The sequence below is a fragment of the Trichosurus vulpecula genome, chromosome 6 (assembly GCF_011100635.1).
Source record: "Trichosurus vulpecula isolate mTriVul1 chromosome 6, mTriVul1.pri, whole genome shotgun sequence".
Taxonomy (NCBI): Eukaryota; Metazoa; Chordata; class Mammalia; order Diprotodontia; family Phalangeridae; genus Trichosurus; species Trichosurus vulpecula.
The window spans coordinates 11,712,451-11,856,629 of NC_050578.1; positions in this window are offsets into that span (position 1 = coordinate 11,712,451).

Sequence of the window (144,179 nt, forward strand, 5' to 3'; positions counted from 1 at the left end):
GCTATAAGTATTTTTGTTCATATATGTATTTTTCTTTTATTTTTTAAATCTCTTTTGAGGTACAGACCTAGTAATGGTAATTCTAGGTCAAAGGATATGCTTGGTTTTATAGCCCTTTGAGCATAGTTCCACATTGCTCTAAAGAATGGTATAAGTGGTTGAATCAGTTCACAACTCCACCAACAGCGCATTAATGTCTCTTTTTTTTTTCTCACATCCCCTCCAACAGTTGTTATTTTCCTTTTCTTTCCTATTAGCCCGTCTAATAGGTATGAGGTAGAATAGTTTTAATTTGCATTTCTCTAGTCAATAAAGAACTAGAGTATTTTTTTTGTATACCTATAGATAGGTTTGATTACTTCATCTGAAAACTGATCATAGTTTTTGATAAATTGTCAATTGAGGAATGGCTCTTTTTTTACAAATTTGATTCAGTTCTATATATGTTTGAGAAATGAGGTCTTTAACAGAGAAACTTTCTTCAAAAAATTTTTCACAGTTACTATTGATACCTGTATTTCCCTCCATCCTATCCCCCCTATTTATTCTATTGTCTCTCTCCTTTTACCCTTTCCCTCCTCAAAAATGTTTTGCTCCTGACTACACCCTCCCCCAATTTGTCCTCCCTTATATCACCCCTCTTCTCTTAACCCCTTTTCTTACTATTTTCCCGTAGGAAAGATAGAGTTTGATACTCAATTGAGTGTGTATGTTATTCCCTCCTTGAGGCAATTCTGAAGAGAGTAAGTTTCACTCACTGCCCCTCACCTTCTCCCTCTTCCCCTCCACTGAAAAAGCTTTTTCTTTTCTCTTTTATGGGAGATAATTTACTCCATCGTACCTCTCCCTTTCTCTTTCTCCTGCTACATTCCTCTCTCATCCTTTAATTTATTTTTTATATCATCCCTTCATATTCAGCTCACACTTGTGCCCTCTGTCTATATATACTCCTTCTAAGTCTCCTTATAATGAGAAAGGTCTTATGAGCTACAAATGTCATCTTCCCATATAGGAAAGTAAGGGGTGGAGAACTTGTGGCTTCAAGGCAATATGTTGCCCTCTGGGTCCTCAAGTGCAGCCTTTTCACTGAATCTAAACTTTACAGAACAAATCCCCTTAATAAAAGGATTAGTTCTGTAAAACTTGGACTCAGCCAAAAGGCCATATCCAAGGACCTAGGAGGTAACATGTGACCTTGAAGTCATAGATTCCCAGCCCCTGATTCAAACTTATTAAGTCCTTCATGATTTCCTTTGCCCATTTACATTTTTATGCTTCTCTTTAGTCGTGTATTTGGAAGTCACTGTTTCTATTCAGCTCTGGTTTGGTCATCAAGAATGCTTGAAAGTCCTCTATCTCATTGAATATCCATTTCCCTCCCTCCTGAAGGATTATACTCAGTTTTGGTGGATTCCTGGTTGTAATCCTAGCTCCTTTGCCCTCCAGAATATCTTATTCCAGGCCTTTGGATCATTTAATGTAAAAGCTGCTAAATTTTGTATTACTTTACTGTGATTCCATGATACTTGAATTATTTCTTTCTGGCAGCTTGCAATATTTTCTCCTTGACCTTTTCTTTGATAATTTCTTGAAAGATGATATCTAAGATCTTTTTTTTTTTTTATCATGGCTTTGAGATAGTGCAATAATTATAAAATTCTCTCTCCTGGAACTATTTTTCAGGTCAGTTGTTTTACCAGTGAAATAGTTCACATTGTCTTCTATTTTTTCACTTTTTTATTGTTTCTTGATTTCTCATAAAGTCATTGGCTTCCATTTACTCCATTCTACTTTTTAAGCAACTATTTTCTTCAATGAGCTTTTGGACTGCCTTTTCCAATTGGTCAATTCTGTTTTTTTAAGGCATTTATCTCCTCACTGGCTTTTTGGACCTCTTTTGCCATTTTGACTAGTCCTTTCTTTTTTTAGGAATTATTTTCTTCAGTATTTTTGGTGTCTCCTTTACCAAGCTGTTGACTACTTTTTCAAAATTTTCTTGAATCACTCTGATTTCTCTTCCTAATTTTTCTTTTACCTCTCTTACTTGATTTTCAAAATCCTTTCCAAACTCTTCTGTGGCCTTAGACCAATTCATATTTTTCTTAGAGGCTTTGGATGTAGTACTTTGATTTTGTTTTATTCCGAATGTGTGATTTGTTCTTCCTTGTCACCATAATAACTGTCTATACTCAGAGTTTTTTTTTTTTGGTTTGTTTGTTCATCTTCCCAGACTATTTCTTGACTTTTATCACTTTGTTAAAGTAGGGCTTTGCTTCTAGGGTAGAGGGTACACTCTTCCATGCCTCAGGGGTTTCGTGCAATGGTTTTCAGAGACACTGTAAGTTTTCAGTTCTTCTTTCCTTCAGTTCAGATCTTTCCTGCCAACCTTCCAAATTGTCTTGGGGTGAAAATTTATTTTTCTCTGTCTTTTTTGTGGATTCTGCTGCTCTAGAATTTGTTTAGAATCATTTTAAAGGATTTGGAGGGGCTTGGAGGAGAGCTCAGGGGAGTCCCTGCCTTTACTACTTTGTCTTGGCTCTGCCCTGAAGAACTGCTTAACTTCTTAGATCAATTGAATGGTATGGGTGTCACTGAATCTATTCCCCCTGTTGAGATGGTGATGAATCAAGCCTCACTAACCATATGTTACTACTGCCTCCCAAAGTCCCCCAGGACTTATCTATGCCTTGTGTCTATGCCCTCTTAACTGCTTGATGCAAATGAAGATTTTCTGAATAACTGAACCCTTAAGACTTCATTGTCTTTCCATCTTCTTGCACTTCCTGTTTTTTTAAGTGTGTTTTCTCTCTAATTTTTGTATGAGTTCCTCAAAAGGAGGGGTTGTATGGGTTTGTTTGTTTGATTGCTTAATATCCGCATCTCCAATACTCCAGCACTTAGCACAGTGTTTGGAATATTATAAGTAATCATTAAATTTCATCCATTCTTTTTTCTTTTATTTATTTATTTAATATTTTTAGGTTTCAGCATTAATTTTCACAAGAGTGTGAATTAAAATTTTTCCCCATTTCTACCCTACCCCCCATCGAAGATGGCATATATTCTGGTTGCCCTGTTCCCAATCAGCCCTCCCTTCCTTCACCCCACTTCCCCATCCCCTTTTCCCTTACTTTCTTGTAGGGCAAGATAGATTTCTATGCCCCATTGCCTGTATATCTTATTTCCTAGTTGCATGCAAAAAATTTTTGAACATCTCTTTTTAAAACTTGGAGTTCCAAATTTTCTCCCCTTGTCCCTCCCCACCCCCACCCCCCGAAGAAGGCAAGCAATTCAACACAAGTCACATGCATATCATTATGTAAAACCCTTCCACAATACTCATGTTGTGAAAGACTAAATATATTTGGCTTCTTACTATTCTATCCCCCTTTATTCAATTTTCTCCCTTGACCCTGTCCCTTTTCAAAAGTGTTTGTTTTTGATTGCCCCCTCCCCCATCTGCCCTCCCTTATATTGTCTCCCTTTTTTATCTCCTTCCTCCTTCTTTCCAGTGGGGTAAGACACCCAGTTGAGTGTGTATGTTATTCCCTCCTCAGGTAAAATCCTATGAGATCATGATTCTCTCATTCCCCCTCACCTGCCCCCTCTTCCCTTCCTACACAACTGCTTTTTCTTTCCACTTTTATGCAAGATAATTTACCCCTTTCTATCTCTCCCTTTCTCCCTCTCTCAATATATTCCTCTCTCATCCCTTAATTTGATTTTATTTTTTTTAGATATCATCCCTTCATATTCAACTCACTCTGTGCCCTCTGTCTCTCTATATACGTATATTCCCTTCAGCTACCCTAATACTGAGGTCTCATGAATTGTACACATTCTCTTTCCCTGTAGGAATGTAAACAAAACAGTTCCACTTCAGTAAGTCTCTTATGATTTCTCTTTCTTGTTTACTTATTGATGCTCCTCTTGATTCTTGTGTTTGAAAGTCAAATCTTCTATTCAGCTCTGGTCTTTTCACTGAGAAAGCTTGAAAGTCCTCTATTTTATTTAAAATCCATATTTTTCCTCGGAGCATGATACTCAGTTTTGCTGGGTAGGTGATTCTTGGTTTTAATCCTAGTTCCATTGACCTCCAGAATATCATATTCCAAGCCCTTCGATCCCTTAAGGTAGAAGCTGATAGATCTTGTGCTATCCTGATTTTGTTTCCACAGTACTGAAATTGTTTCTTTCTGGTTGCTTGCAGTTTTTTCTCCTTGATCTGGGATCTCTGGAATTTGGTGACAACATTCCTAGGAATTTTCTTTTTGGGATCTTTTTTAAGGAGGTAATCAGTTGATCCTTTCAATTTTTATTTTACCCTCTGGTTCTAAAATATCAGGGCAGTTTTCCTTGATACTTTCTTGAAAGATGATATCTATGCTCTTTTTTTGATCATGGCTTTCAGGTAGTCCAATAATTTTAAAATTATCTCTCCTGGATCTATTTTCTAGGTCAGTGGTTTTTCCAATGAGATATTTCACATTGTCTTTCATTTTTTCATTCCTTTGTTTCTGTTTTATAATGCCTTGATTTCTCATAAAGTTACTATCTTCCACTTACTCCAATCTAATTTTTAAGGTACCATTTTCTTGAGCGGTCTTTTGGACCTCCTTTTCCATTTGGGTAATTCTGCCTTTCAAGGCATTCTTCTCCTCATTTGTGTTTTGGAGCTCTTTTGCCATTTGAGTTAGTTAATTTTTAAGGTGCTATTTTCTTCAGTATTTTTGGGGGGTCCTTTAGACAATCATTGCTTGTTTTTAATGGTTTTCTCACATCACTCTCATTTCTCTTCCCAATTTTTCCTCTACTTCTATAACTTGCTTTTCCAAATCCTTTTTGAGCTCTTCCCTGGCCTAAGACCAGTTCTTGTTTTTCCTGGAGGCTTTTGATGTAGACTCTTTGACTTCGTTGATTTCTTCTGGCCTTATGTTTTGGTCTTCTTTGTTACCAAAGAAAGATTCCAAAGTCTGAATCTGAATTTGAGTCCATTTTCATTGCCTGGCCATGTTCCCAGACAACTTACTTCACCTTTGAGGTTTTCGCTGCGGTATGACTGCTTGTAGGGTAGAGAGTACTTTGTCCCAAGCTTGAAGAGCTGCGCTGTTGTTTTCAGAGCTATTTCTACACAACAAGCTCTGCCACACCAGTACTCCTCCTCCCCCATGAACCGCCAACCTGGACCAGACTCAGATCTAAGCTGGCTCTGCACTCCTGCTCATATCCACCACTTAATTCCACCCACCAGGTGGGCCTGGGGCCAGAAACAACTGCAGCTGGAGTTCTCTAGCTGCATCACCTCCGCAGGCCCTGGGGAGGTCACTGAACTGGCGACTCCTTTCACTCTTTCACAGAAGCTTTTCCCACTAACCTTCTCTGTTGTCTTTGGTGTTTGTGGGTTGAGAAGTCTTGTAACTGCCACAGCTAACAGATTCATGGTACTAGGGCCTGTTCTGCCAGGCTCCTCATCTGGTTGGTCCAGATGTGGCTCATGCTGAGATCTACTTCACTCTGCACCCAGGTCTGTGCAGTAGACTTTACCCCATGACCACCCAAGCTGTCCTGGCCTGAAGCCCTTCTTCCTTCTGCTATTTCGTGGCATCTACAATTCTAGAATTTATTCAGAGGCATTTTTATAGGTGTTTGGAGGGACCTGGTGGGTAGCTCCCTCAAGTCCCTGCTTTCCAGCCACCATCTTGGCCCCACCCAATTTCATTCATTCTTAACTGAAGTATCTACACAGGGGGAAAAACTTGTTGATGATGGCCTTGCATTTGTATCATAAGAATAATACTTGAAGAAAATAGGAATGTTTGGACTGGGGAAAAGATTCAGGGAGGTTAGGAGGCTCTCAGTCATGTTTTTTAAGTAGTATCACTTGGAAGAGGAATTACACTTCCTTTATCTTGATGCTGGAAAGCAGAACTAAAAGACATGTTCAGAAGCGTCAGAGAAGTAAATTTGAGTTTTATTTATTTTTTTTCCTTAAGAATCTGATGTATTCAGGAGTGGGAGAGATTGACTGCCATGGGAGAAAGGGGAAATGTTTTAAATAAAAGTTTTCTAACAAAGCCTGAATAATTAGGATAACCAAGGTTTTTATGTAAGATTTTTTACACATGACTCAAGCTAGGGAGAGGGTTCTGCCTGATGATTTCTGAAATTCATTCCGATTAAAATTCTCTTACAATCCTAGTGATATTACACTCTCCCTTCAAAAAGTTGACAAAAGTTCTCACATACTATCTCATTAGTTCTCACTACTTTGGCCTCAAGCTCAAACAAGAGGACTAAGATTTTTTTTTAAACTGGGAGGGTCCAGGAGTATTATACAGATAATACACAGGAGGCACTGGAGGTTTCAGACTCCAGCCTCTAACAGGTTTGATCTGGTCAGAAAGGAAAAAGGGCTTCAAAGGGGCTAATAGTAAGCTTTATTCAGTCTAGTCTTCTCTAACACAGTATTGCCAATAATGAAAGCACCACGAACTCCTACAGCATTCCCTAAACACTCTTCTTGCAAGGGCCGGCAAGAAGTGGCAGGGCAACTATTCCTGTGTTTCGATGGAGTCAATCGAGACAAGCACAACTTGTGCATCCCCTAAATCCCCTCAAGCCTCCATGGGGGCTGGTTGAGGCAGACACAGAGTCCCCCCTCCTAAGCCTTGATGGTGGCCGATCAAGGCACACAGCATCTCAGCTTGTGCCTTCAACCATAAAAGTTTCCCAACTGACTAAATAATACCCACCTTTTTATAGGCCATCAGAGAAAGAAGGCATATTGCCAGCAATAGCCTCACAAGTTTGCATCACTTTATCCCTATATCTCACTGCACAGCCGCAGTGTATGTTTAGTTTCAGCACACATGTTTTTATTATTTTTCCTTATTTAATTCTGTACAAACATAGTGGAGATGTTTTGAACCATGAGCCTGGGAACTCATATCTAATACCTGGGAAACAAAGATTGTTATGGCCACAGATTCTGGGAAACTGACATTGTTATGGCCATAGATCCTTGGAGACAGAACTCTAAGAAATAATAACAAAAATACACCTTACACACACTGAAATCCACCTTACTTGCAATAAAATTCACTTTACTGACAAGTAGGGAATTTACTTTTGGAGGCAATTTAGGTTAAGTGACTTGCCCAGGGTCACATAACTAATAAGTGTCTGAAGCTGAGATTTGAACTAAGGTCCTCCTGACTCCAGGGCTGGTATTATATCCACTATAACACCTACCTTCCCCAGGATTACAAGTTTTAGACGAGAAGAAACCGATAATGGTTTAAAGCTGAAATGTAAGATGGAAGGGCTTTTAATAGAGAGCTACAGGGCACCTTAGTGAGCATGTAGTCTAATTATACCATTTCATAGGTGGGAAAACTAAACTCTTTCTTCAACCATTATCATTAATCCATGTTTCCTAACTATATCATGTGTCTAACTTTTATGCTTATGGATATATAAAAATGTGGATAAATAGGTTAGGATGAAGGGAAGATAAAACTGTTAGAATGTGAATTGCTTAGTAGCAAAAACAAAACAAAACCCAAACAACAAACATTTCAGTTCAAACTCTAGCTTTAACATTTGCATGCTCTTATGACCTTTATAAGTGACTTACCTTGCCCAAGCCTCAGTTTTCCATTTAGATAATGAATATAAAAAAGAATTCCATGCCTGATTCACAGGTGAGAAAAAAATAAGCCATCAAGTATATATAACTATAAATTTGTATGGATATTAAGTATATATGTCCTTTATTTTAAAAAAATCTCTAAAATATAAGGCCGTTTTAAAAAAAAACTTTTGATAATTTTTATTGTTCTTGGATGGGAAAACAAAAAATTACAGATAGCATGGTGTGGTGGAAAGAATGCTAGGTGGCACATTGAGTAAAGCGCTGGCTCTGGAGTCAGGAAGACTTGAGTTCAAATTTGGCCTTAGACCATGGATAATAGTCCTGACTGACACTTGCTAGCCCTGTGTCCTGGTAAAGTCATTTAATCTCCTTGTGTCTTGAGTGACTATATAAGTCCTACAAAGATATAAATAGGTTATAATATCATTTTCATTCTATTGAATTGTGTTCTTTTGTTTTTTTTTTAGGAGAAAAGACTTTGTGCAATATTTTATACCTCTAATATTGCAAGGCTCTATATAATATCATTGGTAAAAGTAGTCCCTTCACAGAAGCAGATTAAAAACCTTAATGTCTTTGTGGAGGGCTTTTGCAAATCATTGTGGCTCCTGATTTCATTCCTTGGAAAGCTAGCTTTTTGGTAATTAATTTCCCTGAAACTGGCTAACATGGTCTTCATACAACAGATCAAAGAGACCATTGGCCAGCCTTTGCTGAAAAACATTCCAGTTTGGGAGAAGCTGCCAGAGCTTCTTCTCTGCTGCCATATCCCTTTAAAACTCAAAATCACCTTCCTTTTATGATGAGTTGTCAGAGTAGGATACAAGGAGGGCAGGGAAGAATCACCAAATTAGTAAATAAAAATAATAGCATCTGATTTCCTGGTGTTTTAAATCTCCAGGAGGAGTTCCACTGATTTATCTTATTTCCAAAAAAAAAAAAAAAGTTTTCAAGAATATCTGATAATCTCATGGCCGGTGTTTTAAAATTCATTATTTACAAAGTTCTGAGTTCTAGATTGGAATGGGATGGGAGTAAGTGTGTGAAAAGACTTGACTAGAAAGTACGGGTAATCATTGGTGTTGATTGGGTGCTGTTCTATTGGAAGTTTACACTTTGTCCTGTTTAGCATTTTAGTCATAGCAAAACTCTTGGGATTGTTTGAAGTATGAAACTTTCCTCAAATTTTGTTTGACTTTTAAGTTAACAGTGAGGCTAGGCTCGTATTAATAAATGCATAGCTTTCCTTTGTTTCACATGTTATTTTATAGTAGAGGCAATCCAGTATACCTATTATCATTATTAAATTGAAAGTATGTTATTATCCCACCAGTGTGGTAGAACTTGGCATAGGAAATGAAGGCAAAAGTAAAATATCTCTCCCCTCCTGATGTGCTAGATGCAGAAGTCATGCTATTTTCTAATTATGCAGATTGGGTTATGTGAAAAGAGATGTGGAATAAGACCAGCAGCAATAAAGTGGCATTAGCTATCTATGTTTAATACACAGCAGAGGCTAATTTAGTGAATGGAAAACACTGGAGAAAAAATAATTCCTGAATAATGAAGACTTCCATAGTCATCTAGGTCAGTTCCCAAAGTGGTCATGCTCTTAGAGGAAAAAATACATGATCTAGTGTATGTCACTTAGAAAGCTTTCATTTTCACTCAAAGGAATATTTATTCATGCCAAATCCGTCTCTATAAAAGTGTTCAGACAATTGATTATGTCAAATTCAGTTGGGGTGCATAAAGAGAATGGAATTCTAGCTTTCCTTTTTTTTTTTTGTGAGATTGACTTTAATTTAAAAAGGCTCTTAGACATAAGAAAAAGTATCTTTTATTCCCTGTGTTTTATTCTGGTTCAGTCTCAACTGAACTCAAACCTTCCTTCTTGTGGCCTGGTTTTCTTATTACTTGAATACTTGCTGACAAGAGCATGCACACCTCAGTTACTGCTGGAATATTCAATACTGCCTAAGGTCATTTAAATAACCCCTCCCCCCACCATGTGCTTTGTCAATAGCTGAGGATATTCAGAACCACTGGTGGCGGGCTCTTTGATACTAAGGATTTCTAATTTTTTTCTCCTTGCTTCAATAAAATGAACAAACAACCCTTCTTTTGAGATATTTGCAACTGAGAACTTGATTTCAGACTACTAGGCTATCTAGTTGGGAAATTTACCTACTTTAAGGACTTGAGCCAAAAGAAATATAACATTGTTCCAGATAAGTACCGACTTGGTTCAGGGGCTTTGGGGTAAAGGTCCCAAAGATATGGTCAATTCCTTTTAGGGGTCCAGTGCAAATGAGGCCAGGCAAATCACTGAATTTTCCTGGATTTCCCCACATATAAAATGAAGAGGTTGAATTTGGCAATCTTGCTTTTCCATTCTTATTCTAAATATATAATGCTAATATTTTTTGGTGATACAGATCCAATAAATTGATAGAGTTGTTTCTTCCTGCCAAAGACAGTGATTCAATTCAATAAACATTTATCACATGCCTACTATATTCAGAGCACTGTTATTGCTCTAAATCGGCTCAAATTTTCAAACATGGAGAAGAGAAAGGTCATATTTCTAAACTAAAATTAAAACAATGAGGGACTATTCTTGATGATGGGATGTTTTTTTGTCTCTGTTTCCTTTTAGATATTTTTCAGTTGAGGTAAAAATTGATAATCACATGCTTTACCCATATAATGCTCCTTATAACTAATACTGAAATTAGAAGGTTGGAATGTATTCTTCTAGTTTTTATGGAACTTCTTTTGTTTTTTAAATGATTATTTTAAGCTAGTGTGATTAAACACAAAAGAAGGAAAAGATAAAAAGAACATTTTACCTAACTACGTTGGGGAAATAAAAAACAAAAATAAATTCTTATAAGCGTACTTTCTACTAAATGAATGTAGAGCTACAGAAAAGATGAAGATAGGAGTAGAGAGAGGAAAAGAGGATGGGAGGATAGAGGAGGGTAGGAAGGAGGGGAGATGGGAAAGAGGTAGGAGAGAAAATGTGGAGGGAAGGAGAGGGTTAAGGAGAGAAGAGGCAGAGCAGGGTGAGAAGAGGAAGAGGAGAGAGAGGAGGGGAAAAAAGAGAGGAGATGAAGAGGACAGAGGAGGGAGAGGAGTGTGAGAGGATAGGGTAAGGGAGTAGAGGGGAAGGAGAGGAGAAGGGAGAGGAGGGGCAAAGAGAAAAGGAGATGGGGAGGAGAGAATTTAAAACAAAACAAAAGAAGGGGAAAGGAGAGGAGGGGAAAAGGAAGGAGAAAGAAGGGAAAAGAAAAAAGAAACTAGAAATAGCATCTACACATTACATATTTCAAAAGTTTTCAGAATTCTCTGATCCTCTAATTCAAATTATCTGATTTTTTAATTGTGTCCAATAGCAGAATGAGCAGGGGAAGAGAGGAAGATAAGAATTGTCTGTCATGGGAAGTACTTAATACTAAAATTGCATAATCACAGTTGCTATGTGCAGTAATAGAGAGCTGTATATGTATGTGTGTGTGTCTAGATAAGAAATTCAACCTTTAAAAATGTTGCCAAAATGATAATGATTAATGTGTTCTAGCATAGGTGAAAATTCAGAATTTATGTAAAATGAAATTCAGCTGAGTAGCTGAACATACAATTTGGTCTTCAGGGTAAATTCTATTTTTTCCTAATTATTTCTATTTCTATCTCTGTCTAAAACATACCCCAAACATTGTTAACCATACTAAATCTTATCTTTTTTTGGAGAGGGAGGGTTCCTATAAGAGTACCCTTCTCAGGAAATTCTTCATTCAAATATTTCAGTTTATAGTGACTAAAATGACACTGAGGTAAACTGAGACAAGATTTCTGGGCAAAACAATTGTTTATCGATAGTGATACATTAAATTGTTAAAGAAATGTGCCATGCTGGACATCTCAGCCAAAAAAAGCCTTAGCATGATCACCTTATCAATTAGGCTAGCAACAACCAATAAATTGTGTCAGTGGCTGCTGTCAATGACCAAAGACCCTGAGTGAGGGCCTTTTAAACCTCTGTGTGTCTTTCTTCTTATTGTCCTGAGAGTACCTCATTTGGACCTCCCCAGGAAGAGGCTAAATTGGCAGACATTTTAATAAGGAGATGGATTAAGGGTTACTTCAGTTTCTCCCTATTATTTCCTTTCTGGGAGATGGGAGTAATCCTCAGGTGATATGATTAATCTTGGGGGCGGGCGCGGAGTAGGTTGGCCTTCGGGTATAGCTGATCACACCCATCTCTGACAATTAAGGAATGCTAATTGCTTTATGGGCCTCAGTTGCCTCTAGTAATATTGGACAGAAGATCAGAACCGTCAAAATCAAGTCCTCTTCCCCCTTGGAAACTAAGTGACCCATAATTTTGAGGAGGTGATAGAAGGGTTGTCCCCTTGTGGAGGGCCTTGCTTGAGCTAGTTCACTGTTTATCTATAAATAGAGGCAAGGGTCCCACTTAAATTAGTTACTTAGTGAGTTCCCTGGAGGCTAGGAGTCATCAATTACCCGAACCAAAATGAGAAATGGGGTCTGACAGAATGGGGAAAAGGATGGATTACGGTGTAATATTAATTATTCAATGATACAGAATAATGTTATTTTTTCTCAAACTTTAAGTAGTCTTCCTAAAATTTCCTCAACTGTTTCTCTCAATTAAAATACTTTTTGAAATTAAATATAATTGTCATGTTCAAAATCACAACCAATATTATCCTCCTGCTACTTGTTTATCTAGGAAACTTGTGAAAATAATATCTTAGAGAGGCACCAGATCCATACACATTTTGTTATTGGACTGCTATGCCAGTGCCCTTTCCCTTAACCATTTGGAGTCTTAAAATTATCATAGGCAAAACTTACTTTATGTGAAAAGTCATAAAGGATAAATGTCTAGAATGAGAACACTCTAATGTGGGCATTGTGTTTATTTGTGGGTTCCACAATACACAGAGTCCATAACCACAGAGAATTCCATGGAATCCCAACGTTGGTCTTTTTTGTTAAGGGAGAAAGGGTAGAAAAATATTCTTTCTGTTGTAATTTGGCCTGTAGGAAAGTGATCTTTATTTTATAAAGTTGAGGCATTAATTAAATTTCAAACTTTATGGTCCCAATTTTGGTTGTTAGTTTAATAAGTTTCTAAATAAAGGATAACATAAGTCCATGCATTTGTTTTTAAATACATTTTGTTGATATATTTTTTTCTTATATTGATGCAATTTGAGGGGGGTTTCAAGGACCCTTCAAGGACCAGAGTATAGGAGAGGTTCATCTACAATGAATTCACAGACTCAATCATTCTTTAAGTCAAGGTGGCAATGATTTATTGTGTTTTTGAGCAGGCAAGAGTTCTTAGGCAACCTGCAACTTAATCAGAATGATGCTAAAGCTTATATAGGAAAAGTGTAGATTATCTGGCACATATGCTAATTAGATGATAACATACAACCTTGGTCATAGGTGTCATTCACTACTGGAAACCAAGGGAAGGGGCTTCTTAGGGGTGTACATTTTGTCTATTAAGTCTGTCACAAGATAACTTGCTTGACCTCTGGACTGAATATGATAACTTTGGGAACCAATACATGATAATTCTGTGGTTACAAGAGAGTGCTGTTTTTGCCAGAGAATTTCTTCAGAGGTTACCTTGTTCTTGTGATGGGCAAAGAATGTTTGTTTTCCTGGGGCCTGCTCATGAGTTGTTCTGAGGCATACTGTCATTGGACTAGGGACAAAATTGTCAAGGATTGTGTTTTGAAAGTAGGAAGAAATGTAATCTTGGAATTGGGGTCCAAGCACAAGTACCCAAGCACCCCATTAATATTACCTATATCTTCTATTGTATTCTCCCCTCCCAGAAAGCTATCCCTTATAATAAAGAATAAAAAAGAAATTAGTCAGTCAATAATGATTCATTTAATGCCTTCTATGTGCCAGAAACTTTGTTAATCCTGGATAAACAAAGTAAATCAAAAGACAGTCACAGACCTCAAGGAGTTCACATCTAATGGGAGTGAAATAAAAAGGAAAACAAAAATAATACATATATCAAACAAAGTCTGATGAGGATTTGCATTTAAAATAGAAAGAAAGACAAGAATTTCAAACATACAAACACACACACACATATTCTTCCTTTGCCATTTTTGTCATTCTATATTTCTTTTTTGTTGTTGTTCTCAAATACAACTAGAATTTAGAGACTTACATTTAGGTTCAATGTGACCTTCACATTCAAATCATACATAATTTTGTTTTATTCTCAGATTTTTCAATATTGAATGGCCTGAGAATTTGAGTATATGTTGATTTCTGAGGGTCTTTCATTTGTTTGTTTTTTTTCCTAGCTCCAACAGCTTTCAAAACCTAGTTGCTGATCTCTACATGGGTTAGGATCTCTATCGATATAGAGGGTAACCACTGGTGAAATTCCTAGTCGTTTAAATTTAAAATATTGTAAGTCATTTTAATAGTTTGTTCAATGGGTCAGGAGTCCCAGTTAAATCAAACTCAAAATTCTGCAGGACATATGCGCTTCTCCATTTCTCCTTTGTAAGTGGTGTGTTCCTGTAAAATACCTTGACAAACCACACAAACTGGGATTATTATCATAAGGTGATGAGGCTGAAACTTTTGTTTCTTATCCCACTATGTTCAAAATTCACATTCAGATGCATAGTTCTGAAACATGGTCAGGAAAAAAAAAACTTCCTGGGGCATAGTTAGGATGCAAATTTGGGCTAAAATATGGAGGAGCTAGGTTCATCCATCCCTTTAGGCTGAATATCTTTGCAGAAGAAAAAAAGCACCCACAAGTCAGGAAGAGTAGACAAAATGAGGCTCTTAAATGAATTTCTAAGAAAGACTCATTCTTAATCTGAGTATGCAGGCTGTTTTGTGAGAGCTTTACAGGCTCTGAGATACAGCAAACAGCATCTAATAGCTCATTGGATATCCTCTGAGTAGCATTGAAAGAGAGGGGGATTTAGTGAAGAATCACACAGGATTGGGTAGCTGCTAAAGCTGTCAGAGTAGTGTCAACCTTTGGGTGCCCAGGAAATGTTCTCATTCTCTATGCATTTGTAAAAAAGTTATTAGGCAAAATCTACTTTAAAATAATTGAAACTTTGGGGATGCAATAGCAAACATGGTATAGACTTTTTCGTTCTTTCTCTTTCTCTGCTTTGGACTTTCAACCCACCAGATCATGTACATAAAAAAAGAACCTTGTTTTGCTTTAAGGAAAAGGAGATACCATATGGGGAAACCCAAATGCGTAATACAACTCAATTGGGGCATGGTCATTAGATAGAAAAAGATTTCTCTATGGGGTTCTGTTAAATTCTGAGCTCCTTAAAATACCATAATATTTTTGTTTGTTTGCAAATCATTAGCTGCTTGACAAAGAATGAGAGAGAAAGGAAATGTAAAGTTAAAGTTTTAAGAGCTACTACTAATGAAAGATCATTAAGAAATGAAAGACAATGAGAAAATAGGATTCAATATACAGAAATCTGATACACTCAGTCCAGTATGTATCTACTGTATAAAATGAGGCATAACTAAAATTAAATACACCCCCAAAGATCGTATGCTATAAAGCTAGAAATGGAACAAAGACATCTTTTGCTGATTGTAAACAGAGCAAAAAGGGAGATAAAATCACTTGAAGGAGAGGATAATATATTCAAAGATTCATTCCATTGTCTTTATTTCAATATTTACTCATCACTTTTTGTATGCTAGGTGTTGGGTATACAAAGAGAGGAAAAAGATACCCAAGCCCACAAAAAGCTGACTGGAGGAAAATAGCATGCACAGCATGAGTAAATGCACGATGGTTTTGTAAATGAGAGACTGTTAACATCTAGGGTATCGCAAAATGCTCCACAGAGAATGCAGTACCTGAGCAAAGATTAAAATAAAAATATTCAAAGAGGCAGAGATGAGGAGGAAGTACTACCTAGGTCTAGGGGATGACACTGAAAATTGTAGAGATAGGAGACTATGTAGAGATAGGAGACTATGTAGTTCAGAGATAGCTAGAAGTCCATTCTGGCTAGAATATAAAGAGTTTGAATTTGTTTTATTTGAACAAACATTTATTTTGTACTTATTATATATGTCACTATGCCAAATGCTGGGAAGAGAAAAAAAAGCATTTATAAATTAGAGCAGTATGAAATCAGATTAGAAAAATATGTGGGGTTCAAATTACTCAAAGCGTTAAATGCTAAGCTAAGGAGTTTGAAATTGACCTTATACAAAATAGAGAACTACTCAGGGGATGTGATGGTCATACTTGCAATTAAATCAATTTAACACCTAAGTGAAAATTGAAATGTTGTAAGAGAAATTGTAAAGAGGAAGAGCAAATAGGAGAACATTATAATTGCTCAGGTGAGAAGTGATAAAAGCCTAAATTAGTGTGACATGTGAAAGAAGTGGAGAGAGATATGAGAGATATTCCATGATGTGTCCCCCCTTCATGAATTCAGAGGTTTTAACTACCTAAATCCTACAAACACTTCAGCTCACTCTTCACATCAAGTAAAACCTCTCTCATGTGGGGTCTGTGTTCCAGTGTGGAGCAGGAACTTTCCCTGTTTTCCTACATATTTCGGAATCAGAGAAACAGGGAGTAAATGATCTCTGGAATAAGTCTTTCCACCATCTGTCTCAAGCCCCATGGACTGGAGCCACCTCTTGAATAATTTGTTAAATATCTCTATATTATATATATGTAGAGAAAAAATCTAATTTTTCTGTTTTGATTTTCCTCCCTTCCATTAAGAACCTTTTTTTTTAAATCCACCCCACTCTGGGACTCTTTGCATTGAGCATATATTGATGTAGATTTCATGTTCTATTATTGATTAATGATTATGCTAGTTACATTCTTTTTCCTCTGCATTTCTATAGTTCTTAATGGCCTGCAGCAAACATTTAACACATAGATTGTACACTACTTGATACTTTTTCTTCAATTTTAAATCTCTCTCTTTTTTTAACTTTATCAACTAAATTGAATGTATATTGAGGTCAGGGGTCATATCTATCTATCTTTCTATCTATCTATCTATCTATCTATCTATCTATCTATCTATCTATAATCCATAGAGCCTAATAATCCCAAATCCATCAAAATGGTATAGAGCAAAAAAAAAATGCTGGCTTTTGTGTCAAAGGAGTATGGTTGTCATATATATTGTTTAAGGTCTCTTCCAGCAATGAATTTAAAACTGTTTTGAAATGTGTGTATTGAATGTGTTTGGTACTATACTATAACACAATTGATGTAATTAATAGTCAATTAGGGAACTGATGAGCACTGTCATCCCTCTCCTTATGTGGATCTTAAGGTCTCCAGGGTCTAACTTCTGACTCTCTGGTTATTTCTTTTGTGTTTGAAAGCAGTGTGGTATGTTGGAAAGGGTAATGGATTTGAAGCATGAGAATGTATTAAAATCAGACATGTCTCTGTCACCTCAGTGATCTTAGATAAGTTACTTTATCTCTCTGATCCTCAGATTTCCCATCTGCAAAATGATAGGATTGGACTAGATGACCATTAAAGTTCCATTCAGCTTTAAATATGCTTAAAGTGTATTTCTTATAAACAACATTATTGGATTCTGGTTTCTAATCCCTTCTGATATGTTCTTCTATGTTATTGGTGAGTTCATACCATTTACATTCACAGTTATGATTGTTGTGCATTTATCTCCATATTATCCTAATCTGCTTATCCTTCTATTATTTTTTATCCTTCCCCATCTTTAAGATTATGTTTGGTTTCTGACCATTACTCCCTTTATTTTATCCTCTTGCTTATGCTCTCCTGTCTCCACCGATTCTTATTCATTTTTTTCCTAGATCCCTGTTGGGTAAAATAAATTTCTCAACCTAACTGTGTGTATGTGTATTCTTCCATTCTTGAACCAGTTCAGATGAGAGTAAAGTTTAAGTGTTGCTTGCCCCCCCCAACTATTCATTTTACTGTATAAATGCTTTTTTGTGTACCTCTTTTGTCTGAGATAGTTTTCCCCATTCTTCCTCTCCATCTCCCCCTTCCAGTACTTTCCTTTTTCTTACCCTTCAAATCATCTGTTGAGATCACTTAAACATGATAGAATCATGCCCAGGCTTTCCATCTAATTAGATTCTCTTTAAGACCTCTGACAATAATAAATTCTGAGGGGATGCATGTAATAGCTCTCTATTCTATTTTAGTCTTTTATTGTGGTTCACTCAAAATTACATAATTACACTGAATTGTGTGTTTGAATGTCACATTTTCTATTCAGTTCTGGACTTTTCATAAGCGAAGTTGAAAATCCCCTATTTCATCAAATGTCCATTTTCTCTCTGCAGCATTATTCTCAGCTTTGCTGTGTGGGTAATTCTTAAATTTTCTTCTGGCTCCTTTGCTTTTTGGAATATTCATATTCAAAGCCCTATATTTTTTCTTGTGATGATTATTAAATATTGTTTGATTTTTGACAGTGCCTTCATGGTATTTGAATTATTTCTTTCTGGCTACTTTCAGTATTTTTCTTCTTGACCAGGGAGTTTTGGATTTTGATTATAATATTCCTGGGAATTTTCATTTCAGGGTTTCCTTCAGGTGGTGATCAGTGGATTCTTTCAGCTTCTCCTTTCTCCTCTAGGTTTAAGATATCTCAGCCATTTCCTTGTATAATTTGTTGAAATATGAGGTCTATGCTCTTTTTTTCTCTTCATGGGTTTCAGCTAGACCAATCATTCTTAAATTATTTCTCCTCAATCTGTTTTCCTGGACAGTTGTTGTTCCTGTCAGAAATCAATATTTCCTTCTATTTTAAAGTGTTTTGAATTTGTTTAATTATTTTTAATTTCTCATGGTGTCATTAGCTTCCATTTGGTCAATTCTGACTTTTTGGAGGTTTTTTTTTTCAGTAAAGACTTGTAACTCTTTTACCAAGTGATTAATCCTCTTTTCATAACTTTCTAGGGAAGCTCCCATTTCCCTCATTTTTTTTCTCTTTTACTTTTATTTTTAAAATAATTATTATTGCTGTTTCTCAATTCTCTCTTTAGCTCTTGCTTTAATTCTTGCAGGCATTTTTATTGTTTGTTTCTAATCAGCATTTTTCTTTTAGAATTTGCTTTTAGATGTTTTCAAGTCAGTCTTCCCTATCTTGATCTTCCTTGTTAGCATAGTAATTCTTTATGGTTTAGTTCTTTTGTGTTTGTTTGTTTGTTCATCCTTTCAGCCTACTTCTTGATTCAGGATTTATATTACTGTTGGACTCTGCTCATTTCAGGGGAGGAGGCAGAGATGGAGGGATGTATAGGCTGAGCTTCTGCTGCTTTCAAACCTCAGTCTGGGGATCTGCAAAGTTTTCTATGTTTTAAAGTGATCTTATTCAAGGAGAGATTTGTTCAAAGACCTCTTCTGACATTTTCAAATTGCTCCTCCAGATTTGTTAACTTGTATGAAGTTGAGTTTCAAGACTGCAAGAAACAGTCAATATAAGACCATCAAGATATTCTGCAGGTAGAGAAAATCAACTTTGCTGTCCATCTCCCCTTTGGCCTCAGTTACCTGTCCTGGTTTTTCCACTACAGGATTATTTGTTGGTGTAAAGGTTAGAACTGAATGAATGCTCTGCTCCTGGTCTCAGAATTATTTTTTTCCTCCCTACATAGCCAGGGTACTGCACTTAGTGGTGTTTCTTTCTGCCCTAGAGTCATGACCTGGAACTGGGATCACAGAATTGCCAGATGACACCCCATTCCTGCTCCCAGAAATAGTTCAGGGTCACCAGGAATTTCTTTCTGCCCTGATTTTCTTTCTGTGTTTCCCCTTTATCCCTTAGTTATGAAGTGCTACTGTTCTGGGGAGTAATTCTATTGTTACTGTACTGCATTCATAGCCATTCCCTACCCTGGTGTCTGGAGACTTCTCTATTTGTGTTCCTAAACTACCCGGGCCTGTAAAATTATTCACTGTTTTTTGGTGCTTTCCCAATCAAATTTTGGTCTGGAACATTTTCTATGTTGTTGTGAAGGAGGTATGATAGGAGAGATAGGTAAAAATGTTGATTTTAAATGTCATCTTTATATATATTTTTACATGTATGTATTTAGTTTTCAACATTTTCTTCCACATGTTTTAAATTTTCTCTGCCTTCCTCCCCTTTCTTCTCCCCAAGATGACATGCAATCCAAAAAGGCTCTACATATGCATTCTTATTAAACATATTTTCATATCAGTCATTTTGTGTATAAGAATTGGAACCAATGGGAGGAACCATGAGAAAGAAAAAAACAAAATAAAACAAAAGAGACCAAATAATATGCTTCAATCTGCATTCAGACTCCATAAATCTTTCTATGTATGTGGATTGCATTTTCCATCATGATTCTTTTAGAGTTGCTTTATGTCCTTGCATTGTTGAGAAGAGCTAAGTTTCTAAAAGTCAGTCCTTGCATAGTGTGGCTGTTTCTGTGTACAATGTTCTCCTGGTTCTATTCACTTCTCAACCTGTCGTCTTGACTTCTCCTCCCAAACATTTTGCTTAAAAGTTTTCTGACTTAATTTTCCCTTTCAAGTTCAAGCGGAGGGAAAAATATTTTGAGAACCTAATAATACCGCTTGAGATAATTAAAGACACCCTGGTGTGCCCAAACTGAATTAAACACTATTCTAAATTTTTACCTACCAATGATATGCACAAATCATATCACCATAAAAATTCTTGGTAAAGCATATGGAAATGTAATTAAGCAAAATTTTATACCTTGAGGTGGGGATATAGAATTGGGCATTTAATGAAAATGGATGAGTCTCTTTAGATGGCCTCTTGTTCTTACACATTTTGAAAATCTAGATGAAATTTATCTACTTAAAAGTATCATCCTCATTTAATACTAGATAGATGTAGAATTGGAGGGCAGAAAGTGTATATTTTATTAGGACTTTTAGGTGTGTCCAAAGTCCAGTTTTGTGTCCAATTATTTTGTTAAAATAAATTTCTCTCCTCTGATGGGCAATCTATGGTATTCTTTCACAAATAAACCCTAGAGCTTGGTTCACTGGTTCTCTTGGTCCAAGCATTAAAACTGAAAGTGAGATTGATTGAAGAGGAAATGGGGGTGAAGAAGAAACACCTGGGCCCTACTTTTACACAAACTAAGGAGAACATACCCCCATCACCTGCTTTCTGAGTACTTTGGCTGCAAAGATGAGACCAACATTATGAGTGTGTTTCCTTTTCCCCCTATATTCATTTTTCATTAGAATTTAATCAAAGTCATCATTTTGTGAAAGTAACTGAGCAAAACAATGAGGATAAAGTTCAAAATGAAGCAGTCCCTACTCTTATAAGTCTTATATTTCTTTTCTTCTTTCTTTTTTTTTTTACAGTGTAACATCAAATTATTGGAAAATATTTGAAAATGAAAAACAGACAATGAAAAGGCCCCACTGATTTTTTTAATGACTTGTATTGTAAATACCTTCAAATAACCTTGTGGACCTGCCAGAATCTTCAGTCCACTTGCATTTCAATAATTTTTTTTAAGTATTCTTGCTGGTGAGATGACATGGGTTGTACTAAGGCAAAAAATCACAGAGTTGAGAGGTCAAAGAACTATATTCTAGACACATTCTAGCTACCATCTAGCTGCTACATGAGTGAATCAATTTGTCTATTTAAGACAGATTTTTAATCTGTAAAAATGGGGAGATTTTATGGTAAGTGACATCTAATATTGGCTGGCTGGGAAGGATCTTTGTAGAGTGTGTGTTTGTGTGTGTGTGTGTGTGTGTGTGTTTGTGTATGTGTGTGCACGCGCGCATGCACGTGTATTTGTGTGTGTGACAAAATTACTTTTTTCAAGGTTTCAAATGTTGTTTAAATTACACATTAAAACAATTTTTCCATTTTCTTTTTTTTAAATTTTGAGTTTCAGATTCTCTCCCTTCCTCCCTCCCTCCATACCCTTACTCCTATTGAGAAGGCAAGCAATTTTATACGGCTTATGCATATGCAGGAATGAAAAAAATTTTCCTATTAGTTGTGTTGCGAAAGAAAAGAGATAAAAGAAAGAAAACTTTTAAAAAAGTAAAAATAAAAGTATGCTTTGATCTTTCTTCAGAATCCATCAGTTCTTTCTGTGGAGGTAGATAGCATTTTTCATCATAAGTCCTTCAGAATTGTCTTGGATCATTGTATTGCTAAGAATAATAACTAAGTCATTCACAGTTTGGTCATTGTGTAACATTGCTGTTACTATATACAATGTTCGCCTGGTTCTGCTCACTTTACTTTTCATCAATTCATGTAAGGATTTTCTAGATTTTTTCTGGAAGTATCCTGTCCATCATTTCTTTCTTTTTTTAAAAAAAAAATATTTATTTTTTTCTGTTTTTAGTTTTTAGTTTACAACATTCAGCTTTACAAGCTTTTGAGTTCCAAATTTTCTCCCCTCCCCTCCTATCCTCCTCCTCTCCCTAAGACAGCATGCAATCTGATATAGGCTCTACATATACATTCACATTAAGCATATTTTCAAATTACTCATGTTGCAAAGAAGAATTACAACCTATCAGATAGAGATCTAGTATTGGTATTTCTGGGTCAAAAGGCATGCATAGTTTTTTTAGCTCTTTGGGCACAGTTACGAATTACCCTTCACAATGGTTAAGTCAGTTCACAAATCCACCAGTAATGCAGTAGTGTTCCAATTTTCCCATATCCCCTCCAACATTTTATTTATCAACCATAGCAGCCAATCTGATGCATGTGTGAAGCTCAGATTTGTTTTAATTAGCATTTCTCTAATCAATAGTGATTTAAAATGTCTCTCAAACTTTTTCCACTCATGACCCCTTTTAACCTGAGAAATTTTTATGCAACTCTAGGTATATAGAATATATATATATATATAGATAGATAGATAGATAGATATAGATAGATAGATATAGATAGATAGATAGATAGATAGATATATAGATACATATATATGTGTGTGTGTGTATGTGTGTGTGTGCTTGTGTGTATGCATGTACATATGTATGCATGTATATGTATATATGTGTATGTATATGTGTATGTATATATAGGTGTATACACACACACACACAAAATAGGCATGCAAACATTTACTGACAAAAATGTTTATTTTAAAAACAATCCTTTGGTTTGCATATAATTTTACTATTTATTAAAGTTGAAAGGAAATTTGCATGCTAATGAGATGGACATGCTTGTTTATTTTTACATGAATTAAATCCTGGTGGGATATTTGATACTGTGAGATGTCGAGCATCTTAAACGTTTTCCAGAGTTGACTGATATGTTAATTTCATAATAGAAAATGCTGAGAATGCCACTTCGCATAAACATATAGTACAAAATGGCAGAAACATGTGTTTGGGCCATTTCAGAAATTGTTGGAAATTCTGTCCTAATTCCAAGCCAAAATTCACTTAACAATTTGTTTAGGAAACTCAAGTCTTAAACCTGTGGCACTTGATAACTAGGCAAATTCTTCTTGAACTTTTAATGGCAGATGACTGAATTTCTTTTTTTTTTTATTTCAATTGAGTATGGTTTATGAACCCAACTTAATTTAATGGAATGAAAAGTTGGAGGGAAGCATTTCTGAAACTGTTTTTCCGGGCACTTCACATTATTTATTATAATTCTTAGAATTAAATCCTTGGGAAGGTTATTTTCAATTGTAAAATCATCTGTAGATGTAAACATTTCTAAAGAACCATTTTCCATCCTATTCTTCCGTATGTTAACATATTTAGTAAAACTGTCAATATTAATGTTACTCCTTTTTTTGAAGCTGCATGTTTAGGTCATTGAGATTTTTGAAGTTTTGAGAGCCATGAGTCATTATGAAAAAAAAAAATTAACAAAACTGGATTTCTGCTCAGCCAAAAATGTAACAACTTCATTTTTCAATTTCAATAATCTGTTTAAATTTCAATCTCTTGAATGACACATGATTGACCTTCTTTTTCTTGTCAATTTAGGTATAGTGGTAGTGAAGACTGCCTCATTTCACCAGTATTTTTACTTCTTCTGTCTAAATTTAGCCACTTATCCATAACTGAAACATATTTTTGCCCTAAAATATAAATGAATATTGCTAATAATTTCTCAAATAAATACTAGCTATAGTGTATGAAATTACATTTGTGTTTAATTAAAAAATGATGTTCACACTTACAGTGGGGATGGTGGAGAAATATTATTAAAGGACTTTTATCTTTACTTGCTGCAATTAAACACTTAAGTTTCTATAAAAGAAGGAGATAAAATCAAACATTGTAAAGCAATCCAATCCAAAAATGTACTAATATGATGCTTATATGCTGAAAAATGGTGGCAGGAAAATATTAAAAGTCTACTTTCCATAATTATATTATTATGTTTCTGTAAGAGCAGAAAACTTTGTATGTACAGTAAAAACACTGAAATTCAAAATATACAATACTTTAAAATCGGAGCTGAAGTGCTTCTGGCAATGTGCAAAGTACTTTGCTCAGATTTGAGACTATTGTTGTGTCTTCAGAACCAAGGCTGTAGTAAAGTTATGTGATTCTACATGGTCAAGTGCTGCCAGAAACGTCTCTGACTTATTGTGTTTGACTTTGAATTAATTTTTCATTGTTATGTTTTCAGAAACCCTTTTCTTTTGTCAAGTATTTTGTGACCCCCACATTCATTTACATGACTACCTATGGTGTTTAAGGAACACTGATTTAGAATATTTTTTTCACATGACTATATATACATTTGTTTTTGTTCATATTTTTTGATCATTTATTGATTAGAGAATGACTCATAATTTGACTCACTTTTCTGTATATTTTACAAATGAGGCCTTTATGAAAGAAACTTATTTTCAAAAAATCACAGGTAGGATAACTGTGTATTTCCCTGCATCATTTTTCCCCCTGCTTTTTCTTCTTTCTCCTTTCACCCTGTCCCTCCTGAAAGGTGTTTTGCTTCTGACCACTACTTCCCTCTATCCCCCTCCCTTCTACCACTCACTCTTTTCTTATTTCCTTCCCCTGCTATATCCCCCAATGTTAGCATATATTTCTATACCCAACTGAGTGTATATCCTACTCCTTCTTTGAACCAACTCTCATAAGCATAATTTTTAAACACTGATTCCTCCCACCCCCCACCCTTTCCACTCCACCCCCTATCTTTCCACTATAAAAACACTTTCACTCTATTTTGTGCAAGATAATTTATCCCATTTTATTTCTCCCTTCTGCCTTCTCCTGGTACATCTCTCTTTCTCACTCTTCAATTTTATTTTTGTAGATATCGTACCATCATAGCCAACTCACACCCATGACTGGGGAATGGTGCAACCAGAATATATGCCATCTTGGAGTGGGGGGGAGGGTAGAAATGGGGAGAAAATTTGTAATTCAAACTCTTGTGAAACTCAATGCTGAAAACTAAATATGTTAAATAAATTAAATTTTAAAAAGTTACTGTAGACACAAAAAAATTTAAAAAAAGAAAAGGGACAAGATCAAAGGGGATAATTGAATAAAGGGGAACTGGACAGGATGGAGTGAAACATAATTAGTCTTTCACAACATGACTATCATGGAAGTGTTTTACATAATGATACATGTATAACCTATATTGAATTGCTTGTCTTCTCAAGCAGGGTGGGTGGGGAGGGAAGAAGGGAGAGAATTTGGAACTCAAAGTTCTAAAAACAAATGATAAAAATCATTTTTACATGCAACTGGGAAATAAGATATAGAGGCAACGGGTTATAGAAATCCATCTGACCCTACAAGAAAATAAAAGAAGGGAGAAAATGGGGGAGGAGTGGGGTGATAGAAGGGAAGGCAGACTGTGCAAAGGGGCAATGAGAATACATGCAATCTTGGGATGGGGGGAGGGTAGAAATGGGGAGAAAATCTCCAACTTAAAATATTGTGGAAATGAATGTTGAAAACTAAAATAAATAACTAAATTTTTAAAAACCCAGCAACATTGTATAATAAATAACTATGATGGACATAGCTCTTCTCAGCAATACAATGATCCAAGACAATTCCAAAAGACATCATAGAAAATGCTGACCACATCAAGAGTTATGGAGACTGAAAACAGATTGAAACATGATATTTCGACTTTTCTTTTTTTCTTTTTTTCTTTTTTTTTCTTTTTGTCTGATTCTTCTTTCACAATATGACTAATGTAGAAATATGTTTAATATGATTGCATATGTAATCTTTATCAATTGCTTGCTTCTTGGGGAGGGGGGAGAGGGAAATGGAAGGAGGAAGAAAAATTTGGAGCTAAAATTTTAGAAAAAATATATGTTGAGGAAGCCAGCAAAGCAATAAAAGATCAAGAAATAACAAAACAAAATATAAAGAATGAAAAAATTGGAAGAGAATATGAATCAAGAAAACAACTAATCTGGAGAACAGATCAGTAAAAGAAAACAAGAATAATCAGATAACCTGAAAGCTACAATAGAAAAAGAATCTTGATTAAAAAAAATAAAAATTAAAGAAAATTTTTCCTGAAGTGTTAGAATAAGAGGAGAAGCAGAAATATATATTAAAAAATCCAACAACAAAATTCACCTGAAAGAACAAAATGTCCAGAATATCAAGGGAATTAATGAAAAGAAATGCTGGAGAAGGTGGCCTAGCCCTCGCAGATATTAAACTGTATTGTAAAGAAGCAATTGTCAAAATTACTTGGTGCTGGCTAAGAAATAGAATGATGGATCGGTGGATTAGGTTAGGTATAAAATATCCATTAGTCAATGACAAGTATTTACTGTAATAATCTACTCTTGGATAAACCCAAAAAGTCCAGCTTCTGGGTGAAGAATTCACTATATCACAAAAACTCCTGGGAAAACTGGAAAACAGTATGGCAAAAACTGGAAATAGACCAATATCTTACATCATATTCCAAAATAAAGTCAAAATGGGTTCACAATTTAGATATAAAGTCTGATATATGCAATTTGGGAGAACACAAAATAGTTTACTTGTCAGAATTATGGAGAAGGTATGAATTTATGACCAAACAAGAGATAGAGAGCATTACAAAATGCAAAATGGATAACTTGGATTACGTTAAATTGAAAAGTTTTTGTACAAACAAAGCCAATGACATGACAATAAGGAGGGATGCAGAAAACGGAAAGATTTTTACAACTAGTGTTTCTGATAAAGGTCTCATCTCTAAAATATACAGTGAAATAAGTCAAATTTATAAAAATACAAGTCATTTCCCAATTGATGATAGGTGAAAGGATATGAACAGGCTGTTTCCGGAGGAAGAAATTAAAGGTATCATTAGTCACATTAAAAATGCTCTAAATCACTGTTGATTAGAGAAATGCAAACTCAAACAACTCTTAGGTACCACATCTCTTCTGTCAGTTTTACTAACATGACAAAACAGGAAAATGATAAATGCTAGAGAAGATGTGGGAAAATAAGAACACTGTTGCATTGTTGGTAGAGTTGTGAACTGATCCAGCCATTATGGAGAGAAATCTGGAACTATGCCAAAGGGCCATAGAAATGTGTATACCCTGGGGGCACAGCCAGGGTGGCAGCTGGAAAGCAGGGACTTGTCTAGGACTCTCCTCCCAGACTCTCCAAACACAAATAAAAAATGGCTCTGAACAAATTCTAGAACTGCACAACCCATGAAATAGCAGAGGGAAGCAGGGCTCCAGCCCAGGACAGACTGAAAGGTTGCTGGATAAGGTCTATTGCACATGGAGCTGGGAGCAGAGAGGAGCAGAGTCCAGCACAGGCTGTGCCCAAACCAACCAAACTGGGAGATGGGCAGAAAAGGCCTTGCACCCTGAATCAGTGAGCTGTGGTAGTTACCAGATTTCTCAACTCACAAACACCAAAGACAAGAGAGAAGGTTAGTGGGAAAAGCTGCTAAGGACAGAGTGAAAGGAATTTTCTGTTCAGCCACTGCCCCTGGGGCACCAGAGGTGGTTCAGCTACAGAAATCCCGCTGCAGTTACTTCTGGCCCCAGGCCCACCTGGTGGAAGGAATTAAGTGGTGGATCCCAGACGGAGTGCAGAGCCAGCTTAGACCCAAGTCTGGTCCAGATTGGCAGTTCTTGTGGGAGGAGGAGTGCTGGTGTGGAAGAGCTTGCTGTGTAGAAATATCTCTTAAAACAACAGCGCATCCCCTCAACCTTGGAACAAACTGCTCTCCACTCTACAAGCAGTCATACAGCGTTGAAAACCTCAAGGGTCATGCAGTTGGTTGGGAAAATGGCCAGGCAGCAAAAATGGACTCAGATTCAGTCTCAGACTTTGGAATCTTTCTTTGGTGACAAAGAAGACCAAAACATACAGGCAGAAGAAGTCAACAAGGTCAAAGAGCCTACATCAAAAGGCTCCAAGGAAAACATGAACTGGTCTCAGGCCATGGAACAGCTCAAAAAGGATTTGGAAAATTAAGTAAGAGAATCAGAGGAAAAAGTTGGATGAGAAAAGAGAATGATGCAAGAAAACCATGAAAAGCAAGTCAATGACTTGCTAAAGGAGACTTAAAAAAATACTGAACAAAAAACACCTCAAGAAATAGAATAACTCATGTACATAGCATTCTCCATCATGAGTCCTTTGGAATTGTCTTTGTACCTTGTGTTGCTGGGGAGAGTGAGGTCTGTCAGGGTTGGTCCTCATGGAATCAATATATCTGTGGTTGTGTATAATGTTCTCCTGGCTCTGCTCCGCTCACTCAGTGTTATGTTGTGTAGGTTTTTCCAGGTTGTTATGAAGTCCGTAACATCCCCATTTCTTATAGCACAATCCCCCTTTTGTTTCTTCTCTTTTGTTTTTGTTTTTTTTTTGTTTGTTTTGGTTCTGTTTCTTCTTTCTCATGATTCATTCCATTGGTCATAATTCTTCTCCACAACTTGACTAGTGTATAAATTAATTCAAGGCGAAGTTACATGTGGTAGTTATATGAGATTCCATGCCATCTTGGGAAGGGAGGGGGCAGGGAGGGGAGAAAATCTGGAACTCAAAATTATGTAGAATCATGTGTTGTAAACTAAAACTAAAAAAATAAAAAACAAAAAACAAAAAAAAAAAACAAAACAAAAACAAAGAAATAGATTAACTCAAATGGGAAAAGAGCTCCAAATAGCCAATGAGGAGAAGAATGTCTTGAAAGGCAGAATTAGCCAAAAGGAAAAGGAGGTCCAAAAGACAACTGAAGAAAACACCACCTTAAAAAACTTAGATTGGAGCAAGTGGAAGCTAGTGACTTTATGAGAGACCAAGATATTATAAAATAGAAGCAAAGGAATGAAAAAAGGGAAGACAATGTGAAATATCTCATTGGAAAAATCACTGAATTGGAAAATAGATCCAGGAGAGATAATTTAAAAATTATTGGACTACCTGAAAACCATGATCAAAAAAAGAGCCTAGATATCATCTTTCAAGAAATTATCAAGTAGAACTGCCCTGATATTCTAGAGCCACAGGGCAAAATAGAAATTGAAAGAATCCACCAATCACCTCCTGAAAAAGATCTCAAAAAGAAAACTCCTAGGAATATTGTCACCAACTTCCAGAGCTCCCAGATCAAGGAGAAAATACTGCAAACAGCCAGAAAAAACTATTTGAGTATTGTGGAAACACAATCAGGATAATGCAGAATCTAGCAGCTTCTACATTAAGGCATCAAAGGGACTGGAATGTGATATTCTGGAGGTCAATGGAGCTAGGATTAAAACCAAGAATCACCTACCTAGAAAAACGGAGTATCATGCTCCAAGGTAAAATATGAATTTTCAGTAAAATAGAGGACTTTCAAGCTTTCTCAGTGAAAAGACCAGAGCTGAATAGAAAATTTGACTTTCAAACACAAGAAAGAGAATTCATAAGGACTTACTAATTTTGAACTGCTATGTTTACATTCCTACATGGAAAGATGATGTGTGTAATTCTTGAGACCTCAGTATTAGGGTAGTTGAAGGGAATATTCATACATATATATATATATATATATATATATATATATATATATATATATATATGAATATATGTATATATAGGGAGAGAGACAGAGGGAGAAAGAGAGACATAGAGAGAGAGAGAGAGAGAGAGAGAGAGAGAGAGAGAGAGAGAGGGCACAGGGTGAGTTGATTATGAAGGGATGATATCTAAAAAAGTATAATTAAGTGAGGAGAGAGGAATGTATTGAGAGAGGGAGGAAGGGAGAGATAGAATGGGGTAAATTATGTCACATAAAAGTGGCAAGAAATAGCAGTTCTGTAGGAAGGGAAGAGGGGGCAGGTGAGGGGGAATGAGTGAATCTTGCTCTCATCGGATTTGACCTGATGAGTGAATAACATATACACTCAATTGGGTATCTTACCCCACAGGAAAGAGGGAGGAAGGAGATAAAAAAGGGGGGATGATAGAAGGGAGGGCAGATAGTACGAAGAGGCAATCAAAAACAAACACTTTCGAAAAGGGACAGGGTCAAGGGAGAAAATTGGATAAAGGGGGATAGGATAGTAAGGAGCAAAATATAGTTAGTCTTTCACAACATGAGTATTGTGGAAGGGTTTTGCACAATGATACACATGCAACCTATGTTGAATTGCTTGCCTTCTCAGGCAGAGTGGGTGGGGAGGAAAAGGGGGAGAGAATTTGGATCTCAAAGTTTTAAAAACAGATGATAAAAAAGTTTTTGCATGCAACTAGGAAATAAGATATATAGGCAATGGGGCATATACATCTATCTTGCCCTACAAGAAAGTAAGAGAAAAGGGGATGGGAGGGAGTGAGGTGACAGAAGAGAGGGTTGACTGGGGAACTGGGCAATCAGAATATATGCCATCTTGGAGTGGAAGGATGGTAGAAATGGGGAGTAAATTTTTAATTCAAACTCTTGTAAAAATTAATGCTGAAAACCAAAAATATTAAATGAATAAATAATGATTAAAAAAAAGAACTGCTATAAATATTTTTGTACATACTGGTCCATTTCCCACTTCTGGGATCTCTTTGGGATACAGCCATAGAAGTGGTATTGCTGGCTCAAAGGATTTACACATTTCTTTTTTTTTAAAGAGACCCCAGTAGTGGGAAATGGACCAGTATGTACAAAAAGTACACAGCAGAGGACAAAAAAAAAAACAAACAAGGAAGCAAAGAAACGATGAACAGCTTTGAAAATGACGTGTCATATTTATTATATAGGTTCTCTTGAAATGGAAATCTATTTCTTTATATTGAATCCTCTCTTTTGTTTTGCTGTGTACATGTCATTTTTTTTCCTTTTCTTATTTTGTATTTAAGTTTAAAATAAATTCAAATATAATGAAACAAAGAATGTGAAAAACTATTTTACATGTAATTGGAAAGATATTATTAGCGAAAAATAGGTCATTTTCTATTTTTTTTAATCTGCTTGGGATATAGACGTATTAGTGGTATTGTTGCTTCAAAGGCTATGAACACTTTTACAACCTTTTTGATTAGCTACACATTATTTTCCAGAATGATTGGACTAGTGCACAGCTCTACTAATAGTACATTGCTGTCCCAATTTTTTCACATTTCCTCCAGTAATTACCATTTTCCTTTTCTGTCATTTTAGTCAGTCTGATGTGTATAAGGTAGTATCTCATAGTTGTTTTAATTTGTACTTCTGTAATCTGTAATGATTTGGAGCATTATTTTTTTTAATGTGACTATTGATGTCTTTTGAAAACTGCCTTTGACTATTTATCAACTGGGGAATGGCTCTCGTTTTTGGAAATTCATCTCAGTTCACAACGTATTTGAGAAATGAGGCCTTTATTAGAGAAACTTGATATTAAATTCTCCCTTCGTTTCTTGTTTTCTTTCTAATTTTGACAGCATTGGATATGTATGAAAGCTGTTTAATTGCATTTAATCAACAATATTGCTTTTTCTTCCCTTAATCTCCTCTTTCCCTTTTTTTGGTCATAGATTCCTCCCTTATCCATAGTTCTGACAGGTACATTTTTCCATATTCCCTTAATTTATTTATAATAGCACCTATTATTTCTAAATAATTTATCTGTTTTCACTTTATTTTGGTAGATGATGTGATATGTTGTTCTATGCCTAGTTTCTAACAAACTGCTTTCCAGTTTTCCCAGCATTTTTTTCAACCCGTGAGTTAAACCAAAAGCTTGATTCTTAGAACATATTTAAGAATAAATCTGTGTTCTTTTATGACTATGTATTGTGTGCCTAACCTATTCTACTTATATCTCACTCTATTTTTTAGCCAGCACCAGATTGTTTTGATGATTTACACTTTGTAATATAGTTTTAAATCTGGAACTGCTAGGGCACCTTCTTTAGAATTCTTTTGCATTGGTTCCTTTGACATTTTTGATATCTTGTACTTCCAGATGAATTTTATTACTATTTTTAAAACCCTATAAAACACAACTTTGATAATTTTATTGGTATATCATTGAATAAGTAAGTTGATTTGAGTAGAATTGTCATTTTTATTTTGTTGGCTTGGCCTAAACATAAGTAATTAATATTTGTCCTGTTATTTAAGTCTCCATTTGTGTGAAAAATATTTTATAATTTTGTTCATATAATCCTTAGATTTGTCTTGGCAAGTAGAAACAAAGTCTTTTATGTTGTCTATAGTTATTTTAAAAGGAATTTCTCTTTCTATCTCTTCCTGCTGGATTTTTTTGTTCATGTATAGTAATCTTGATAATTGATATAGATTAATTTTAGATCCTTAAATTTGCTGAAATTATTGATTGTTTCAACTGTGTAGGTTTTTTGTTACTTCTCTAAGGTTCTCAAAGTATACCATCATATCATTTGCAAAGAGAGATAGTTTTCTTTATTCATTGACTATTTTTATTCCTTCAGTTTCTTTTTCTTATCTTATTACCATAGCTGATGTTTCTAGTACAATATTTCATAATAGTGGCTATCATAGACATCCTTGCTTCATTCCTGATCTCATTGAGAAGGCTTCAGGTTTATAACTATTAAAGATAATGCTTTCTCTTGGTTTTACATATATACTACTTATCACTTTATGGAAAGTTTCATTTATCCCTATGCTTTTTTATTTATTCTTTTATAATAGGAAAGGGTGTTGTATTTTGTCAAAGGCTCTTTCCAAATATGTTGATACAATCATTTGATTTTTCTTGTTATTGTTATTGATATGATTAATTATGCTGATAGTTTTTCTAATATTGCATCATCCCTGTCTACCCATTATAATTCCCATCTGGTCATAGTGTTTGACATATTGCTATAGTCTCTTTGCTGATATTTTATTAATTTTTTGCATAAATATTAATTAAGGAAAAAATTTCTCTGTTGTTATTCTCCTTGGTTTAGGTATCAAAACCATATTTATGTCATAAAAGGAACTTGGTAGCATTCCCTCTTCTATTTTTTATTTCAAATTCTGTATATAATATTGGGCAATTTTCCTTGGAAATTTCTTGAAACACGAAATGTATGCTTTTTCTTTGATCATGGCTTTCAGATAATCCAATAACTCTTAAATGACCTCTTTTCAACCTATTTTTTCCAGGTCAGTTGTTTTTTTTTTTTCTTTTTTTTTCCCAATCAGGTAATTCACATTTCCTTCCACTCTTTCAATCTTTTAATTTTTTTTTTCTTGATATCACATGCTATTGCAGTTTAGTCTTGTGGGATCTGATTTGGAACTCTGCCCACCCAATGACACCAAAAACTGTTGTGTTTTCATAGGTTATGTTGTGTTGTCACCATCTCAAAGAATTCAGATTCAGACCAGCTCTAATCCAAGTATAGGCATTTATTGAGAATTCACGCGCCTCAAAAGTGAGCTAGGTTCCAAGAGGAACCAGCAACTTAGTAAGACAAGACAGGCAATTTTATAATGTAATTATGCTGATTACACAAAAGAAATTATGAATATTAAAAAAGCAGGCGGTGTTTGTTAAGGGATTGAGTAACAGGGTAGGGGTCCCTGGAGGTTGGGTGGGCAAACATCCTGGTAGTGCTGCCCTCAGTTTGGCTAGCTATTGTGCTCCTGTCTGGCCAAGATGGATAGTTAAGTATTTTGGTCCTGTCTTGGGCTAAATGGATGACATTATTGTGGTTGAATACAATAACACACCTGTTCCAAATATGTGAATTGGATCTGAGGGCAGTAGCTAGCTAGGTGCAGTGGCTATATTGAGTCTGATGCCTGAGGTGTGGTTAAAGCCAGAATAAGTGGTTAAACTAGGACATACCTGCTATTCAGCAGGGAACATAAAGAAGTTAGAATGTTGGTTCTAGGGGAAGTTTTATTAGGATTCCCTCAATGGAATCACTAGCTTCCACCTGCTCAATTCTAGTATTTAAGGATTTGTTTTCTTCAGTTGTTTTTGTACTTCTTTTCCATTTGGTGAGTTTTGCTTTTTAAAGGAGTTGTTTTCATCAATGAATTTTTGTACCTTTTCTTTTTTGCATTTAGCCAATTCTGCTTTTTATGGTATTATTTCAATATGTTTTGTGCCTTCTTTTTACTGTTTTCCCCCCTTCCTTTAATTACTTAATTTTTCCTTTACCACTTTTATTTGATTTTGAAATTCTCTTAGATCTCCTGGGAATTCTTGTTGGTCTTCTGTCCAATTCATTTTTCTCTTTGTGACTATGCTCGTGGCTGTTCTGATTTCATTGTCTTTTTCTGTGCCTTATTATTCTTTGTCACCTTAGTAGGCTTTTATTGTCAGGCTTTTTGTTGTTGTTATTTGCTCATTTTTTCTGCTCTATTTTTTTTTAAATTGCAACTTTATGTTAATGTTGCACTACATTCCCAGCATGGGGATCCAGGGGCAGGGAGAGAGACTCTGTATCAAACTGCAGTTTTTTTTTTTTTTTAAGATATTGATTTTAGAGCTAGTTCTGAGGCTTTGCAGTATTTGTTGCTTCCAAGGTGGTGTGATCTGGGCAATGGTGTGGTCACTGCTTTCTTCATCTGCACTTTGGTTCTTATCCAGAAAGGGCCCTTAATACCTTGGAATTACAGGTGACTCTGCTCCTCAGGCCTTCTCTTCCTTTGGGACTGGAATAGTTACTGCTCCTCGTGGTACTCAATCCCTTACTGCTGAAAGTGATGCTCTCCCTCAGGGCTTCCACTTCATCTTCTCTGAAAAGGCATCTCTCTGCCCTTGAACTGTGGCCCAGAAATGTGTATAGGCAATTGAGTTGCCAAACAGCTTCTGGTCCTGCATACAGCACTAGCACAGGAGAACCCTGTAACCTCTTTCTGACCAGTTTTCAGTTCCCATTACAATCTCTGGCTTGAGAACTCCCATAGCTGTTGCTACTTCTGTTGCCACCATTTAACAACACCACTGGTATCTCATCCACATGGACTCCGGGCCAACCTCCTCACCCATATCACAGATCTTTCTTTCCAACTTCATATGTTGTCTTGGGCTAGACCTTTGGTTGGCTCTGACATTCCAAAATTTGGGTTGAGGCATTATTTAACATTGTTTGGAGGGGAATGTCAGGAGTGCTTATCTACTCCAACATCTTGACTCTACCCAGAAAGAAGTGAGTTCCTGTGTTGCCAATTTTCAGGCTAAGCAGAAGTCACAAGAGAAGCATTGAGAAGACCTCTTCTATTTCTGCAGAAAAAAGCTCATACTAAACTAGTAGCTTTTTTTGCTGGAAGCCTAGAACTGATTATTTAACCAAGAAGAAAACAGCTCAGCTCTCCTCCCCACCACTTTTTAATTTTTTTATTAAGATTTTTTTTTTATTTTTAGTTTACAAGACTCAGTTCCGCATGATCCTGAGTTTCCAGTTTTCTACCCCCCTACCCCTCCCTTCCCAAGACAGTATGGAATCCAAAATATCTTCTACGTATAACTTCACATTGAACTTATTTACACAATAGTCAAGTTGTAAAGAAGAATTATTACCAATAGAATGAATCATGAGAAAGAAGAAACAAAACCAAAACCAAAAAAAGAGAGGGAAAAAAAAACAAAAGAAAAATAGGACAGCAAACAGTTTGCTTCAATCTGCATTCAGTCTCCATACTTCTTTCTCTGGATGTAGATCTCTCTCTCCCTCTCTCTCTCTCTCTCTTTCTCTCTCTCTCTCACTCTTTCTCTCTCTCTTTCGTGAGCCCTTTGGAGTTGACTTTGAACCTTGTATTGCAGAGAACAGCTAAGTCTATCAAAGTTAGTAATCACAGCATCCATATAATTTGCTCCTAGTTCTGCTCTACTCACTCAGCATTATATCCTGTAGGATTTTCCAGGATATTATGCAGTCCTTATCTTCCCCATTCCTTATAGCACAAAAGCATTCCATTACCTTCATATACCACAACTTGTTCAGCCATTCCCCAATTGTTGGGTATCTCCTTGATTTCCAATTCTTTGCCACTACAAAAAGAGCTGCTGTGAACATATTTTTAAATCATATTTTTTGTTTTATTATTGATATACTCAAATATTTTAGTAGTTTTCCTTAAATTAAATGATCCTTGCATTCCTGGTATAAATCCTGCTTGATCATAGTGTATAATCTTTTTTTAATTTATGTGTTATTATTTAATTAATATTTTTAGTTTTCAGCATTGATTTCCACAAGATTTTGAATTACAAATTTTCAACCCATTTCTACCCTTCCCCCCACTCCAAGATGGCATGTATTCTGACTGCTCTGTTCCCTAGTCAGCCCTCCTTTCCATCACCCCAGTCCCCGCATCCCCTTTTCCCTTACTTTCTTGTAGGGCAAGATAGATTTCTATTCTCCACTGCCTGTATATCTTATTTCCCAGTTGCATGCAAAACCAACTTTTTTTGAACATCTGCTTTTAATACTTTAAGTTCCAAATTCTCTCCCCTTTCCTCCCCACTCACCCTCCCTAAGAAGGCAAGCAATTCAACATAGGTCACACATGTATCATTATGCAAAACCCTTCCATAATACTCATGTTTTGAAAGACTAACTATATTTTGCTCCCTCCTATCCTGTCCCACTTTATTCAATTTTTCTCCCTTGATGCTTTCCCTTTTCAAATGTGTTTGCTTTTGATTACCTCTTCCCCCTATCTGCCCTCCCTTCTATCATCCACCCTTATTTATTCCCTTCCTCCTTCTAGCCTGTGGGGTGATAACCAAATGAGTGGGTATCTTATTCCCTCCTCAAGTAAAATCCAATGATAGCAAGATTCACTAATTCTCCCTCACCTGCCCCCCTCTTTCCTTCCAATAGAACTGCTTTTTTCTTGTCATTTTTTACATGAGATAATTTATGCCATTCTACCTCTCTCGATATATTCCTCTCTCATCCCTTAATTTGATTTTATTTTTTTAGATACCATCCATTCATATTGAACTCACCCTGTGCCCTCTGTCTATACAAACACACACCCACATACACACACACACAAATATATGCATATATATACATACACAGACATATATATGTACATATGTATATGTATGTGTATATGTGTGTGTGTGTATATATATATATATATGTATGTATGTATGTATGCATATTCCATTCAGCTACCCTAATACTGAGAAAGGTCTCATGAATTACACACATCATCTTTCCATGTAGGGATGTAAACAAAACAGTTCAAATTTACTAAGTCCTTTATGATTTCTCTTTTTTGTTTACCTTTTCATCCCTCTCTTGATTCTTGTATTTGAAAGTCCAATTTTCTAGTCAGCTCTGGTCTTTCCACTAAGGTAGCTTGAAAATCCTCTATTTTATTAAAATCCATATTTTTCCTTGGAGCATTATACTCAGTTTTGCTGGATAGGTGAATCTTGGTTTTAATACTAGCTCCACTGACCTCTGGAATATAGCTGCTAGATCTTATATTATCCTGATTGTGTTTCCACAATACTCAAATTGTTTCTTTTTGGCTGCTTGTAGTATTTTCTCCTTGATCTGGGTGCTTGTGTTGGCAAGCAAAATGGACTCCTTAGCACTTAGTTCAACCAAGTGCCCTGGAATAGTTTGGCTTTTGTTCCCTTTGAGTAATTTAGTGTATTTCATTGAGGCTTACTAGGTGGTAAGCCCCAGGCCCAAATCCCTATTAGGTGTAAAACCCTAGCAGCTGTGGTTTGGCAACTAAGGTGGGGCCCAAGGTGGGGCTAACTCCAGGGAGGACCTAGTTTACATGTCTGGGACAGCAGAAGCTCTTAGACCATGTGGGTTTAAGTTGCCTCTTTGTGAGGATTCTAGGTCATGTGGGTGAGTCGCATGAGTGACTCACCCCTGATGCTGAAAAAGATATAAAAAAGGGGGTTGGCCTCCTCTTCATTGGAGCTCTTTGTCGCAGCAGTGGTGGCTCGAGTGACTCTGGGCCAGCCCTTGTTCTGAGCTCCTGGGCTGAACCTAGATGTTGGTAACTATGAATTTTGTTGGGTCTGTCTGTTGATGTTTGTGATTTGTTTATATTTTGCTCTGAAGTTCAGTGTGCTGGCTTTTTCCCCTGAACTAAGTGAATGATATTTGTGTGCTGAATTAAAGTAAGCTTGCCAACCCCTTAACCTTGCTTTCCTTAGTTAAACAGATCAAAAGAACCTGTGCTGTTGGCAGCTTTCTGGGTGCTGGCTGTGGGTGGATCTTACACCTCCACAGAAGCTGTGGGTAGGTCTTACACCCCCACAGAAGCTGCCAGCCGGATTGTTGAAACAGTGCTCTGGAATTTGGGGACAATATTCCTAGGAGTTTTTTGGGGGATCTTTTTCAGAAGGTGATCAGTGAATTCTTTCAACTTCTATTTTATCCTCTGGTTCTAGAATATCAGAGGACTTTTCCTTAATAATTTCTTGAGAGATGATATATAGGCTCTTTTTTGATCATTGCTTTCAGGTACTCCAATCATTTTTAAATTATCTCTCTTGGATCTATTTTCCAGGTCAGTGTTTTTTCCAATGAGATATTTCACATGGTCTTTCATTTTTTCATTCCTTTGGTTCTGTTTTATAATGTCTTGATTTTTCATAAAGTCACTAGCTTCCACTTACTCCAGTCTAGTTTTTAAGGTAGTATTTTCTTCAGTGGTCCTTTGGACCACTTTTTCCATTTGGCTACTTCTGCCTTTCAAGGCATCCTTCTCCTCATTGGCTTTTTGGGGCTCTTTTGCATTTGAGTTAGTCTATTTCTTAAGGTGTTGTTTTGTTCAGTATTTTCTCAGTCTCCTTTAGCAAGTCATTGACTTGTTTTTCATGGTTTTCTCATATCACTTTCATTTCTCTTCCCAATTTTTCCTTTACTTCTCTTCTTGATTTTCCAAATCCTTTTTGAGCTCTTCCATGGCCTGAAACCAGTTCATGTTTTCCTTGGAGGCTTTTCATGTAGGCTTTTTGACTTTGTTGACTTCTTCTGGCTGTATGTTATGGTCTTCTTTGTCACCAATAAAAGATTCCAAATTCTGAGTCTGAATCTGAGACAACTTTCACTGCCTGTTCATGTTCCCAGCCAAGAACTTCAACCTTGAGCTTTTTGTTGGGGTATGACTGCTTGTAGGGTAGAGAGTACTTTGTCCCAAGCTTAACTGGCTGCCCTGCTGTTTTTAAAGGTACTTTTACACAGCAAGCTCTGCCACAGCTGTGCTCCTTCTCCCCCAGGAACCACTAATCAGGATTGTAGCCCAGATCCAGGCAGGGCAAAGCAGACTTTGCACTCCTACTCTAATCTGCTGCTTAATTCCTCCCACCAGGTGGGCCTGGGACTGGAAGCAACTGCAGGTGTAGCTCTGGAAGCAGCCTCAGAGCTGCACAACCTCTGCTTCCCCTGGGTTGGTGGCCAAACCACGAACTCCTTTCACTCTGTCGCAGCAGCTTTTGCCACTAACCTGCTCTGTTGCCTTTGGTGTTTGTGGGTTGAGAAATCTGCTAAGTGCCACAGCTCAACAATTCAGGACCCTATGGACTGTGAGGCCCATACTGGGCTCTGCTGTGCTCCACTCCCAGCTCCGGGCGGCAGACCCTTCCTAGCAACCATGCTGGATGTCCTGGGCTGTAGCCCTGCTTCCCTCTGCTATTTTGTGGGTTCTGCAGCTCTAGAATTTATTCAGAGGCATTTTTATACGTATTTTGGAGGGTCCTGGGGAGATCTTAAGCAAGTCCCTGCTTTCCAGCCACCGTCTTGGCTCTGTCCCCTGCTATAAATATTTTTGTACATATGGGTCCTTTTCCCACTTGTGTAATCTCTTTGGGATACAACTCTAGAAGTGGTAATGTTTGGTCCAAGGGTATGCACATTTTTGTACCCCTTTGGGCATAGTTGCAAATTGCTCTCCAGAATGGCTGGATCAGTTCACAACTCCACCACCGATGTAATGTGTTTTTCATCTCATTTTATTTGGTTAATTTCTTTTTTTTTAATTTTTTTTTGGCAGGGCAGTTGGGGTTAAGTGACTTGCCCAAGGTCACACAGCTAGTAAGTGTGTCAAGTGTCTGAGGTCAGATTTGAACTCAGGTCCTCCTGACTCCAGGGCCAGTGCTCTACTCACTGTGCCACCTAGCTGCCCCCGGTTAATTTCTTTTTAGAATTTATTTCTTTTAAGGTGATATAAGGTACCATACCTAGAAATAAATTCATTCAGATATGGAAATCATGAAGATTTTAAATGAAATGTTTAAAATTTTCTTTCTTAAACAAATTGTTATTTATGTCTACATATTGCCTCTGTAGTGGGGGAGGGAATAATTTCTATCCCCGCAATTCCATGATTTTTCAGTTTTCCTAAACTTTCTATTCATTACCCTTTTCTTTCCAAATCATACAGGAAAATACAGAACACTGCTTTGTACTATTGGACCTTCTGTAGACCCTTCAGTGAATACCAGTTGACTCATTCAGTGCCATAACCCAAACACTATGTCCCTTGTATACATACTGTCAATTCTTACTTATTATTATTCAAGTTATGGCTCCTCTGTGTTTATATTAATTTCACTGCTATCAGTGTCAAAGGTAAATCATTAATATTGTCTCTGTTCTCTTTGTTTCCTAAATGAATTGTCCTAGGAGATTTATCAGAGCCAAATAGTATAGGTTTTTGTTAACCTTCCTGATAAGGGTATGCACAGGAACCTCAATTAGAGTGAAGAAAATTCTCAGTGATTAGATCAAATATATTGTGAGGACTTTGTTGCTGTGTGCATAGGCATTTTTTTATGAACACCTAGAAGGATTTTTTCCCAAGCATAAGTATGTCATCTTGTACACAACATCTTACTGTGTTTTTAAAGTTGCTTGAATCAGCACCTAGCTCACAGTGGATGCCTCATTATTTCTTCTTGAACTTAAATAAATTAATGAAAAGGATTTTTTATGTTTGTATTTTGTTGACCTGTATTATTTAGTATTTCTTTAGTAGAACAATTGACTATTTCAATTCTTTTAAAAATGAGGCAAAAGGTAGAATTTGACTGAATATGGTTCCATACTAATTTCATATGGTTATGCATGGGATTTTAAAATAATTTAAATTACTTTAATACCTCCCTATGTCACATTTTCATCCTCATAATCAACAGATGCCCAAGAGAGGGTTCATTATTGATATTTCATTTTAAAACTGAAGAAATTTAGCCTATTTAGGAAAACTAATGGAAAGGAGAAGAACCCATAATTGATGGACAGGCTTATGGCGATCTCATATACTAAGTGATTGCTTATTCTCATGGTTTTCACAATTTCGTATCTTACTCTGAGTAAGGCAAATTTTGAATACAAGAAGTGTAATTACATATGGCAAAAAATTATAAGAATAGAAGGACATATAATTCTAATTGAAATGCACAGGAAACAACCAAAATAACTTTATGATTCTTTATTCTGAAATAAATTAAGTGCAGCCTACCAAGAAAGTTTAGTTTCTTGTAATTCTCTTTAATGTTTTTTTGATAAACTAAAATGGAAGAAATATATAAATTGGTACCAATTTACTTATCTTCTAGGGATAATCAATAACTCCATTTGAATAGCTATCAAGCTTATAACCAGCCAATGTTGGCTTAAATTTTCATCTGCATTTCTGGTTCATTGAGTCTAGTACATATCAAGCATAAATATTCTGCTTTAACTGGCCCCTCCTCATTTTGATACTATTAGAGTATTAGAGTTCTAATTGTGTTAAAGTGTAGTTCTTGGAGGTAACAGAATAAAGAAACAAAGCAAAGCAGAAATTATACTGCTAATAAGAATACATTTATGTAATACTTTACATTTTGTAAGGAGTTATGCATGCATTTGATCTCATTTCTATACATTACACAGGACACATAATCAGATTGCTTCATTAATGAATGGAAAAGTCATTCAAAAGTCTTAAGAGAACACAAGAAAAAAGCTCAATTTGAATATATAATATTGCTGTAGTTTTACTATATGACTTATGGAAATTGTTAGTCTGAATAAGTAAAATTACTAATGTGATGAACATGCTGAATGGTAGCTTTAATGTTGCAAAGATTCTGGCATCAGAATTTCAGACAGGAGTCAATTCCAATTGTCCCTCCCACTTATTGCTACTTCTACTTACTAGCTTCATCAGCTGGCATAAGTCTCTTTACTTCTTTAAAATTCAGTTTCCTAAGGTAGATGTATACGATAATGTCTTCCCTATTTATCTCATGGGAGAATACTTAGGCACATCATTTTGTAAATTGTAAAATGTTACCTCTGAATTGGGAGTTGGACCACTAAAGTCCTACTCTGATATCTCATCCTTGCAGATAGATGACCATGGGTTCTTGAAGTATGTTAGCAGAATACAAGCTCTGACTTATCCTACTACCAAATTAGAAAGAATTAATTAGTATTGTCCATGAATGGGCTTGGTGCCTTTTATCCAAGGACCAGTTGAATTAAATTTGAATACGCTTACTGTCATGTTGGCTACTAGTTTTTGATATTTTTTTTTGTTACAAGAACTCCTTAAGACCATCTCCAGCTTTGTAGAGGAGTTATGAATTGCATCAGTGGAAGGAGTATGCACACCAAGAAATTGTAGATTCTTAGATTAGAACAATTGCTGCCATTCCTTTCCTAAAGAGTAACCTAGAAGGGCAGAACTGCTAATGTATTAATAAATTTTAAATTACGCCAGTGGTGGTTCTTGAGTAACATACTCTATAGAACAGTATTCCATTACAAGTCCATCTACTGGATTTGCTTACTGAAAGAATCATAAAGATTTCATTCAACTGATATTTATTATGTACAGTAAATGAAAATGCTTACTAGAAAAATAATGCAAGGAATAATAGTTAGTTTATTCTACTTAATCATTAATCATTCAATGTTTTGTATTTTATAGATATGTTCTTAAGATTCCATATTTTTACAGCTGCATTATTGACATATTCATTTCAATGTATATCACACGTAGTTTTTCATAAGAATATGTTTATAATGTTCCTTTTTTTCCTTCTCATAATAATTTATGTGGTCTCCCAAATATTTTAGCTTTTTAAGAAATCAATTATCACATAAAACATAACCACAGAATTTTATTGAGCATTAAATTCCATTATTAAGATATAGATTAAAATATTATAGTCAAGCACTTCACCAATCCAATGTATCTGTAATCACATCAATGTGAGTAGTCCCTCTTTTGGTGCAACTCATCCCTCCCATACCATCCTAGGAAATTGTCCTCCAACAAGCATACATATATCATGCCACATTGTACTCATCAATTATTCTATAGTACAATTACCAATACAAAAGTGTATATTTTCTGCTCTATTGATATTTTAACTATCACAGAGTCTAATGAAAGTGATAGATCAATATCCTTCGAGCTAATGAAGTGTTCATTTATAAACTTAAAATGCATTTTTTTTTGCCTTTCGATATCACAGGAGATGCCTCATTTATATTTTCATGAATGGTATTCTTAGCTTTAAAAATATTGCTAACTACTTTAGAATAATATCTTTAAAATATATTTGGCCTAAATTTGCATGCCTTTGTGTTCCTCCTGCCCCCTTTTCAAGAATTAGTTTAATAAAATATCATAGTAAACTGGCGTATTATGTACAATAATGGATATCTTAGCATGACAAAGATAGTGTAAAGTATAATAGATAATCAGGAAATGATGTTTGAAATGACCTGTGATGCCAAGAAATGACCACAGCAAGATAAAGCTATAAATACCAGGAATTTTCACCGAGATGTGTGTATAAGCCATTTTATTTAAGCTCCCTCACTTTTTGTATCATCTACTAGTGAAAGCTCAGTTGGTTTTAGAATGTTGGAAAAAGCACTATTTTTTTTGCATTATAATTCTCAACCTTAGAAGGCACCTCTGACCTGCATAGGCTTTTCTTAAATTCATGACTTTCATCATGAGCACAACCATGCAAGAAAGTGTGAATTCCTTCATGTAAATTTACTACTTCTCCTCAAAGAAATGTCTCAAAACATATGTTCAAAAAAGGGAAGATTATGTTACTACCACACTTGAAGAGCATCATCACCTCTTGGCCCAAAATTTTCATTGTATGTTTTCATTCACAAAATGCCACCACATCCCATGGTGGAATATATTTCCAGTTGTTTTGAGAGGGTAGTATTTTTGTCATAAAATTATAAGTATTGTCTTCCCTTCTGTCCTACAGCTTTCTTTAAGTAGAAGATAACAACTTATAGGATGGTGTTACTGTATGTTATCTACAAATATTTTTTTAAATGAAGATATTTTCAATATGAAATGAACAGAAGAACCTCTATAAATTTTCTTTTACCAAATGGTAAAATGTGGAGCTCAATATTGCTTGATCCAACCACAGTTCTTTTAATTAAGGAAGTTAAAACAACTTCTTCCTTCTAACCCATGTAAAGGTGTTTACATAGATAGATAGATAGATAGATAGATAGAGGGATAGATGTATATAAATATATGTATGTATTTAGGTATGTATATGTATATGTGTATGTGTATGTGTATGTGTATGTATATGTATAAGTATATGTATATGTATATCTATATGTATCTATATGTATGTGTATGTGTATGTGTATGTGTATGTGTATATGTATATGTATATGTATTGTAGATCATTTTCTTGCTTTCTCACAAAGAGTTGGCCAGGAAAAAACAGAGTAATCAAAGAATGCTGGTAAAGGCTGAATAAGAATCCTCAAACATTTTCACCACAAAGATATATATAATCCTATGTAATCCCCCCTTCCCAAAAAAAAAAAAAACAAGCAAACAAACAACAACAACAACAAAACTTGATTCCAGCATAAAAATAATTGTTCAAAAATATTACCTTTAGGGCAGAGCTAAGATGGCAGAGTGGAAAACAGAGACTTGGCAGAGCTCTCTTACTAATTCCATCAGATACCTCTAAAAAAGTAAATCTGAGCAGATTTGAGAGATGTGGAAGACACTAGAAGACAGCGTGGTAGATTTCCAACCCAGGAGAGCCCGCAACATTGATGGAATGGATCTGTGGGCTCAGAGAGAGCCGGGTATGCAGAACTGTACCTGACAACACAAGATTATGAGGAGCAGCAGAACCCAGCCAGTGGACCAGGCTGGGAGAGCTCTGAGCTTGCAGAAATAAACCATAGCAGAGTGAGAATGGGAGCAGACCTGGGGCAGAATATCCCACTACTGTGGCAAGCCCCAGGCATCTCAGCCCAGGAAGATAGTCTGTCAGAACTATGTGAGACAGCAGTGCAGAGACTGTGGCCATGGCAACAGTTACTCCTGAGGCTTTAAACCCACAGTCTAAAGGTATGAAATTCACCTTCTTGAACTTCTGGGAGGCATGATGACTGAGTAAAATGTAGGGGCTCTGGGAACACTGCCCTGGGAAAAACCCTGGAAGAGAGGATCCAGAAGTGGAAGTTCAGGATTCTTTTGGCTCAAGAGGTTGGGGAGACACTGCCCTGGGAAAAACCCTGGAAGAGAGGATCCAGAAGTGGAAGTTCAGGATTCTTTTGGCTCAAGAGGTTGGGGAGACAGGCCCCTTTCGTGGGGGTGAAAAGAGATCAGTACAGAAAAGGAGGCAACACAGCAGGCCCCATATCAGCAGACCAGTGGGAGTTCCTGAGTGGATGGTGTGGAGATAGCTAGTGGCAACATTAGAACCCCTGGCGTGTCTTCATACAGCCAGGGGAAATGGCAGACACCAGCCCAGAAAATGGCAGAGACCACCCATGCTGTAGCAAGGCCCTAGGGGAATAGAAGACTTCCAGCAGCCAGACCACCCCTCCTCCACATCTCACACCAGTAGCTTCAGTGTAACTCAGGGGAATTCAGAAAAAAACATACACCTGGCCTCCACCTTCACACACCAGCCATCTCCAGTTCAGCACTAGGTGCACAGCAGCATTATATAGCCTCTAGCTGATGAAACCAGAGGCCACAGCACACAAATCCAATTACCAGGCCTCCAGTTCCCAGCACAAGAAGCTTGAGACACAGCTCCCTAGGCCCCAGAAGCAGCAATCCACTTTAAAGGACAGGAAAAAGACAACCAACAAGAATAAACAATACAGAAAAACAGGGACCATTGATTCTTATTAGGAAAAAAGATAAGATCAAAATACCAATTCAGAAGAGGACAGCATCGATACTATATCCACATCTGCAACCTAAAAAGGGAGTATGAACTGGTCTCAAGCCCAGAAAGCATTCCTGAAAGATCTCAAGGAGGATTTTAAAAACCAAATTAGAAAGGTAAGAGAAAAATGGAAAAAAATCACTGATGAGAACAAATCTTTATAAGGTAAAATTGGTGAAATGGTTAAGGAGGTACAGAATATGACAGGAGAAAATGACTCCTGGAAAAGTAAAATTAACCAAATGGAAAAGGTGGTGCAGAAGCTAAATGAAGACAACAATTCGTTAAAAATTAGAATTATGGAAACAGAAACTCTATGAGGCATCAAGAATCAGTCAAACAAAATCAAAAGAATGAAAAAATAGAAAAAAATGTAAAATATCTCAACTGACCTGGAAAACAGATCCAGGAGAGAAAATCTAAGAATTATTGGTCTACCAGAAAGACAAGATTTAAAAAAAAGAGCCTGGACAATATCTTCCAGGAAATTATCTAGGAAAACTGCCCCTGGGTTACAAAACCAGAGATTAAAATAGTCATGGAAAGAATCCACCTATCACCTATGAAAGAGATCCCAAATCCAAGATGTCATCTCGAAAGCAGGGACTTGCATAAGGTGCCCCCCAAATCCATCCAAACACCTGTAAAATATGTCTCTGAACAAATACTAGAACTGCAGAACCCACGAAATAGCAGAGGGAAACAGGTATCCAGCCCGGGAGAGTCTGGATGATATCCAGGAAGGGTCTATCCCACAGGGCTGAGAGCAGAGGGTCACCCCAAGTGGGCCACACCAGGACAGACCAGACCCTGAGTCAGCCAGCCAAAATAGGCCTCAGGGACATGAAACAGTGAGCTGTGGCAGTTGCCAGACATCTCAACCCAAAAAAACCAAAGAGCAGGTTAGGGGGAAACTGTGGTATCGAGGTCAGAGTGGTCAGGCTACCAACTCTGGTAGTGGAGGAACTGGTGCAGCAGCAGCCATAGGAGCAGCAGGAAGCTCCTGAGGCTGCCTCCAGATCTCCAGAATCAGTGGCTTCCCAAGTCCCTGGCTCACATGGTGGGAGGAATCTAGCAGCAGATCAGAACAGGAGTTCAATGTGCAATTTGTGGGCACAAAGGCAAATTCTCTTGCTGTGCCCGGCTCAGATTTGTATTGCGGTCCTGGTTGGCAGTTCTTTGGGGAGGAGGAGTGCTGCTGTGACAGAGCCTGCGGTGACTGTAGAATAGAAGTATCTCTGAAAACAACAGTGCTTGGACCCTAAAGCTTAGGACAAAGTACCCTACTCGGCAAGCAGTCATATCCTGACAAAAGAGCTCAAGGGTCAAGTGGTGAAGAGCTCAAGGGCTGGAAACATAAACAGGCAGAAAACATGAACTCAGACACAAACTCAAACTCTAGATTCCTTTTTTGATGACAAAGAAGATGAAAATATACAGGAGACGAAGTCAACAAAGTCATAGAGCCTACATCAAAATCTGTCAAGAAAAATATGAATTGGGCTCAGGCCATGGAAGAGCTCAAAAAGGATTTGAAAAATCAAGTAAGAGAAGTAGAGGAAAAATTGGGAAGAGAAATGAAAGTGATGTGAGAAAACCATGAAAAACAAGCCAACAACTTGCTAAAGAACACCCGAAAAAATACTGAAGAAAATAACACCTTAAAAAAATAGACTAACTCAAATGCCATAGGAGCTCCAAAAAGGAAATGAGGAGAAGAATGCCTTGAAACGCAGACTTAGCCAAATGGAAAAGGGGGTCCAAAAGACCACTGAAGAAAATAACAACTTAATAATTAGATTGGAGCAAGTGGAAGCTAATGACTTGATGAGAAATCAAGCTATTATAAAACATAAGCAAAGGAATGAAAAAATGCAAGAGAATGTGAAATATCTCATCGGAAAAACCACTGACCTGGGGAATAGATCCAGGAGAGAAAATTTAAAAATTATTGGACTACCTGAAAGCCATGATCACAAAAAGAGACTAAACATCATCTTTCAAGAAACTATCAAGGAGAACTGCCCTGATATTCTAGAATTAGTGGGTAAAATAGAAAATGAAAGAATCCACAGATCACCTCTTGAAAACGATCCCAAAAAGTAAACTCCTAGGAATATTGTTGCCAAATTCCAGAGTTTCCATGTGAAGGAGCAAATACTGCAAGCAGCCAGAAAGAAACAATTTGAATATTGTGGAAACACAATCAGGATAATACAAGATCTAGCAGCTTCTACATTAAGGGATTGAAGGGCTTGGAATATGATATTCTGGAGATCAAAGGAGCTAGGATTAAAACCAAGAATCACCTTCCCAACAAAACTGAGTATAATCTGTCAAGGAAAAAATGGATATTCAATAAAATAGAAGACTTTCAAGTTTCTCAACGAAAAAAACCAGAGCTGAGTAGAAAATTTCACTTTCAAATACAAAAATCAAGAGAAGCATGAAAAGGTAAACATGAAAGAGAATTCATAATGGACTTACTAAAGTTGAACTATTATGTTTAAATCCCTACACGGAAAGATGATGTGTGTAATTCATGAGACTTTTCTCAGTTTTAGGGGAGTTGAAGGGAATATAGACATAGGATACAGGATGAGTTGAATATGAAATATCTGAAAAATGAAATAAATTTAAGGGGTGAGAGAGGAATATATTGAAAGAGGGAGAAAGGGAGAGATAGAATGGGGTAAATTATCTCACATAAAAGTGGCAGGAAAAAGCAGTTCATTGGAAGGGAAGAGGGGGCAGGTGAGGGCGAATGAGTGAAACTCTCACAGGATTTGACTTGAGGAGGGAATAACATACACACTCAATTGGGTATTTTACTCCACAGGAAAGTAAGGAGAAGGGGATAAAAAAGAGGCAATGATAGATGGGAGGGCAGATGGGGGAGGAGGTAATCAAAAGTAAACGCCTTTGAAAAGGGACAGGGTCAAGGGAGAAAACTGAATAAAGTGAGACAGGATAGGATGAAAGGAAATATAGTTAGCCTTTCACAACATAAGCATTGTGGAAGTGTTTTACATAATGATACATGTGCGATCTATGTTGAACCACTTGCCTTCCCAGGGAGGGTGGGTGGGAAGGGAAGACAGGAGAGAATTTGGAACTCAAAGTTTTAAAAGCAGACTCTTAAAAAAGTTGTTTTTTTTTTTTTTTTGCATGCAGCTGGTAAACAAGATATATAGAGAATAGGGGATAGAAATCTATCCTGCCCTACAAGAAAGTAAGGGGAAACTGGATGTGGGGGAGTGGGGTGAAAGAAAGGAGGGCTGACTGGGGAAAGAAGCAATCAGAATATATGCCATCTTGGAAAGGGGGAGGGTAGAAATGGGGATAATATTTGTAACTCAAAATCTTGTGGAAATCAATATTGAAAACTAAAATATTAAATTAAAAATATTATACAAAAAGTGCTTATTCAATATAAAAAAGAGATCCCAAATTGAAAACTCTAAGTCATATTGTGGCTAAATTTCATGATTGTTCAATCAAGGAGAAAATGCTGCAAGCAGCCAGAAAGAAACAATTCAAATATCACAGAACTACAGTCAGGATCACACAGGATTTTGCACCTTCTACATTAAAAAAAAAAACAGTGGGATTGGAATGTGATATTCTGAAAGAAAGGCAAAGGGGCTTGGACTACAAGAAAGGATCAAGTATCCCACAAAATTGAGCATAATTGTTCAGGCAAGGAGATGGACATTCAGTGAAATAGGTGAATTCCAGGCCTTCCTGATGAAAAGTCCGGGGCACAGTGGAAAATTTTATCTCCAAATACAAAACTCAAGAGGGACATAAAAAGATAGACAGGGATAAAAAAACTTGTTATTCAATAAGAGCAAATTGTCTGAATACTTATATAGGATTATATTGTTCTATATATGTTATATATATATGCATATACATATATATGTAAATCTTGAGAAAGGTATAGTTATTATGACAATTAAAATGTATATACATAGATTGAGGGTGTGAGTATAAATTAACTGATGTGATGATAAAATATAATTAAGGGGTACAAATGTATTGTTCTTGGAGAAGAGTTAAGGAAGTAGTAGAAAAGGGTTACTTACATCACATGAAGGGGCACAAACACATAGTAGAGGGAAAGAAGAGAGGGAGAAGAAGCAGTGTTTGAGCCTTACTCTCATCAGATTTGGTACGAGGAGGGAATAACATACTCTGATAAATATAGAAATCAAACTTGTACTACCGGCAGTAGGTGGGGAAAAGGGAGAGAAAAGAGTGGTGGTTAGAAGGGAGGAAAGAAGTAGTAAGGGGCAAAGGGTAAAATAAGTGATGGGGGTTAATAGGGAGGGAAAATTGAGGGAGGTGTTGGTTAAAAGCAAAACTTTTTTGAGGAGGGAAAGGGAGAATGTAGAAATAAAAGGATGAAATAGGAGGGAGAAAAGAAACATAGATAGTAATCATAACTGTGAATGTGAATGGGATGAACCCTCTCATAAAGCAGAGGTGGATAGCAGAATAAATTTAAAACCATAATCCTACAATGAGTTGTTTATGAGAAACACATTTGAATCAGGGGGATACACACAAGGTGAAGGTAAAAGGCTGGAGGAGAATATTTTATGCTTCAGCTGAAGTAAAAAGCAGGAGTAGCAATATTAATCTCATACAAATGAAGAGTAAAAATAGGTCTAATTAAAATAGATAAGTAAGGAAATTATATACTGCCACAAGGCACCATAGACAATGAAGTAATATCATTACTTAACATATATGCGCCATGTGGTGTAGCATACAAATTCTTAGAGCAGGAGTTGAGGGAGTTACAGGAAGGAATAGACAGCAAAAGTATACTAGTGGGGGACCTGAACCTCTCCCTCTCTGAAACTGGCAAATCTAACCTGAAAATGAACAAGAAAGAAGTTAAGGAGGTGAATAGAATTTTGTACAAGGTAGATATGATAGACCTCTGGAGAAAACTTAATGGGGATAGAAAGGAATGTATGTCTTTTTTTCTCAGCAGTATATGGCACATACACAAAAACTGACCATTTACTAGAGCATAAAAACCTGACCATCCAGTACAGGAAGGCAGAAATAATCAATGCGTCATTGTTGTAATAAAATGTAATAAAAAATTATTTGTAATAAAGGACCATGGAAAAACAAACTAAAAATTAATCAGAAACTAAATAATCTAATCCTAAAGAATGAGTGGGTCAAAGAACAAATCATAGAAACAATCAGTAACTTCATTCAGGAGAATGACAGTAATGAGAAAACATACCAAAAGTTGTGGGATGCAGCAAAAGCCGTTCTTAGGGAAAGTTTTATATCTCTAAATGCTTACATGAATAAAATAGAGAAAAAGGAGACCCATTAATTGGGCATGCAATTAAAAAAGCTGGAAAAAGAACAAATTGAAAATCCCAAATTAAATACCAAATTAGAAATACTGAAAAGCAAAGGAGACCTTAATATAATTGAAATCAGGACAAATACTGAACTAATAAATAAAACTAAGAGCTGGTTTTGTGTTTAAAAAACAAAACAAAACAAAACAATAAAATTGATCGACCATTGGTTGATTTGATTGAAAAAAAGAAAGAAGAAAACCAAATTGCCAGAATCAAAAAAGAAAAGGGTCAATTCACCTCCAATGAAGAGGAAATTAAAACAATAAGTAGGAATTATTTTGCCCAATCATATGCCCATAAATTTGACCATCTTAGGGAAATGGATAAATATTTACAAAAATATAAATTGCTCAGGTTAACAGGAGAGCAATCGAAAACCTAAGTAATCCCATATGAGAAAAAGAAGTTGAGCAAGGCATCAAGGACTTTCCCAGGAAAAAATCTCCAGGGCCAGATGGATTTACCTGTGAATTCTACCAAACATATAAAGAACAATTAATTCCCACACTTTATAGACTACTTGGGAAAACAGTTGAAGAAGGAGTCCTACCAAATTCTTTTTGTGACACAAATGTGGTACTGATACCTAAACCAGGAAGTCAAAACAGAGAAAGACAATTATAGAACAGTCTCCAAAATGAATATTGACGCAAAAAATTAAATAAAATATAAGCCAAAAGATTGCATCAACTTCTCATGAGAATAATACAATATGACCAGGTAGGATTTATTCTAAGAATGTAGGGCTGGTTCAGTATTAGGAAAACTAACTGCAAAATTGATCATATCAAGAAAAAAAAACTAGCTGAAACCATATTATTATGTCAATAGATGCAGAAAAAGCATTTGACAAAACACAACACCCATTCCTAATAAAAACACTAGAAAGCATTGGAAAATTATAAATAACATCTACCTAAAATCGTGAAAAAACATTATATGTAATGGCGATAAGCTAGATGCATTTCCAATAAGATCAGGAGTGAAACAAACATGTCTATTATCAACCAGTTATTCAATTTGATAGTAGAAATGTTAGCTTTAGCAATAAGAAAAGAAAAAGAAATTGAAGGAATTAGAATAGGCAAAGAAGAAACTAAGTTATTACTCTTTGCAGATGATATGATGATTTACTTAGAGAATCCTAGAGAATCAAGTAAAAAACTACTTGAAATAATAAATAACTTAACAAAGTTGCAGGATGTAAAATAAAACACACATCAATCCTTGACATTCCTATATATTACTAACAAAACCCAACAATAAGAGATATAAAGAGAAATTCCATTTAAATTTACTGTAGACACTATAAAATATTTAGGAGTCTATCTGCCAAGACAAACCTAGAACCTATATGAACACAATTACAAAACACTTTTCGCACAAATAAAGTCAGATCTAAATAAATGGAAAATCATCAATGGTTCATGGTTAGGCCTAACTAATACAATAAAAATGACAATTTTGCCTAATTAATTAACTTATTCAGTGCCATACCAATCAAACTATCAAAAATAATTTTATAGAGCAGGATAAAATAATAACAAAATTCATTTGGAAGAATAAAAGGTTCATGTTATCAAGGAAATTAATGAAAAGAAATACTAGGGAAGGTGGCCTAGCTAAACCCAATATTAAACTGTAGTATAAAGAAGCAGTCATCAAAACTACTTGGTACTAGGGGCATCTAGGTGGTGCAGTGAGTAGAGCACTGGCCCTGGAGTCTGGAGGACCTAAATTCAAATCTGGCCTCAGACACTTGACACATTTACTAGCCATGTGACCTTGAGAAAGTCACTTAACCCCAATTGCCCTGCAAAAATTTTTAAAAAAATGAATTTTTTTTAATTATTTCTTTTGCTTTTAAATTTTTTTTCCTCATCCTTTTTTATCTATTTATTTAACATATTTAGTTTTCAGCATTGATTTTCACAAGAGTTTGAATTACAAATTTTCTCCCCATTTCTACCCTCCCCCCCACTCCAAGATGGCATATATTCTGGTTGCCCTGTTCTCCATTCTGCCCTCCCCTTTATCACCCCCCCTCCCCTCTCATCCCCTTTTCCCTTCCTTTCTTGTAGGGCAAGATAAATTTCTAAGCCCCATTACCTGTGTATCTTATTTTCTAGTTGCATGCAAAAACTTTTTTTTTTTTGTTTATGAACATCTGTTTGGAAAAACCTTGAGTTCCAAATTCTCTCCCCTCTTCCCCTCTCACGCACCCTCCCTAAGAAGTCAAGCAATTCAACATAGGCCACATGTGTATCATCAGGTATAACCCTTCCACAATACTCAGGTTGTGAAAGACTAACTATATCTTGCTCCTTCCCCACACATCCTGCTTTATTGACTTTTCTCCCTTGACCCTGTCCCCTTTCCAAAGTGTTTGTTTTTGATTACCTCCACCCCCATCTGCCCTCCCCTCCATCATCCCCCCCTTTTATTTTTTTTATCTTCCTCCCTCTTCTTTCCTGTGGGGTAATATACCCAATTGAGTATGTATGGTATTCCCTCCTCAGGCCAAATCTGATGAGAGCAAGATTCACTCATTCCCCCCTCACCTGCCCTCTCCCCTCCTCCCACAGAACTGCTTCCTCTTGCCACCTTTATGAGAGACAATCCACCCCATTCTATCTGTCCCTATCTCCCTCTCTCAGTATGTTGCTCTCTCATCCCTTAATTTGATTTTGTTTCTTTTTGATATCTTCCCTTCATCTTCAACTCACCCTGTGTCTGCTTTCTCTCTCTCTTTCATATATATATATATACACACACACACACACACACACACACACACACACACACACACACACACACAGATATATACATACATACACATTCACTTATATATATATATATATATATATATACATAAATATATATATATATGCATATTCCCTTCAGCTACCCTAATACTGAGGTCTCATGAATCATACATGTCATCTTTCCATGTAGGAATGTAAACAAAACAGTTCAAATTTAGTAAGTCCCTTGCAGTCTCTGTTTCTTGATTACCTTTTAATGCCTCTCTTGATTCTTGTGTTTGAAAGTCAAATTATCTATTCAGTTCTGGTCTTTTCACTGAGAAAGCTTGAAAGTCCTCTATTTTATTGAAAATCCATATTTTGCCTTGGAGCATGATACTCAGTTTTGCTGGGTAGGTGATTCTAGGTTTTAATCCTAGCTCCATTGACCTCCAGAATATTGTATTCCAAGCCCTTCAATCTCTTAATGTAGAAGCTCCCAGATCCTGGGTTATTCTGATTGGGTTTTCACAGTACTCAAATTGTTTCTTTCTGGCTGCTTGCAGTATTTTCTCCTTGATCTGGGAGCTCTAGAATTTGGTGACAATAATCCTAGGAGATTTCTTTTTGGGATCTATTTGAGGAGGCGATCGATGGATTCTTTCAATTTCTATTTTGCCCTGTGGCTCTAGAATATCAGGGCAGTTCTCCTTGATAATTTCTTGAAAGGTGCTATCTAGGCTCTTTTTTTTGATCATGGCTTTCAGGTACTCCAACAATTTTTAAATTATCTCTCCTGTATCTATTTTCCAGGTCAGTGGTTTTTCCAATGAGATATTTCACATTGTCTTCCATTTTTTCATTCCTTTGGTTCTGTTTTATAATATCTTGATTTCTCATAAATTCACTAGCTTCCACTTGCTCCAATCTAATTTTTAAAGTAGTATTTTCTTCAGTGGTCTTTTGGACCTCCTTTTCCATTTGGCTAATTCTGCCTTTCAAGGAATTCTTCTCCTCATTGGCTTTTTGGAGCTCTTTTGCCATTTGAGTTAGTCTGTTTTTTAAGGTGTTGTTTTCTTCAGTGTATTTTTCAGTATTTTTTTTGGGTCTCCTTTAGCAAGTCATTGACTTGTTTTTCATGGTTTTCTTGCATCCTTCTCATTTCTCTTCCCAATTTTTCCTCTACTTCTCTAACTTGCTTTTCCAAATCCTGTTTGAGCTCGTCCATGGCCTGGGACCAGTTCATGTTTTTCTTGGAGGCTTTTGTTGTAGGCTCTATGACTTTGTTGTCTTCTTTAGGCTGTATGTTTGGGTCCTCTTTCTCACCAAAGAAAGAATCCAAAGTCTGAGACTGAATCTGGGTGTGTTTTCACTGCCTGGCCACATTCCCAACCAACCAACTTGACCCTTGAGTTTTTCGGTGGGGTATGACTGCTTGTAGACTAACGAGTTCTATGTTCCACGTTTGTGGGGGGAGGTTCCAGCTCTGTCACACCAGCACTACTTCTTCCCCAAGAACCCCCAACCCGGACTGGGCTTGTATCTTCAGCAGGCTCTGTACTCCTGCTCTGATCTGCCACTTAATTCCTCCCATCAGTTGGGCCTGGGGCCAGAAGCAGAAGCCGCTGTAGCTGCCCCACCTCCACTGCCCCTGGGGCTGGAAGCGGAACCACAAACTCCTTCCACTCCTGCAGCTTTTCCCACTAACCTTCTCTGCAGTCTTTGGTGTTTGTGGGTTGAGAAGTCTGGTAACTGCCGCAACTCACTGATTCAGGGTGCTAGGGCCCCCTCCGCCTGGCTCCTGATCTGGTTGGTCCCCGCCGCTCAGGCTGGGCTCTGCTCCACTCCATTCCCAGCTCCCAGCTCCATGTGGGATAGACCTCACCCAGAGACCATCCAGGGTGTCCTGAGCTGCAGCCCTGCTTCCCTCTGCTGTTTTGTGGGTTCTGCCATTCTAGAACTGGTTCAGAGCCATTTTTTATAGATTTTTGGAGGGACTCAGCGGGGAGCTCAAGCTGGTCCCTGCTTTCCAGCCACCATCTTGGCCTCACCCCCCAAAATGAAATTATTAAAAAAAAACTACTTGGTACTGGCTAAGAAACAGAACAGCAGATCATTGGAATCAGTTAGGTACACAAGACACAGTAGTAAACAACCACAGCAATCTAATCTATGTTAAGAATTCACCATTTCACAAAACCTCCTGAGAAAACTGGAAAATAGTATTGCATAAACTGGGCATAGAACAATATCTTACAGCATATACCAAAATAAAGTCAAAAAAGGTTTCATGATTTAGGTATAAAGGCTGCTACGATAAGTAATTTGGGAGGGCAAGGAATAGTTTACCTGTCAGATTTATGGAGAAGGGAAGAATTCATGACAAAATAAGATATAGAGAACATTACAAAAAGCAAAATGGATAATTTTGAGTATATTAAATTGAAAAGTTTTTGTACAAAGTCAATGCAACAAAGATTAGGAGGAAAGCAGAAAATTGGGAATGAATCTTTACAATCAGTATCTCTGATAAAGATCTCATCTCTAAAATATACAGGGAACTGAGTCAAATTAATTGAATAGAAGTCATTCCACAATTGAGAAATGGTCAAAGGATATGAACATGCAGTTTTCAGAGGAAGAAATTAAATATATCTATAGTCATATGAAAAATGCTCTAAATCACTGTTGATTAGAGAAATGCAAATCAAGACAACTCTTAGGTACCACATTTCTCCTCTCGGATTGGCTTACATGACAAAACAGGAAAATCATAAATGCTAGGGAGGATTTGGGAAAATTGCAATATTTTTACATTATTGGTGGAATTGTGAACTGATCCAGCCATTCTGGAGAGCAATTTGGAGCTATGCACAAAGGGCTATAAAAATATGCATACCCTTTGACCCAGCAGTACCACTTCTAGAGCTGTATTCCAAAGAGATCACACAAGTGTGAAATGGACTAGTATGTACAAAAAATGTTTATAGCAGCTCTTTTTGTGGTGGTAAATAATTGGAAATCAAGGGGATGCCCATCAATTGGGGAATGGCTAAACAAATTGTGGTATATGCATGTAATGGATTACTATCATGCTTAAAGAAATAAAGAGCAGATGGACTTCATAATAACCTAGAAAGACTCAGTATATATTTATGCTGAGTGAGGGGAGCAGAACTGGGAGACCATTATACATGATTACAGACACACAACTTTGATACATTTGGATGTTCTCGTCAAGACGAGGTTCAAAGACAGCTCCGAAAGACTCATGATGGAAAAACCTATCCACATCCAGAGAAATAATTATGGAGTCTGAATGCAGATTGAGGCAAAATATCTGTTCTCTTTTTTGGTTTTTCATTCATTCTTTTTTGGTTTTGTTTCTTCATTCTCAAAATTCATTGCCTTGGTTACAATTCTTTACAACTTGACTATTATGTAAATAATTTTAATGTGAAAGTATATGTAGAACCTATACCTGATTACGTGTTGTCTTGGGGGTTAGCAGGGAGGAGAAGGAATGCAATAAAATTAGGGCCTCAAAAACCTGTGGAACTAAGTGTTGTCAAGTAAAAACAAAAAAAAAATTGAAAACAAATAAATAAAAATAGAAAAAAATAAAAAATATTACCTTTAATAATTTTCTTAAACTATACAGAACCAAAAAACATTTGAAAATGCCAAAAAAACCCTTCTGATATTTAATGTAAGTGTTTGTGTGTAAGGGGAGTGGTAGGAAAAGTGATAGATTTTAAATCAGAGGACCGGGGTTTGGTTCTAGGCCATGTCATTTTCTATCTGTGTGGCTTGGGGCAAATGAGTTAACTTGGGGTGGGAGGTGGGCAGGGCTTAATTTCTTCATATGTAAAATGAAAGGTTTCTAGCTCTATATTTTGAACTTTATGTACCTAAGAATGATAAATTGTGTGATTCAGATGAAAGATCACTAGATTTGAGGTCAGAGGATATAAGTTGATACTGTAACCCTGCTCCTCATGCATTCTTTCAGCATGCAAACATCAATTGACTCCTCAGCCTATTTTTCCACTCTAAAATGAAAAGGTTGGCAGAGATAACCACTGAGTTCCCTTCAAATTCTAAATCTATAATTCTGTGATCTTTTTGATGAGGCGATATCACAAAACATTATTTAGCTTAACTTGCCCTCTGTATTGATGAGTTTTAACACTGTGCACACACATTCTTAGCTTTAATGTTGAAATTCTTTGAATATGCCTTAGGTGTTCTTTGTGATGAAAACTAACTGAAAAGATATCTATCAACTACCTGCTGTGTAGCAAAGCATTTTTGGTTGGAGGGGAGAGGACATGGTTTAGGATACATATAAGAATAAACTAAGACTCTGCAATTATGGTGAAATTTAAAGAAATCATTTTATCAAGCACATCCAAATTCTCCTATGAATTAATACATCAATGAAGGGTAAGGATGGGGTGCTTGATGCATATGTGACTTGCCCAGGGTTACACAGATAGTAGGTATCAGAATCAGGAAGAGTGAATCCAACTCTTTCTGACTTACAGCCTTATAGTCAATTAACTGTTCATTGCATGCTTCTAATTAATTCTTACTTTTATTAATGACATGTAATATTCCATATTAAAATTTTAGCAGCAGTATTTTATACTCACAAGACATGTATCATTTTAATTGCTTTTCCTTACACTAACAATCAGTAGAATCAGAGTAATTGTTAACAAAACCATAGAAGTAGTCATTCCCTTCACAAAAGCTCCAACTGATGTCATACATTGAAGGTTTGCAAAATACTGTCCTCACAACAAACTTGGGAAGTGGCTACATGACCCTGGACAAGTCACTTCTATTTGGCTTAATTTCTTCATCTGTAAAGTTAGGATAAAAATATCATTTACTTCCCAAGGGATGTGTTATGAGAATCAAATGAAAAAAACTTATAAAGCACTTTGCAAACTTTAAAGTTCTATATGAATGTGGTTATTAGTATTACCATTATTATTATTGCTACTATTATGGCAATAAAAATCCTAATCTTTTGTTCATTATTGCTGGTCCTTAGTTCTTGAGGAGGACTGTGACATTAGGAAGGTGATGTAATGACTTGCAAGTTAATTGGATTCAAGTGAGGGAAGGCTGTGCAGAGTCAGCAAACTCACTCTCTCCTCCAGAGCCAACTGTATCCAGGGTCAAGATACAGATGAGGTCCCCTGGAGGTGGTCCAGGATACAGTGAGAGACCTTGCCCTTTTTAAGCTAAGGTCTAACCCAGGTTTCAGTTTGATAGAGGTAATGCCCATTCAGTGATTAAGAGAAGGCAAGAAGTAAGGCAAAAGATGACTTCTTTTACCTTCTCAAGGAAAAATTAATTTAGGAGGGAAAGATACGTGTATCCCAAAGATGAAGAAACAGAGGCTTGGAATGATTTAGTGACTTGCCAAGGGTCCTCCAACTAGCAAAGTTCAGGGCTAATATTAAAACCTAAAGGCTTTTTTTAACTTCAAGTAATTCTTTCCTTATTGTTTCATGGCTGAAGGAACTACGAAACATAAAATAATTAACTTACATGATGTCCCATTGCCAATCTTTGCTGAATCTACAAATCTGCAAAGCCTTTTGCAAGCCTTTCTTGTGGCACAAACGAACAAATTTGTGTACTACTGCTGTCTCTTTAGTTGAAAAGCTTAGAAAGTAGCTAATACAGCTCCAATCTATTCATGAATTAATTTACAGAATTAAGATCATTATACTTTGTTAAGATGTTGTGATACTTTAATCATCCTATAAATTGGTTATAAAGGAACTCCATAAGTTTCCATGGTAGTCCTTGTTAAGTTGTGTCTGATTCTTCATGATGCTCTATAAGCTTTCCTTTCTTTCTTTTTAAACATATTTCCACATTAGTCATGTTGTGAAAGAAGAAATCAGAACAAAAGGGAAAAACCATGAGAAAGAAAAACAAAAAACAACAAAAGAAAGAGAAAATAGTATACTTTGATCTGCATTCAGACTCCTTAGCTCTTTCTCTGGATGTGGTTAGCATTTTCCTTGTGAGTTTTTTTAAAATTGTCTTAGATCATTGCATTGCTCAGAAGAGCTGAGTCTAACAAGGTTGATCATCCATCATAGAATGTTGCTGCTCCTATAGAGAGTGTAGTCCTGATTCTGCTCAATTCACTTAGCATCAGTTCATGAAAAGCTTTCCAGGTTTTACTGAAGTTTACCTGCATACCATTTCTTATGGAACAACAGTATTCCATTAAATTCATATAACACATCTTGTTCAGCCATTTCCCAATTGATGGGCATCCCTACGATGTCCGATTCTTGGCCACCCCAAAGAGAGCTACTATAAATATGTTTGTACGTGTGTGTCCTTTCTTTCCATATGATCTCTTTGGGATCTCTTTCCATATCATCTAAAAGTGGTTTTTCTGAGTCAAAGGGTATGCAAAGTTTTATAGCCCTTTGGGCTATAAATTGTTCTCTACAATGTCTGGATCAGTTCACATCTCCACCAACAATGAATTAGTGTTGAATTTGTCCCACATCTTCTTGAATATTCATCATTTTTTCAGTTTTGTCATGTCAGCCAATCTCATACATATGGTACCACAGAGTTGATTCAATTTGCACTTCTCTAATCAACAGTGATTTAGATCATTTTTCCATATAAGTATACATAGCTTGATACCTATACCTATACCTTGATACTTATATGTGTATATATATATATATATATATACATATATATATATATGTGTGTGTGTGTGTGTGTGTGTGTGTGTGTGTATCTATATCTATATCTATATATCTATCTATCTATCTATCTATCTATATATATATATATACACATAGCTTGAATACAGGAGCAGCAGAGGTGGTGCAGCACAGAACTCCAGCTGCAGTTGCTTCTGGCCCCAGGCCCACCTGGTGGGAGGAATTAAGTGGCAGATCCCAGAGGGAGTGCAGAGCCAGCTTAGATCTGAGTCTAGTCCAGGTTGGTGGTTCTTGTGGGAGGAGGAGTGCTGGTGTGGAAGAGATTGCTGTGTAGAAATAGCTCTGCAAACAACAGCACAGCTCTTCAAGCTTGGAACAAAGTACTCTCTACTCTACAAGTAGTCATAGAATGACGAAAAACTCAAGGGTCAAGTACATTGTCTGGGAACATGGCCAGGCAGCTAAAACAGACTCAGATTCAGACTCAGACTTTGGAATCTTTCTTTGGTGACAAAGAAGACCAAAACATACAGCCAGAAGAAATCACCAAAGACAAAGAGCCTACATCAAAAGCCTCCAAGTAAAACACAAACTGGTCTCAGGCCATGGAAGAGCTCAGAAAGGATTTGGAAAAGCAAGTTAGAAAAGTAGAGCAAAAATTGGGAAGAGGAATGAGAGTGATGTAAGCAAACCATGAAAAACAAGCCAATGACTGCCTAAAGGAGTCCCAAAGAAATATAGAAGAAAATAATACCTTAAAAATAGACTACCTCAAATGGCAAAAGAGCTCCAAAAAGCCAATGAGGCAAAGAAAGTCTTGAAGGGCAAAATTAGCCAAATGGAAAAGGAGGTCCAAAAGTCCACAGAAGAAAAATTAGACTGGAGCAAGTGGAAGCTAGTGACTTTATGAGAAATCAAGATATTATAAAACACAACGAAAGGAATGAAAAATTGGAAGACCAAGTGAAATATGTCATTAGAAAAAACACAGACCTGGAAAAGATTTACAGCAGAGATAATTTAAAAATTATTGGACTACCTGAAAGCCATGATCACAAAAAGAGACTATATATCATCTTTCAGGAAATTATTAAGGAGAACTGCCCTGATATTCTAGAGCCAGAGGGTAAAATAGAAATTGAAAGAATTCACTGATTGCCTCCTGAAAAAGATACCAAAAAGAAAAATCCTAGGAATGTTGTCACCAAATTCCAGAGCTCCCAGATCAAGGAGAAAATACTGCAAGCAGGCAGAAAGAAACAATTTGAGTATTGTGGAAACACAATTAGTTTAATTCAAGATCTAGCAGCTTCCACATTAAGGGATCAAAGGGCTTGGGATATGATATTCTGGAGGTCAATGGAGATAGGATTAAAACCAAGAATCACCCACCAAATGAAACTGAGCATAATGCTCCAAGGCAAAATATGGATTTTCATTAAAAAAGAGGACTTTCAAGCTTTCTCAGTGAAAAGACCAGAGGTGAACAGAAAATTTGAATTTCAAACACAAGAATCAAGAGAAGCGTGAAAAGGTAAACAAAAAAGAGGAATCATAAGTGACTTACTAAAGTTGAACTGTTTTGTTTACATTTCATGAGACCTCAGTAATATGGTGGTTGAAGGTAATATACATATACATATATATGTAAGTATATATATATACACATATATGTATATATGCATATTTATATACAACAAACACACACATGTATGTATGTGTGTATATATACATATATGTATATTTGTACATGTATATATATACTATACACACATATACATATATATATATATATATATGTATATGTATATATGTATATAGCCAGAGGGAACAGGTTGAGTTGAATATGAAGGGATGATATCTAAAAAATCAAATTAAGGGATGAGAGAGTAATATATTGAGATAGGGGGAAAGGGGAGACAGAATGGGGTAAATTATCTCACATAAAAGTGGCCAGAATAAGCAGTTCTCTAGGAAGGGAAGAGGGGGCAGGTGAGGGGGGAATGAGCAAATCTTACTCTCATTGGATTTGACCTGAAGAGGGAATAACATACACACTCAATTGGGTATCTTACCCCACTGGAAAGAAGGAGGAAGCAGATAAAAAAGGGGGTATGATTGAAGGGAAACCAAATGGGGGAGGAGGTAATAAAAAACAAATACTTTTGAAAAGGGACAGGGTCAAGGGAGAAAATTGAACAAAGGGGGATAGGATAGGAAGAAGCCAAATATAGATAGTCTTTCACAACATGAGTATTGTGGAAGGGTTTTACATAATGATACCTATGTGACCTATGTTGAATTGCTTGCCTTTTTAGGGAGGGTGAGTGGGGAGGGAAGAGGGGAGAGAGTTTGGAATTCAACCTTTTAAGAAACAGATTTTCAAAAAAAATAGTTTTTGCATGCAACTAGGAAATAAGATATACAGGCAATGGGGCATAGAAATCTATCTCGCCCTACAAGAAAGTAAGGGAATAGGGGATGGGGGGGAGTGGGGTGACAGAAGGGAGGGCTGACTGGGGAATGGGAAAACAGAATATATGCCATCTTGGAGTGGGGTTAGGGTAGAAATAGGGAGAAAATTTTAATTCAAACTCTTGTGAAAATCAATGCTGAAAAATAAAATATTAAATGAATAAATACAAATGAAACAAAAAAAATATGAAAATGTAACTGTGTTCTCTGTATGTTTTAGAAATGAGGCCTGTATCAGAGATATTGGCTGTAAAAATTGTTTCACAGTTCTATGCTTCCCTTCTAATCTTGGTTACTTTGGCTTTGTGCAAATCCTTTTTAATTCAACGTAATCAAAATTATCCATTTAGCATTTCATGACTTTCACTATCTTTTGTTTGCTCATAAATCCTTCCCTTCTCCATAAATCTGAACAGCTAAACTGTTCCTTTCTCTCATAATTTACTTATAGTTTCACCCTTTACATCTAAATTATGTACCCATTTTGACCTTATCTTCATATACCATGTAAGATTTTGGTCTATGCCTAGTTTCTCCCATAGCATTTTCCAGTTTCTTAAATAGGGAGTTCTAATCCCAGGATCTGGTGTCTTTGGGTTTATCAAACAGTAGATTACTATAGTCATTGACTACTGTGTCTTGCAATTTTATTGCATCTGTATCTTTTATTCATTTATATTGTTGCAGCCATGTGTGTTCTTCTTGGTTTTACTTTCTTCATTCTACGTTATTTCATACAAGTCTTTTTATGATTCTCTGAATTCTTCGTATTGGTAGAATCATAGATCTAGAGGTGGAAGGAACCTAAGACACGTAGTTCAACCTTCCTTTCAAAAGTGAAAGTTCAGGGCCCTCTTGCCTTCACACTACTTCACTGATGATCTCATCAAGACTACTGGACTACTGTGTCCAGTGCATTAAGCAAACAGAGATTAAGTGACTTGTCCAGTGTCATACAGCTAGTTTGAGACCAGATTGGTTAACTAAGATCCTCCTAACTCCAGGACCAATTCTGTATCTACTTATCCATCTAGTTGCACATTAAATTAGTAGTGTTATCAAGTCCAAGATTGAATATCTTACTTTTTTCAATGCCATTTTAAGCCCCTTTAGTTCCTGAAAAGAGCCACAATAATTTCTCCACATATATATGGGAAGATTTTCAAAGATTCAGGTACTTAGGACCTAAACCAGGCTAATCTCCACTGAGAAGACAAAGTACAGTAAGCAGAGTGGGGCATTTCTATTTATCAAAGTGGAAAGCATGGCAGGGTGCCTACCTTTATAGAGGAGGAGAAAAGATTCCTTACAATTTTATTTTTTTGTCTTTGGAGCCAAATTATATACCCCAGAAGATGTGGAAGCTACATAAAAATGTCAAGAAGAACATGTGTTTAGGGAGTAGGGGCAGAAAAGCCTCTTCTTTTTTTGTTTTCTTCTTTTTAAGTATTATCAATTTTTTTGTCAACACCATGAATGCTGCTTTGAATTCCCTATTTCAACAGAAATGAATGGAATGTTTATGTAGTCTTGAACTGTAATGGTATGGCATGTGAAACTTCTTGCTAATGACATAATTGGTCTGGTATTTATGTGTAAAATATTTATGAAACAGGATGATTTTAAGGCCTACTTTCAGAATGAGGAAAGGAGACTGGATGCACTTAGAATTCTCCTTTTGTGTAAGTGTTCTGGCACCAGGGGCTGGCTGATAATCAGGTACTGGCTAGTAATCACTGTTTTTATTTTCTGGTATCAGCTTTTTGCACTTCCTTGAACAAGTAGATAATTTTTAAAATATTTTTTCTTTAAAAACTAGGGTTCCTTGATCTTCCAGGAGAGGCTAGAGGAATGAAAAGAAACAGCTTGGTTGATTAGAAGTGAAGCAAAAGTGTCCCCAAGTAATTTCACCTTAAATTCTAAAGTAGTGGTTCACAAAGTAAATCACCACTCTGTATGTCTTTTAATTTCTCTTTACACATTTCAAATATGTACAAGTAAAAAAATAAGTTTTAGAAAAGGAAATAGGACAAAATATTCTAGAGTCTTCTTGTTTGTTGTGTTTGCTTGTTTCACAAAGCTTCCTTCAGATCAAGTTCATGTTCCTGCCAAAAATATCTTGAGAAATTATCAGTGGAATTTGATATCTTGGATTATACTAAAAAAAAAAACCACTTAACTGATTGCCAATCAACTCATCTCATTTCCCAAATCCTGCCATTTAAAATATTAATAAATTACATTTTGAAAGATGAGATATTTTCCAACACATGAGTAAAGAATCTAAATATAGCAACACTTCCCCTCCCAAAAATTACTATCCCAAAGAATGGAGGTGTGTATAATTCAACTTTGTCAGTATGGTACTAGCATTAAATGTTGTATTTGGAAACAATTTTATTGCATCTACATCTTGTATTTATTTATATTGTCACAGCCATGTGTATTGTTCTTTTTGGCTTTACATTCTTCACTCTACATTATTTCATACAAGCCTTTTTATGATTCTCTGAATTCTTCGTATTGGTAGAATCATAGATCTAGAGGTAGAAGGAACCTAAGAAGCCACATAGAAAATTGGGGGCCATCTTCTCTTCTTCCTTCATGCTACTTCACTGATTATCTCATGAACTCTCATAGATTTAAATATGGTCTCTATGTTGATGAGTCTCAAACAAGCTGTTCTTCTCCAACCTCTCTACTAACTTTCAATCTTGCAAAACCAACTGCCTTTCAGAAATATTGAACTGGATGTTCAGTAGATATCTTAAACCCAACATGTCTAAAACAAAAGTTATTATCTTTCCCCCTAAAGCCCCCATCCACTTTCCCATTGTTGTTGTTCATCTTTCCTTTTTGAAGATGAGCAGTATCATGATGGGGTAATATTTTGATATGTACGTGAATTAGATTTGTGAAGCAGAGTTGCACAAAGTTGTCAGCCTGACTCTGTCTTCCAGAGTCATTGAAGTCCAATGACAAGACAAAAGTTAGGATGACTGGTGATGTCCTCGATGCAGTGATGACCTTGTCTACTTCAATGTCTCACCAAGCTCTATGCACTCCATAGTACCTGCTTCACCTGCTTTCATGCCCATTGCAACAACTTGTTCCCATCCAATTATTCTGCTAGCAGAAGTCTTCTCATGCTTGGGGTAGACATCCCCCTAACATACCATTTGAAGCTTGTCAGTTACACTCAGACTCTCAACCTGAGCCCATTTGCTGAGACAATTTACTGAGGTGTGGCTGCTGTGCATGGTACAGTCACATGGTAGTCACAGGTGAAAGCTGGGTGAAGGAGAACACCAAAGATAGATGACAGCACTGAAAATGGCTTGACAAGCCCTCATACCAGAGGTGCTAGTCCTCCCTGAACACTGCATGTATAGTACTTTCCCATTAATGTAGAGGATAATACCATCCTACTCCTCCCTCAGGCTATAAACCTAAGGTATCATCCTCAATTCAATCTTTTGCCAAGACGTGTGTAGCAACAATCTTGCTAACAGCTACTGTGACTGTGTAAGACCAACAACAATCAGCACACAGAAGGCTGCTAACACAGGTTCTTTGGTCTGCTTTTCTAAGGACAGCAGCTTTAAGGGGTTAACAATCTCAGTTTAATTAAACATATATATATCATTAACTTAGTTCAGGGGGAAAAGATCATCTCCCTGAAGTTCAAGGCAAATACAAACAGAAATTACAAATATCAACAGATAGCCCTTGTCTGATTCAAATCACAATTCATAGTTACCAGAGAAGCACCAACATCTATGTGTCCGTGTTACAAAGTCGGGGGCAGGCAGGGTTCAATGGCTTTGGCTTCACCAGAGTCTTGTCACCCACATTCCTTCAGTGAGTGTTGAACACAAACCTCAGATCTTAGATACCCGTCTCAGGATCCTGGAACACCTGATTACCTCAGTGCTAGAAGTACTCAAACAAAGACCAGTGAAAAGTTACATTTAGGGTGTGGAAAAGTTAGTTAATCCCTAGTATCACCATTTACAGGGTTTCCAGTCAATGACTCCCAATTGTCTTAGTGCTGAGAAATATTCCAAGACAAGATCCCTCTTTACCAGCCCCATTCAGACAAAGGCTAGAATCATTAAAGGCACTTAAGAGAAAAACAGCAAAAAACCCCACCCTGATTACCACTACAACCCATCAATTTCACATTTATAACATTGCTCTAATATCTTCCTTCCTCTGAAATAGCAAGCACTCTACTACAAGTCCTCATCACCTCATGTTTAAACTCTTCAAATAACTTGCTGCTTGGTCTTCCTGCCTTAACTCTCTCTCCACTTCAAGCTATTCTCCTTTCAGTCTTTAAGGTGATTTTCATAAAGCTTAGATTTGACACACACTATTTGATCCAGTGATACTGGCTTCCTTATTGGTCTGGGAGCAAAACACTCCATCTCTCAGCTCTGGGCATTTTCTCTGGGGATCTTCCACCCCACCTCTGCCAGCTGACTTTGTTGGCTCTCTTTAAGTCCTAACTAAAACCCCATCTTTTAAAGGAAACCTTTTCCATCTCCACTTAATTCTGTTTCATTCCCCGTTAATTATCTCCTATTCATTCTGTATTTGGTTTACTGGTATATATGTATTTATTTGCCCTGTCCCTTATTAGATTGCAAGTTCCTTGAGAAAAGGGGCCATTCCTTACATCTTTTTTTGTACATGCTGCACTTTCTTCAAGTTATTCACTATATCCCTTGATATTATTGCCTCTTTATTTCTCCAAATAAATTTATCATTTTTTTTTATTCTATAACATATAACCTTGTTAAATTGGTTGGAATACACAATATCTGTAGAACAATTGTAGTAGTATCATCATTTGTACTCTGGTATTATATACTGGCCATGTAAATTTCCCTGTTTTTTTTCTCTAATTTATGTAAAAATATTTTTGTATTATTATTTAAGTATTCATTATATCTGTATTGGTAGGTTATTTTCCAAATATTTTATGCATTTTGCTATTATTTTGCATGCATTTTATCTTGCCACATCTTCCTATGTTTTACTAAGACTATATAGTAAAGCTGATGTTTGTGATTGCCTGAAAATCCTTTAATGTACGTTAATCTTTTGAATAGTATATAACATAGAGTTACCTATATTGTTAAAAATAAGTTAATAAGTTAAGCATATCTGTATGATGCATAGTGCTTCATAATTGTAGAGGTAAAAGATAAGCAAGAGCTGGTCCTTTCCCTGAACCTTATAATCTGATGGTTACATATGATATGTACATAGGCAAATATCATAGACATTAGAATATAAGTGCATAAGAGGAGCATAAATTCTATGATATCAGTTGAAGAAAACATCACATCAAGTTAGAGAATTCAAATTATAGGGAGAAGGTAAAATTTATGCTGGGTCTTGAAGGATAGATACAATATTGACAGTTAGAGACGGGAATAGGACATTCCAGTATGGGAAACCACATAGGAGAGGCACTGACTCATAAAAAAATATGAGGTGTGACTGGAAAATGACGAGTAGTATGATGTGATTATAGATTATATAAGGGGAAAAACTGGAGATAATTTAGATAAATGGGAGAAATGCTATCCTTGTACAAGACACTCCGTATCACAACTCTGGAAGTTTGTACTGGCTTTCCTCCATGTTTGGAATTCTCTCCTTCCTCATCTCTACCTCCTGGCTCCCTTCAAGTCCCAGCTAAAATTCCACCTTCTATTAGAGGCTTTTTTTGGACCATCTTATTACTAGTGCCTTTCCTCTACTGATTATCTCTAACTTATCCTATTTATAGCACATTTGTACATAGCTATTGGCATATTGTCTCCATAATTATACTCTGAACTCCTAGAGAGTGGGGGCTTTTAAATTTTAATTTCATTTTTGTCTTTCTTTGTATCATCAGTGCTCAGCATAGTGCCTAGTACACAGGAGGTACATAATAAACACTTATTGACTAGCCCATTGACTGAGATAATATTAGTGAGAAAAATTGGGGTAAAATTATGGAAGGTCTAGAATAGCATGTTAGAAAGTATGTTTCCCACCCCCACCCCTGCCCCAGTAGAGAATGAGGAAGGATACAGATTTTAAAGGAATGGAAATATGTTATCAGACACATGCATTAAGGCTATTTCTCAGCAATGTAGAGAGTAAGGCAAAGAGAATTTGGGGACAAAGAGCCCTATCTGGAACCTATTAAAATATTTCATTTGAGAGGTAATGAAATTCAAGACTGAAGTGGTGAGAGAAGTAAGAAAGTGACAGAAAGAGATTAGGATAGATAATGCTTCTCTACAGTGATTATACTTTCTGTAAATATTGGTGTGTGTGTGTGTGTGTGTGTGTGTGTGTGTGTGTGTGTGTGTTTATATGTTGTCTGCTTCCTAGAATAACTAGTGGATACGATTTACAAATTTTGGTCTTAAAAAATCTGTTTATTGGAAATATTTCCCTTAACATTTGTTTAGATTTTTAGGTGAAAAGCTGTGATAAATTGGAAATATTTGGCTCATGATCATCAGGAATATGAGATCTCAGATTGCTACATTGGGATATAATAATGGCATATGCAATGGAAATTTGTATAGACAGCTCCCCAAAGCTATGTTAAAATGATTTTTCTTCCTTGATCATGATATTATATTACATTCCCTAATATCCCCACCTCTTCAGAGGAGAGCCTAATGACCAAAATTATAAATGGGTAGTGTTTCTTATAATTCTCTGAACTATTGGAATTCACCTTAAGCAGCAATTTCTGATATACATAGATAAGAAAATTCATTGTAATCAAATCAGGATCTTATCAAAAATTATTTTTCCCCATCAAGCTATTTCCATACTAGGTGCATAGCCTTATTAAGAATAATATTAGTAAAAATCAATCAATGTGTTTTGGAAAATAGAGCAAGCATACTGACATCAATATTAAACTATTGTATTTCTTTACAAAACAATAGAGGAAATGAGTTATAGAAATTTTAATAAGGATTAGGTTAATGAATGAAGATATTTTTAATTTCTAGTTATGGCTTTCATAGTAACTCAATGTTGGAAAAACAGTATTTTTTGTTGTTATAAAGAAATTTGAAGATTTCATACAATAAAAGCTCATCTCAGTCCTAAATAATGACTTCCCTAAAAATGTAACATCATTCTAATTTATATTGCATACTTCCATAGGACTGGAACAAATCATCAAATTTTACTTCAAATAGTTCAAATTTGAATACATGCAACAACCACTTCAGGAGAATACATTTCACGTTACCTGGTACTTCACTGGATTTGTTGATATATATATTTTGTCATTGTTGTTTTTTTTTCCTTTTGGTTTGGTTTGTTTCTGAGAGACAGCATCAGAGAATACATAGAGATCCAGCCTTGAAGAGTCAGGAAGCCTTGGCTTCAGGTTCAGATTCAATCGACTCCAGTGTAGGATCTTTAACCCCAGAAAGCAAATTAACTTTTCCTAGAAAATCTCTAAAACTATAAACTGCAGAGCACTTTCAGATCTGCTCTGGTATAGGGAATCTCATCACTGTACATTCATTATATTCATGAAATTATAGATTTCATATAAAACAAAATAATTGTTCTAAGAGTGTATACCCTAAAGCCGGGACAGGGGGAACCTGTGGCCTTCAGGCCACATGTGGCCCTCTAGGTTCTCAAGTGCTGCCCTGAGTCAAAAGACCACCATGCTTAAGGACCTGGAGGGCCGTAAGTGACCACAAGGTCACAGATCCCCCACCTGTGCTCTAGACTATTATGTGTAACACTGTCCAAATAATCTCTTATATGCACTGATTTGGTCATGTGGCTTTCAATGACTTCTTCTTGTCTACAAACACTTTTCCTTGCATTTCAGGCCTCTAAAAATCCTGTATCACTCTGTCTCTCCAATTTTATCTGATGTCTTGGCTCCATCAACTCTAGGCTCCAGCCAAATGCATTTCACGCCCTTCAACATGTCCTAGTTTTCCAGCCAACATGCTTTGCCTCATTCTGTTTCTATCCCTGAATGCACTATTTCCCTCTCTTATCGGCTTAATTCTTCTCCGTGGTTTTAAGGTCAATTCAAATGACACTCCTTCAATGAAGTCTTCCATGACATTTATGAGCAAGCTTCACCATACGGTTGTCCACGGAATACTTTGTGCTGTACCTTACTAATGCACTTGTATGCTATCTCTCTGTCTCTCTGTCTCTCTCTCTCCCTCTCTCTCTCTCTCTCTTTCTCTCTCTCTCTATCTATCTATCTATCTATCTCTCTCCCCTCTCTCTGCTCACTTAGACTGTGGGGTCCAATAAGGACAGAATCTATGTTTCACCCAAACTACATCTATCTCCCAGTGGTAAGCAGTATTGGAAATGTAAATTGCATAATGCATTTTAATGAAAGCTTTTGATTAATTTGAGCTTGAGATTTTCAGTTGATTTCATCTTAACTTGAATAAGTATCATTTAACAGGAGATATCTAAGTATCGAGTTTTAGAAATATTAATTATTAAATTTTAAAAAAAACTAAATTATAAGGAAGATATATACATTTTCTTTCCATGAAAAATGATACAATACTTGCAACTACATTCATAGCATCCTAAATGGAGATGTGGAGGGGAATTTAGAGACCATTACAAAAAAAACCATCCTGTTTTTCAAACATGGATACAAAGACACAGAGAGAATAAGTTACTTATCTATGATTCCACAATGAGTAAGTGACTGAGGCAGGATTTGAACTCCTCCTAACTCCAAGCTGTGTTCTCTATCTACCATGGAACACTACCTCTTTGTTCTTGAGAAAAGTCCAAATTGATAAAAAAATCATTCTGGAAAGATATGATTACATGCCATTCTAAGAGTAACTACAAAACTATCACATCTGATAGAATTGAAGAAAAAAAGCCATGTGATTTCTCTTTCCTTCTTTCTTGTTTCTTTTATTTCTTTTAAATAAAGAAATATATCTAGAGAATTAATTTTGAAATACATCTTACTAAACAAAACCTAGGAGTATAGAAGAGAGTTCTTGTGTTTTTAACCTTAGTAACAGATTTTGGGCCATAATTTGTACATAAAAATCGAAAATTAAACTCAATATCACATCTCTTAGAAGTACTTATCCACCATAGGGGATAATATAGGCTTCAAAAATATTCTGAATAAAAGTAATTTATCTTTCCTGGTTTCTAGCTCATTGGAGATTTATAACATTAAGATATTGCATTTGATCTTCAAGATAATTCTGTGGTCCTACCATAAACAGAAAGCATGTTTTGAACGTTACTTCTTATAGTGGTGATGAATTATGAGACGTTGAGTATACCTCCTCATTGAATTTGCTTTGAGTTTGTGCAAAGTCAGTTTCTGGAGTTTATGTGTATCTTTAAGGATGGAATAATTTGTCTTAGGTAAAAAGCAAACCATACTAGCTGAGGATCAGAACCTCAGTCCTTTTTATCATTATTAATTAACTCAAAGAAGCTCAACTCTTTGATTTCTCTGAACCCTTTGATAACTGTAGTGGAGGAGGGGGAGGCACAGCATAAAAGGAAGTATAAGTGGAGAAGACTTTGAACTGCGGACATTGATTATGAGGTGCTGAGGTGAGGGATTCTAAGAGCAAGCAGCCTGACATACTCAGGATAGCTGGCTAGTACAGGTTCTTTGCTCTAATTTTCTAAGGAAAGATAGCCTTAAAGGGGTTAATGTTTCTTTAATTACATTCACTAGTTCAGGGGAAAGTTCAGCACCTTGAACTTGGAGAAAATAAAAGCAGAGAAATCAGCACAAAGATCTACAGACAGGGCTCAAACTGTCTGCAAAGCAATGCAACCACTCACATAAACCACTAGATCAGGAGAGCACAGATACATCTGAGTCATCGTGGGGCAGGGGAGGCTCTGAGCAAAGGCTATTCAGAGTCCCATCCAGTCCCATCGAGATATTTCTCATGAGTGAATCCCCCAAGCAATATATATATATGTGTGTGTGTATGTGTGTGTGTGTGTGTAAGTGTATATATATATATATATATATATATATATACACATATATATACACACACACATACATACACACACGTATATAAGGCTTATCCTTCCTTCATATACACACACACACACACACACATACATACACACACACATATATATGTATATATATACATATATATAATATATATATATGTATGTATGTATATGTATAAAGACTTCTCAGATCCAGAAAGCATCACAACCCTCGTGACTGAGTGCCTAATTAGCTTAGTACCAAAAGGTGTGAAAATCTTCCTACAAGCAAGCCTTCCATTAAGCAAGCTCCAACTTAGGCAAGTTCCTCCCCCAATGGGCCCTATGTGACTAAGGATGTGTCACAACTGTGATTAAATATATATGGCCACATAGGCCTCTTAATGGACAGGGAAGATATTCCTATTCCATTAACATTACAGCAGGTGATTGATATTAAACACTGTCCTGATGGCCAGTTCTCTGATTATTCCCTGTGCATCTGTTATGTCCATACGCACCAGGGAAAAGGCCAAATCAGAGGCTGGTACTTTATGAAGTTTAGGGTCTGTGATTGATCAACTATTGAATCGTCATTGCTAATTTGGAACCATGTTGAATAAGAGTTATTAGTGTCATATGGCAGGGGTAAAAAACTGACTACTTTGGACAGGACTAGATCAGACCTGCACAAGTTTGCAGTAGGTAGGGGGGCCAATTGAAATAGGCTAAGCTTCTTCGGGCTGCTGATAGGTTTTTACTGGCTCACTTTACAACTGAAGATATAATTAATGATTAAACTAATTTAAAAAAACATATTAAGGAGGGAAATTTCAAGTAATATCAATTAATTACACCTATTACTTAAGATTTTTATTCATCATGAAATCACATTAATGCTAAAAAATTTGCTTTGATAAGCAGAACAAGTTTTAGTACAATTTTCAGGTTTTCTTACTGATTTCATTTAGTTAAAGGAATGTATTACACTTCTTGTCAGTAATCAGTTTGTCATACTCAGGAAACATGTTTCAAATTGATTACTTTAGAAATCCGAAAACTAACCTTAGTAGCCCCTCATTTTCTGAGTTTGCTTTCATGGAAAACAGTCATTCCCCACTGATATTTTTCAACAATTTTGATGCTTTAATTTGTTGTTTATTGATGTTCAATTCGCTTAAGTCAGGATGTTTTGATTTGAAATGGCAACAAAGATTGTATTCCTTTGAAATGGCAATTACCTCTCAGCTAAGAAGGCATGGTATTTGGTCTCCCGTGTAAGTAAACAAGTATCTATTTGTCTACGCCAGATTAAACACTGTATATTCTGATTCAATCTTCTGTTTCTTTTTATCAAACATTTTAGAAAGTCATCCCAAAACCTTTAATATTAGAACCAAAAAATCACAGCAACTAGTCACATACAAAGAAACACTGAACTGAGTGACCTTGGACAGAGTACCAGACACTCATGTAACTTGGAGGGCAGCCACATAGGGAGGGAGGAGAATAAGCCCTTGCATTGTTGCCACTCATCACATAGCAAGTGCCAGCTGCATTGGTGTGTGGCTGCATTCAATTTATCTCTGTTCAATGCCACTAACAACTCCTCTCAGACTAGAGACAAGATTGACAATGATTGGTTGCCACATGTCATGTGACAAACAGGAGGGAGTGGGCCAGTGGCAACCCACCCACCAAGTTAAATGATAGGCACAATAGTGACTAGTGAAAGGTGGATTAAGCAGGGCACAGACAAAGCACTCATTACATCTTTCCTTTCTTTTACTTCCTCTACATTTTTCATGAGCTATCCAAAATTCTTTGACAGATTGCAAGTGGCCTGTGGGCCTGTAACAACAATGTTGCTGGCCACTACTATGGCTGTGCAAAGCCAATAACACCAGCACCCAGGAGGGTTGCTAGCACAGGCACTTCAATCTGCTTTTCTAAGGAAGGAACTTAAAGGGGTTTACAATCTCACTTTACTCAGACACATATTTCATTTAGTTCAGTGAAAAAGTCAGCACCCTGAACTTCAGAGCAAATACAAACAGAAATTACAAACAGAGAAAATATAAACAGATCAAATAACACAAATCAACAGACAGACTTCTAGCTGTCTAATCAAAGCTATACATACATAGTTACCAAGAGAAGCACCAACATCTGCGTTTTCAAAGCTTAGGGGCAGGGGGGCTCTTTAATGGCTACTCAGAATCTCCACACCAGTACTCTTCCAATGAGTGAACCCCCAACAAAATTCTAACCTCAGAGAATACATACACACTTCTTCAGGATCAGAGCACTTCACACCTCTCAAGGGCTTCATAACTCTTGAGCATTTCACACCCTCTTGAGGGTTTCACACCTCTTGTGACCTAACTAGTAAAAGGGAGTGGGACTTCCTCCAAACAAAGGCAAGACTCAATAAAAGGCACTTGATTGCCTTAGTGCTCAGAAGCACTCCAAAACAAAAGACAACAAAAGGTCCCACTTTGCTTGCCATTACAGGGCTATATGTTATTGAGGCCTGGACTATGGATTTCATTAGCACAGGGAACTGAATAAAGAAATTTCTTCCATCAAAGCATATGGCATTTTCTCTGAGATATATAATCCTAGAAAATTGTCTAGAGGTCTGAGGTTGAATGCCAAGGTTGTCATAGTTTGTGTCAGTACTAGTATTGGAAATCAGGTATTCCTATCCTTGAAGCCAAATGTCCTATGATAGTCTTCCTCAACAGACCTCATCTGGATTGTTGTGTTTGGTTACCAGTTTCTCATTTTAGAATGCTAGAAGGCACCCTGAGAAGAACAACTAGATGTAGGAGTTGCCATATGAAAATAAAGGAAGTAAAGATGTATATCATGGAGAAGAGAAGCCTCAGAGAGAAAATGCTAGTTCTTTTTATGTAATTGAAAGTCTTTCTACTGGAAGAAGTATTAGTTTTCTTTTTCTTGGCTCAGAAGGTAGAATTATGTACAGTAAGCAAAAGTTGCGGAATTATATCAATTATAAAAAAAATCTGAAATATTAGAGTAGTTCCAAAATGAGAATAAGTACCTCAGAGGTTGATAGGTCTGATTTTACAATAAAATTTCAAGTGAGAGTAAAATGACTAATTGTTAGGCATGTCATAGAGAACATATTTATTCAGATATAAGTAAGATAAAATAATTTTTGAGATCCTTTCTAAATCTAAGACTTATTCTGAGGAAAAGATGATGCTTTTGTTTTTGCTTCTGTTTGGACATTTTTGTTCATGCATATGTGTCTGTATATGTAGGTTTTTGGCTAAAGTACTTGCCGTGTTAGAACATGTGATGAAACAAGTATGGGAATGGATAACTTGGGGCTTCTTTTTTGATGCTCATGAAAATAGTGCTTCCCCTGGGACCATCTGCTGAAGTGTATTAAGACATGTGTCATTTTCCCTCTGGTATTAATAGTGCAAAGTATATGATACTGGAGGATATTACAAAGCTAGCATAACTGTTCAACTGTGGCCAATTATAGCCATTGCACTTCAATGCTTATGCTGCATTAAGATCCACAGAGAGTCAATTCCATTCTGTCTATTACTGTTATTTTATTCTAGGAATTTAAGCCAGAATTATTTCCATTTTGGCAGTTGATCTTCAGGGAGAAGATAAACCCAAGCAGGCTTATCCCATGAGTATTGCATCTATGGAAATTGCAAAAGAAACCAGTCCCAAATCTGTAATTTTCTAAGAAATAATTCAATTCACTGAGTGGCCCTGTTGTCAAACACTTGCTTCTTATGGTGCAGGATAAAAATAACCAAAGTTAGTTGAACAGTGAAATGTTTTCAAAGTCAACAAAGAAGGAAAGATAAGCTGTTGTTTGAATCTGTGAGCTGGCAACAGAGATGCAAATTAGACATATTGTAGCGTTTGTCAGATTTCTAGTATAAAGTTAATAAGAAACCATTACTAATGGCAAAATAATTTCATCTTGATTGAGATATAAATTGAAAATATGAATTAAAAGCTTTTTTTGCTCTCTTGGAAGCAGAACAAGTCTAAACAGAAAGTTGTATAATTAAATTGTGACAACAAAATAATGGGTTATTTGCTCTAGCAGGATGTTTTAATGGTCATGATATAGTGTTGCAAATTTTGCTAAACATTATGTATATTTCAGTTTGTGAAAGAAATTATTTATTTTATTGTGAGCAGGAAAGAAATACATTTGTGTATTCTACTCCGAGTGTCTCTGAGTCTTATCGCAATGTTAATTATATCTCAATGTTGTTATTCACTTCTTATTCCCCATTCCCAACCCTCCACCCCCCCAAAAGCTGAAATGTTATTTTTTTTTTTCACGGAGACTCACTTGTAGACTCTTTTGAGAAAGCAGTTACTGCCAAGGAATAATACATTTAGTTGAATGTCTGAAATTTTGGGGAGAAATTTTTAAATATATACACACAGAGTGACACACATATAACTATAAGAAAACATTTTTTTTTCCATTTGTGAAGGAGTTATATGTGAGGAAATTCTCTTGATCAGTGTAGGTTGGCACATTTTCTGTAATTTATAATCAGAGAAAGGATTCTTAGCCCAAGTGCTATGAACTTGCTTCTTCATCTTAGTGCTGATAAATCTTTGAATATGATTTATGTCCTTTGTAATCCTATGTATTTTAACTCATCTAAATATTATTATGAGAAATGTTTCATACACTTCTCCAGACTCCCTGGACACAAAGTGTACAAGACATACATGAGATGATAAGAACCCTTTTATAAATAGTAACTTATAGCCTTAAGGAGTTAAATGACTTGTCCACAGTCAAGTAGACATTTGTCAAAGGCAGAATTGGGTTCAAGGAGAGAGGGGTGAAGGAGAGAGAGAGAGAGAGAGAGAGAGAGAGAGAGAGAGAGAGAGAGAGAGAGAGAGAGAGAGAGAATGTCTTCTAGTTCTGTAAGCATTATGTTCATTAGAGCACCTGCTCTTAAGTGATTCCAAAAATAACTAGTATTTTCTTAAAAGCAATAGTGAAGTGATCATGAAATGTTGGCAAGTTATTATTTTCTGCAAATCTGGTAAAAGACAAATTTTGTGATTTCAACAATAGTTCCCAAATATTTATTTTCAACAATAATTCACAAAAAAACATATCAACTTTCTATTAAATCTCTTTGAGGATGGTTTGTAAATATATCAAAGATTTCCTTGATGAAACAAGATGAATTTTAGACAGTAGACCAAATCGTAATGATCATAGATATGATGGAGAGAGAGATTATCCCACTGTGTCTTTTGGTTTCAGGAAAGCATAATAATTCATAGAACAAACGAAAGCTAACAGGTTTTCCTCAAACAAAGCATCTGTGATGCCTAGATTAAATTATGGAAGATCCTGTGACATATTCAAATATGGAAAAATTACATTTAACAGGCCACTGAATTTTACAAACAAATAAATTATATAAAAGACAGGCATATGCTCACTTAAGTTAGTGACCAATGTCATGAAGCATGGACTACATGAGGCCAACCATAAAAATCCCTAACTGTGGCAATGTCCTCCACATTCTTCTATTTAGAGATGATAATAATAATTTCATTGAGCCCCAAACCTTCTTTAGACCAATCCATAATTATATGAAATAGATATATATTTTCATCAATATTGGATAAAACGTGTAAAAAAGATATTACCAAGTTAATGACACATAGTTTAATGGGAAATTCATAGTTAATCTTTCCACATATATACCTATACCTCTTATAATGTCTATATTTTTATCCATCATCTAAATCTATGTCTTTGTTTACAGGAATATAATGAGATATACAAATATACATAGATAGACTTTTATACTACAAACGTATATGAACATATATTTAAGTTAATCACTAATTAATTTGGACTGAAAATTGAATAAAAAGAGGTCTTCACATTCAAGAAATTATACAATCATTACTTGAATAATAGATAGAAACACAGAAACTAGTATTAAAAGAAAAATCGTAGACCCAGGTTACTGCCACTTAGATAATGGTTTCCCAGACTATGTCTGGAACCTCAAGGTGAAAACAGTCACTTGTGTAACTATCCTTCTAATAGTAGAGTTTATGAACCCCAGCCAGTGCAATTCTCATTAACAATCAGCCAATAGACATAATTAGCTCTTAGCAAAGTAACTTCCTGAGAAATAAAATGCAAATAATTGCTACAAAACATTTTTCCCATGCACTGAAATGAACTCTCCAAAAATTATAATGAATGTCCGTGAAAAGAGTGGACTTGCACTTGGAATAAAATTGTGGAGTGATATACACACTTGGAAAGGCAACTCAATTCCTAGAACTGCAAATCCTCAAAGATATTTCTCCCTTTGTAGCATCTTTAAGCATCTTCCTTTGGATACATTTTTCCTAGGTTTCATATTTACCTTTGTTCTGAGTCTGCTCCCTTGTAAGGCCTTACTCTTGTCTCTGTTGGTAGGAATTATACTCTTTAAAGGTAATTCCTACCTCTATTGATTCTCTCTTCTTTTATGTCTATTGTGTGTCTTGGCTCCTTTCTGCTTGCAGGGTTTTCTTTTTCAACATATTAAGTATTTTATTCTCCCGCAGTTACATGAAAAACAATTTTACCATTCATTTTTTAAAATAATTATTTATTTATTTAATATTTTTAGTTTTCAGCATTAATTTTCACAAGAGTTTGAATTAAGAATTTTCTCCCCATTTCTACCCTCCTGCCCACTCCAAGATAGCATGTATTCTGATTGCCCCATTCTCCAGTCAGCCCTCCCTTTGGTCACCCCACTCCCAACTATCCCCTTTTCCCTTACTTTCTTGTTGGGCAAGATAGATGTTAATGCCCAATTGCCTGTGTATCTTATTTCCAAGTTGAACACAAAACCTTTTTTTGAACATCTTCTTTTGAAACTTTGAGTTCCAAATTTTCTCCCCTTTTCCCTTCCCACCCACCCCCCCAAGAAGGCAAGCAATTCAACATAGGGCACACACGTATCATTATGCAAAACCCTTCCACAATACTCATGTTGTGATAGACTAAGTGTATTTTGTTGTTTCCTATCCTATCCCCATTTATACAATTTTCTCCCTTGACCCTGTCCCTTTTCAAAAGTGTTTGCTGTTGATTACCTCCTCCCCCATCTGACCTCTCTTCTATCATCCCCACTGTTTTATCTCCTTCCTCCTTCTTTCCGGCGGGGTTAGATGCCCAATTGAGTGTGTATGTTATTCCCTCCTCAGCTCAAATCCAAAGAGAGCAAGATTCACTCATGCCCCCTCACCTACCCCCTCTTCCCTCCCAACAAAACTGCTTTTTCGTGCCACTTTTATGCAAGATAATTTACCCCATTCTATCTCTCCCTTTCTCCCTCTCTCAATATATTCCTCTCTCATCCCTTATTTTGATTTTATTTTTTTATATCATCCCTTCATATTCAACTCACTCTGTGCCCTCTGTGTATATATGTGTGTGTATGTGTGTGTGTATACATATATATATGTATATATACATACATACATATATACACACATATATGCACATATATATATATATGCATATATATATATATACACTTGTGTATCTGAGTGTGTGTGTGTACATATGTATATTCCCTTCAGCTACCCTAATACTGAGGTCTCATGAATTACACAAATCATCTTTCCATGTAGGAATGTAAACAAAACAGTTCAACTTTAGTAAGTCCATTGTGATTTGTCTTTCTTGTTTACTTTTTCATGCTTGTCTTGATTCTTGTGTTTGAAAGTCAAATTTTCTATTCAGCTCTGGTCTTTTCACTGAGAAAGCTTGAAAGTCCTCTATTTTATTTAAAATCCATATTTTGCCTTGGAGCATGATATTCAGTTTTAATGGGTAGGTGATTCTTGGTTTTAATCCTAGCTCCTTTGACCTCCAGAATACCATACTCCAAGCCCTTCCATCCCTTAATATAGGAGCTGCTAGATCTTGTATTATCCTGATTGTGTTTCCACAATGCTTAAATTGTTTCTTTTTGGCTGCTTGCAGTATTTTCTCCTTGATCTGGGAGCGCTGGAATTTGGTGACAATATGCCTAGGAGTTTTCTTTTAAGGATCTTTTTCAGGAGGCGATCAGTGAATTGTTTCAATATCTATTTTACCCTCTGGCTCTAGAATATCAGGGAAGTTCTCCTGGTTTCTAGGCTCTTTTTTTGATCATGCTTTTCAGGTAGTCCAATAATTTTAAAATTATCTCTCCTGGATCTATTTTCTGGGTCAGTGGCTTTTCCAATGAGATATTTCACATTGTCTTCCATTTTTTCATTCCTTTGGTTCTGTTTTACAATATCTTAATTTCTCCTAAAGTCACTAGTTTCCACTTACTCCAATGTAATTTTTAAGGTAGCATTTTCTTCAGTGGTCTTTTGGACCTCCTTTTCCATTTGGCTCATTCTGCCTTTCAAGGCATTCTTCTCCTCATTGGCTTTTTGGAGCTCTTTTGACATTTCGGTTAATCTATTTTTTAATGTGTTGTTTTCTTCAGTATTTTTTGCGTCTCCTTTAGCAAGCCACTGATTTGTTTTTCATGGTTTTCTCACATCATTCTCATTTCTCTTCCCAATATTTCTTCTACTTCTCTAACTTGCTTTTCCAACTCCTTTTTGAGCTCTTCCATGGCCTGAGACCAGTTCATATTTTTCTTGGAGGCTTTTGAAGTAGGCTCTTTTACTTTGTTGACTTCTTCTGGCTGTATATTTTGGTTTTCTTTGTCACCAAAGAAAAATTTCAAAGTCTGAGCCTGAATTTGAGTCTGTTTTGGCTGTCTGGCCATGTTCCCAGCCAACTACATGACCTTTGAGTTTTTCATCAGGGTATGACTGCTTGTAGAGTAGAGAGTACTTTGTTCCAAGCTTGAGGCGATGTGCTGTTGTTTTCAGAGGCTATTTCTATACAGCTAGCTCTGCAACACCAGTGCTCCTCCTCCCCCAAGAACCACCAACCCATACTGGATTCAGATCTTAAGAAGGCTCTGAACTCCAGCTCTGATCCTCTACTTAATTCCTCCCAACAGGTCGGTCTGGGGCTGGAAGCAACTGCAGCTGTAGTTCCATAGCTGCACTACCCCCACTGCCCCTGGGGTGGTGGCCAAACCATGAACTCCTTCACTCTGTCCCCGCAGCTTTACCCACTAACCTTCTCTGTTGTCTTTGGTGTTTGTGCATTGAGAAGTCTGGTAACTGCCACAGCTCACTGTTTCAGGGTGCTAGGGCCTGTTCCGCCTGGCTCCCGGTCTGGTTGGTGCGGACACATCCCACACTTTGCTCTGCTCCTTTCTGCTCTCAGCTCCTTGCACAATAGACTTTACCCAGCAACCACCCAGGCTGTCCTGTGCTGGAGCCCTGCTTCCATCTGCTATTTTGTGAGTTCTGCAATTCTAGAATTTGTTCAGAGCCATTTTTATAGGTTTCTGGAGGGACCTTGGGGGGTGCTCACACAAGTCACTGCTTTCCAGACACCATCTTGGCTCTGCCCCTCCTTTACCATTCATTTTTAAAACTTTGAGTTCCAAATCCTCTCCCTTACTTACTTCCCACCCCCACCCCCAATTAAGACAGTAAGCAATTTGATATAGGTTTTTCATATATATAGTCATGCAAAACATTTCCATATTAGTCAAGAGAAATACAGTTTAAAAAATATGCTTCAATCTGTATTCAGACACAATCATTTCTTTTTCTGGGGATGGATAGCATTTTCATTATAAGCCCTTCAGAGTTGTCTTGGATCATTGTACTGATGAAAATAGCTAAGTCATCTACTGATCATCCTACAATATGGCTGTTATTTTGTACACAATATGTTTCACTTCACATCAGCTCATGTAAGTCTTTCCAGTGTTTTTTTTTTTTTTCTGAGAGCATCCTGCTCAATAGTATTCTATCACAATTATACACAGCAATTTTTCAGCCATTATCCAATTCCCATCAATTTCCAATTCTTTGGCACTGAAAAATTGCTCTTATAAATATTTTCTGTACACAGAAGTCTTTTTTTCCTATTGTTTTTTTTTACATTTCTTTTGTGATACAGACCTAGTAGTGCTATGGCTAGGACAGAGTATGTATGGTTCTATAACCCTTTGGGGATTGTTCCAAATTACTCTACAGAATGGTTGAATCATTTCACAACTCCACCAAGAAAGCATTAATGTTTCATTTTCCCCATATCCCCTCCAACAGTTAATATTTTTCTTTTCTGTCTAATCTAACAGGTATGAGGTTGTACCTCATAATTGTTTTAATTTGCATTACCCAAATCAACAGTGAATTAGAGCTTTCTTTATATGGCTATAGATACCTTTGATTACTTCATCTGAAAACTGTTCATATGTTTTAACCATTTATCAACTGGGGAATGGCTCTTATTTCAATAAATTTGGCTCAGTTCTATATGTTTGATAAGAGGTCTTTATGAGAGAAAAATGCTCCAATTTTTTCACAGTTACTCTTTTTAACTGGATTTCTTTCCATCCTGTTTCTCTACCTCATTTATTCCATTCTCTTCTTTTGCCCTGCACCTCCTCAAAAGTTTTTTGCTTCTGACTACACCCTCCTCCAATCTGCCCTCCACTCTATCACCACCCTTTTCTTATCCCCTTCCCCTCTTACTTTCCTATAGGGTAAGATAGATTTCTAAACCCAATTGAGTGTGTATTTTATTCCCTTTTTTAGCCAGTTCTGATGAGAGAAAGAATCACTTCCTCCCCCTCACTTACCCCCTCTTCCCCTACATTGCAAAAGCTTTTCCTTGCCTCTTTTATGTGAGATGATTTATCTCATTCTACCTCTCCAATTCCATGTCCCCAAGTACATTCCTCATTCATTCCTTAAATTTGTATTTTTAAATATCCCTTCATATTAAACTCACACCTTTGCCCTCTGTCTATATACGCTCCTTCTAACTGCCCTAATAATTAGTGTCAACTAGACGAGAACCAGTCTCTAACCTGTGGGTGCCAGGAGCCAAACAGAGAAGGCTGGAGTCAGGAGAGTCAGGAATCAAACAGAAATTTAAATTCAAAGTTAGGCAGATGACTTGCAAGAAAGGACACATATACCAGTACCAGTACTTGGCATAAGGGGTAGGGGCAGCAAGGACCTGAGGCAGTGTGGGAAGATATCTATGATTATACTAATGTTTGCATGATGAGCTTAGCCCTGACAATGAGGGGTAAAAAACAATGTGACAAGTTTGATTCATAGAAGGGCTTCATGACAAGAACATGGATATTACAGAAGCTTTTCTGAGCTCAGAGAACACCTGGTGCTGGTCAAAGAAATAAAAGAATTATATGAAAAAATGCTGGGATTTTGCTGTGGCTGAGATCATTCAGAAGGTAAGCACAAAGGATTATTTTCATGTGAAGCTCAAGGCACAGCTTGCTTGCTGGGCCTTAGCTGTGGAAAATGAGGTGTCTCCTAATATCTTCACATCTCCCACTTTTTGCCAAAGGGAGGGAGTCTGAAAGAACCCTTACCTTTCTTGCCAATGAAGGAGAAGCAGTTATAAGTCAAGATTTCATAAGAGGTCAGTTGGACCAGGACAACAATTTTTATCCCAGGTCATCAGTTCCTTGAGGGGACATATTAGGGAAATGTGTGCCAGGTATCATTGCTTGCAAGCAGAAAAAAAGGGAGGAGGCAAGAATGTAGAGGGAGAGGAGAATGTAAGGGGAGAAAATGCAAACACATGCTTGAATGAGGGACTTGTTTAGGCCCATAACAAAAAGGAAGAGGAAAAGGGAAAAAATAAACAGGACAGCACACTTAGTCCTTGTGTGGAATCTTGAGATAGCTGTCTAATATGAATATTGGATGCTTCTGGGTTCATACTAGATGAACCTCGAGGTCCCTGGGAGGTACTGCCATCCACTCAAGAGCAGGAGCTTTCTTCAGATGATCAGGAATCTATGGGGCCCTGAGAGAAAATTCCTTGCATTAATCTTAGAATCTCAGTTTCTGGTTTGCATAATGTATGTCCTTAGTTAAGAAACTGGACCATCTGCATGTGTTTAGAGCATCTTAACTAAGGACATACAAAGTTAGGTTAAAACAATGCAACAGTTTTCTTTCCTCAAAATTCTCATAATTGCATAATTACATTAAGTCAGGTATAGATCAAACTAGTATAGATCTCACAATGAACTAAGTCTGAGAAGGGAGGTTTACATGCCACTAAGGTAACGAAGGAATCTTAAATATAACTAAAATCAAGCCTCCTCGTGTTCTCATGACCCATTCTCATTATTCATTTAACCAGTACATTTTGAGTCCCAGATATTTAAGGTAGTCATCTGGAACCCAGATGTCTTTTCTTGGACAATATGCTTTATTCTCAGGAAAACTCCGAAAGGATCTGTTCTTCTCTGGTTCCGAATATTTAAAGGTTCCTACATAATTCAGACTCAATATAATTTGGTGTAGTCACTTAAATTTGGTTCTTCCTTCTTGAAATTTCAGAGGATTTCAGTTCATATATCACTTGCAGTTTCTATTCTTTTTGTTTTGATTTGTTTGTTTATTTGTTTTTGGTTATTTATATTTTATTTTTTTGTTTAAATTTTTTTTTTAGTTTTCAGCATTGAATTCCACAAGATTTTGAATTTCAAAATTTCTCCCCATTTCTACCATCTCCCCACTCCAAGATAGCATATATTCTGAGTGCACCCTTCCCCAGTGAGCCCTCCCTTCTGTCACCCCACTCCCCCCATCCCCTTTTCCTTTACTTTCTTGTAGGGCAATACAGATTTCTATGACCCATTGCCTGTATACCTCATTTCCCAGTTGCTTAAAAAAACTTATCTTGAATATCTGCTTTTAAAACTTTGAGTTCCAAATTCTCTCTCCTGTTCCCTCCTGACCCATCCTCCCTAAGAAGGCAAGCAATTCAACATACGTCACACGTGTATCATTATGCAAAACCCTTCCATAATATTCATGTTGTGAAAGATTAATTATATTTTGCTCCCTCCTATCCTGTCTCCCTTTATTCAATTTTCTACCTTGACTTTGTTCCTTTTTAAAAGTGTTTACATATGTAGGTATGTATGTATGTATATATATATATATATATATATATACATTCCCTTCGACTACCCTGAATTGCTTACATCATCTTTCCATGTAGGAATGTAAACAAAACCGTTCAACTTTAGTAAGACCCTTGTCATGCTTCTCTTGATTGTTGTGTTTGAAAGTCAAATTTTCTATTCACCCCTAGTCTTTTCACTAAGGAAGCTTGAAATTCCTCTATTTTACTGAAAATACCTGTTTTGCCTTGGAGCATTATACTCAGTTTTAATTGGTAAGTGATTGTTGGTTTTAATCCTAGCTCCATTAACCTCCAGAATATCATATTCCAAGCCCCTCCATTCCTTAGTGTAAGAGCTACTACATCTTTTGTTATTCTGATTGTGTTTCCACAATACTAAAAATGCTTTTTTTCTCACTGCTTGCAGTATTTTCTCCTTGATCTGGGAATTCTGGAATTTGACGACAATATTCCTAGGAGTTTTCTTTTTGGGATCATTTTCAGGAGGCTATTGGTGGATTCTTTCCATTTCTATTTTACCTTCTGGCTCTAGAGTATCAAGGCAGTTTTCCTTGATAATTTCTTGAAAGATGATTTCTGGGCTCTTTTTTTTATCATGGTTTTCAGGTAGTCCAATAATTTTTAAATTATCTCTCCTGGATATATTTTCTGGGTGAGTGGTTTTTCCAATGAGATATTTCACATTGTCTTCCATTTTTTCATTACTTTGCTTATGTTTTATAATAGCTTGATTTCTCATAAAGTCACTAGTTTCCACTTGCTCCAATCTAATTTTTAAGGTAGTATTTTCTTCAGTGGTCTTTTGGACCTCCTTTTCCATTTGGTTAATTCTGCCTTTCAAGGCATTCTTCTCCTCATTGGCTTTTTGGAGATTTTTTGCCATTTGAGTTAATCTATTTTTAAGGTGTTATTTTCTTCAATATTTTTTGGGTCTCCTTTAGCAAGTCATTGGCTTGTTTTTCACGGTTTTCTCACATCACTCTCATTTCTCTTTCCAATTTTTTTCCTGTTTCTCTTACTTGCTTTTCCAAATGCTTTTTGAGCCCTTCCATAGCCTGAGACCAACTCATCTTTTTTTGGAGGCTTTTGATGTAGGCTCTTTAACTTTGTTGACTTCTTCTGGCTGTGTGTTTTGGTCTTCTTTGTAACTAAAAAAAGATTTCAAATTCTGAGTCTGAAACTGAGACCAGTTTTGCTGCCTGTTTATGTTTTTATGCTACCAGCCAACTACTTGACCCTTGAGCATTTTATCAGGGTAAGACTGCTTGTAGAGTAGAGAGTACTTTGTCCCAAGCTTGAGGGGCTGTGCTGCTATTTTCAAAGCTACTTCCACATGAGAAGCTCTGCCACAGCAGTGCTCCCTCTCTCTCAAGAACCGCCAACCAGGATTGTGGCCCATATCCAAACAGGTAAAGCAGGCTTTGCACTCCTGATCCTCGCTTAATTCCTCCCACCAGGTGGTCCTGGGGCTGAAAGCAACTGGAACTCTAGCTCTGGAAGTAGCCTCAGAGCTGCACAACCTCTGCTACCCCTGGGGCAGTGGCCTACTGGGAACTCCTCTCAATCTGTCCCAGCAGCTTTTCCCGCTAACATTCTCTGTTGTCTGTGGCATTTGTGGGTTGAGAAGTCTTGTAACTGCCACAGCTCAATGATTCAGGGTCCTATGGCCTGCTCTGCTGGCACCTGGTCTGCTTGTGCGGAACACAGCCTACACTGGGCTCTGCTCTGTTTCACTCCCAGGTTTGTGGGATAGACACTACCAGCAACCATCCAGGCTGCCCTGGGCTGGAGCCCTGCTTCCCTCTGCTATTTTGTGAGTTCTGCAGCACTACAATTTGTTCAGAGTCATTTTTATAGGTGTTTGGAGGGACTTTGCTGCTCTTTCTATTCTTTTTTTGCTTTTTTTAAATTTAATTTATTTAATACATTTAGTTTTCAACACTGATATTTACAAGCATTTGAATTAAAAATTTTCTCCCCATTTCTACCCTCCTGCCCACTACAAGATGGTGTATACTCTGTTGCCCCATTCCCCAGTCAGCACTCCCTTCTGTCACCCCACTCCCTTCCCATTCCCCTTTCCCTTCCTTTCTTGTAGGGCAAGATAAAATTACTATGCCCCATTGCCTGTGTATCTTATTTTCTAGTTGCATGCAAAAAAATTTTTTTGTTGTTTTTGAACATCTGTTTTTAAAAACTTAGAGTTCCAAATTCTCTCCCCTTTTCACTTCCCACCCACCCTCCCTAAGAAGTCAAACAATTCAATGAAGGCCATATGTGTATCATTATGTAAAACCCTTCCACAATAATCATATGAAAGACTAATTATATTTTGCTCCTTCCTAACCTATCCCCCTTTATCCCATTTTCTCCCTTGACCCTGTCCCTTTTTGAAAGTGTTTGTTTTTGATTACTTCCTCCCCCATCTGCCCTCCCTTCTATCAACCCCCCTTTTTTATCTTCTTCCTCCTTCTATCCTGTGGGGTAAGATACCCAATTGAGTGTGTATGGTATTCCCTCCTCAGGTCAAATCTGATAAGAGGGAGATTCACTCATTCCCCCCCACCTGCCTTCTCTTCTCTTCCTACAGAACTGCTTTTTCTTGCCACTTTTATGCAAGATAATTTACCCCATTATATCTCTCACTTCTCCCTCTCACAATATATCCCTCTCTTATCCCTTAATTTGATTTTATTTCTTTTAGATATCATTCCTTCATATTCAACTCACCCCGTGCTCTCTCTCTCTCTCTCTCTCTCTCTCTCTCTCTCTCTCTCTCTCTCCCTCTCTCTCTCTCTCTCTCTCTCTCTCTCTCCATATATATATATATATATATATATATATATATATATATATATATATACACACACATATGTATATATACATGGATATATACACATACATATACACATACATATACACATACATGCACATATACATACATACACACACATGTATGTATGTATATATATATGCATATTCCCTTCAGCTACCCTAATACTGAGGTCTCATGCATCATGCACATCATCTTTCTATGTAGGAATGTAAACAAAACAGTTCAATTTTAGTAAGTCCCTTGCGGTTTCTTTTTCTTGACTAGCTTTTCATGCTCATCTTGATTCTTGTGTTTGAAAGTTAAATTTTCTATTCAGCTCTGGTCTTTTCATTGAGAAAGCTTGAAAGTGCTCTATTTTATTGAAAATTCATATTTTGCCTTGGAGCATGATACTCAGTTTTGCTGGGTAGGTGAGTCTTGGTTTTAATCCTAGCTCCACTGACCTCCAGAATATCATATTCCAAGCCCTTCAATCTCTTTACGTAGAAGCTGCCAGATCTTGTGTTATACTGATTGTGCTTCCACAATAATCAAATAGTTTCTTTCTGGCTGCTTGCAGTATTTTCTCCTTTATCTGGGGGCTCTGGAATTTGGTGACAATACTCCTATGACATTTCTTTTTGGGATTGAGGAGGCGATCTGGGGATTCTTTCAAATTCTATTTTACCCTCTGGCTCTAGAATATCAGGGCAGCTCTCCTTAACAATTTCTTGAAAGATGATATCTAGGCTCTTTTTTGGATCATGCCTTTCAGGTAGTCCAATAATTTTTAAATTATCTCTCCTGGATCTATTTTCCAGGTCAGTAGTTTTTCTAATGAGATATTTGACATCATCTTCCACTTTTTCATTCCTTAGGTTCTGTTTTATAATATCTTGATTTCTCATCAAGTCACTAACTTCCACTTGCTCCAATCTAATTTTTAAAGTAGTATTTTCTTCAGTGGTCTTTTGGATCTCCTTTTCCATTTGGCTCATTCTTCCTTTCAAAGCATTCTTCACCTCGTTGGCTTTTTGGAGGTGTTTTGCCATTTGAGTTAGCCTATTTTTAAGGTGTTGTTTTCTTCAGTATTTTGGGGGGTCTCATTTAGCAATTCATTGACTTGTTTTTCATAGTTTTCTCTCATCATTCTCATTTCTCTTCCCAATTTTTCCTCTACTTCTCTAACTTGCTTTTCCAAATGCTTTTTGAGCTCTTCTATAGCCTGAGACCAGTTCATGTTTTTTTCTTGTAGGCTTTTGTTGTAGTCTCTTTTACTTTGTTGACTTCTTCTGGCTGTATGTTTTGGTCTCCTTTGTCACCAGAGAAAGATTCCAAAGTCTGAGACTGAATCTGGGTGCGTTTTCGCTGCCTGGCCATGTTCCTAGCCAACTTACTTGACCCTTGAGGTTTTTGTCAGGGTATGACTGCTTGTAGAGTAGAGAGTACTTTGTTCCAAGCTTGAGGGGATGCACTGTTGTTTTCAGAGCTATTATAGCCAGCTCTGCTACACCAGCACTCCTCCTTCCCCAAGAAACCCCAACCCGGACTGAACTCAGATCTTAAGCTGGCTCTGCACTCCTTCTGTGATCCGCCACTTAATTCTTCCCACTAGGTGGGCCTGTGACCGGAAGCAACTGCAGCTGTAGTTTGGTAGCTTCCCCACCTCTGCTGCTCCTGGGCCAGTGGCTGAACCCAGAACTCTATCCTTCTGTCCGCAGCAGCTTTTCCAATTAACTTTCTCTGTTATCTTTGGTGTTTGTGGGTTGAGATGTCTGGTAACTGCCACAGCTCACTGATTCAGGGTGCTAGGGCCTGCTCTGCCCGGCTCCTGCTCTGGTTGGTCCTGCTGCCGCCCATGTTGGGTTTTCCTCCACTGTCCTCCGCTCCCAGCTCCATGCATGATAGACCTTACCCAGAGACCATCCAGGCTGTCCTGGGCTAGAGCCCTTCTTCCCTGCACTATTTTGTGGGTTCTGCAGCTCTTCTCTGTTGTCTTTGGTGTTTGTGGGTTGAGAAGTTTGGCAACTGCCACAGCTCACTGATTCAGGGCGCTAGGGCCCTCTCTGCCTGACTCCTGGTCTGGTTGGTCTGCGTGGCTCAAGCTGGGCTCTGCTCCACTACACTCCCAGCTCTGTGCATGATAGACCTCACCCAGCAACCATCCAGGCTCTCCTGGGCTGGAGCCCTGCTTCCCTCTGCTATTTTGTGGGTTCTGCAATTCTAGAATTGGTTCAGAGTCATTTTTATAGGATTTTGGAGGGACCTGGTGGGGAGGTCATGCTAGTCCCTGCTTTCCAGCTGCCATCTTGGCTCTCCTCCCACTGTTTCTATTCTTACCTAAATCCTGTACCTGATATAAGCATCATTTAAAAATTTATGATGGTCCAAAGTAAAATAAAGTCTTTTGCCTTTTAAAATTATTAGGCAGATATTTTAACAATGGGAAAATAATTTCACTTTATTTACTACTATAGATACAACTTATGTGTGAAATACTTAATCCAATTTTGAAAACTTATTCCTAAAACATTCTCAAAGCCTGAATGTATATATTCTTAGAGAAGAAAGTCTAATCTTGCTGCTTTTCTCCAAATGTATCATTCCATTTAATTAGATAGCTTTCACTTGATATCTTTGTGTTACTACTTTATTTAGCCATTTCCCTTTTAGGAGGATATCATCCCTATATTATAATTTGACCACAAGTGGAGGTTGAAATTATAAGATGTTCATCCTTGCATCCTATTATAGTAACGCAGAGATGTTTCACTATCAATATATTATTTAATGGATTTAATAGTTTAAATATTGTATTTTAAAAACTTGATTGAAGAAATTTGTTATAAAATGGGGAGAAAGGACATAGTTATAACAATGTCATGTGCCATAACAGAGAGAAACCTCCCTTAGGACTATTTAATTCCAGGCATGAGTCATATCTGACAGCCAATCATGTACTTACAGGGTGATAAAATCAAGGCTCAGGATTAACCAGGGGGAAATTTTCTTTTCAGAAAGGAAACAGCACAATGGAGAAATACAGTCAGTAGTATCCAACTAGGCTTTGCCAAAGTCATCCCCAGAACCTTTCCCAAGCACAGAAATCCACCTTTAGCAGTTCCCAGACTATGGAACATGCTAATATTGGCATCTTGAAAATTTAGACGTCTATCCCTGCAATCAAAGATCAATAAATAGTAAATCACAATCCCAGGAATTTTTGATTTAAACAGTAAAATTCAACTAACTACAACTTAGGGCTTGAACATCTTTCCTGATGTTTCCCTAACAGTTTACATTCCATTTGCCCTTTACTTATAAATTAAAACAACTCATATTCCAGGGCTTTAAATATACAACAAATAACTGATAGTTAACTCATCATTCATATGTCGACGCTACATCTTTAAATCACTCTATTATAAAAGCCAAGAATTTCAAATGAAAACTCACTATTCTAATAAACTTCTCATCTTTATCATTATTATTATTTGCTTTATAACAAAATGTACCTTGTTAAATATTTAGCAATTTTCAAATATCTATTTTTATCAGATCCTTTTAAAAGTTCAATTAATGTGCAACAGCATCCAGATGAAAACTTTTGTCTAACAGCATTTCTGTTATAATGGTCTCTCAAATTTCAGAATATGACAATTTAGAAATACAATAATAATGATTAAATTCAGATCATGCCAATTACGTTTTCCAAATTATCACGTAAAAATCATTAGTCATATTACCTTTGACATTTTCAAATCACTTTATATTTATCATACATGGAACAATTGCATTCAATTAAAGAAATAAATAACAATTTGTGGCTTAGCATATGCTATATCAAGCTATTTACAATTATTGCATCATTTTAATTGTTACAACAACCCTAGGAAATGGGTACCAGTATTATTTTTCTCTCTATAGATCAGGAAACTGGGGCAAACAGACATAAAATAATTTGCTTAAGATAAAACATCTAATATATTTTTTCAACCAGAAATTCTAGACTAATTTGTTTACCTACATTTTTTTCTAACATTTTATTTTTTTTTCAACACCTGTATTTGGGAATCTGATCTGAAATGAGAGGGATTTACAAGGAGAGTGAGAGGGTCTCTGAAATGGAGGAGTCAGGGGATTTCTCATTTAAAAGATTTAAAATTATCAAAATGATTTAAAAATCATTCAAGGAAGGGTTAACGAGCAGTTGCTATAAAGTGCAAATGCCATTTTTCACTCTGTATTGCTTTCAAACTAACACATGTCTAGCCTATTCTCTGATCTTATGACCTAATCTCCCACAAAAAAGCATGTAAAGTGGTAGTTAGTCTTGCTTACTAGGACAATTGCTCCAACTATGAAAGTTCATCAATCCTTCTCAGTGTTCTAAATTCTGTGGCTATATCCCTTAAAAGTGTTTTTTTTTTCCTGGCTGGCTGAATTTTAAATTTTTCAAGATATTAATTCAACAATCTACACAGACATTTTACATGAAACAAACATTTTATGTTTCACAAAGACACATAGACAAAACAACAAGACAGCTAGGGATAGATACAAACAATTCTAAAAAAGCATGTGATTGCAATTCTAATTTTAACTGGTTCAGCAGAGGCAAACACTTAGTGAAGTGTGTAGTTAAAAAATAATCAGAGGCATGCAGTTGTAATTTTACAGAGGCATGCAGTGTAAAAAACAAAACAAGACAAAACAAAACTGGCATGTACTGTTTAAGAAAGGATAACCTTAAAAAAATTATCTAAAATGAACTGGGCCACCAGAGGGTCCCAGGAGCATTCCTCACAAAGAACAGTGAGCTTGACTAAGGTAAGACTTCAGAGAAGCATGTACAAGGTCAGAGGACTCAGCAGACAGTAGGTTGGGGAGAAGGGTATCAGACTCTGAAGAAATAAATCTCTGGTGGTGTGTAGTCCGGTCGCACTGATACTAGAAAGTCCAGGGGCCCAGTTTCATGTACAATCCCATTTCTGACACAAAATAATGTCAACAGGACAGAACCAGCCTCTAACCTGTGGGTGCCAGGAGCCAAATAGAGAAGGTTAGAGAGAGGAGAGTCAGGAATCAAACAGAAATTTAATTTCAAAGTTAGGGAAATGGCTTCCAAAGAAGGAAATATATGCTAGGACCCTGCTGCTAGTTGAGGGCTAAGGAAAAAACCTGAGGCACCGGGGGGAAATCTCAACATTTATACTGATGGTTGCCCAGTGAACTATATCCCTGGCAATTAAGGGTAACAACAGCAACAATTTGACAAATTGGATTCAAAGCCTATCTTCATGACCAGAACATGAATATAATAGGTGCTTTTCTGAGCTCAGAGAACACCTTGTGCTGGACAAAGAGATAGAAGGATTATAAGAAACAGTGCTGGGATTTTGCTGTGGCTAAGATCATTTAGAGGGTGAGGACAAAATATTGTTATTATGCCAAGCTTGCTTACTGGGCCTTAGCTCTGGAAAACAAGGTGTCTTCTAATATTTTGACATGGAAAAGTTTGTACGTGTTCCAAATATATTTCTAAGTAGGAATGTAAAGAGTTTAACGTTACTAAGTCTCTTATTTTCCTTTCCTGTTAACCTTTTATACAAGTCTCTTGATTTTTGTATTTGAAAGCCAATTTTTATACTCAGCTCTGGTCTTTTAATCAAGAATACTTGAAAGTCCTCTGCTTCAATGAATGTCCATTTTTCCTCTGAAAGATAGTACTCAGTAATTCAGAGTTGTAATCCTGACTCCATTATCCTCAGCAATATCATATTCCAAGCCCTCGAATACTTTAATTTAGAAGCTGCTAAATCTTTGTTATCCTAGCTGTGGTTTCTCAATGCTTGAAGAGTTTGACCCACTCATTCTTTAGGTTAAGATTATTAGTTTCAAACTAATATTTAATCTGTCTTTCCATAGCTCTTTATAGCATAAAAATATTTATCGCATCGTGATCTGAAAAGGATGCATTTAATATTTGTGCATTTCTATATTGGATTGTGAGGTTTTTATACCCTAGTACATGGTCAGTTTTTGCATAGGTGCCAAGTACCACTGAGAAGAAAGGTATATTCCTTCCTATCCTCATTCGGTTTTCTTTTTTTCCTTGTTTTTTTTTTTTTTACATAATATTTTTAGTTTTCAGCATTGATTTTCACAACAGTTTGAATTACAAATTTTCTCCCCATTTCTACCCTCCCTTCCATTCCAAGATGACATATATTCTGATTGCCCCATTCCCCAGTGTCCCTCCCTTCTGTCACCTCACTCCCCCCCATCCCCATTTCCCTTACTTTATCACAGGGCAAGATAGATTTCTATGCCCCATTGCCTGTATATCTTATTTCCTAGTTGCATGCAAACACTTTTTTTGAACATCTACTTTTAAAACTCTGAGTTCCAAATTCTCTCCCCTCTTCCCTCCTCACCCACCCTCCCTAAGAAGGCAAAAAATTAAACTTAGGCCACATGTGTATCAGTATGTAAAACCCTTCCACAGTACTCATGTTGTGAAAGACTATATTTTGCTCCTTCCTATCCTATCCTCTTTGTTCAGTTTTCTCCATTGACCCTGTCCCTTTTTGAAAGTGTTTGCTTTTGATTACCTCCTCCGCCTATCTACCCTCCCTTCTATCATCCCCCCATTTTTATCTTCTTCCACCTTCTTTCCTGTGGGGTAAGATGCCCAATTGAGTGTGTATGTTATTCCCTCCTCAGGTCAAATCTGATGAGTGAAAAGATTCACTCATTCCCTCTTGCCTGCCCCCTTTCCTTCTCATTTGAAGTGCTATTTCTGGCCACTTTTATGAAACATCATTCACCCTATTCTATCTCTCCCTTTCTCCCTCTCTCAATATAATCCTCTCTCATCCCTTAATTTGATTTTATGTTTTTAGGCATCATCCCTCCATATTCAACTCACCCTGTGCCCTCTGTCAATATACCTATATCTATATCTATATCTATCTATCTATCTATCTATCTATCTATATATATATATATATATATATATGTATATACAGATATATATATATATATATACACATATATGTATATATTCCTTTCAGATACCATAATACTGAGGTCTCATGAATTATACACATCATCTTTCCATGTAGGAATGTAAACAAAACAGGTCAATTTTAATAAGTCCACTATGAAAGTCTCTGTCTTGTTTACCTTTTCATGCTTCTCTTGATTCTTCTGTTGGAAAGTCAAATTTTCTATTCAGCTCTGGTCTTTTCACTGAGAAAGCTTGAAAGTCCTTTATTTTGTTGAAAATCCATATTTTGCATTGGAACATGATACTCAGCCTAGTTGGGTAGGTGATTCTTGGTTTTAATCCTTGCTCCATTGACCTCTGGAATATTTCTACAATACTCAAATTGTTTCTTTCTGGCTGCTTGCAGTATTTTCTCCTTGATCTAGGAGCTCTGGAATTTGGCGACAATATTCCTAAGGGAGATCTTTTGGGGATCTTTTTGAGGAGGCGATTGGTGGATTCTTTCAACTTCTATTTTGCTCACTGATTCAGGGCACTAGGGCCTGCTCTGCCTGGCTCCCCATCTGGTTGGTCCTGCTGCCGACCAGGCTGGGCCCTGCTCCTCTCCACTCCCAGCTCCGTGCATGATAGACCTCACCCAGTGACTATCCAGGCTGTCCTGGGCTGGAGCCCTTCTTCCCTCCACTATTTCATGGGTACTGCAGTTCTTCTCTGTTGCCTTTGGTGTTTGTGGGTTGAGAAGTCTGGCAACTGCCACAGCTCACTGATTCTGGGCATTGGGGACCACTGCGCCCAGCTCCTAGTCTGGTTGGTCCACACGGCCCATGCTGAGCTTCGCTCCCCTCCGGGCTCTGCTCCCCTCTGCTCTGTGCACAATAGACCACATCCAGAGACCATCAGGGCTGTCCTGGGCTGGATCCCTTCTTCCCTATGCTATTTTGTGGGTTCTGCAGTTCTAGAATTTGTTCAGAGCCATTTTTTATACATTTTTGGAGGGACCTGGTGTGGAACTCATGCTAGTCCCAGCTTTCCAGCCACCATCTTGGCTCCACCCCCTTCAGAGCTGTTTCTGCAAAGCAAGCTCTGCCACACCAGCACTCCTCCTCCCCAAGAACCACCAACCAGGACTGCTAATGAGATCTGAGCAGGCTCTGCACTCCCACTCGTATCTGCCACTTAATTCTTCCCACCAGGTGGGCCTGGGTCCAGAAGCAACTGCAACTGTAGTTATGTAGCTGCACCTCCTCTGTTGCCTCTGGGGCAGTGGCCCAACCAGGAACTCCTTTCTCTGTGTCCCCACGTTTTTTTCCCACTAACTTTCTCTATCGTCTTTGGTGTTTGTGGGTTGAGAAGTCTGGTAAGTCCCATAGCTCACTGATTCAGGGTGCTAGGGCCAGTTCCACCCAGCTCCCAGTCTGGTTGGTCTGTGTACAGGGCTCTGGGCTCTGCTTCTCTCCACTCTCAGGTCAATGCAATAGACCCTGCCAGAGACCATCCAGGCTGTCCTGGGCTGGAGCCCTGCTTCTCTCTGCTGTTTTGTGGGTTCTGCTGTTCTAGAAATCTATTCAGAGCCACTTTTATAGGTGTTTGGAGGGTCCTGGGGGAGATCTTTAGGTCAGTCTCGCTTTCCAGCTGCCATCTTGGCTCTGCCCCACCCCCCATCCAGTTTTCTCCAAAGATCAATCAACTTTTCTAAAATTCTAATCACCTCCTTAACTTCTTTCTTATTTATTTTGTGGTTAGATTTATTTTGTTCAGAGAGGGGGAGGTAGAGGGTCTCCCTAGTATACTTTGGCTATCCATGTCTTTCAGTAACTCCCTTAACTTCTCATCTAAGAATCTCGATCCTACACCACTTGGTTTATATGTGTTTAATAATGATATTACTTCATTGTTTATGGTGCCTTTTAGCAGGATGTAGTTTCCTAACATCTCTTTTACTTAGATCTATTATGTTTTGCTTTATCTGAAGTCATGATTGCTCCACCTGCTTTTTTTTGTTTGTTTAATTCAACTGAACCATAATATATTCTACTCTGGCCTTTAACCCATGTGTATCCCTCTGTTTCAAATGCATTTCTTGTAACAACATATTGTAGGATTGTTCTTTTTAATCTATTCTACTAGCCACTTCAGTTTTATGGGAGAGTTCATCCCATTTATCTTTACACTCATTATTACTACCAATGCCTTTCTATCCATCCTATCCTCCTGCACACATGTAGGCTTCTCTTTCTCCCTTCTCTCTTTGATTCCTCACTTCAGTTTTGCTTTTGACCACTGCCTGCCTCAATTTGAGGTCCCTCCTATTTACCCACTATACAAAACCATTGTTGCCGGTACTTTACTCTCCTGAGATGTGGTCTGGCTTTGCTGTGGCCAGGTCTGTGCTGGTGCAGCCTGTGTTAGACTGCCCTCCTCTCTCATCTCAGTGGAACACACCCTTCCTGTTGACCTTCCAGCTTGTCTTGGGACGGAAATCTGCCTCATTCTTTCACTTTGTGGGTTCTGCCACTGTAGAATTTGTTCGGAATCAATTTTTAAAAGTATTTGAAGGGTGTGGGGGAGAGCTCAGGTGAGTCCCGACTTTCACTCCACCATCTTGGCTCCCCGCACCCACCCCCTACTTAAATTGTTTCTATTGAAAGCTTGCAATATTTTCTCCTTGACCTGATAGCTGTGGAGTTTGGTTATAGTATTGGTAAGAGTTTTCATTTTGGGATCTCTTTCTGGGGTTGATAGGCATATTCTTTCAATGTCTATCTTACACTTGTATTCTAGAGTATTAGCTCAGTTTTCCTAATAATCTCTCGAAAGATGATATCTACCCTCTTTTTTGCTCATGGCTTTCAGGTAATACAATCATTTTAAATTCCCTCTCCTGGCTCTATTTCACAAGTCAGTTGTTTTTGCATTGAGATATTTCACATAGTCTTCTATATTTTTTTGTTTTGTTTTGTTGTTTTTTGATGTTATTTGTTTCTTGATTTTTCACAAAGTTGTTAGATTTCAGTTGCTCCATTCTAATTTTTAAAGAATTATTTTCTTTTTTTTGTTTTCTTTAAATTAATTTTTTTTATTTTTAGTTCACAACACTCATTTCCACAAGTTTTTGAGTTCCAAATGTTCTTCACAGCTCCCTTCTCCCTCCTCCCCCCAAAGACAAGCCTGTAATCCAAAATAGGTTCTACATATACATTCACATTAAACTTATTTATGTCAAGTCATAAAGAATTATAACCAATGGAATGAATTATGAGAAAGAAGAAATAAAACCAACAAAGAAAAAAAGAGAGCAAATAGTTTGCCTAAGTCTGCATTCAGACTGCATATTTCTTTTTCTGGATGTGGATGGCTTTTTTCCATCATGACTCTTTTGGAGCTGTCTTTAATCCTTTCATTGATGAGAGGAGTCAAGTGTATAAAAGTTAGTCCTTGCAGATACCATGTGTTTATAATCATGTATGATGATCTCCTGGTTCTGCTCCCGTCACTCAGCATCAGATCAAGTAAGTCTTACAAGGTTATTATGAAGTATTTTTGCTCTCTTTTCTTATAGCACAATAGCATTCCATTACATTCATATACCACAAATTGTTTAGCCATTCCCCAATTGATGGGCATCCCTTTGATTTCCAATTCTCTGCCACCAAAAAAAAAAGAGTTGCTATAAATATTTTTGTACATACAGATCCTTTTCCCACTACTGTGATCTCTTTGGGATACAGCCCTAGAAGCGGTATTGCTGGGTCAAAGGGTTTGCATATTTGTATAGCCCTTTGGGCATAGTTGCAAATTGCTCTCCATAATGGCTGAATCAGTTCACAGCTCCACCAACAATGTAACAATGTCCCTATTTTTCCATGTCTTCTCCAGCATTTATCATTTTCCTTTTTTGTCATGCCAGCCAATTTGACAGGAGAGATGTGGTACCTAAGAGTTATTTTGATTTGCATTTCTCCAATCAATAGTGATTTAGAACATTTTCTTTGCATATGACTATAGATATCTTTATTTTCTTCCTCCAAAAACTACCTGTTCATAACATTTGATCATTTATCAATTGGGGGATGACTTGTATTCAATTAAATTGACTCAGCTCCCTGTATATTTCAGAGATGAAGCCTTTATCAGACACTGCTTGTAAAAATTATTTCCCAGTTTTCTGCTTCTGTCATAATCTTAGTGGTATTAGATTTTTTGTATAAAAACTTTTCAAGTTAATGTAACCAAAATTATTTGTTTTGCATTTCATAATGCCCTTTATCTCTTGTTTGGTCATAAATTCTTCCCTGCTCCATAAATCTGACAGGTAAACTATTCTTTGCTCTCCCAAATTGCAGCCTTTATATCTAAATCATGAACCCATTTTGACTTTATTTTGGTATATGTTGTAAGATATTGGTCTATACACAGTTTCTGCCGTACTATTTTCCAGTTTTCCCAGCAACTTTTGTCAATAGTGAGTTATTATCCCCAAAGCTGGGCTCTTTGGGTTTATAAAAGAGTATATTACTACAGTCATTGATTACTACATCTCATGTACCTAACCTATTCCACTGACCCACCACTTTATTTCTTTTCCAGTACCAAGTAGTTTTGGTGACTGATGCTTTATAATACAGTTAAATATCTAATATGGCTAGGCCACCTTCCCTAACATTTCTTTTCATTAATTCCCTTGATATTCTGGACCTTTTGTCCTTCAAGATGAATTTTGTTATTATTTTATCTAGTTATATAAAATAATTTTTTGGTGGTTTGATTGGTATTGCACTAAATAAGTAAACTAGTTTAGGTAAAATTGTCATTTTTATTATATTAGCTCTGCCTAACCATGAGCAATTGAATTTTTCCATTCATTTAGATCTGAATTTATTTGTGTAAAAGTGTTTTCTAATTGTGTTCATATAGGTCTTGGGTTTCTCTTGGCATGGAGACTTCCAAATATTTCATAGTGTCTACAATAACTTTAAATGGAAATTCTTTTTCTATCTGTTGCTGTTGGGCTTTGTTGGTAATATATAAAAATGCTGAGGAGTTATGTGCATTTATTTTATATCCTGCAACTTTGCTAAAGTCATTTATTATTTCAGGTAGTTTTTTACTTGATTCTGTGGAATTCTCTAAGCAAATCATATCATCTGCAAAGAGTGATAGCTTAGCTTTGTCTTTGCCTATTCTAATTGCTTCAATTTCTTTTTCTTCTCCTATTCCTTAATATAATATTTCTAGTACCAACTTGAATAATAGCGGTGATAATGGACATCCTTGTTTCACTCCAAATCTTATTGGGAATGCAGCTAGCTTATGCTGAATACATATAATTCTTGCTGATGGTTTTTAGGTAGATACTACTTATGATTTTAAGGAAGACTCTATTCCTATGCTTCCTAGTGTTTTTAATATCAATGGGTGCTGTATTTTGTCAGAGTTTTTACTGCATCTATAGAAATAATAATATGTTTTCTGCTAGTTTTGTTGTTGATGTGATCAATTATACTGATAGTTTTCTTAATATTGCACCAGCATTGCATTCCTGGAATAAATCCTGACTGGTAATAGTGTATTATTCTCATGATTATTTGCTGTAATCTTTTTGCTAAAATTTTATTTTACATTTTTGCATCTATATTCATTAAGGATGTGACTCTTCCTGCTTTAGGTATTAATACCATATTTATGCCATAAAAAGAATTTAGGAGGATTCCTTCTTCATCTATTTTCCCAAATAGTCTATAAAGTATGGGAATTAATTGTTCTTTAAATGTTTGATAGAATTTGCTTATAAATTCATCTGACCAAGGAGATTTTTTTCCTATGGAGTTCATTGGTGACTTGTTCAATTTCTTTTTCTGAGATGGGGTTATTTAAGCATTTTACTTCCTCCTCTGGTAATCTGGGCAATTTATTTTTTTTGTAAATATTCATTCATTTCCCTAAGATTGTCAAATTAATAGGCTTTCATTTTTTTTAATTTATTTAACATATTTAGTTTTCAGCATTGATTTTCACAAGAGTTTGAATTACAAATTTTCTCCCCATTTCTACCCTCCCCCCCACTCCAAGATGGAGTATATTCTGGTTGCCCTGTTCTCCAGCCAGCACTCCCCTCTGTCACCCCACTTCCCTCCCATCCCATTTTCCCTTCCTTTCTTGTAGGGCAAGATAAATTTCTACACCCCATTGTCTGTGTATCTTATTTTCTAGTTGCATGCAAAAACATTTTTGTTTGTTTTTGAACATCTGTTTTTAAAACTTTGAGTTCCAAATTCTCTCCCCTCTTCCCTTCCCACCCACCCTCCCTAAGAAGTCAAGCAATTCAACATAGGCCACATGTGTATCATTATGTATAACCCTTCCACAATACTCATGTTGTGAAAGACTAACTATATTTTGCTCCTTCCCAACCCATCACGCTTTATAAAATTTTCTCCCTTGACCCTGTCCCCTTTCGAAAGTGTTTGTTTTTGACTACCTCCACCCCCCATCAGCCCTCCCCTCCATCATCCCCCCATTTACTTTTATCTTCTTCCCTCTTCTTTCCTGTGGGGTAAGATTCCCCATTGAGTATGTATGGTATTCCCTCCTTAGGCCAAATCTGATGAGAGCAATGTTCACTCATTCCCCCCTCATCCGCCCTCTCCCCTCCTCCCACAGAACTGCTTGCTCTTGCCTCCTTCATGCGAGATAATCCACCCCATTCTATCTCTCCTTATCTCCCTCTCTCAGTATGTTCCTCTCTCATCCCTTAATTTGATTTTATTTCTTTTAGATATCTTCCCTTCATGTTCAACTCACCTTGTGTCCTCTCTCTCTCTCTCTCTCTCTCTCTCTCTCTCTCCATATATATATATACACACACACACACATATATATATATACACCCATAGATATATACATACATACACATTCACCTATATATATATATACATAAACATATATGTATGCATATTCCCTTCAGCTACCCTAATACTGAGGTCTCATGAATCATACTCATCATCTTTCCATGTAGGAATGTCAACAAAACAGTTCATCTTTAGTAAGTTCCTTGCAATTTCTTTTTCTTGTTCTTTTTCTGCCTTTCTGCACTGGATTTTGAGGTTTTTCTGCCCTAGTAAATGGTTGGTTGTTGTGTATGTACTATATACTGCTGATAAAAAAGAATATTCCTTTCTATTGCTATTCAGTTTTCTCCAGAGGTCAATCATATCTACCTTTTCTAAAATTTGATTCACCTCTTCAACTTCTTTCTTGTTTTTTTTTTTTTTAGGTTAGATTTCTCAAGTTCGGAGAGGGGAGGTTGAAGGCCCCCACTAGTATAGTTTTGCTCTCTATTTCTTCCTGTAACTCCCTTAACTTCTACTCTAAGAATTTTTATGCTATACCATTTGGTGCACACATGTTAAGTAATGATATTACTTCATTGTCTGTGGTAGCTTGTAGCAGTATATAGTTTCCTTACTTATGTCTTTTAATTAGATTCATCTTTACTTTTGCTTTGACTGAGATTAGGATTGCTTCCCCAGCTTTTCTTTTTTTACTTCAGCTGAAGCAAAATATATTCTACTCCAGCCTTTTACCTTTAATCTGTGTGTATCCCCATCTTTTGTTTCTTGTAAACAACAAATTGTAGGATTGTGGTTTTAAGTCCATTCTGCCATCTGCCTCTGCTGTATGGGGAGTTCATCCCATTCACCTTCATAGTTATGATTACTATCTATATTTTCTTTCCCATCCTATTCCCCTCACACTGTTTATGCTTTTATTTCTCCTTTCTCTTTTCCCTTCCTCAGAAGAGTTTTGCTTTTGACCACTGCATCCCTCAATATTCCCTCCCTGTCAGCCCCCCTCCTTATCTTGCCTTTTTCCCTAACTACTTCTTCCTTTCCTTCTAATTACTCACCGCCCCCCATTTTCTTCCACCTTTCCCCTCCTACAGCCTGTAGGGCACGTTTGATTTCTATACTTAACTGACTATGTTATTCCCTCTCCTTGAGCCAAATCCAATGAGAGTAAGCTCAAACACTATTCTTCTCCCTTCCTTCTTTCCCTCTACTATGATATGCTGTTTTGGCTCTTCATGGGATATGATTTACCCTTTTTCTGCCATCTCCTTACCTGTTTTCCCATTACAATCCCTTCACAATCTTTAATTAGTTTTTTTTTAATCATCACAACACTTAATTTATACCCACACTCTTTATCTATGTATATGCCTTTTAGATGTCATACTAATAATGCCATTCTCCAGACTAACAAATATCATCCTACCATTTAGGGATGTAAACAGTTTGCCTTTTTTGAATAACAATTTTTTTCTCCCTTTTTTATAATTTTTCCCCTCTTTACCTCTTTATGCCTCCCTTGGGTTTTGTATTTGATGATCAAATTTTCCATAAAGCTCTGGCCTTTTCATCAGGAATGTCTGTAATTCCTTTTTTCATTGAATGTCAATCTATTTGCCTGGAAGATTATGCTCACTTTTGCTGGATATTTGATCCTTGGTTGTAGTACAAGTTCCCTTGACTTTCAGAATAACATATTCCAATTCATCCTGTATTTTAATGTAGAATCTGCAAAGTTCTAAGTGATCCTGACTGTTGTTCTGTGATATTTGAATTGTTTCTTTCTGGCTTCTTGCAGTATTTACTCCTTGACCTGAGAATTCAAGAATTTGGCTACAATATTCCTTGGAGTTTTCAATTTGGAATTTCTTTCAGGGGGTGATCAGTGGATTCTTTAGATGACTTTTAACCTCTGGTTCTAGAACCACTGGGAAGTTTTCCTTGACTCTTTCTTGGAAGATACTGTCCAGGCTCTTTTCTTCATCATGCTTTCTGGTAGACCAATAATTCTTGGATTGTCTCTCGGGGATCTATTTTCCAGGTCAGTTGTTCTTCCAATGAGATACTTTATGTTTTCTTCTAATTTTTAATTCTTTAGAATTTGTTTGACTGATTCTTGATGTATCATAGAGTTATTAGCTTCTACTTGGCCAATTCTAATTCTTAACAAATTGTTTTCTTTAGATAACTACTGAATCTCTTCTTTCCATATGGCCAATTTTACTTTTCAATGAGGCATTTTCTCCTGTTAGGTTCTGTAATTTTTCTTTTACCTCTCTAATTTGGCTTGTAAAATCCTCCTTGAGTTCTTCCAGAAATGCTTTTTGGGCTTGAGACCATATCATATTCCTTTTTGAGGTTTCAGATGTGGGCATCATGTCAACAATATCCTCTTCTGAGTTCATATTTTGATCTTCCCCATCCACATAATACAATTGAATGGTCTTTTTTTACTTTTCTAGTTTGCTTCATCATGGTGGTTGTCTTTTTTTCTGGCTTTTAAAGGTGAATCTCTGCTTCTGAGGCCCAGAGTCTCTGTCCCAAGCTTCTCATGTTGGGAACTAGGGGCCTGGTTACTAGCTTTGTGTGCTGTGCCTTGGCTTTTGTCAGCTAGAAGCTATATACTGTTGCAGCTCACCTGGTGCTAAGCTGGAGCAGGCTGGTTGGTACCAAGGGTTGAAGCCCACTGAAGTCTTTTTGAGTTACCCCAGGGTTACCCTGAATCAAAGAGTGTGAGATGTTGGTGACGGGTGGTCTGGCTGTTGGAAGTCTCCTCTCCCCCTAGGGATGCACTATATGCCACAAGTGGCCTCAGCCATGTGTCTGCACTGGTGTCTGACAATTCTCCTGACTGTGCAAAGGTATACCTAAGGTCCTGGTGTTGGCGCTTGCCTGCTCCACCCCCCTGGGGCTCAGGAACTTCTGCTGTTCTGCTGAGGGGGGCCTATTGGGACATGTCTTTTCCTGAACTGCTCTCCTTCCATTACCTCAGGAAGGGCCTGTCTCCCTAGACAGCTTCCCAAGCTAAAAGACTTCTGGCTTCTGTATTCCCAGAGTTTTTTTTTTTCCTAGGGTAGTATTTTCTGGGTTCTTCAAGGTCATCAAAGGAGGGATGAGAGCTCTTAGAGTTTACACAGTCATCATGGCTCCTGAAAGTTCAAAAAGGTAAATTTCAAATCTTTATACTAGGGGCTCATAGCCTCGGGACCAGATCCTGCTGCTGTTGCAGGCTCTGTGCTTCTGTCTCACCTAGCTTGGAGTGACTTCTGCCCTGTGGTGAGAGGCCTGGGGATTGCCACCACAACCAGCAAGCTAGGCCTGCCTGCTCCTGTTCTGGTATGGTCACTTGTAGTTCCTCAAGCTAAGCCCTCTCCCAGCCCAGTGCAACTGATCCCTCCCATAAACTTTCTGGACTCTGCTGGGTTGGAAATCTGCTACACAATGTCTCTTCATGGGTTCTACCTCTCTGAAATTTGTTAAGATTGACTTTTTGAGAGGTATCTAAAAGAATTTGTGAAAGAGCTTGGGTATGTCCCTGCTTTCACTCCAACATTTTGATTCAGCCCCCAGGAATTATTTTCTTCAGTGAACTTTTGAACCTTCTTTTCCATTTGGCCAGGTCTACTTTTGAAGACATTAATCTCCTCATTGGCTTTCTGGACCTCTTTTATCATTTGGTCTAGTCTGTTTTTTAAGACATTATTTTCTTCAGTATTTTTAAGTGTCTCCTTTACCAAGCTGTTGACTACTTTCTCAGGATTTTCTTTTATCAATCTCATTTCTCTTCACATTTTTTCCTCTATCCCTCTTACTTGATTTTCTGAATCCTTTTTGAGCTCTTCCACTGCCTGAGACTAATTCATATTTTTCATTGAGACTTTGAATGTAGGGACTTTGATTTCATTATCTTCTTCTGAGTGTGTGTTTTGACTTTCCTTGTCATGATACTAACTTTCTGTGGTCAGATTTTGTTCTTTTATTTCTAATTTTCCAGTCTAGTCCTTTTAACTCTTTTAACTTTTTAACTCTTTGTTAAAGTAGGGATCTGCTTCCAGGGTGGAGAGCATACTGTCTTGAGCTTAAGGGCTTTGGTGTAGCTGTTTTCAGAAATACTTCTAGGGACCTATAAATTATCAGTTCTTCCAAGGCGGTATGATTTAAGGCCTGTGCTCTGGTCTGTGAAAAACCACAATCCCTCTTTTTTGCCCTAGAACTAGGAAGAGGGTCCCTGCTCCACTGTGGCCACAAGTTCTGGTGTGCTAATGCTCCTCCTCACTCTGGGACTGCCACCCAGGGCTGTGACCTAGATCTAAGTATGGGCAAAGCAACAGAGTCCTGCTTCAGCAAAGGGACCCCTGTAATCTTTTTTTCTGACCAATTGTTTGGCCCTCTTAACATCTGTAGGTTGAGCTCCAGCAGCAGCTGCTACTGCTGATTTAGTGGCTCCTAATACCTAATCCTGGTTTGCTGGGGCTCAGGCTATGTCAGGGTGGCCTATACTGGACTGTGCTTCACTCTCACCTAGGTGTGACAACCTTTCCTGCTGACCTTCCAAATTGTTTTTGGCTGGAAAATTAATCCACAATTTCCTCTAGTGGGTTCTGCTACCACAGGAATTGCTTTATGGCATTATTTAAAGGTGTTCAGAGGGGTTTTGGTGAGAGCTCAGGTGATTTCCTGCCTTTTCTTTGCCATCTTATCTCCTCCCCAATGCAGTGTTTTTAACTTGCCCAATAATTCCCCTGTTTGAGAGGGGTGGAGGGAATGGGAAGTCAAAGGAAAATTTACCCCTGTAACCTCTGTTCTGTCATATATTTTTAAACTTGAAAAACAGAAACTCATTCACAACTTAAGTATTTAAAGCCCCAGTACTGTGATTAATTTATTTGCTCTGTCAATTGGCTCTTTCAATTTTAAATCAGAGAAGTGATTTCACCTAATAAAGAGGTGGTAGCATAGATATACCTCTACCATCATCTCATCACCTCATTAAGAGCATATGATTATATTTTGGGCATACTGTGATTATTTCAATTGAGTTGAAGAGAAGGGAATCACACTCATTTTGCATTATGAATGCCAACTCCTCACCCTTAAATATAAACTGCTATTGTAATTCCAGATAATGATGAATTTAAATGAAATGTGTCTGGTTGATTCTTGTAGAGAATAACTTCCCTAAAAAAGAAGCCACATATTTTTGAGAAACTGGGAAATACTTAAAAACCTAAACCCAGTAACCTACATACTGAGGTGGTTTCTAGTACCTTCGTTTCTAGTACCCTTAGAGGGGTCAAAGCATAAAAAAAGTGATACAAATGAAAAGGATCAAAAAAATCAAGTACATTTGAAAAGAAGGTTACATGAGATGGTCTAAATAAAGAAGACTTAAGTTTCTTAGGTATTGTTCTAATTAGATTATAATGTGGTGTTGATGATACATAATATCGAATACTTCAGCACAGTTTGAGGAAGACTTTTTTTTTCCCATCTTCACAATATTAATTGGAGTTTTATGACTTGTGCAAGGCAAACAGGCAGGTATGCATTATGAAAGAATTTGATCTACAATTCATTTCATAAAATTGGAAATCCAATGATATCACACAAGGCTGACTTATTTTTATTTAGGCTATCATGTAGAAAGAGAACCGCATTTGTATGAAGCAGTGATTAAAGGAAAATCTTGGCAATTGGACCATAAGCAGCTTGCAACAATTTGTAGGTATTGCCAGATAACATGTACTATTACAATGGGTTTTTTTTTAAATTCTCTATTTTATTATTTAATATGTTTTAGTTTTCAGTATTGATTTCCACAAGATTTTGAGTCACAAAATTACTCCCCATTTCTACCCTCCCCCTCCCACTCCAAGATGGCATATATTGTGATTGCCGCATTCCCCAGTCAGCCCTCCCTTCTGTCACCCCACTCCGACCCAAACTATTTTCCGTTACTTTCTTGTAGGGCAAGATTGATTTCTATGCCCCATTGCCTGTATATCTTATTTCCCAGTTGTATGCAAAAACAGTTTTTTTGAGCATCTTCTTTTAAAAATTTGAGTTCTAAAATCTCTCCCCTGTTCCCTCCCCACCCACCCTCCCTAAGAAGGCAAGCAATTCAACATAGGCCACACATGTATCATGTAAAACACTTCCACAATACTGATGCTATGAAAGACTAACTATATTTCACTCCATCCTATCCTGTCCCCCTTTATTCAGTTTTCTCCCTTGACCCTGTCCCTTTTCAAAAATGTTTGCTTTTGATTACTTCTTCCCCATATCCACCCTCCCTTCTATCATCTCCACTTATTTATCCCCTTCCCCCTACTTTCTTGTGGGGTAAGATACCTGATTGAGTGTGTATGTCATTCCCTCCTCGAGTCAAATCTGATGAGAGCAAGATTCACTCATTCCCCCTCACCTGCCCCCTCTTCCCTTCCAACTAATTGCTTTTTCCTTGCCATTTTTATGTTAGAAAATTTACTCCATTCAATCTCTCCCTTTCTCCCTCTCTAAATATATTCCTCTCTCATCCCTTTATTGTATTTTATTTTATTTTATTTTATTTTATTTTATTTGTATTCAATTCACCCTGTGCCCTCTGTCTATGTATTTGTATATTCCCTTCAACTACTATATCAATAAGGCAGAATTTGTGACTTCAAAGATAACCATGAATATGCCTGAATGGTCCAGAATCACAGGATATAAAGAATTCTCTAAGTTGAAGGCAGAGGAGTTAAAACATTTATTGAAACTCAAAAGTAGTAGACCCACGGACCAGTGTCCCCAGTTCGACATCCTGGCAAGAACCTTCCAAGATCAGTATGCTCATCTCACAATAGTCACCAAGAGGCCACAGAAAAACATTATGGCAGCAAGCCAAGCCATATAGATGCTTCCCCTCCCACCCAATGCCAGGGCCCTCTAGCAAAAAGACTACCCACTCTCCTCAAGACCCCACTCAGCACTCTCCAGTCTCCATGAGAGTCAGTCCTGCTTTTTTGTAGTGCGTGCCACCATCGCCACAGCTTCAGCCCCTTCCACCACTTCCGCTGCAATTTCCAAGCTCTGTTCCAGCTAGCTGACTGCTTCTTCTCTCCTTCAGCTCTTAACTGCTCTCACCAACTGCCTCACCAACTGCCTCTCCAACTGCCTTTTAGCTCTGCTCCAACTGTTCAGCATGGTCCTCCTACCACAGGCTTCCATTGGCTCCAGTCCTAGCCACTCCTCCAAAGACCCTGAGAGCCCCGCCCCCAAGCCCACTCAAATGGGTGGGGAAGATCTTCCCATTCACTGACTGCCTTTACAACTACCCTAATACTGAGAAAAGTCTCATGAATTACACACATCATCTTTCCATGCAGGAATGTAAACAAAACAGTTCAACTTTAGTAAGTCTCTTATGATATCTCTTTCTTGTTCATCTTTTCATGCTTGTCTTAATTCTTGTGTTTGAAAGTCAAATTTTCTATTCAGCTCTGGTCTTTTCACTGAGAAAGCCTGAAAGTCCTCTATTTTATTGAAAATCCATATTTTGCCTTGGAGCATGATACTCAGTTTTGCTGGGTAGGTGATTCTTGGTTTTTAACCCTAACTCCTTTTACCTCTGGAATATCATATTCCAAGCCCTTCAGTCCCTCAATGTAGGAGCTGCTAGATCTTGTATTATACTGATTGTGTTTCCAAAATACTCAGATTGTTTCTTTCTGGCTGCTGGCAGTACTTTGTTCTTGACCTAGGAACTCTGGAACTTGGCAACAATATTCCCAGGAGTTTTCTTTTGGGGATCTTTTTCAAGAGGCGATCAGTTGATTCTTTCAATTTCTTTTTTACCCTCTGGCTCTGGAATATCAGGGCAGTTCTCCTTGCTAATTTCTTGAAATATGATATCTAGGCTGTTTTTGTGATCGTGGCTTTCATGTAGTCCAATAATTTTTAAATTATCTCTCCTGGATCTCTTTTCCAGGTCAGTGGTTTTTCCAATGAGATAGTTCACATTGTCTTCCATTTTTTCATTCCTTTATTTCTGTTTTATAATATCTTGATTTCTCATAAAGTCATTAGCTTCCACTTGCTCCAATCTAATTTTTAAGGTAGTATTTTCTTCAGTGGTCTTTTGGACCTCCTTTTCCATTTGGCTACTTCTAACTTTCAAGGCAATCTTCTCCTCATTGACCTTTTGTAGCCCTTTTGCCATTTGAGTTAGCCTATTTTTTTGAAGGGAGAAGGCAGGGCAATTGGGGTTAAGTGACTTGCCCAAGGTCACACAGCTAGTAAATGTCTCCAGTGTCTGAGGCCACATTTGAACTCAGGTCCTCCTGACTCCAGTGCCAGTGCTCTATTTTTTAGTCTATTTTTTATTAGTCTATTTTTTAAAGTGTTATATTCTTCAGTATTTTTGGGGTATCCTTTAGTAAGTCATTGACTTGTTTTTCATGGTTTTCTCACATCACTCTCATTTCTCTTCCCAATTTTTCCTCTACTTCTCTTACTTACTTTTCCAAATCCTTTTGGAGCTCTTCCATGGCCTGAGACAAATTCATATTTTTCTTGGAGGCTTTTGATGTAGGCTCTTTGACTCTGTTGACTTCTTCTGGCTCTATGTTTGGAACTTCTTTGTGACCACTAAAAGATTATAAAGTCTCTGAATCTGAGCCCATTTTCACTGCCTGTTCATATTCCCAGCCAACTACTTGACCCTTGAACTTTCTGTCAGGGTAAGACTGCTTGTAGAGTAGAGAGTACTTTGTCCCTAACTTTAGGGGCCTTGTGCTGCTGTTTTCAGAACTACTTCTACACAGCAAGCTTTGCCACACCAATGCTGCTCCTCCCCCAAGACCCGCCAACCAGGGCTACGTCTCAGATTCAAGAAGGGAAAAGCAGGCTCTGCACTCCTGCTCTGATCTGCCGCTTAATTCCTCCCACCAAGCAAGCCTAGGGCCAGAAGCACCAAAACTGTACCTCTGAAAGGAGCCCCAGAGCTGCACTCCCTCCGCAGCCCCAGGGCCTGGGGCCAACCTAGCAGTCCTCTCACTTTGGTCCAGCAGTTTTTCCACTAACATGCTCTGTTGTCTTTGGTGTTTTTGGGTTGAGAAGTCTTGTAACTGCCACAGCTTAATGAGTCAGGGCCCTATGGCCTGTTCCACCTGGCTCCTGTTCTGGTTGATTCTGGTGTGACCTACTTTGTTCCTAGCTATGTGTGACAGACCCTTCCCAGTGACCATACAGACTGTCCTGTGCTGGAGCCCTGCTTCCCTCTGCTATGTTGTGGGTTCTGCAACTTTGAATTTGTTCAGAGCCATTTTTACAGGTGTTTGTATGGACCTGGGGGAGAGCTTAAGCAAGTCCCAGCTTCCCAGCCTCCATCTTGGCTCTGCCTATTATGAAGTTTTAACAGAGATGATTGAGAGATTATGCTTTTGAATAAATTACACTTAATAACCCTAGGAGAATATATGCCTTAGCACAAACTAGTCTGAAGAATCATACATGACCTAAGTCCTAAATGTGATGAAAAAGTTATATTCGTTTTCTAATTTGGTTTTCTTTACAAGTTGTTGTGGAAAATGAAGCTAATTTATAGGTGACATAGAATGATTTCAACCTATAAGAATATTTAAATAATATATGTAGCCACTGCATTCTTCAAAAATCAAGTTCAACCCTTATCTTTTCCAGTTTTCTTTCCCAATTTTCCTAAAGATTACTTCCAACCACATTCTCTATTTACATTGTCATCTTTCCTCAACACTATGCTGAAACCAATATCTGAAAACACTAAATAGAAAAGCATTTCCCAATCCACACTGGTGTATTGAAGAAATTTTACACTAATTGGAGGCCTAGACAAATGACATAAAAAAGACATAAATAAACCAGTTGAAATCTATATTCTCTGAAATAGCTTGGTATAGTAGAAAAATCTGGCTCTGAAGTCACAACTGGATTCCAATCTTAATTGTGACACTTACTGTTTTTGTCAACTAAGGAAAAAACAAAACTTTGTAGGCTTTCAGTTTACTCATCTACAAAATGAGTGTTTGAACCAGATGACTTCTGAGGTGTTTTTCAGTTCTAGGTATATGGCTGTAAATAGGAATAGTAGTTAGATGGTTGAGCGTGGAATCAGGGAGATCTGAGCTTTCATCTTCTCTTAAATTCTAGTGATGTGGCCCTATACAAATAACTTAACTTCCCTGGGCCTCAGTTTCCCTCCTCTGTAAAATGGAGATCATAAGAGCACCTATCTCAAAGGCTTACTATTTTGATCAAAACGAGCTAACATATATAAAGCACTTTGCAAAACATTATTGTTGTTCAGTTGTGCAACTCTTTTTGATGCCATTTGGGGTTTTCTTGGCAAAGATACTACAATGATTGGCCATTTCCTTCTCCGGGTCATTTTACATATCTGGAAAATGAGGCAAACAAGGTTAAGTGACTTAACCAAAGGCATACAGCTAGCAAATTTCTGAGGCCTGACTTCAGACATGGCACTCTATCCACTGAGCCATTTATCTACTATCCCTTGCAAACCTTATATATATGCTAATTTTATTACTGTTGCTAATTATTTTTATCTTACATTAATACATATTGAGTTTAATGTGTGCTAGTCACAAAGTCAGTACAACTCATTTATGTTGCTTCGTGATTCTTCTCAATTTGCTTTATTCCTGGTTTGTTTAGTCAACCAAATTAGATTACAATTTCTAGAGGGCATGCATGATGCTTTTCCTTTTGCTTTCACCAAATTTATCTGGTTTAAACATTAAGTACTTTGGTTGGATCTCTCAGCCATGAGCCAGCCATTCAATGAACACTTAAACTTATCCTATGTAAAATATTAGAATTACCTCATCTTTCAGCTGCTACAGGTTGTAGGAATAGAAATGATGAGCAAGGTCAAGTTTTACCTCCAGGCTACATTCAGCCAAAATGAGCTAATGGAAATCTCATCCTCTCAGAAACAGATGGGTAGAAATGCTTTTCTAGGGCATCCAAAAAGTTGCTGCTTTAGTACTAAATGAATCTTGTAAATAATATCACAAGAATCTATTAAGTATAGACATATTATCAATTTTCAGATCAGACACTTTGCCTTTGTACCTCTGTTTCCCAAAACATACTCGATAGGATGAATTTAATGGCAAATCGCAATCACATAAAGAGCTGCATATTAATCAAAAGTAACTTCTAGCTTTACATTTCTTCATAAAGGAAGAGATAAAAAGTTCAATTCAACAGCTTTTCCAATTTGGAGGAACACAAAATTGTATTCAGTAAATACTCCTTAGTTTTGCCACGTATCCTATCCTTCCATACATGTATTTTTGATTTTTGTTTTTGCTTTTGTGGTTCATTTTTTTTAAACTGCAATCAATCCTCATACCCGTACACAACTTTTTTCCCTCTCAAATTCATGACAACTGATATAGATGTGTATTGCTATTGATGCCTTATGACTGTGGAGGCATAAAGGTGAGAAATTTAAAGGAAAATGTGATACATTCCCAATGTTATAAGACCAAAAATAGTTGGGAATTTTCTTTGATGCAAGCTATTTGACTATGATTTACAGTACTACAATTTTAGGTATACAAAACTAATTTGCAATTGCTCTTGCCTATTGTGTTTCTCACATTATTCAGTAAGCAGTGTTCTAAGTGGGTTAGGGTGTCCATGTTACTAATGGAAGAAGAGACGTCATGTAAAATAAGTTCCTATCCATTGTAGTTTATTGAAAGATTATGAGATATCAGGCCTCCTAGAAGGGCTGGAATTGGGGGATGATTTATATCTTTTTGTTTGCCTCCTCTAGTTACTTTGTAAAGTACCTATCAAATCATCTCATGAAGGACCTAACAAGATGGCTTCCCAGTTTCCTCTTTTTCTGTATGTGAGGTTCCCTCTCTGATATTTTACCAATTTTTCTTGCTTCACCAAGGCTGTAGAAAAGTTATTCGACTATATTTTTGTTTAAGTATTATTAATACTTCAGCTGCATATCTCATAGTTCTTGCTGCCTTAAAGCAGCAAAGTCACACAGGGAATATTGGGCCTGGAGTAAGGATAGACTTAATCTCAAATCCAGCCTCAGACACTACTATCTGTGTGACCCTGAGTAAGTTACTCGAACTCACTTGGCCTCAGTTTCTTCATCTCTAAAATGGAGTTAATAATAGTGCTTACCTCCCAGAGTTGTTGTAAAGGTCAAACAAGCTAATAATTGTAAAGGGCTCAGTACAGTGCCTGGCATATAGTGTTATATAAATTTATATTATTATTATTATTATTATTGTTATCACAGTCATTTTTACTATGCAACTATACTTTCCTTAATCAATTTTCCCTTTGTCATAAAACAGAATACTTAAGTCAAATCAACAGAGACAGCAACTGTATGTGCCAGTGTATTTGACTTTCCAGGCCAGTATGTCCTCACATCTCTAACAAAAAGTTGGTGGTTGGTGCTTCAAAACCATTTTAACTGAATTTTTAAATGGTTCCCATTGCAAACTCATTAAAAGTTTACAACTAAATTTTGTATGAAGGTAGATCATAATAGGCAAGGTAGGAGGGGGAAAATGGTGCATGAAAAATCCCAGGAATATTATAGCCAAACTCCAGAGCTTCCAGGCCAAGGAGAGAATATTCCCAGAAGAAAAAATTCAAGCATGGGGGTAAGGGTGGGGGAGCCAAAATGGTGGAGTGAAAGCAGGAACTCACCTGAGTTCTCTCCCAAATCCATTCAGGTACCTTTAAAAAGTGACTCTGAATACATTCTAGAGCAGCAGAACCCACAAAGAGACAGAGTGAGGCAGATTTCCATCCCAAGACAACCTGGAAGGTCAATAGGAGGGGTCTGTTCCACTGGGATAAGAGAGGAGAGCAATCTAGCACAGGCTGTGTCAGCACAGACCTGGCTACAGCAACACCAGAGCATACTTCAGTGGACTGATTCATTGGCAGCAGTGGTGGTTTCCAGACTTCTCAGCCTACAAACTCCAGACACAACTGAGAAGGTCAGCAGGAAGGTCAGAACTGGGTGAGAGAGAAGCACATTCCAGGGCAGGGCATGCCTATACAACCCTGGCCCAAGGAAACCAGAAGCAGGCCTTGGGAGTGACTGCATTAACAGTGAAAGCAAAGGCAACAGCAGCATCTGCTCTGGGAGCTATCAGCTCATAGACAGAATGTGTGATATTTCCACTTCCAGAAGCCAAGATGGTGAAGTAAGCAGTAAATCACTCTCACCCTTCTTTATTGACCTTGAAAAACCCAGAGAATATTGCCCCAGGAGAAAATTCTGAAATAGTGGAGGCAGAGGAAAGATGAGGTACAGCAGTCTTTTAGCTCAGGAGGCTGGGGGGATTAAGGGAAAGGTCCCTTTTGCTGTGGCTGAAGGAGATCAGTACAGGACATGAGGAGTTCCAGTAAGCTTGCAGCAACCCCACCTCAGCAGACCAGAGGCAGATCCTGAGGCCCAGGGTGGTGGAGCAGCCAACCACCAAAACCAGGCACACACCACCCACCACCACCAGCTCCAGCTCAGCACCCCAGGTGAGCTACCAGCCTATAGATTCTAGCACCAGAGGCTCCAGTACACAAAACCAGTAACCAGGCCACTAGTCCCCAGCCCAAGAAGCCTGGGACAGTGCCCTCTGTGCTCCAGAAGCACAGATCAACTTTTAAAGCCAGAAAAAGGCAAACAACATGAGCAAAAAGCAACAGAGAAAAACAGTGACCATAGAAAAGCATCTTGGTGACACGGAACATTAAAACGCAAATTCAGGAGAGGACAACACTGTCAACATACTTACATCTGAAACCTCAGAGGGGAATATGAACTGTTCTCAAGCCCAAAAAGCCTTCTTGGAAGAAATGAAGAAGGATTTTAAAAGTCAAATAAGAAAGGTAGAAGAAAAACTGAATAATTCCTTAAATATACAATTGACGAAAGGGGAAAAAAGGTACCCTGAAGAAAATAATTCTTTAAAAAGTAGAATTGGCCAAATGGAAAAGGAGGTACAAAAACTAACTGAAGAAAAGAGTGCTTTAAAAATTAGAATTGGGTGAGTAACAACTAATGACTCTATGAGATATTAAGAATCAGTCAAACAAAATCAAAAGAATGAAAAAAATAAAAGAAAACATAAAATACCTCATTGGAAAAACAACTGACAGGGAAAGTAGATACAGGAGAGATAATTTATGAATGATTGGTCTACCTGAAAGCCACAATCTAAAAAAGAGCCTCAATCATCAAGGAAAACTGCCCTAGAACCAGAGGGTAAAATAGTAAGCAAAAGAATCCACCAATCCCATTCAGAAATAGATGCTAAATTGAAAATGCAAAGGAATATTATAGCCAAATTCCAGAATTATCAGGTCAATGAGGAAATACTGCAAGTAGGCAGAAAGAAACAATTCAAATATAATGGAGCCATGGTCAGGATTACACTGGACCTTGCAAATTCTACATTAAAAGATCAGAGGGCTTGGAATGTGATATCCCCTGAGGCAAAGGAACTTGTATTATAATCAAGGATCAACTACCCAGCGAAATTGAGCATAATCTTTCAGCAGGGAAGATGGATATTTAATGAAATAGGGGACTTGCAGACTGTCCTAATGAAAAGCCCAGATCTCAACAGAAAATTTGATTTTAAATGCAAGACTCAAGAGAGGCATAAAAATGTAAACAGGAAAGGAAAAAAAAATAACATGTTATTCAATAAGGGCAAACTGTTTAAGTCTCTACATGGGAAGATGATAGTTATAACTCTTGAGAATTCTATGTTTATTGGGACATTTAGAAGGGATAGACATAGGCAGAAAGGGTGAGTTTAAGGTGACCTTGACGTGATGATAAGAAACCTAATTAAATTGGTGAAAAAGGATTGTAATGGGAGAAGAGGAAGGGAGGAGGCAGAAAAGAGTAAATTACATCACATGAAGAAGCATAAAGACATATTACAGTAGAGAGAAATAAAGGAGGGAGTCGAGTAATATTTGAACTTTACTCTCTTTGGATTTGGCTCAAGGAAGGAATAAAATAATCAGTTAGATATGGAAATCTAACTTGCCCTATTGGCAGTAGGAGGGGAAAAGGGAAAGAAAAGGGAGGGGGTGCATAAAAGGGAGGGCAGATTGAGGGAGGCAGTGATCAAAAGCAAAGCACTAGTGAGGAGGGAAAGGGAGAAGGGAGAAAACAAAGCACAAACAAATGAGGGGGGATGGAGAGAAAGACACAGATGGTAATCATAATTGTGAAAGTAGATGAGATGAACTCATCCATAAAACTGAAGTGGCTCTCATTAAGAACCATAATTCTATAATATGTTGTTTATAAGAAACACATATGAAACAGAGGGATACACAAGGGATAAAGGTAAAAGGCCAGAGTACAATATATTATGCTTCAGTTGAAGAAAAAAAAAAAGGAGGAATGGCAATCCTGATCTCAGATAAAGACAAAGCAAAAATAGATCTAAGTAAAATAGATAAGGAAGGAAACTATATCTTGCTAAAGGCACCATAAACTATGAAGTAATATCATCACTAAACATGTGCACGAAGTGGTATAGCATCCAAATTCTTAAAGGAAAAGTAAAGGGAGTTACAGGAAGAAACAGATAGACAAACTATACTAGTGGCAGACCTCAACCTCCCCCTCTCTGAACTAAATAAATCTAACCACAAAATAAATAAGAAAGCAGATAAGGAGTTGAATATAATTTTAGAAAAAAATTAAATATGGTAGCCCTCTGGAGAAAACTAAATGGGGATAGAAAGGAATATACCATTTTCTTGCCAGTACATAGCACATACACAAAAAATGATGGCGTACTGGGGCATAAAAAATTCACAATCCAAAGCAGTAAGGCAGAAATATTAATTACATTCTTTTCAAATCATGATGCGATAAAATATGTGTAATAAATGACCATGGAAAGATAGACTAAAAATTAAATGGAAACTAAATAATCTAATCCTCAATAATGACTAGGTCAAACAATAAATCATAGAATCAATCAGTAACTTCATCCAAGGAAATGACAATAATGTGACCACATACCAAAACATATGTGATGCAGTGAAAGTGGTTCTTAAGGGAAGTTTTATATCTCTAAGTGCTTACATGAATAAAATAGAGAAATAAGAGATCAATGAGCTTATCATGCAATTAAAAAAAAACTATAAAAAGAACAAATTAAAAATCTCCAGTTAAATTCCAAATTAGAAATACTGAAAACTAAAGGAGTAATTAAGCAAATTGAAATTTAAGAAAATTACTGCACTAATAAATAAAACTAAGAGTTGGTTTTATGGAAAAAAAAAACAACAAATTAGACAAATCTTTGGTTAATTTGATTAAGAAAAGGAAACCAAATTGCCATTTTCAAAAATGAAAATGTTGAATTCACCACCAATGAAGAGGAAATTAAAACAAAAATTAGGAATTATTCTGCCCAACTGTATACCAATAAATTTGACAATCTTGCTGAAATGCATGAAAACGTGCAAAAACAAATATTACCCAGAATAAGAGAAGAGTAAATAAAATACTTATATAGCCCCGTTTCAGATAAAGAAATTGAAGAAGCCATCAATGAATTCTGTAGGAAAAATTCTCCAGTGCCAGATGGATTTACAAAATGAATTCTATCAAACATTTAAAGAACTATTAATTCCACTACTATATAGACTATTTGGGAAAATTACTGAAGGAGTCCTACCAAAATCATTTATCATGCAAAGGCAGTACTGATACCTAAAACAGGAAGAGCCAAAACAGAGAAAGAAAATTACAGAATAATTTCCCTAATGAAGATAAATGCAAAACTTTTAAATGAAATATTAACAAAGATATTACAGCAACATAAAATGAGAATAATACACCATGTACATGTAGGATTTATACCAGGAATGCAGAGTTGATTCTGTATTACGAGTACAATCAGCATAATTGACCATATCAACAATAAAACTAACAGAAACTATGTGATTATATCAATAGATGCAGAAAAACTTTTGACAAAATACAATACCCATTCCTATTAAAAACACTAGAGGATGGCAGCTGGAAAGCAGGGAAAGCGTGAGCTGCCTGCCAAGTCCCTCCAAAAACCTATAAAAAATGGCTCTGAACCAATTCTAGAACTGCAGAACCCACAAAACAGCAGAGGAAAGCAGGGATTTAGCGCAGTACAGCCTGGATGGTCTCTGGGTGAGGTCTATCCCGCTCAGAGCTGGGAGCAGAGGGGAACAGAGCAAAGCCCAGCGTGAGCTGTATGGACCAACCAGACCAGGAGCCATGCAGAGTGTGCCCTAGAGCCCTGAATCAGTGAGCTGTGGCAGTTAGGAGACTTCTCAAACCAAAATCACCAAAGACAACAGATAAGGTTACTGGGAAAAGCTACGAGAGTGGAAGGAGTTCGGGGTTAAGCCACCGCCCCCGGGGCAGCGGAGGTGGGGCAGCTACAGAAGAACACCTGCAGTTGCTTCCGGACCCAGGCCCACCTGGTGGGAGGAATTAAGTGGCAGATCAGAGCAATAGTGAAGAGTCTGCTGAAGATCTAAGTCCAGTGCGGGTTGGGGGTTCTTGGGGAAGGAGGAGTGCTGGTGTGGCAGAGCTGGTGCATCCTCCCAGGCATGGAACATATTTCTCTAAACTCTACAAGCAGTCATACCCCGCTGAAAAACTCAAGGGTCAAGTTAGTTGGCTGGGAATATGGCCAGGCAGTCTCAGACTTTGGATTCTTTCTTTGGTGACAAAGAAGACCAAAACATACACAGAAGAAGTTAACAAAGTCAAAGAGCCTACAACAAAAGCCTCCAAGAAAAACATGAACTGGTCCCTGGCCATGGAAGAGCTCAAAAAGGATTTGGAAAAGCACGTTAGAGAAGTAGAGGAAAAATTGGGAAGAGAAATGAGAAGGATGCGAGAAAACCATGAAAAACAAGTCAATGACTTGCTAAAGGAGACCCCCAAAAATTCTGAAAAATATACTGAAGACAACAACACCTTAAAAATAGAATAACTCAAATGGCAAAAGAGCTCCAAAAAGCCAATGAGGAGAAGAATGCCTTGAAAGGCAGAATGAGCCAAATGGAAAAGCAGGTCCAAAAGATCACTGAAGAAAATACAACCTTAAAAATTAGATTGGAGCAAGTGGAAGCTAATGACTTGATGAGAAATCAAGATATTATAAAACGGAGCCAAAGGAATGAAAAAGTGGAAGATAATGTCAAATATCTCGTTAGAAAAACTACTGATCTGGAAAATAGATCCAGGAGAGATAATTTAAAAATTATTGGACTACCTGAAAGCCATGATCAACAAAAGAGCCTAAATGTCATCTTTCAAGAAATTATCAAGAAGTGCCCTGACATTCTAGACCCACAGGGCAAAATAGAAATTGAAAGAATCCATCGATCACCTCCTCAAATAGATCCCAAAAAGAATCTCCTAGGAATATTGTCGCCAAATTCCAGAGCTCCCAAATCAAAGAGAAAATACTGCAAGCAGCCAGAAAGAAACAATTTGAGTATTATGGAAACACAATCAGAATAACCAAAGATCTTCTATTTATAATTTTAAGGAAGGTTCCATTTATTCCTATGCTTTCTAGTGTTTTTAATAGGAATGGATGTTGTATTTTGTCAAAGGCTTTTTCTGCGTCAATTGAGATGATCATATGGTTTCTGCTAGTTTTGTTGTATTATGCTAATAGTTTTCCTAATATTGAACCAGCCTTGCATTCCTGGAATAAATCCTACCTGGTCATAGTGTATTATTCTCTTGATGAGTTGCTGCAATCTTTTTGCTAATATTTTATTTAAAATTTTTGCATCAATATTCATTAGAGAAATTGGACTATAATTTTCTTTTTCTGTTCTGACTCTACCTGGTTTGGGTATTAGTACCATATTTGTGTCATAAAATGAATTTGGTAGGACTCCTTCTTCACCTATTTTCCCAAATAGTCTTCAAAGTATTGGAATTAGTTGTTCTTTAAATGTTTGATAGAATTCACATGTAAAACCATCTGGCCCTGGAAATTTTTTTTCCTAGGGAGTTCATTGATGGCATACTCAATTTCTTTTTTCTGAGATGGAGTTATTTAGAGATTTTACTTCCTTTTCTGTTAACCTGGGCAGTTTATGTTTTTGTAGATATTCATCCATATCTCTAAGGTTGTCAAATTCATGGGCATACAATTGGGCAAAATAATTCCGAATTACTGTTTTGATTTCCTCTTCATCACAAGCGAACTCACCCTTTTCATTTTTGACACTGGTAATTTGATTTTCTTCTTTATTTTTTTAATTAAATTGATAAAATATATAGGAATAAAAGCCATTCCCAAACTGAGAAATGGTCAAAGGATATGAACAGGCAGTTTTCAGAGGAAGAAATTAAAGCTATCTATAGGCATGTGAAAAAAAAGTGCTCTAAATCACTACTGATTAGAGAAATGCAAATCTAAACAACTCTTAGATACCACATCTCTCCTGTCAGATTGGCTAAAATAACAAAACAGGAAAATGATACATGCTGGAGAGGATGTGGGAAAATTGGAACATTGTTACATTGCTGTTGGAGTTGTGAGATGATCCAGCCATTTTGGAAAGTAATTTGAAACTACACCCAAAGGGCCGCAGGAACGTTCATACCCTTTGACACAGCAATACCACTTCTAGGGTTGTATCCCAAAGAAAGAACACAAGCGGGAAAAGGACCCATATGTACAAAAATATTTATAGCCGCTCTTTTTGTGGTAGCCAAGAATTAGAAATCAAAGAGATGACCATCAATTGGGGAGTGACTGAACAAGCTGTGTTATATGAAGGTAATGGAATAATATTGTGCCATAAGAAATGGGGATTATACGGACTTCGTTACATCCTGGAAAAACCTACACGACATAATGCTGAGTGAGCGGAGCAGAGCCAGGAGAACATTGGACACAAACAGAGATACATGGATTCTGTGAGGACAAACCCTGACAGACTTCCCTCTTCTCAGCAACACAAGGTGCAAGGACAACTCCAAAGGACTCATGATGGAGAAAGCTATCTACATCCAGAGAAAGAACTATGAAGTTTGAATGCAGATTGAGGCACACTTCATGCTCGCCTTTTTCTCTTCTCTTTTGTTTTTGTTTTCGGGTTTGTTTGGTTTTTTTTTTTGGTTCTGTTTCTTCTTTCTCATGATTCATTCCATTGGTCATAATTCTTCTCCGCAACTTGACAAGTGTGTAAATTAATTCAATGCGAAGTTATTCGTGGTAGTTATGTGAGATTCCATGCCGTCTTGGTGAGGGTGAGGGGAGGGAGGGGAGAAAATCTGGAACTCAAAATTTTGTAGAACCATCTGTTATTAACTAAAAATAAAAATAGATAATAATATATAAAAAAGAATAACCCAAGATCTGGCAGCTTCTACATTAAAAGATCGAAGGGCTTGGAATACGATATTCCGGAGTTCAATGGAGCTAGGATTAAAACCAAGAATCACCTACCCAGCAAAACTGAGTATCATGCTCCAAGGCAAAATATGGATTTTCAATAAAATAGAGGACTTTCAAGCTTTCTCAGTGAAAAGACCAGAGCTGAATAGAAAATTTGACTTTCAAACACAAGAATCAAGAGAAGCATGAAAAGGTAATCAAGAAAAAGAACAAGAAAAAGAAATTGCAAGGGACATACTAAAGTTGAACTGTTTTGTTTACATTCCTACATGGAAAGATGACATGTATGATTCATGAGACCTCAGTATTAGGGTAGCTGAAGGGAACATGCATATATATATATGTTTATGTGTATACATATATATATAAGTGAATGTGTATGTATGTATATATGTATGTGTGTGTGTATATATATGTATATGTATGTGTATATATATATATATATATATATGTAGAGAGAGAGACTGGGCACAGGGTGAGTTGAAAATGAAGGGAAGATATCTAAAAGAAATATAATCAAATTAAGTGATGAGAGAAGAATATATTGAGAGAGCGACATAGGGAGAGATAGAATGGGGTGGATTATCTCGCATAAAGGTGGCAAGCAGAAGCAGTTCTGGGGGAGGAGGAGAGAGGCCAAATGAGGGGGGAATGAGTGAATCTTGCTCTCATCAGATTTGGCCTGAGGAGGGAATAAAATACATTCCCAATTGGGTATCTTACCAGACAGGAAAGAAGAGAGAAGATAAAAAAGGGGGAGGGGATGATGGAGGGGAAGGCAGATGGGGGTGGAGGCAATAAAAAACAACCACTTTTTAAAGGGGACAGGGTCAAGGGAGAATATTCAATAAAGCGGGATGGGTTGGGAAGGAGGAAAATATAGTTAGTCTTTCACAACATGAGTATTGTGAAAGGTTTATACATAGTGATACACATGTGGCCTATGTTGAATTGCTTGACTTCTTAGGGAGGGTGTGTGGGAAGGGAAGAGGGGAGAGAATTTGGAACTCAAAGTTTTAAAAACAGATGTTCAAAAACAAAAAAAAGTTTTTGCATGCAACTAGAAATTAAGATACACAGGCAATGGGGCATAGAAATTTAACTTGCCCTACAAGAAAGGAAGGGAAAAGGGGATGGGAGGGAAGTGGGGTGACAGAACGGAGGCCTGACTGGGGAACAGGGCAACCAGAATATACACCATCTTGAAGTGGGGGGGAGGGTAGAAAAGGGGAGAGAATTTGTAATTCAAACTCTTGTGAAAATCAATGCTGAAAACTAAATATATTAAATAAATAAATAAACAAAGGAAAATTAAAAAAAAAAAAACACTAGAAAGCATAAGAATAAATGGCACCTTCCTTAAACTGATAAATGGCATCTACCTAAAACCATCAGGAACCATTATGTGTAATGGAGATAAGCTAGAAGCATTTCCAAAGATCAGGGGTGAACAAGGATGTCCATTATCACCATTTTTATTCAATATGACACTACAAATGTTAGCTTTAGCAAGAAGAAAACAAAAATAAATTGAAGGAAGTACAATAGACAAAAAAGAAAACTATCACTTTTGCAGATGATATAACAAAATACTTTGAGAATCCTAGAGAATCAAGTAAAAAACTCTTTGAAATAACCAACACCTTTAGCACAGTTACAGGACATTAAATAAACTGATACAAACCAATGGCATTTCTATATTTTACTAACAAAGCCCAACAGCAAGTGGTAGAAAGAGAAATTCCATTTAAAGATATTGCAGACACTATAAACTATTTGGGAATCTACCCACTAAAGACACCCAGGAACTATATGAACACAATTACAAAACATTTTTCACACAAATAAAGTCAGATCTAAATAACTGGGAAGGCATAAGTTGCTCATGGGTAGGCCGAGCTAATATAATAAAAATTATAATTCTACCTAAATTAATTTATTTATTCAGGGCCATACCAATCAAAATACCCAAAATTATTTTATATATCTAGAAAAAATAATACCAAATATCATCTGGAAGAACAAAAGTTCCAGAATATCACGGGAATTGATGAAAAGAAATGCTAGGGAAGGTGGCTTAGCTTTACCAGATATTTAATTGTATTATGAAGCAATAATCACCAAAGCTACTCAGTACTGGCTAAGCAATAGAGTAGTGGATCAGTGGAATAGGTTGGGTACACCACACTCAGTGGTGAATGACTATAGTGATGTACTGTTTGGTAAATCCAAAGACTCCAGCTTCTAGGATAAGAATTCAATATTTTACAAAAACCTGTTGGGAAAACAGCAAAAGACTATAGCAGAAGGGGCAGCTAGGTTGTCCAGTGAGTAGAGCACTGGCCCTGGAGTCAGGAGGACCTGAGTTCAAATCTGGCCTCAGACATTTAACACACCTACTAGCCATGTGATCTTGAGCAAGTCACTTAATCCCAATTGTCCTGCCTGCTCCCCTCCAACAAAAAAGAGTATAGTAGAAACTAGGCATAGAACAACATCTTACACACTATACCAAAGTAAAGTCAAAATGAATATACAATTTTGATATAAAGGCTGACACTATAAACAACCTGGGAGAGAATGGAATATTTTACCTGTCAATTTATGAAAACTGGAAGAATTTATGACTAACCAAAAGACAGATAAAATTATGAAATGCAAAATAGATAATTTTGAACACAGTAAATTCAAAAGTTTTTGCACAAACAAAACCAATGCAACCAGGATTAAGAGGGAAGCAGAAAATTGGGAAAGAATTTTTGCAACCAATGTTTCTGATAAAGGCCTCATTTCTAAAATGTATGGAGAACTGAGTCAAATATATAAGAATACAAGTTATTCTCCAATTTATAAATGGTCAAAGGATATGAACAAACAGTTTTCAAAGGAAGAAATTAGTCTATAGTCATAAGAAAAATTGCAATAAATCAGTGTTGATTAGAGAAATGCAAATGAAAACATCTCTGAGTTACCAAATCACACCTTTCAGATTGACTAACATAATAAAACATGAAGATAGTAAATGCAGGAGAAGATGTTGTTTCAATAATCCAGCTAGCAGCTGCGGTGGGGGTGAAAGACCAACACAAGCACCAAAACAAGAATGCTGCCAAACCCCAGGTTCTTTTGATCTGCTTTTCTAAGGAAAGCAATGTTAAGGGGTTGACAATGTCACTTTAATCCGGCATACAAATACCATTCACTTAATTCAGGGGAAAAAGCCAGCACCCTGAACTTCAGAGCAAATACAAGCAAATTACAAACATTTATAGACAGACCAAATGCAACTCATAGTTACCAACATCGAAGTTCAGCTGGGACTCGAGCCACCACGACTGTGGGTAAGAGCTCCAAAAAATAGAAAGCCATTCCCTCATTTTATATCTTTTTCAGAGTCAAGGGTGCATCACACTGGCTACTCACTCACATGACCTGAAATCTGCACAAAGAGGTGACTTAAACCCATGTGGTCTAAAAGCCTCTGATGTCCCAAACATGCCACTCAAACCCATATAAACTAGGCCCTCCCCTGAGGCAAGGAGGTCACCAAAGACTCCCAATCTAATCAAGGAAACAAAGGCCAAACTTTTCAAGGGCACTTGGTTGAACTGTGTGCTAAGAGCCCATTTTGATTGCCAACACAGATGTGGAAAACTTGGAGCACTGATGCATTGCTGGTGGAGTTGTGAACTGATCCAACCATTCTAGAGAGCAATATGTAACTATTTTCAAAAGGCTATAATAATGTGCATATTCTTTGACCCAGCAATATCACTTCAAAGTCTGTATCCCAGAGAGATAATACAAATGGGAAAAGGCCCTACATGTACAAAAATATTTATGGTAGCAAAGAATTAGAAATTGAGGGGGTGCCCATCAGTTGGGGAATGGCTGAACAAGACTTGGTATATGAATGTAATGGAATACTATTGTACTATAAGAAATGCTGAGCAGGTAGACTCCAAAAAAACCTGGAAAGAATTTAATGAATTGATGCTTTTTGAAATGAGCAGAACCAGAACATTATACATAGTTAAAGCCACAATGTGCAATGACCATCTTTGATAGACTTATCTCTTCTTAGCAATGCAGGGATCCAAGACAACTCCTAAGGTTTCATAATGGAAAAAGCTGTCCACATCAAAAAAACAACTATGGAGTCTGAATGTAAATGGAAGCATATTATTTACTATCTCTCTTTTTTCTTTTTTTTTTTTTTTGGTTTCTTCCTTCTCATGGTTCATCCCCTTAGTTCCAATTCTTTACAATATGACTAATGTGAAAATATGCTTAATGTGAATGTATATGTAGAGCCTGTATCAAATTACATGCTGTCTTGGGGTGAGGGGAAGGGAATAACTTGGATTCTTCTAAATTTGTCTCAATTTTCTATATATTTAAGAAATGAGGCATTTATCAGAGACACTCATTATAAAAATTACTTCCCATGTTTCCGCTTCCCTCGTAATTTTGATTGCATTGGTTTGTTTGTACATTTTTTTTCAATTTAATGTGTTCAAGATTATCCATTTTGCATTTCATAAAGTGCTCTATCCCTTGGTTGGTCATAAATTCTTCCAGTCTCCATAAATCTGACAGGTAAAGTATTTGAAACTCAAAAATCTTATGGAAGTGAATGTTGAAAACTAAAAATAAATTTTCTTCAAATTAAGTATATTTTCTCTTCTCTTCATGTGAGCAGTTTATAATTTTGCAAATAACCATCTATTTCACTTAAGTTTTCACTTTTCCTTTCATATTCTTGCATCAAATTTCATCTTCACTGGTCATCTATTCATTCTTTCCATTTTTGATGCCAGTAATTTTTTTTCTCTTTTTTTTCTTTTTATAATCAAATTAACCAATGGATTTTCTATTTTGCCAATTTTTTTTCTCATAAAATCTAATCCTGGTTTTATTTATTAGTTCAATATTTGTTTTGTGTTTTTTTTAATTTTAAATTTTATTAATCTCTCCTTTGATTTTCAGGATTTCCATTTTGGTGTTTAGGTGGGGATTTTTAATGCATTCTTTTTCTAGTTTTTTAAGACACCTGTCCAAGTCTTTGATCTGTTCATTTTCTTTTTTACTGTTTTTTATGTTTAGAGATATCAAATTTACCCTAAGTATTGCTTTGGCTACTTCCCACAAATTTTGGAGACAATAAAATTGAAAGTAAAAAAAAAATAAAACATGCACTTTTCTTTTTGCTACTCAGTTTTCTCTAGAGGTCTAACTTATCTAACTTTTCTAAGATTCTATTCTCATTGACTATTTACTTATTTTATGATTAGATTTATTTAGCTCTGAGAGTGTAATGTTGAAGTTCCTCACTAGTATACCTTTACTGTCTATTTCTTCCTGTAATTAATTTAACATTTTCTTTATTCATATTATTTCTATGCCATTTGGTGTGATTATGTTTAATATTGATATTACTTCATTGTCTATGGCTCTTTTTAAAAAAAATCAAGATATAGTTTCCTTGCTTATCCCTTTTCCTTAGATCTATTTTTGCTTTTGCTGTTTTCTGAGATCATGATTGCTTTCCTGGCCTTTTTTACTTCAACTGAAGCATAATAGATTCACACAGATTCACATTTCATGTGTTTTCCATGTTTTAAGTGTTTTTATTGTAAGCAAGTGTAATGGCAAGCAAAGTGGGACTTTTTGCTGTTTTTTTTTTGTTTGAGTGCTTCTTCAAGTTCCTTTGATGAGTCTTGCTTTTGTTTCTTTGATATAATCAAGAGTCTTTGATGACCTTCTTAACAAACAAGAAAGCCTAGATCATTTGGGTTTAAGTTTCATGGTTGTGATGCTCTCTGACCCTGAGAAGGGTATATAAGTTCTGATCCTGACATTTTGTTTTGGGGCTCACTTACTGGAAAAGTGTCATGCGATTTGACCAGATGAGACTCTGGGTAGCCATCATGAAGCCCCCGGGTTTGAAAACCTAGATGTTGATGCTTCTCTCTGGTAATTGGTATTGCTATAGTTAGACTATATAGAGTAAAGTTAGTTAGAGTAAATAAACACTGGTTTATGTTTATTTACTCTGCTTATATAATGTTTGCTTGTAATTTCTGTTTGTATACTCTCAGAAGTTCGAGTGGTGACTTTTTCCCCTGAACTAAGTGAATGATATGTGTATATTTAATTAAAGTAAGATTGTGAACCCCTGAAAGTTCCTTTCCTTAGAAAAACAGATCAAAGAACCTGTGCTAGCAGCCCTTCTGTGTGCAGGTATTATTTACCTTACACAGTTACAGTAGTGGCAAGTAGTGTTGTTGTTACAGCAAGTTATTGTTGGATTCTGGTTTCTAATCCATTCTGCTATCCACTTCTGTTTTATGAGTAAGTTCAGCAAATTAACATTGACAGTTATTATTACTATTTCTCTCAATCTTATTTTCTTCTTTTCATCCTTTTCTTTTTTTTCTTTCCCTCCTTCCTATTTTCTTTTTTTTTTCCTTCTCTCTCCCTTTTCATTCTGTCCCTCCAAAGTCTGTTTTATTTCTAACCACTTCCTTCTTTTATCTACCCTCCCTTTTATCGTTACTTCTTTTTCACTTATTCCCTCTCCCTCCTATTTCCCTGTTGGGTAAGATGTATTTATATTACCAATTGAATTTTTGCAAGTGTATATTTCCCTATTTGAACCAAATTATATGTGAGTGGAGTTCAAACATTGATTGACCCCTCCCCCCACCATTTCACCCTCAATCGTTAAAGCTCTTCTTTGCATGACTCTTTTATGTGAGGCAATTTTTGCTACTATTCTTCTCCTTTCCTGTCTCTCAGGGTATCTCTCTTTCTTGCCTATCTAAAGTTTTTACATAATTCAAACATAATTGACTCACTCCAGCACTTTCTTTCTATTGAATCCTACTAACAGCTCTAATAATGATAAAGTATGTAAAAAGGTATATGCATCAACTTTCCATATTGAAATGTAAACAGTTTAACCGTATTGAGTCCCTTATGATTCCTCTTTCGTGTTTACCTTTTTATACTTTTCCTGAACCTTTAATTTAAAATCGAATTTCTTTTTTTTCCAGATTGTAAAGAGCTTTGCACTCTGTACACACGATTTCATTTGATCCATATAACAATCCTTTGCTATTACACAGGAAACTGAGGATTAGAGAGGTCATGTGTCTCATCAAGGATTATACACCTGGTGTATTAAAGGAAGTATTTGAACCTAGGTCCTCCCGACTACCAGTCTAGCATCCCCTTCACCATGGCCTTCCATAAGTATAAGGTGCTTTACAAATCAGGAAAAGGCTACTAACCTGGTCCTGGGGACCCAGGCACTTGGAACTAGAAAGAACATTTAACCCAAGCCCCTGATCTTCCAGATAGGGAAACTGAGGAGCACACAAATGAAATGACCTTCCAAAGTACATGGCTCTTTCTACTACTCATGAAGTCCTGAGTTGTTGCGAGGGGGTAATAAAAGACACCTTATCCCTGGGTTATGTCTTGCTAAGCATATTTCAGTTTGACTCTATATGAAAAGTCACTAAAGATATACATTAAAAGCTGCTATTAAGGATATGACAAACTTGACATTAAAGTGGTAACGACTTTGCATGCCAGCATGAGAAGTGCTACAGGAGCAAAGCCAACTGAGATTGCATTTTCTCGTTTTTGTCTGGTTTTTGTTAATATATGTTCACTTAAAAAGAAATAATTTCCCCTCTGATTTTGCATTCCTGTTGTCTTTATAATTGAGCTTAGTTACAGTGTTACTGAAGAGAGTGTGGTTATTCTTGAAAAGAAAATACTGGTCATAAAATTACTTAAGCAGTTACATGGTGTTAAAAATAATATTATTAAGTTAAATTTAAAAAATTTCTTCCCTACAAAAAGATGACATGATAGATAGCGATTTCCATCATGTTTTTGTTTATTTGTTTGATTATATTAGGGTTTGTCCTCTCTAGCCTAAATATCATCATTAAGACAAAGAGCAAATTAGTGATTCATAAAGCTTTTTGAGTTCCACCTTCAAATGTCTTCTAGGCTGTGCCTTCCTCACACAAGTGACTATCTCAGTTTCAGCTCCAGCTCTATAACTGAGTCAAGTGTAACCAGTATGCACAGAGAGAATTGGATAAGGCTCACTGGATATCCACAAGACATCCAGTATGCAAGAGCAGGAGGAAAGCTATTTCTATATGAGAAGGACCTTATGTGCCGGGGAGAGATGACAATGATGGATTGTAAGAGGCAGCAGCAGAACAGAGAGGGGCAGGCAAAGAGGAGGCAAAAATGCTAAACTTCCAGTGGACCTGGAGACAACCTGTGCTCCAAGTTATTGCATCCACGAGGTGGCAGGAGCCTAGGAGAGGGATGATTCAGGGGATGCTGAGCTTCACGTGCTTCAGGGAGAGATCTATGCTGAAGACTCATGAATACCCATGGACCCTGGAACACTGTAGCTAGTGTCAGATGGAAGTGTTGAATAAACAGTGATGGAGACCTGCAGAACTGAATGGGCTGGATACAAGAAGCAAAGAGGTCGAAAGCCATAATGGGGTTGGGAGTAATGGCAGCAGCTAGGTAGCATAGTAGATAAAGAGCTAGCCCCAGAGCCAGGAGGACCTTAGCCCAAATCCAGCCCTGGACACTTACTAGCTGTGTGACCCTGGGCAAGCCACCCAACCCTTTTTGCCTCAGTTTCTTCATCTGTAAAATGAGCAAGAGAAGGCAATGGCAATGAAAATCACAAATGGTGTCATGAAGAGACAGTCAACTGAAAAGAAAGCCAGAATAAGAAGAAGTGAATCCATACCTTGCTGTTTACTCTTGTGGACCAGAGTACTAAAGACTACCCCAGGGGATATATGAGGACCACAACACTTCTGAGCCTTTTCATGCTTCTCTTGATTCTTGTGTTTGAAAGTCAATTTTTCTATTCAACTCTGATCTTTTAACTGAGAAACCTTGAAAGTCCTCTATTTTATTGAAAATTCATATTTTGCCTTGGAGCATGAAACTCAGTTTTGCTAGGTAGGGGATTCTTGGTTTTAATCCTAGCTCCATTGACCTCCAGAATATCATATTCCAGGTCATTTGATCCCTTAATGTAGAAGCTGCTAGATCTTGTGTCATCCTGATTATGTTTCCACAATACCCAAATTGTTTTGTTCTGGTTGCTTGCAGTATTTTCTCCTTGCTCTGGGAGCTCTGGAATTTGGCGACAATATTGCTAGGAGTTTTCTTTTTGGAATCATTTTCTGGAGGTGATCGGCAGATTCTTTCAATTTCTATTTTACCCGCTGGTTCTAGAATATCAGGGAAGTTCTCCTTAATAATATATAGGCTCTTTTTTTTGATCATGGCTTTCAGGTAGTCTAATAATTTTTAAATTATCTCTCTTGGATCTATTTTCCAGGTCAGTGGTTTTTCCAATGAGATATTTCACAGTCTTCCATTTTTTTCATTCCTTTGGTTCTGTTTTATAATATCTTTATTTCTCATAAGGTCACTAGCTTCTACTTGTTCCAATCTAATTTTTAAGGTTGTATTTTCTTCAGTGGTCCTTTGTACCCCCTTTTCCATTTGGCTAATTCTGCCTTTCAAGGCATTCTTCTTCTCATTGACCTTTTGTAGCTCTTTTGCCATTTGAGTTAGTCTATTTTTAAGGTACTATTTTCTTCAGTATTTTTTGGGTCTCCTTTAGCAAGTCATTGACTTGTTTTTCATGGTTTTCCCACATCCCTCTCATTTCTCTTCCCAATTTTTCCTCTACTTCTGTAACTTGCTTTTCCAAATCCTTTTTGAGGTCTTCTGTGGACTGAGACCAGTTCATGTTTTTCTTGGAGGCTTTTGATGTTGGCTCTTTGACTTGGTTGACTTCTTCTGGCTGTATGTTTTGGTATTTTTTGTCACCAAAGAAAGATTCCAAAGTCTGAGTCTGAATCTAAGAGCATTTTCACTGCCTGTTCACGTTCCCAGCCAACTACTTGACCCTTGAGTTTTTTGTCAGGGTATGACTGCTTGTAGAGCAAGGAGTACTTTGTTCCAAGCTTGAGGGGCTGATCTGTTGTTTTCAGAGCTCTTTCTACACAGCAAGCTCTGCCACACCAGTACTCCTCCTCCCACAAGAACCACCAACTCAGATCTGAGCAGGCTCTGTACTCCTGCTCGGATCTTCCACTTAATTCCTTCCACCTAGTGGGCCTGGGGCCAGAAGCCACTGCAGCTGTAGTTCTGTAGATAGACCACCTCTGCTGTCCCCAGGGTGGTGGCTGAAACCATGAACTCCTTTCACTCTGTCCCCACGGTTTTTTTTTTTTCCCACTAACCTTCTCTGTTATCTTTGGTGTTTGTGGTTTGACAAGTCTGGTAACTGCCACAGCTCACTGATTCAGGGCCCTATGGCCTGTTCCACCTGGCTCCCAGTCTGGTTGGTCCAGGCGCAGCCCAGACTGGGCTCTGCTCTGCTCCCCAGCCCCGTGCGATAGACCTTACCCAGCAACCATCCAGGCTCTCCTGGGCTGGAGCCCTGCTTCCCTCTGCTGTTTGGTGGGTTCTGCTGTTGTAGAATTTGTTCAGAGCTATTTTTTATAGGTGTTTGGAGGATCCTGGGGGAGAGCTTTAGGCCAGTCATCTTGGCTCCACCCTATATATATATATTTAACCTACCTGTATTCTCTTTTGCCTCAGACACTTCCACTTTCTCATTGTGATTATGTCCGCTTGTCTGAAATAAAATTTCTCTTCAGCTCTGGTCTTTTCATCACAAATGTTTGAAAGTCTGCTATTTCATTAAATACCTATTTTTCCCTTGAAAGATTCTACTTAGTTTTGCTGGCTGGATTATTATTGCTTATAATCCTAGCTTTTTTGTCTTGCAGAGGATTTGAAATCTAAAAATATAGTCATTATATTACATATAGAGAAAATCAAAATGACACTGAATTGAATAAGGATGGGAAAGCAGCCACATTAAACAAAGAATATACATAGATCCATGATGGAGGTGTTTCCACAATCCTGCTAGCAGCTTCTGTGGGAGTGTAAGATCCACCCACAGCCAGCACCCGGTAGGCTGCCAACAGCACAGGTTCTTTTGATCTGCTTTAATAAGGAAAGCAAGGTTGAAGGGGTTGACAAGCTTACTTTAATTCAGCATACAAATATCATTCACTTAGTTCAGGGGAAGAGACCAGCACCCTGAACTTCAGAACAAAATACAAACAAATTACAAACATCAACAAACAGACCCAATACAGATTCATAGTTACCAACATCTAGGTTCAGCCCAGGAGCTCAGAACAAGGGCTGGCCCAGAGTCACTCACCACCACTGCTGTAAGGAGGACCTCCAAAGAACAGATAGCCAACCCCTGGTTTTTATATCTTTTTCAGCGTCAGGTGTGAGTCACACATGCGACTCACCCACATGACCTAGAATCATCACAAAGAGGCAGACTTAAACCCACGTGGTCTAAAAGCCTCTGTTCTCCCAGACATGTAAACTAGGCCCTCCTTGGAGTTAGCCCCACCTTGGGCCCCACCTTAGTTGCCAATCCACACCCACTAAGGTTTTATACCTAATAGGGGTTTGGGCCTGGGGCTTAGCACCTAGTAAGACTCAAAGACACTGAATTAATCAAAGGAAACAAAGGCCAAACTCTTCAAGGGCACTTATTGAACTAAGTGCTAAGGAGCCCATTTTGATTACCAACACAGGAAGCCACAAATTTGGGAGGGCTATCAGTCAATAATTACCATGTAATCTAAATAAGGGAAGGTACTAATGGCATAAAAAAATGTCACAAATCTCATTAATATTGAAAAAGTCCAACTGAGAGAACATTACAACCATGAAACTCAATCTCTTCTTACTGAAATAAACAACATCTTTGGGACTCATCAATATGTTAACCTCCATTAGGATACTGGTAGGAAACAGGCAGGTTTTTGCAAGCAATATTCTAAAATGGACCACCACTCTACCAGCCCCATGATTGATTGAAAGATAATTTATTTTTACTGTAAAAGCATATTTAATTCAGTAAAGCAAAATGCATCGTTTATGATTCTCCTTGATAAAAGTATTCACCAGCTATATTTAAAAAATCAAAATTTCTTGAAATAAAGAATAGAAATTATATTTTCCAGTAATCTCATAATAAACATAAAAAGTAGCATAAATTTAGAAAGCACATATTTCCTGAAGGTATTTATCATGGTGATGGAGGAGATCCAGCACAGAATCCAAGTTGAAGAAAAATTCCCCATGAGTATGAGTGAAGTACTTCAGATGCTCTTGTTTGTGAATGATGTTGTCTTGCTTTACTCAATTCCTACTATCATATAGCACTTTCTAGAAGAGATAAATAACTCCTCATTATCAATCCACAAAGAAAAGACAAAGAGAAGGAAAAACTTCTATAGCCCAATTTATGACATATGGCTAGATGGTCAACCTAAAAAGCTAATCCATTAATTTGTATATCTGTGACAGACAGATCGAATGATTCAGTGATTTGGGTGCAGAATTAAACAGGAAGAGGAAAATTGGCTGGCTGGTCCTCAGAAGATTTCAATGTTCCTTTAATGATCCTATTTATAAGATAAATTTACATTCTGGTGTTGTGATATGGGTGTGAAATATGGAATATAATACTTTCCAAAGAATTGGGGGAAAATGATGTCCTCTGAAGAGCAAATGGAGAGGTGCATGGTGGTGATAGTAGGATTCAATACGTATCCCATAAAGAACCTTGAAGAACACAAGTAAAAGAATTCATCAGGGAAATTTATAATATGAATAGAAGATATTTTTGGCCATGTGCCAAAACTGAAGAATGCTATAAATGAACAACCTGACTATTGGTAACTTCTCAGTGTCAGGTAGTAGTAAAGAATGTATCAAGTATATTAAGAGAACACTGGTAGTGAATTTATGGGAATGGATTGTCAAGTGTTGCACAGGATGGGAATATAAAGATGACTAGGGATCTGTCTTTTTGGAGCAAATGTCAAAATTAGTGACATCACAGATGCATTTGAAATTTGAAGTTACATAATTTTAAAATCACCTTTGTTTCGATAATTTTACAGGAGAAATCTCTTCAATATGGGTGTTCCTTTCAAAGATATAGAGTATAACACATGTACATCTGTCCTCTCATTAATTCTCCAGAGGGTCTATGCTAAAGCCTTTTCTCTAGGTCTTTTAAATTGGGGTGATGATAGTGCGGGTCTGATTTGATCTGTTACAATTTATTCTTGCTGCATTGCCAGTCCATCTGGTTTTTTTTGTTGTTGTTGTTTCTTTGTTTCTTTTTATCATATTTTTTTCTGCAAGATATCTCTTTGTACATGAAAGAAACTTTGGTTCTAGAATCTGATAACCTGGGTTCACATCTAGCCTGTGATACTTAGTATTTATAACAATGTAGGTAAATTGCTCAACCTAGGTGTGCTTCATTTTCCTTGTTTTCAAAATGGGAGTTGTTGGATTGGATGGTCTCCAAGGCACCTTTCACATCCTGGTTTATGGACCTGCGAATATTATGCCCCTTTTTATATAAGTTGTCTTTTGTGAAATGGAGAAGTATAATATATTTATTATGCTTTTAGGTCAATTTTAAATTTCACACTTACAAAATATTTTTAAAGAATGTTTTATTCTCAAAGAAAAAGAGGGAGAAATGAAGAAGGGAGGAGAAAGGAATAAAATAGGGAGGAAGGGAGAAAGAGGGGGGGAGGGAGGAAGGGAGGAAAAAAGGAAGGAAGGAAGGAAGGAAGGGGGAAAGAAATGCAAGTTGTCCCAAAAGTCTTTCTGTGATTTTTGGGACAACAACTATATATCATTTCTCTGGTTTATGTCATTTATTTTTGACATCCCTAATCTAGTCAGTTCTCTGACTTTTTAGTCTTCAATAACATGTTGCCTCAGTTTTCAGTCTCACCCTGTAATAGGCCTCTTCACCATAGGGCATCTAACTATACCTGTAATTTCTGTCTCTGTCTCTGTCTCTCTGTCTCTCTCTGTCTCTATCTCTCTATCTCTCTCTGTCTCTGTCTCCCCCTTTCTCTCTCTTCCTCCCTCTTCCACCACTGATGAATTTCTACTGAGGCCTCCATTTTGGGAAGGGGCCCAGTCTGGCTATCCTTAATTCCTCTCCCAGCTTTGCTTTTAGATTTCTGGACTTCAGTGCCTTCAATGCAATGTCTCCACCTGCCCATACATCTATTCCTATCCTGGCCCTGCTTTTCATCTCTTTTTGGTGTGTTGCCTTCTCCCATTAGAATGTAATCTCCTCAAGGGCAGGATTAATATTTTTGTGAGTATGTATATATGTATGTTGTATATATTTGTCTACACACACAAACACATACACATACAAATGCACATACACTCCCTGGGCATATGAGGTGTTCAGGAAGGACTAGCATCTCTGATGTGAGGGCTTGCTGAGCCCTTTTCAGGAATGCTCATTACCTTTGGTTTTCATCTGTCACTCAACTCCCCCCCTGTGGCTCCAAGAAGCTGTAGCCTGTGCAGTGACCACATCCCAGTAAAACTGTCCCAGCAGATCAGCTAAACCAGTTTGAACATAACTGACAGGCCTCAAACCCATCTGTGAGTTTGGGACATGTATATCCCAATATATGAAGACTTCCATCAGTGGAATGGGCAGACGAGAACAATTTATTGCAATGATCATAAAGACAGACGAAGTAGGTGCTGTGGAGTGTTTAGAGCTTGGTCAGACATTAAAGATGCCAAAGTCATCAACTGCATCCTGAGCCATCACTATTCATCTTGACTTCTTTCTTGCTAATGGACACTGATGACTCCCAGAAAGGGAGATTGAAAATTTTGTGCAGTTCTGCCTCACTTAAATCTAATTCATGCACAAGTCAAGCTATTACACCATGATATCATTGGTCCTCTTCTAAAAGAGAGAGCAAACAACAACAACAACAACTATATACATACATACATATATATATACATATACATATATGTATATATATACATATATATACATATATACACACACACACACACACATGCTTAGCACAGTTCCAAGCACATAGTAAGCATTTAATATAATATTTAATATATTATAATAATAAGCATATAAATATATTAAATATATTTAATATATTTAATAAACCCAATGTTTTACTACCTAATACAGACAGAACTATGGTAATACAACTATAAGGAATCTATCATATTCTAATTGACAATAAACTTTTAAATTTATCAGGTGAATTTGTGGAATTTACTTACATTTAACCCAGGCCTTGCTCTGTCATAAAATGTTCTTCATGCTTTAGAATATCATACTGTGTAATGACAATGCTACTTGCCACTAATGTGGTTGTATAAGGCTAATAACACCAGCACACAGGATGGCTGCTAGCACAGATTCTTTGATCTGATTTTCTAAGGAAAGAAACTTAAGGGGGTTTACAATCTCACTTTAATCAAACATACATATGTCATTCACTTAGTTCAGGGGAAAAAGTCAGCACCCTGAACTTCAGAGCAAATACGAATTACAAGCAGAAAACATATAAACAGAGCAAAACAATACAAAAAAACAAACAGGCTTCTATCTGTCTTTGCATAGCAATATATACCCAATTACCAGAGAGAGAAGCACCAACATCTGGGTTTTCAAAGTTGGAGTGGGGGAGCTCCTTAATGGCTACCCAGAGTCTCATCTGGTCAAACCACACAACACTCTTCATTCAGTGATTCCCAGACAAAACGCTAACCTCAGATATATACACTTCTTCAAAGTAAGAGAGCTTCATACTTCCCAAGAGCTTCACATCTCTCAAGGGCTTTACACTTCTTGAGGGCTTCACACCTCTTGCGACCTAATTAGCAAAAGGTGTGGGCCTTCTTATAAATAACTGCAAGACTCACTCAAAGGCACCTGGTTGCTTTAGTGCTGAGAAGCACTCCAAAAGAAAAAAAAACAGTAATAAGTTCCACTTTTCTTGCCCTTACAGCCCACAAAATTCTGAATCAGGTAGAGTCCTTTCACCCTCAAGAATCAGTCTGAGAGAGAATTTGAAAATGTGTAGAAACAAACAGAGTGATGTCCTGTTGCTCATACATAAATGTTAGCTTTGAAAACTAGACAAAAAGATAAGAAACAGCAAGAGCAGAATTGAGAGCTGAGAGTCGTGCTGAGAGTCATGGTAGCTCTGGAACATAAGAGAATTTCCAGGTGAACCTAAGAAATCTGCATGAGGAATTAGATTATCTTATAAGGAGCAAGTAAATACTAGTGTGGCATTTAACACTGATTCTAATTAGAAGAATGATAATTTGCTGTGACACTGAGGCCTAAAGGTATGAAAAGATGAAACAGCCTGCCATAAGATTTGAATAAACAAGAGATACATAGAAATTAGATTGAACAGTCTAAGAGATAAAGTAAATCCTTTGAACTAAATATCATTTTTTTCTTTTGTTTCACTTTTTTGATAATTGTGATTTTGTAGGGAGTGGGGTTGACCTGATTCATTAGTTTAGAGAACTCTCAGTAAAAAAACTCTCCACCAATGCAGATTGGCGTACATGATCACATAGCCTGCATGAGTGAGAAGAGCAACTTGAAGCTAGGTCACTTTATCCATTATGCAACACTGCCTTTCCTATGATGTTTTTTTTTAAATTAAATGCCTTATCGTTAAAATATGGGTGAATGTGGATTTAATATCATAACCCTGGTTTTGGTTTTATAAGCATGGAAAAAAGTCTAGCCACTATTTTTGTGGTGCTAAATTTTTGTGGTGCCTTATGGCAGTAATCACCAGTAAAATCAAATAACCAGGGAAGAACCAAAATTCCTCTTTCAGTCTTACCTTGAGTGCTTAACCCTTAAATAGAACAGAATTATCTCACTGATAGGTCAGAAAATATACAAAATTTGAAATATACCTTATAACATTGTTTGGTATACTATATTTCTTGCCCTATTGCTACTCTATTCACCAACTATAGTATACATCAATAGTCTGAAATAATCCTTGTCATAGAAAAGAAAACTCTATTTTGGCATCTGAAGTAGTATTTTCTGTTATCTTATTCTTATGGAAATCAAGTCAGGAGTCTTTTCTACAGGGATTTCCTATATACATATTTTTGAATTGTTGGCACAGCTCTGAAAAGCCATAATTACACAAGTAGCTCAAGTACAGTAACAGATAACCTTTAAAGAAATTGTGTGTATGGATGTCTGCATGCATGCATGATATATATTTGTATGTGTATCTCATATCTGTATATAACTACATACACCCTATACAACAAGACATATATTTATGTGTGTGTTGGTGCTATTCATTCAGTCATGTCTTACTCACCATGACCCCAGGGAAAAAATTTCTTGGCAAACATATTGGAGTGGTTTCCTCTTTCCTTCTCTACTATGCCTCCATTTTATAGATGAGAAACTGAGACAAATAGGGGTTAAGTCACTTGCCCAGGGTCACATAGCTACTAAATGTCTCAGGCTAAATTTGAACTCAAATTTTCTGACTACAAGCCCAATGCTCTATCCACTGCACCACCTAGTTTTATGTGTCTATACGCATATATGCACACACACACATATGTATATATGCACACATACCTGCATGTATGTATATTATGTGTGCATGTATGCATATATGTAGACATACTGTGTACATATATACACACATATATAGAGTTAAAGCTGTACGTTTACCCATACATATATATATATATATAATATGTTCCTGCCAAAAATAATATGCACTATTTATTAGTCATTCAGAATTTCTGATTTGGCAGAGGTAAAAAGGCTATGTGTTATAGGATATGATAAAGGATTTAATAAGCATAAATGTCTCAATTTCCTCTAATATATTACCCTTGATTGCAATCAACAGGTCATAATGACATCTAATTATGAAATTTTAAAGGATTCAGCAGCCCATGCATAAAAGCTCTATGCTGAATCCATGGTCAGTGGTCGATGACACACATTTTAATTTCCTAGATAGTTATTTTAATTCTAGATTACATAGAGTTTAAACTCAAGTACAATTGTGGCTCTCTTGATATGATCCATCTATTGAACTCTTTCAAAATTTAATTTAATATGATTTAATAGAAGTATAATGACCAAGATTTGGAATGTAAGATCCCACCTGGACTAGGGTGTTCAGGTTTCAGTACTACATTTTAAGAGGAATTTGATAAATAGGAACTAAATTAAATATGTACAAAGGAGAATATCCAATATAACAAAGGATTGAAGCCATTCTATTCAGGTCTCTGGTGAAAAAACTATGGATATTTAGCCTAAAAGGGAAGAAACAATGTGGCAAGGAGAGAAGACAGAGTACCTAATTAACATGTTAGAAACGAAACCACTTATTGCTATATAGTTATTTTCTTTTAAGTTTCATAGTCCTTGGGTTAAGAACTCCTGTTTTAGGGGGATAAGGAATTAAATGAAAAAGTTTTAGGTTTATTTTTTTAATCTCTTAATACTACATCTTAGCAGAAAAATCAGATTTTTGTGTTGATTGTGAAGTTGAGCTTTCCAGAACCAGTTGAATCCTGGCAACTCCTCTCAACTTCAAATTTCACATAAAGAAATGTAATAAAATTTTTAGACCATACAAACAATACTGAAATCTGAGCTTGACAGGGGGCTAGCATTATCAGGCTTTTGTTTTAGGAAGAGTAATGTGTTGTTTAACCTTTAAAATATGAGATCATGGAGGTCAGGAACTTTTTTTTTTGCTTTTTCTCTGCCTGGTATAAGATACAATCTTAATAAATACTCGATGATTGCCTGATGACTGACTGTTGACTGACACCTATATGAAGAATAGATTGGAGAGGGGAGTGAGTGGATCAAGGAGACTAATTAGGAGTTTATATCAGTTGTACAAAAAAAGGTGATGAGGGACTGAAATAGAGGTACAGCTATGTGAGTGGAGAAAAAGAGGAGGAAATTCAAGAGATAAGAGAGATTTTGAAGAAAGAATTACAAAAATTTAGCAACTGATTGGATGTAATGGGTGAAGGAGAGGGAAGAGTTAAAGAAGACGACATTAAAGATGTGAAATTGGATGACTGGAAAGATGATAGGAAGAGGAATGGGTTTAGGAGGGGAAAAAGTGAGTTCCATCATTAATTTACTGAACTTGAGGGTGAAAGTGTATAGCAGATATTTGGTTAAAATAAATTAAACTAAAAAAAAAGAATTCGAACACTGCTTGCGTTAAATATAATCTTCTATGGATAATCTATATGAAACCTTCTAAAAGTTTATATTAATTCTGCCTTTCTATTCAAGTAATACAGACTGAAATTCCCATTTGCAACACTCATTCATTCAGGTTGAGACTTTCAAACTTTTCCCCAGAGCCTTTCATAGAGTTCTGCAGTTATTTTTTTTCATAATTTAGCTTTAGCTGACTTTGCAAAATGATTAAATTTTGTGTAATGACATTAATGCTGAAACTTCTTTTTGTCTCCAAATAATAGTTCATTTCACCAAGTAGAGGTACATTTGATACCAAACACAAATACAGAATGATAGCAGATATCAAAAAGCACTGCTGTTGGCATATATAATGTTTATGAAGCAGTTATGGTGTATTTGACTGTTTCTCAGCAACATGTAAAGGCCTCAATAACAGATATTATTTGCTTTATGGCTCTAAGGATATTGTTGCAATTTGTCATTAGTATTAATTTAGACTCTGCCTCTTTAAAAAAAACTCACTTGTAAAGTAGTAAAATCTTTATCATTGTTAATTGACCTGTATAAATAATTAAGTAATATTTACCTATCAGTTAATGGTATATAAAAGGGTATTGCTTTCGTTACCTCATTTTATCCCTACACCCATCCTATGAAAGTTAGGGAGGAAAAAGTTTATGAAGGATTTTGAATGACAAATAGACTGTGCTATATTTGATCCTGGAGGTGATAGGGAATCACTGGAGTTTACTGAATTGAGGGGAGAGGGAAGGGTGTTTGTTACATAATAAGACTTGTGCTTTAAGAAAATCAGTTTGTCAGCTGAGTAGTAAATGGATTGACATGGGGAGAGACTTAAAGCAGGGAAACCAACGAGGCTATTGTAATATTTCAGATGGCAGGATTCCAGAGTGGTGGTCAGGCTCAGAGGGGAGAAGGGGACTCAAGTGTGGATTTACAAAGATAAAGTCAACAGG